This window comes from Schistocerca cancellata, chromosome 1, assembly GCF_023864275.1.
Source record: "Schistocerca cancellata isolate TAMUIC-IGC-003103 chromosome 1, iqSchCanc2.1, whole genome shotgun sequence".
Lineage (NCBI taxonomy): Eukaryota > Metazoa > Arthropoda > Insecta > Orthoptera > Acrididae > Schistocerca > Schistocerca cancellata.
Genome location: NC_064626.1, coordinates 1,164,392,851 through 1,164,513,805, shown reverse-complemented (window position 1 = coordinate 1,164,513,805; position 120,955 = coordinate 1,164,392,851). Strand labels below are relative to the sequence as shown.

The 120,955-nt window shown below is 40.6% G+C and overlaps 1 protein-coding gene and 1 non-coding gene across 3 annotated transcripts; one reads left to right on the top strand and one right to left on the bottom strand.

The window, feature by feature from the left end:
• Positions 1-4,792: 4,792 nt before the first annotated feature.
• On the bottom strand, positions 4,793-73,883 carry LOC126093730 (glutathione S-transferase-like). Of its 2 annotated transcripts, none has more exons than XM_049908742.1 (5): positions 73,752-73,883; positions 46,644-46,782; positions 27,177-27,344; positions 9,880-10,022; positions 4,793-5,244 (listed from the first exon to the last, which is right to left on the bottom strand). In XM_049908742.1, exons 1-5 carry the CDS (start codon positions 73,836-73,838, stop codon positions 5,077-5,079), a joined length of 705 nt encoding a protein of 234 aa, XP_049764699.1. In that variant the 5' UTR covers positions 73,839-73,883; the 3' UTR covers positions 4,793-5,076. The 2 variants fall into 2 exon arrangements, with proteins under 2 accessions (XP_049764699.1, XP_049764700.1); XM_049908743.1 differs by lacking the exon at positions 73,752-73,883 and adding an exon at positions 62,169-62,289.
• Positions 67,327-67,401, top strand: Trnal-caa (transfer RNA leucine (anticodon CAA)). The gene has a single exon. It is a non-coding gene; the product is annotated as a tRNA-Leu (tRNA).
• Positions 73,884-120,955: the final 47,072 nt, after the last annotated feature.

The following is a 120,955-nucleotide window of genomic DNA, read 5'->3' as shown; positions in this document are numbered from 1 at the left end:
TGTCCTCAAATAAATCCTGGAAGGCTGTAGACATCAGTGTCTTTTCAGAAATCTGTTTGACTGCTAACAGCTGTGCTTTTTTCATTTAACTTCATTTTAAACTGCAAAGGAATTAAATAGATATAAATATCCAGTTACAAACAACTACAGAAATACACTTTACTACGAAGCATGTCCAAGTTTTAGTCAGCTGACACAGTCCATATTGTAATGTTTATGTGCGATGTATAAAACATGTAACTAAGAAACTCGTTTTCTACTGACGCACAACATGGCGTATAATATTCTTGACATGTTATTGCAGTACTATTGTCTGGCAGGATGATGATAATTACAAGTGGTAATCAGATCACGTATTAATAGTGTAGTGTAGTAATCGAAGTTACTCTTGCGATCAAGACCGAAAACTGGTAAGTTTTGTGACACTCCAACTCTAATGTTCTCCATAGTTAATGATATCAAGTTATGCTGTGTAACTTCCTGTTATTTACTGTACTTATGCCGAAAGGTACACTAGGCTATTCAATTCACAAAAACACCACATATCACCTGCATTGGGAAAAGTAACAGTGGGCATACTGCAGATTTCAATCATGAGTTCACTACTTTTCTTGCTCTATGCTAATGATTTTATACTTTATTTAAATTGTTTTCATTACTCTCAGGTGTACAGCCATATGCTGTTGTTTATGAAACACGATATTTCGACAGCACACCTTGCCGTCATCTTCAGGTGATAACTGTAGAATGAGTATCCTCACTACATCACACCTCCTTTCTACTGTTATTGCTTCCCATCCCTTCTGTCACTACCCATTTGCATGTCGTGTCAGGTGGAGTGGTGGTGGAGGGGGGGGGGGGGGCAGAGGGGGGAATGACTGCCAAATGATAGGTGCAAACACTGGCCCCTTAGTGCTTCTGATACTACCCATCAGTTGCAGAAGACACACATGGTTGACATTACAACTACAGATGGCTGAACACTGGGTTCCATGCTTTACTCTGAGACTGAAGCCACTGTCTCTGTTGATCAGGATGTTGGCCACCCATGTTTCAATAGTCTCCTTTAGAAGACAGTCTCAAACTGACACGGTCCATCTCAGCACTTTTGTTTCTTCATATTTTATTGCATTCCTCAGTAGGCACGTAATGTTTTGCAACCACAGATTTTGTTGGTTTCTTAAGTTACAGGTGTCTCCTGCACTTCTTGCACATTTCTTCAACTGCCCACAACGTCTGCCTGATGTACGCCTTACCACATTTGTGTGGAATATGACAGACCTCAGTTTACAGAGCCCCCCCCCCCCCTTCATGTTCCACCATACCTACTAGTGCATGCATTTATGGAGATGGTTTGTGTTCTATTTTCTGGGCCTGTACCTTCTGCCTGTCTCCCAACATATCTATTTTTCTTTAATACATCCTGAAGATGGTTGAGCTACCTTGGTACAATTTCTTCATTTGATATTGCACATGCCCTGAAGACCATTTTGTGTTGTTCCACCTCATGCTGTGGTGCATGATGACAGCTGGAGGCATGGAGATACAAATTGGTGAGGCTGGTTTTCCTTTACACGCTTTGTCACAGAGCCATCCGCTTTGTGCTTGACTATGGGTACAAAAAGCAGAATTTGCCATTCTCTTCCACCTCCATAGTGAATCTGATGGTGGGGTGCAGAGTTCAGATGTTGGAGAAACTCCTGAAGCCTTTCACTCCATGTGGTCACTAAATACATGTCATCAACATATCTGTAAAAGCATGTGGGCTTTGGTGCAGCTATTTAGAGAGATTTTTCTTTGAAATGCTTCATACTAATAATAATAATAATAATAACAACAATGTAGCAAAAATAATATATCAACAGCTTGCCTTACAACATAAACTTATAAAACAACACATTCCCACATACAAGTATGCACCACAAAATGTACTGGAGAATGATGAATACAAATTATATTGGAACAGAACCATTATAACAGATAAAGCAACACCAAATAACAAACCTGACATCATACTCACCAATAAAAAGAAGAAAGTAACACCACTAATCGAAATATCCATACCCAATACAACAAATATACAAAAGAAAACAGGAGAAAAAAATTGAAAAATACATCCAACTGGCTGAGGAAGTCAAGGACATGTGGCATCAGGATAAAGTTGACATTATACCAATTATACTATCAACTACAGGAGTCATACCACACAATATCCACCAGTACATCAATGCAATACAGCTACATCCAAACTTATATATACAACTACAGAAATCCGTAATTATTGATACATGTCCAATCACCCAAAAGTCCCTAAATGCAATATAACATATACCGTACAGTTAAAAGGAAGTCACACTTGATCAAAGTCCGCGTCACTTTCCATTTTTGACCAGACATAATGTCTGAGAAAAGAAGGAAATAATAATAATAATAATAATGATGATGTTGGTGTGAGGACAAATATAAAGAGGTCAGTCAATGTTGAGTTGATTTTCTCCTTGATCAGTTAGTGAGAATCAGCAAGTAGCACTTAGGTAAAGAGGGAGACCACCAAAATCAAAGCTCAACATAAGGTGCTAGTTACGCTGCTTTGTACAGGTCATGGAGATATGTCTTGTTTGTGAATTTTATTTGAATTGTCTGTTTTTCAGGCAATACTAGGGCAGCTGTCAAACTGGGTAAATCTCAACAGTAATAAAAATACTAAATAATGCTTTGTGGAACTTATTAACTGGTTTTGCACAAATGAACTAGCTCTTCAAACTTGTTGCACAGGGCAGCTTATCCAGTTTTATACTGACAGAAATACACCACCACCACCAGCTAATATACCATATCAGCAAGGCAGTTTAAAGTTCTTGTGTGTTCAATGATAAAAACAAGAACTGGAAAAATACACACATGCACGCAAACCTTCTGTTCGATTGCTAACAGCTGAGGTTTTTTTACTTAACTTCATTTTAAACAGCAAAGAAATTAAATAGATATAAATATACCCATTACAGACAACTACAGAAATATACAGGGTGATTCAAAAAGAATACCACAACTTTAAAAATGTGTATTTAATGAAAGAAACATAATATAACCTTCTGTTATACATCATTACAAAGAGTATTTAAAAAGGTTTTTTTCACTCAAAAACAAGCTCAGAGATGTTCAATATGGCCCCCCTCCAGACACTCGAGCAATATCAACCCGATACTCCAACTCGTTCCACACTCTCTGTAGCATATCAGGCGTAACAGTTTGGATAGCTGCTGTTATTTCTCGTTTCAAATCATCAATGGTGGCTGGGAGAGGTGGCCGAAACACCATATCCTTAACATACCCCCATAAGAAAAAATCGCAGGGGGTAAGATCAGGGCTTCTTGGAGGCCAGTGATGAAGTGCTCTGTCACGGGCTGCCTGGCGGCCGATCCATCGCCTCGGGTAGTTGATGTTCAGGTAGTTACGGACAGATAAGTGCCAATGTGGTGGCGCTCCATCCTGCTGAAATATGAATTGTTGTGCTTCTTGTTCGAGCTGAGGGAACAGCCAATTCTCTAAAATCTCCAGATACTGTAGTCCAGTTACAGTAGCACCTTCGAAGAAAAAGGGACCAAAAACTTTATTGGCTGAAATGGCACAGAAAACGTTCACCTTAGGCAAGTCACGTTCATACTGAGTCGTTTCCCGCAGATTCTCAGTGCCCCATATACAGACATTGTGACGGTTGACTTTCCCGTTAGTGTGGAAAGTTGCTTCATCACTAAACACAATCTTTGAAACGAAAGATTCATCTGTTTCCATTTGAGCAAGGATAAAATCACAGAAATCGATTCTTTTAATTTTATCAGCTGCAGAGCTGAATTGCTTGAACCAATTTCAGACGATAAGGTTTCATAACTAACCTTTTTCGTAGGACTCTCCATACAGTTGATTGTGGAATTTGCAGCTCTCTGCTAGCTCTGCGAGTCGATTTTCCTGGGCTGCGAACAAATGCTTGCTGGATGCGTGCTACATTTTCATCACTCGTTCTCGGCCGTCCAGAACTTTTCCCTTTGCACAAACACCCCATTCTCTGTAAACTGTTTATACCAACGTTTAATACACCACCTATCAGGAGGTTTAACACCATACTTCGTTCGAAATGCACGCTGAACAACTGTCGTCGATTCACTTCTGCCGTACCCAATAACACAAAAAGCTTTCTGTTGAGCGGTCGCCATCTTAGCATCAACTGACGCTGATGCCTAGTCAACAGCGCCTCAAGCGAACAAATGTACAACTAAATGAAACTTTATAGCTCCCTTAATTCGCCGACAGATAGTGCTTAGCTCTGCCTTTTGTCGTTGCAGAGTTTTAAATTCCTAAAGTTGTGGTATTCTTTTTGAATCACCCTGTACTTCACTAAGAAGCATGTCCAAATTTTAGTCAGATGACACATTCCACATTGTAATGTTTATGTATGATGTATAAAACATGTAACTAGAAACTCATTTTCTATTTATGTACAACATGGTGTATAATATTCCCAACATGTTACTGCAGTAATGATTGTTGTATGGTAGGATGATGATAATCAGTCAAAATTGGTAATCAGACAAGTATTAATGGTGTAGTGTTCAGTAGCAAGAGGTAATCAAAGTTACTCTTGTGATTAAGATTGAAAACTTAAAAGTTTTGTGACACTGCCATTATAATGTTCTCTATTGTTAATGATATCTTCACTTAATATTTGTTCGAGACTTGTGGTAATAGTGGACATATAGAAGATTAATTAAAATAAATATGGTACCAAATACAAGACTACTTTTTTGTACATACAAATTTTACTGAACAAATTAGAACATAAAAAAATGTTACATTTGTTACATACAAGAAAATGACACATTGCTTCTTTATGGACTTTTACATATTTAAAGGGTAACAGTCAAACTAAGCTTTAGCATTAAACATTACTTTCAAGTTCTCTGCAGCAGTACTTTAATAAGAAACATAAAGACTAACATCTAAGCAGAGTTACTTTCTGTTCAACAATTCATAATTTTTTTCATCATTGTAGGCCATACAAAACAAAGTAAGCAGTCAAACTTATAGTTCTGTGTATGGCCTTTTAGCCACCCATTCCTTGACACCTGGTAGTTCAAGGACCTTTTTCCTCAGTGCAATGAGGTTCGGACAATCCTTTGTGATGTCAAACCCAGCCATATAATTGAGGTAGTCAAGTATACCAACAAAATAGAAGTCTGCCCACGAGAGCTGAAATTAATACAACTGCATTAACATCTTGTATGAGACACTCAAGGTTGCATATTTGAACATCTTAGGCCTATCAACGGAAACTTGCAAGAAATGAGTGCAGCATGTGCCAGGTTGTTTCAAAATTTCATGGAAAGACAGATGATATTTCTAAAATTTTGACAGTACACACACACACACACACACACACACACACACACACACACACTCCACATGACATATCTGCCCCCCCCCCCCCCCCCCCCCCCGGCTGCTCAGTTGCCTCCCAAATCGTTTATATAGATAAGGAACAGTAAAGGGCTTATAACACTACCTTGGGGAATGCCAGAAATCACTTCTGTTTTACTCGATGACTTTCTGTCAGTTACTACAAACTGTGACCTCCCTGACAGGAAATCACAAATCCATTCACACGACTGAGACAATATTCCATAAGCATGCAATTTCACTACAAGCCGCCTGTGTGGTACAGTGTCAAAAGCCTTCGGGAAATCCAGAAATACGGAATCGATCTGAAATCCCTTGTCAATAGCAGTCGACACTTCATGTGAATAAAGAGCTAGTTGTGTTTCACAGGAATGATGTTTTCTAAACCCATGTTGACTGTCTGTCAATAATAGACCGTTTTCTTCGACTTAATTCATAAGGTTTTAACACTAAATAAAAAGATGATGTAACTTACCAAACGAAAGCGTTGGTATGTTGATAGACACACAAAATTCAAGCTTTCGCAATCCACGGTTGCTTCATCAGGAAGGAGAGAAGGAGAGGGAAAGACGAAAGGACGTTGGTTTTCAGGGAGAGGGTAAGGAGTCATTCCAATCCCGGGAGCTGAAAGACTTACCTTAGGGATAAAAAAGGACAGGTATACACTTACACACACACATATCCATCTGCACATATACAGACACAAGCAGACATATGTAAAGGCAAAGAGTTTGTGTGTGTGTGTGTGTGTGTGTGTGTGTGTGTGTGTGTGTGTGTGTGTGTGTCTATACCTGTCCCTTCTTCCCCCCAAGGTAAGTCTTTCCGCTGCTGGGATTGGAATGACTCGTTACCCTCTCCCTTAAAACCCGCATCCTTTCGTCTTTCCCTCTTTCCTGATGAAGCAACCATGGGTTGCGAAAGCTCGAAATTTGTGTGTGATTTGTGTGTGTGTGTGTGTGTGTGTGTGTGTGTGTGTGTGTGTGTGTAGTGGATTACTCCTGCTACCTTTCTTGAATATTGGTGTGACCCGTGCAACTCTCCAGTCTTTGGGTATGGACATTTCACTGATTTGTAAGTATGGAGCTAATGCATCAGCAGACTTCGAAAGGAACCTAATTGGTACACAGTCTGGACCGGAAGACTTGCTTTTATTAAGTGGCTTCACTACTCCAAGAATATTTACTCCTGCGTTACTCATGTTGCAAGCTGTTCTCGATTCGAATTCTGGAATATTTACTTCGTCTTTTGTGAAGGCACTTTGGAAAGCTGTGTTTAGTAACTCTGCTTTGGCAGCACTGTCTTTGATAGTATCTCCATTGCTATCGCGCAGAGAAGGCATTGATTGTTTCTTGCTGCTAACATACTTCACACACGACCAGAATCTATCTGAATTTTCTGCCAGGTTTCGAGACAAAGTTTCTTTGTAGAAATTGTTATAAGCATCTTGCATTGATATCCGCACTAAATTTTGAGCTTCTGTAAAAGATCGCCAATCTCGAGGATTTTGCGTCTGTTTAAATTTGGCATGTTTTTATTTCATTGTTTCTGCAACAGTGTTCTAACCCATTTTGTGTACCAAGGAGGATCAGCTCCATCATTTGTTAGTTTATTTGATATAAATCTCTCATTTGCTGCCAATACTATTTCTTTGACTGTAAGCCACATCTGGTCTACACTTACATTATTAATTTGGAATGAGTGGAGATTGTCTCTCAGGAAGGTGTCAAGTGAATTTTTATCTGCTTTTTTGAATAGGTATATTTTTTGCTTATTTTTGGAGGATTTGGGGATTACAATATTCAATCTCGCTACGACAACCCTGTTTTCACTAATCCCTGAATTGGTTTTGATGCTCGTTATTAACTCAGGATTATTTGTTGCTAAGAGGTCAAGTGCATTTTCACAACTGTTTACTATTCACGTGGGCTCATGAACTAAGTGCTCGAAATAATTTTCAGAGAATGCGTTCAGCACAATTTCGGATGATATTTTATGCATACCTCCAGAATTAAACATGTATTTTCACCAACATATTGAGGGTAGATTAAAGTCACAACCAACTATTATCGTATGAGTCGAGTACGTGTTTAAAAGCAAACTCAAGTTTTCTTTGAACCTTTCAGCAACTGTATCATCTGAATTGGGAGGTCAGTAAAAGGATCCTATTATTATTTTATTCTGGTTGCCAACAATGACCTCTGCCTGTACTAGCTCACAGGAAGTATCTACTTCAATTTCACGACAAGTTAAACTACTACTGACAGCAACAAACACGCCACCGCCAACTGTGTTTAGCCTATCCTTTTGGAATACCGTTAGGTTCTTCACAAAAATTTCGGCTGAGCTTATATCCGGCTTTCAGTACCTATAACGATTTGAGCATCAGTGCTTCTATTACTGGTTGGAGCTCTGGTACTTTCCCAACACAGCTACAACAATTTACAACTGTTACACCTTATATTGTTAATAATGGAATCATGGCAGCTTGTCACAGGAGCACTATATGTTACTTTACCCTGTTTTATGCTTGATGTGCACTACTTAGTGAAAAATTGCTGACTATGAACACTGGATCATCCCATTCTCTTTTCTCGAACGGAACACGACTTGCTTTTATTGTACCAGATGATGCAGCTAAAATTATGTGAAACTGGTCATGCCTATAAATATAGGATTTAAAGTTGAAGCAGTCTTATCTTTTCAAAATGATATATTTAGGTTCTGGCTGCCTTGACTGCAACATGTGCTGACATATTCATTACTGAGAATTGTATGTTACATGAGTATTGTCAAATGCTTTGCACAGAATTACTGGGTGTTGTATGAGCTCCTGATTTATACCTAAATGGAGATACAGGCTTGTGCCATGGTAGTAAATAGTGGTTACAACGTGTCGCACATCTGATTACAAATTCGCAGTGTACATTCTCAGTTGGTTCTGTACTACATTCATGACAGTTTTTGTAATACCTTGCTGTGTCTTGTTTCGGTTTTTTGTTGCACGCACACACCTGAAGATGTTTTGTTAGTGACAAACCAGTTCTGAAATAAACTGACTTCTGTAACTATGTGTGATCATGATTTTTCAACAATTTTTACAAGCAATAAATCACCATTTTCTCAAAACTACATATATTCAGATGTGCCTGTCACCTTTGGCAACAAGTTTGTTCTGAAATATGTTCTCATCACTGATTACATATCTTGTGTGTGTGTGTGTGTGTGTGTGTGTGTGTGTGTAAGTAGTCACTATGTATCAGCACTTTAGCACTGTATGATATGGCACATTAATAGCACTCACATTTGACAATTAAAAAAATAACATAAAAAAGCATTTTTATATGGCAAAATGAAATAATTATGATCTAAGAAAGCAAAACAATAAAACCAGAATGTAAGAAGTACTGGAAAATTTATCAGACTGATGTCGGTCGATGACAGGCACTGTTAACTGAAACTCGAGAACAGTGCTAAACATTAAGGCACACAGAGGGTCGCTGGGCACTGGAGAGTACCCTGACACTTTTCAAACTGGATGTATGTATATATGAATGGCTGTAAGTGGGAAAGTGCATAGACCTATCACCCTAGCTCATTGGTCTACAATGATGACCACCAATACCACAATCATATTTGATTACTGGTAGAGTATCTGCTGGATTAATAGCAATGCAAGTCACTGACTACCAACATCTGTGTCATGTCAATGATGGTGTATGTTGACAATATAATGAAAATGATAGTTGCTACTCACCATATAGCAGAGATGCTGAGTTGCAGAAAGGCACAACCACAAAGACTATCAGAAAGTTAGCTTTCAGCTAACAAGGCCTCTCTCTCTCTCTCTCTCTCTCTCTCTCTCTCTCTCTCTCTCTCTCTCTCTCTCTCTGCTTTCTTGGCTGAAAGCTAACTTTCCGACAGTCTTCTTGTTGTGCCTTTCTGCGAGTCGGTATCTCCGCTATGTGTTGAGTAGCAACTATACTTTTCATTATATTGTTACATTCCATCCTGGATTTTCCATTGCATGGTATATGATGACATTGCTACTGCTGCTGCTGCAGCACATGTCACATAATAATTTATAAATCAAAAGCTTGAGTGTTCAAATGCATGTCTGTTTGGATACAGATGCACTAATAATATTACATAAAGTGGACAAAGTAAGCGATCACAAAAGCATGGTAATGTGTCAATGATTTTATGTCTATTGTACATTTTCTTACAACTGTAAGAGAAGAAGAAAATTTGTTCTTGTGATAAAATGAAACAAAAGATATTGTGTATTTTTAACACCACTATAGCTGTGGGGTTACTGAACCTCAGCAGAAAATCTGGAAGTGTGCAATGAAAATGAATTAAGCCTATCAAAAACTATACTCAAGTAGCATGTACAGTCCTTTGCTTTCAAGCAAACATATTTATACTTACTTTGCCCGCTGCAAGATAACCACCATTTTCCTTAGCCAAATTATCAAGTCTTGGCATAATTATTGTCTCCAGTTCATTAAGAATTGCTGTCTTCTTCTTCTCCTTTTCAACTTCATCAGGTTCATAGAAAAACTTGTCTATCTCTGCATAAAAGAATGATTATTTTAACAAAATGTCCACCATACAGGTAGATATTTGTTGTACAGAATTGAAAGTGACTATTATATGGTTCTTAATGATGTTTTTAGGCTTCTCGCTCAGTTTCTTCCACTTACAAATAGCTTTGAAAAACCACCTAAATTAATGTAACAAACAGGAACAGGGCACTTAAATGTTTTCAGATTGCATTGGTATTGCTACTTTAATGATTTTTTACTGCAGAGTGATGTTCCTCTCTTTACATGAAGTTATAATACAACATACTTGAAGAAACATAAATGCTCTTTCCAACAGATATATGGAGTTGAAATGTTTTAAATTATGAAAACATTGTTGGAATGGATGGGATGAGGACTCAAATTTCAATTTAATCGAGGCAGAACAGAGTTACAAAGAAATAAGAAAAGCAAGGTAATGTAATGTAACTCTCATAGAAGCCAATTATTCAGAGCATTTCAAAGGCATTTCTCTTCATAATTATATATGTGTATGTACTTTATTTTTATAGTCCCATTTGAACAGGCATCGGGAGGTCCAATGGTACCAACCAACCAACATGTCATCCTCAGCTGAGAGGTGTCACTACAGTGCGCATCATTTATGCTGGCGGCAGAGTTTAGGTTCGTCCTGCGCATCTGACGTCACAAAACACAGTCAGCCAATGAACAGAGAACGACGTTGCCAGATCTCGACTGCAGTGCAGAGTATGGACGAGTGTCTTCAGTTTTAGAAATGTTCAGTCATAAATAAAGTAATAGAACAAAAGCAATGTCTTGATAGCAGAATTTCTTTTATAGAAAGTTTGAAAAAAGCATTCTTTATACCAATTGCTTTATATTCTATTAATAATTAAACCAAACAAGTAATAAGACTCCTAATTCAGACGATAGCAAGGAAAGGTGTTTGTATCAATCTCACGAACCGCTTTTTCACAATAAAGAACAGCGGTAATTGTTTATTTCCTATTGTATTTCGATGAAGCGTGAATATTCATAGTCATACCAACAGTGTGTCAGTATTTTGCGTGACGTGTTATACATCTCAAGGAATAACGACTACAGACAAGCTGCGTTAGCGTAACGGTTAAGGTGTTGGGCTTCTACGCGATAGGTTAAGAGTTCAATCCTTGTGCGGTGTGTAATATTTTCTTTATTTAAAAACAATATTGAAGTGCCATACTTCACGAATTTTATTCGTTTGAATGCAATTTTTTGAAATTTCTAGTGCTTTGTCTCTTCATTAACCCTTTTGCTGCTACAGACACGTGCTCCTCGTGTTCCGCGCTATGCGCGATTTTTTCATCACTGCACTGCTCGCCTGTGCAGACACATGGTGTTCCCACTGCTTTGACACACTTATCATTCGATTTCACAAAAACTATTTCGCCCAAAAATTTGATTTTTACACGTCTTCTTGACTGATACCTTCTCCCCGTAAATGACTTAATTTTGTTTCGATGTTAAATGCAGTTATTATGCAGCATTAAATATAGTAAACCATTGCATGAAATTTTGAAGAGTTTGCAGAGGTAAAAGTCCATAGCGTATACTTTTCGTACGGTTGATTTTAGTTGGCACAATGTTGAGAATGAAATGTGGACACGATACCTCAATTTCGTATAAAATTTACTGTATAACAACATCTCATTTAATTTAAGTACCACATAGGTGTCGTATGTAATATTGAGAAATATTCAGTCTTTTGCGACTGTAATAAGCGACTTATTTAGACCAGACGCGTTTCTCTCTTTTGAAGCATCTTCAGTGGACAGTATTTTGTCTCCTACATTGCCAAGTCACCTTTCATAGTTTTGTACTGCGGTAACACAATATTCAACGTTTGTGTTGGCTGATCTGTGTTTTAGCAAATAAATGTTGTTTGTGTGTGCACATACAAAAATTATATTTGACATAGCTCAGAGCACTTCACTGATAGATGGTATATTCAAGTCCTAATGTTATTGTAAGTCCACAGTTTTGTTTAATGTATTTTGTGTACTGCCTTTTGATTGACTGAAGTGCTTTAAAATAAAGCCAAACGTGACCGGTGTAAATAAAACTTTTGTTACAGTCGCGAAAGATGAAATATTTCTCAATATTACATACGACACCTATGTGGTACTTAAATTAAATGAGATATTGTTATACAGTAAATTTTATGTGAAATTTAGGTATCTTGTCCACATTTCATTCTCAACATTGTGGCAACTAAAATCGACCGTTGTTGTTGTTGTTGTTGTTGTTGTTGTTGTTGTCTTCAGTCCTGAGACTGGTTTGATGCAGCTCTCCATGCTAATCTATCCTGTGCAAGCTCCTTCATCTCCCAGTACCTACTGCAACCTACATCCTTCTGAATCTGCTTAGTGTATTCATCTCTTTGTCTCCCTCTACGATTTTTACCCTTCACGCTGCCCTCCAATGCTAAATTTGTGATCCCTTGAAGCCTCAGGACATGTCCTACCAACCGATCCCTTCTAGTCAAGTTGTGCCACAAACTTCTCTTCTTCCCAATTCTATTCAATACCTCCTCATTAGTTAAGTGATCTACCCACCTAATCTTCAACATTCTTCTGTAGCACAACATTTCGAAAGCTTCTATTCTCTTATTGTCCAAACTATTTATTGTCCATGTTTCACATCCATACATGGCTACACTCTATACAAATACTTTCAGAAACGACTTCCTGACACTTAAATCTATACTCGATGTTAACAAATTTCTCTTCTTCAGAAACGCTTTCCTTGCCATTTCCGGTCTACATTTTATATCCTCTCTACTTCGAGCATCATCAGTTATTTTGCTCCCCAAATAGCAAAACTCCTTTACTACTTTAAGTGTCTCATGTCCTAATCTAATTCCCTCAGCATCACCCGACTTAATTCGACTACATTCCATTATCCTCGTTTTGCTTTTGTTGATGTTCATCTTATATCCTCCTTTCAAGACACTGTCCATTCCATTCAACTGCTCTTCCAAGTCCTTTGCTGTCTCTGACAGAATTACAATGTCATCGGCGAACCTCAAAGTTTTTATTTCTTCTCCCTGGATTTTAATACCTACTCCAAATTTTTCTTTTGTATCCTTTACTGCTTGCTCAATATACAGATTGAATAACATCAGGGAGAGGCTACAACCCTGTCTCACTCCCTTCCCAACCACTGCTTCCCTTTCATGTCCCTCGACTCTTATAATTGCCATCTGCTGTACAAATTGTAAATAGCCTTTCGCTCCCTGTATTTTACCCCTGCCACCTTTAGAATTTGAAAGAGAGTATTCCAGTCAACATTGTCAAAAGCTTTCTCTAAGTCTACAAATGCTAGAAACGTAGGTTTGCCTTTCCTTAATCTTTCTTCTAAGATAAGTCCTAAGGTCAGTATTGCCTCACGTGTTCCAACATTTGTACGGAATCCAAACTGATCTTCCCTGAGGTCGGCTTCTACGAGTTTCTCCATTCGTCTGTAAATAATTCGTGTTAGTATTTTGCAGCTGCGACTTATTAAACTGATAGTTCAGTAATTTTCACATCTGTCAACACCTGCTATCTTTGGGATTGTAATTATTATATTCTTCTTGAAGTCTGAGGGTATTTCGTCTGTCTCATACATCTTGCTCACCAGATGGTCGAGTTTTGTCAGGACTGGCTCTCCCAAGGCCGTCAGTAGTTCTAATGGAATGTTTTCTACTCCCGTGGCCTTGTTTCGACTCAGGTCTTTCAGTGCTCTGTCAAACTCTTCACGCAGTATCGTATCTCCCATTTCATCTTCATCTACATCCTCTTCCATTTCCATAATATCGTCCTCAAGTACATCGCCCTTGTATAGACCCTCTATATACTCCTTCCACCTTTCTGCTTTCCCCTCTTTGCTTAGAACTTGGTTTCCATCTGAGCTCTTGATATTCATACAAGTGGCTCTCTTTTCTCCAAAGGTCTCTTTAATTTTCCTGTAGGCTGTATCTATCTTACCCCTAGTGAGATAAGCCTCCACAACCTTACATTTGTCCTCTAGTCATGCCTGCTTAGCCATTTTGCACTTCCTGTCAATCTCATTTTTGAGACGTTTGTATTTCTGTTTGCCTGCTTCATTTACTGCATTTTTATATTTTCTCCTTTCATCAATTAAATTCAATATTTCTTCTGTTACACAAGGATTTCTACTAGCCCTCGTCTTTTCACCTACTTGATCCTTCATCCCTCAGAGCTACCCATTCGTCTTCTACTGTATTTCTTTCCCCCATTCCTGTCAATTGTTCCCTTATGCTCTCCCTGAAACTCTGTACAACCTCTGGTTTAGTCAGTTTATCCAGGTCCCATCTCCTTAAATTCCCACCTTTTTGCAATTTCTTCAGTTTTAATCTACAGTTCATAACCAATAGATTGTGGTCAGAGTCCACATCTGCCCCTGGAAATGTCTTACAATTTAAAATCTGGTTCCTAAATCTCTGTCTTACCATTATATAAATCTATCTGAAACCTTCTAGTATCTCCAGGGTTCTTCCATGTATACAACCTTCTTTCATGATTCTTGAACTAAGTGTTAGCTATGATTAAGTTATGCTCTGTGCAAAATTCTAACAGACAGCTTCCTCTTTCATTTCTTAGCCCCAATCCATATTCACCTACTATGTTTCCTTCTTTCCTTTTTCCTACTCTCGAATTCCAGTCATCCATGACTATTAAATTTTCGTCTCCCTTCACTACCTGAATAATTTCTTTTATCTGATCATACATTTCTTCAATTTCTTCGTCATCTGCAGAGCTAGCTGGCATATAAACTTGTACTACTGTAGTAGGCATGGGCTTCGTGTCTATCTTGGCCACAATAATGCGTTCACTATGCTGTCTGTAGTAGCTTACCCGTACTCCTATTTTTTTTTATTCATTATTAAACCTACTCCTGCATTACCCCTATTTGTTTTGTATTTATAACCCTGTATTCACCTGACCAGAAGTCTTGTTCCTCCTGCCACCGTACTTCACTCATTCCCACTATATCTAACTGTAACCTATCCATTTCCCTTTTTAAATTTTCTAACCTACCTGCCCGATTAAGGGATCTGACATTCCAAGCTCCGATCCGTAGAACGCCAGTTTTCTTTCTCCTGATAACGACGTCCTCTTGAGTAGTCCCCGCCCGGAGATCCGAATGGGGGACTATTTTACCTCCGGAATATTTTACCCAAGTGGACACCATCATCATTTAACCATACAGTAAAGCTGCATGCCATCGGGAAAAATTACGGCTGTAGTTTCCCCTTGCTTTCAGCCGTTCGCAGTACCACAACAGCAAGGCCGTTTTGGTTAATGTTACAAGGCCAGATCAGTCAATCATCCAGACTGTTGCCCCTGCAACTACTGAAAAGGCTGCTGCCCCTCTTCAGGAACCACACATTTGTCTGGCCTCTCAACAGATACTCCTCCGTTGTGGTTGCACCTACAGTACGGCTATCTGTATCGTTGAGGCACGCAAGCCTCCCCACCAACGGCAAGGTCCATGGTTCATGGGAGGAAAAAATCAACCATACGGAAAGTATACTCTATGGACTTTTACCTCTGCAAACTCTTCAAAATTTCGTGCAATGCTTTACTATATTTAATGCTGCATAATAACTGTGTTGAACATCGAAACAAAATTAAGTCACTTATGGGGGGAAGGTATCAGTCAAGAAGATGTGTAAAAATCAAATTTTTGGGCTGAATAGTTTTTGTGGAATCTAATGATAAGAGTGTCAAAGCAGTGGGAACACCATGTGTCTGCACAGGCGAGCAGTGCAGTGACAAAATCGTGCACAGCGCGGAATGCAGGGAGCACGTCTTTGTAGCAACAAAAGGGTTAATGCGGCCGTGGTGGCTTTACTTCATGTGCTGCACGCTCCCCACAAAACGTAAGCTTGCGAACTATGCTATACTACGGCGCTGCTTCTCTTGGCGCGTGCGTCGTGTGCAACTGGCAACGCAGCAATCTCCGGCGTCTGGGCGGGCATGTGCGAGCCGCCAAGATAAAAGAATTCAACTACAGATGTGGATATGGAGGGGCATGTGGTCAGCACACAGCTCTGCCAACTGTTATCAGCTTTTAACACCAGAGCCACTACTTCTAAATCAGGAAGCTCCACAACTGGCCTCACAAAGGCTGTGTGAAGCCCACTTGCTAACAGTGCTCAGCAAAGCCAGACAGTCACCCCCTACTGGCACTTTGTTTTTCGATAAAAGAACATGTACTCATGGGAACTGCACAAATATTTAGGCCACACAGCTACAAGATTCTACACTGACATTTTAACACTATCACACACCCTCGAAGAACAATAGGTTCAGACATGCAACATTGATATTTATAACAGATGTTACATCACTGTTCTGGCTCGAGTCCATTTATTACAATAACTTGCAAGACAGCACCTTTTATAGATGTTTTTCATATTAATTATGCCAAAGTGCAGAACATGAGTAATTTTGTGAATTTTGTTACAGTCGGCTAACTCCATTGGGAGCTAAAGCACCGTAGTTCAGCTTGGAAGATGTTGACAGAAGTCAACATATTTCATGCTTTCTCACACTGCTGCCAATCCTTGATATCTACAGTGTGTGGCACGAATTTATGTGTATGGCATGAAAAGTAAGCTGCCACCATTGTGAGATACTTCCCTCCACGCAACTGCTCTCTTCTGTGCATTCATACAGCCTATATTTCATTTGCAGATCAATGCTGAAATAAGTTTCAAGTACATCAGCATGTAACTTCTGCAGTCATACAGCAAAGGTGAAACTACAAAAATACATAAAAGTATAAAGTGTGCAATCATTTTATTAGTGCAAATGCAAGATCTAGTTTTTGTGGATTTATGTGATGCTTTGAATCCTGCATGCCCATTACTTTCAGAACAATACATAAAACAAAATATCCCAGATCTTACCACCTTTTAAAAGATTTTATTTCAAATATATGCACAAGTATGTGAAAAGCAATATTAAAGTCAGATTCCACTTGCACACATTTAAAAATGCAGTGATTTTATCTTTTAAAAATTCTTGAAAGAGGGCAATTTGAATGATTTTCTTAAACAAACATAAAAATTAATTTTATAACTCATCCTGATATCCATATTAATTGTTTTGTCAATTAAATACCAGACTAATCAAGAGCTGCTTTATTAAGTGCTTCCATGTTACTTCAGGGTTCACAGCGACCAGCAACATTTCTAATGAAGCAGATGATTGGCATGAAATGTGTGTTGTCAGTGTTGTACTAAGCGATGGGAACTTATTCTTCCAACACCACTCCTCACCTTTTGATAATCTGGATGCTAGTTTCCTTCTACCGGCAAACCAAGGGGACTGGATTTGCTAAAACGCTCACAGACTGAACATTGTGTTTTTAAAATGTAGCAGGACATTTTTGTTGTTTCTTAGGAATAATGTTGGCAAATAATTTCAAATGCAAAAAGGTCTTCTTGTTATGTAATTGTGCCCTGTGTATAACAAAGGCCAGAAATGCAATTAAAATATTTTATCGTAACCTAAAGCACAGTACATGTTTAGCCCATGTGCTGCATCATGCAACTGAAACAGCATATCTAGTATGAGGCAATGTGAACACACTGGTATCCTCCACAAAGAAGATAAATAAGCACCTAAAATACAAAGGTTTGGTAAGCCCAACAGCATTAATTAAATCATATGCTGACTTTTGTTTCCCTGTATTCTTGAAAGCACCTGCCCGTGTTGCTGCTTTTAGAGATATACTGCCAAATTTAGCTTGTCGCCACAATTTATTTTAACTTGATTGATACCTTGATAAATGCAGCTATCTTTTAATATGATAATTTTGATGAAGTTAGGTTTGTAAGAGATCGTAAATTCACACAAATCCATTCACTTCATTCTATTGCAAAGCCTTTAGTTACTGCCCCCGATTTTTTTCACACTTAGGTCATAGACACTTTCGAAGCCACTGATGCAGCTTGCATTTAAGATGTACAAGTGACATAAAAAAAAAAAAAGGATTTGAAGCACGACCTGATTTACATCATATGAGGCTTTGTACATTTGTCTGCAGCAACACAAAAGCTGAAAACCACACCCCAGCCACAGGTGAAATCTTTTATAATTATTTAAGACGCTGGTGTGGGTTCCTGTAGTCATGTCCTAGTTCATGAACCACGGGCAACGTATGAGTGGCCAAGTAAGTGGTCCCGACAGTCGGGATACCAGTTACTTTGGAATAAGGCTGGGCATCTCAGACATATTCTGAGTCGTGGTCACCTTTGTGCTCATACGGCAAAGACTATCAAATCCACCGGTTAGTCCCTCAGCCATTAGGGGTAAAACCCAATGGGACTCGGGGCAACTAAGGCTAGCAACCTGCTTCCCTGGCACTTTAAATACAATGCTGGCAACAATCAAACCAAAATGCCTCAGACCTTTAGAGGTGACGGAGTCCCACCTCTGACAAACCAGGGACTCCTAAGATACGACGTGGCAAACAAATGCTACTCTGGGAAGAAGGTAGAGCTGGCAGGGGCTACAAGTAAGATGGGGCTGGACGTTTTAGCTGTTAGTGACATTCGGGTAAGGGGTGAGAAAGAAGAGGAAGTGGGAGAATACAAGGTCTACCTGTCAGGAGTCAAAGCAGGAATAGCACAATGGGGTGTAGGGCTTTACATCAGGAAAGAAATGGAACCCAGCATAGTTGCAATAAGGTATGTAAACGAACGACTGATGTGGATAGATTTGACAGTGTCTAGCAAGAAAATTAGGGTTGTGTCAGTATATTCGCATTGTGAAGGGACAGATCAAGATAAGATGGATAGTTTTTATGAGGCACTCAGTGATGTAGTTGTTAGAGTAAAGGACAAGGACAGTGTTCTGCTCATGGGTGATTTTAATTCCCGGATTGGAAATCGAACAGAAGGGTATGTAAAGGTTATGGGTAAAATTGGAGAGGATATGGAGGCCAACAGGAACGGGAAACAACTCTTGGATTTCTGTGCCAGTATGGGCTTAGTGATCACAAACTCCTTTTTTAAACATAAGAACATTCACCGGTATACTTGGGAAGGCAGGGGAACCAGATCTGTCATTGACTATATAATAACAGATCAGGAATTCAGGAAGGCTGTGAGGGACACACGTGTATTCAGGGGATTCTTTGACGACACTGATCATTATTTAATCTGCAGTGAAATTGGGATTGTGAGGCCGAAAGTGCAGGAGGTCAGGTCCATATGTAGGAGGATAAGAGTGGAGAAACTTCAGGCACAAGTACATAACAGCGATCTCAGAAAGGTACCAGTTAGTTGAATGTAGTCAATTACAGTCATTGGAAGAGGAATGGACAAGGTACAGGGACACAGTACTAGAAGTGGCTAAAGAATGTCTTGGAACAGTAGTGTGTAAAAGTAGGAAGAAGCAAACAGCTTGGTGGAATGATACAGTCAAGGCAGCCTGTAAAAGGAAAAGGAAGGCGTATCAAAAATGGCTACATACCAGAACCCAGGTAGACAGAGAAAGTTATGTTGAAGAAAGAAACAAAGCCAAACAGATAATTGCAGCATCCAAGAAGAAATCTTGGGAAGACTTTGGAAACAGGTTGGAGACTATGGGTCAAGCTGCTGGAAAACCATTCTGGAGTGTAATTAGCAGTCTTCGAAAGGGAGGTAAGAAGGAAATGACAAGCATTTTGGACAGGTCAGGAAAACTGCTGGTGAATCCTGTGGATGCCTTGGGCAGATGGAGGGAATATTTTGAAGAGTTGCTCAATGTAGGTGAAAATACGATCAGTAATGTTTCTGATTTCAAGGTAGAATGGGATAGGAAAGATGATGGAAATAGGATCACATTTGAGGAAGTGGAAAAAATGGTCAATAGATTGCAGTGCAATAAAGCGGCTGGGGTGGATGAAATTAAGTCGGAACTCATCAAATACAGTGGAATGTCAGGCCTTAAATGGCTACACAGGATAATTGAAATGGCCTGGGAGTCGGGACAGGTTCCATCAGACTGGACAAAAGCAGTAATCACACCAATCTTTAAACATGGAAACAGAAAAGATTGTAACAACTACAGAGGTATCTCTTTAATCAGCGTTGTGGGTAAAATCTTCTCAGGTATTGTTGAAAGGAAAGTGCGAGTATTAGTTGAGGACCAATTGGATGAAAATCAGTGTGGGTTTAGGCCTCTTAGAGGTTGTCAGGACCAGATCTTTAGCTTACGGCAAATAATGGAGAAGTGTTATGAGTAGAACAGGGAATTGTATCTATGCTTTATAGATCTAGAAAAGGCATATGACCGGGTTCCTAGGAGGAAGTTATTGTCTGTTCTACGAGATTATGGAATAGGAGGCAAACTTTTGCAAGCAATTAAAGGTCTTTACATGGATAGTCAGGCAGCAGTTAGAGTTGACGGTAAATTGAGTTCATGGTTCAGAGTAGTTTCAGGGGTAAGACAAGGCTGCAACCTGTCTCCACTGTTGTTCATATTATTTATGGATCATATGTTGAAAACAATAGACTAGCTGGGTGAGATTAAGATATGTGAACACAAAATACCGTATTTACTCGAATCTAAGCCGCACTCGAATCTAAGCCGCACCTGAAAAATGAGACTCGAAATAAAGGGAAAAAAAAATTTCCCGAATCTAAGCCGCACCTGAAATTTGAGACTCGAAATTCAAGGGAAGAGAAAAGTTTTAGGCCGCACCTCCATATCGAAACAAAGTTGGTCCATTGTAATATGAGACACAATTTAGGTCGAATGAATGACGATACAGCTACAGTAGTTTGGTTCGAGTCGTAAGCTTAGCAGTTCAGCTTTACCAGGTAGCCATTGCTATGCGTCAGGCGCTCCGTCCGTATTTATACGGGTACCCTTCCTTTTTCACGTGCTTCGTCTGGTTTGAATCGTTTGCTTATTTTGCTTTGATCTAATAAGTGCCGTTTTCTTCGTTATAGGTGTTTACGCCACTCTAAGCTGAAAATGCATTACTGTACTGTGCCATGCACTGTTTGTCGCATTCTGATAGTGCGTGTTTACGGCCTGTCACCGCTCGCGGCATGACTTGCTTTTGTGCGCGCTACCGCCGCTTACAATTTAAAAAAAAAAGAGAGAGAGGAATCGTCTCATTAGCGAAACAATGGCAAGAGACTGCTATTTGTTGTTACTTACACTGCTGCTTTCTTTGATAATGATCAACAAGAACCAAATAATAGACTGCGTATGATAGAACATGTTCTGAACGAGAGTTAGGCGAAAATTTTTCTCTGTTTGAAAATCTTTGCGGCCGCTTCTTTAGTACATAAAATTCTGCACAGAAATTAGTCATCTTAGATTTAAAAATCTAGTCAGTTGCCGTGCTTCATTTCTGACTGTATCACTATTAGGCATAAAAATAATACGAATATAAACATGACACGATACGTATATTCTTCCGCGTTTGCTGTTGTCTCGCTCTATAGTTTCGTAGTTTATTAGGCAGACAGGATTTAAATGAGATAGCAGCAAACACGAAAGAATACATGGCAAAATGTTTATATTCGTATTATTCTTATGGTGAAGAGAATAGTGCATGTGATTCACATTTCATCAGGTTCCTATTAGCAACCATCTCTTCTCACAGGTAAGAAAAAATTCAGAACGTAGAATTGGCCATATTGACAAACATCTCAGTCTTGCCAGTCGTATTTTCGTAGTACATTGAAATTCTGCTACATTTGAAGATGAACAATACGGAATTTGTATTTACTTCGTTGGATAATGTATGAAAATGGTTGAAACTCGGGACGGAGAAAAAAAGCTCGTCTTCCACCTTTTTTTAAAAGATTGACGCAGAGGTTTTGGCGCCAGTATTTATCTTTGTGTCTACAAAGCATGCCTATGTAGCGCTACATATATTCGACGGCAGAAGTTAGTTGTGGCGGCACCTACTAACATTTTTCAGAAGTTCCGCTTTGCTTTGCACTCGATTCTAAGCCGCAGGCGGTTTTTTGGATTACAAAAACAGGAAAAAAAGTGCGGCTTAGATTCGAGTAAATACGGTAAGCAGTCTTGCATGTGCGGATGACTTAGTTGTGATGGCAGATTCGATTGAAAGTTTTCAAAGTAATATTTCAGAGCTAGATCAGAAATATGACTATGGTATGAAGATTAGCATCTCCAAAATGAAAGTAATGTCAGTGGGAAAGAAATATAAATGGATTGAGTGCCAAATAGGAGGAACAAAGTTAGAACAGGTGGACGGTTTCAAGTACTTAGGATGCATATTCTCACAGGATGGCAACATAGTGAAAGAACTGGAAGCGAGGTGTAGCAAAGCTAATGCAGTGAGCGCTCAGCTACGATCTACTCTCTTCTGCAAGAAGGAAGTCAGAACCAAAACTAAGTTATCTGTGCATCGTTCAATCTTTCGACCAACTTTGTTGTATGGGAGCGAAAGCTGGGTGGATTCAGGTTACCTTATCAACAAGGTTGAGGTTACGGATATGAAAGTAGCTAGGATGATTGCAGGTACTAGTAGATGGGAACAATGGCAGGAGGCTGTCCACAATGAGGAAGTCAAAGAAAAACTGGGAATGAACTCTATAGATGTAGCAGTCAGGGCGAACAGGCTTAGATGGTGGGGTCATGTTACACGCATGGGAGAAGCAAGGTTACCCAAGAGACTCATGGATTCAGCAGTAGAGGGTAGGAGGAGTCGGGGCAGACCAAGGAGAAGGTACCTGGATTCGGTGAAGAATGATTTTGAAGTAATAGGTTTAACATCAGAAGAGGCACCAATGTTAGCACTGAATAGGGGGATCATGGAGGAACTGTATAAGGGGGGCTATGCTCCAGACTGAATGCTGAAAGGCATAATCAGTCTTAAATGATGATGATGAAAAACCTTTGCAGTCATCCTATGCGCAAGTGGGTGTTGCATCAAAAGGTCACGTGAACAAAGTTATTTAATCAAATCCTGATTCTGCATTTATGACGTAGATAAAAAAATGTTTTCTGACAAGAATGTAAAAGATTATATCACAATTATCTGAAATTTCTTCACATAAATATGCATTTGTCACTTCTTGTGATACAAAAGATAATTTTGTATGTATAAAAATGTTCTGTCAGGTAAATACGTAAGCCTACATTAAATGTACATTTTTTAGCCTCAAGTTATACCAAAAACAATGTAGAAAACTTGGCAGTGAAAATAATGCAAGATATACCTGAGGATCCATATTTTAAAGACAAGTGGTTAACCATGAAACAAGCTGAACTGATAATACATGATGATGCTTTGTTTTGGAGAGTAAGAACTATATGACTTTCTAGAGAGTATGTATAATAATGACTGTGGAGACAAAACTTATTAAGTTTATCCACAAGTGATATGAACACTTTGGAGTACTTAAGTGCTTCAAGCACATGGTCAAATTCAATTACTTTGTGGGTTTAAGTAGAAAAGTAGTACTAGGTTTAAGATCCTGTGAAATATGCCAGAAAATGAAAGATGATAAAGTTGTGAGTTATAAGTTGTATGCTATAATACCAAATGTTTACATAACCTTACTGCAGTTGACTTTTTCAGTCAACTTCCAATGAGTAGAGGGGGAATAACATAATTTTGTACTACCTGAGTGCTGGTCGAAATATGTAAAATGGTATCCCATAAAAAATGCAAATACAGAAACAGTGAACCACTGTTTTTGAGAAAAACATTTCAAAAGTGTAGGAAGATCACACAGATTACTAACAGATAATGATCCACAGTTTTTCAGTCAAGGTGTTTAAAGGGTTTTTGATATGAGAAAGAGTTAAGCATTTATCTATCTCAAAATACAACCAGCAGAGTAGCCCTTTTGAATGAATTATGAAGCTTTTACGATTATGTAGAATCTGTTGTCCTACTAAACATACTTCTTGGGCACAATTAATTCCTGAGTTCCATATTATTATCAGTGAACTACACATGACAATGAGCTTATCACCTGTGGAAGTGATGGACAAACTATTTATTGGGGAACCATAACTAAAAATGTTTAAGTGGCCTAAATTGGAAGCAACGTCTATGCATGAAATACAATTACAGGTAAGTGACAATTTTGTTTACACACGGAACTAAGGGTGCGGCAGCATAACTGTCACACAAATGTTCCAGAATTTAAGATAGTCAAATTGATATTGATTCTTGATCACCAGTTAAATCCAAACATCAAAAAGGAGACAAGCCAATTTTTCCATCAATATAGAACATCATGTATGGTAAGAAAGATTCTACACCTGAAAGCTTTGTTCCAGTACAACCAACTACACAATTGGAAAAAGGATTATATAATGTGGAACTGGTAAAACGTTACAAACAGCCAGAATAACCTTTACGGAATAGTACAGCAAGCTGAGCATAGCTAGTTGTGAATTTTGTGATGCATGATATATTGCAGCAACATAACAGAAAAAAATAAAGTCTATTACTTTCTTATATTTTCCAATACTAATACCGTATTTACTCGAATCTAAGCCGCGGTTTTTTGGATTACAAAAACTGGAAAAAAAGTGCGGCTTAGATTCGAGTAAATACGGTAAGTAATTTCCGTGAATGATAGGATAAGGTTTTCTAACTTTTGTGTACAACTCAGATAATTTATGGTGGGTTCATACAGTGATATGAACACATTCATCATCTTGAATGTTAGCTTAATCATGTTTTTCGGGGAGAGATGGGGCTGAAGGGTTGGGGGGAGGGGGGGGGGGAGCGGTGTTACAACTTGGGACCTTCCTAAGGAGATAAAGAAAGAGATAGCAAGCTAACGATGGAGTGCTAGGGAATGCAGTCACACACGTGGGGAGATGGGAAGGGAATGTGCTGTAGGGAAGCTAAGGAGATGTTGAAACCAAATGGATGACATGAAAAAGATGTACAGAAAACAAAGCATAAAGTCAAAAGGTCTGGCAGGGAGGCACCAGGAGATGTGGCAAGAAGGTTGAAGAGCAATGAAAGACTTAGGATACCTCATAGTGGTAGTTATGTGATGTGATGTGATGTGATGTGATGCAATGTGATGCACTGTGTGAGGAGAGGGAGAGAGAGAGAGAGAGAGAGAGAGAGAAGGGAGGTTTATAGAGTAGGTTACCCCACAGAGGAGAACCTATGGCAAGTTAGGGTGGACTCAAAGGAGGGATGGCCCAACTGCATTTTTTAGTGTGATGGGAGAAAGAGTTGAGGGGTGCACATTGCATCAAGCTTGTGCACAAGGGGGAAAGAGTAACTATCCCTGGAAAAGCTGTTCAGAATCAAGTGAGGTACAACACTACCTATGTGTGCAGCCTGAACGGTGAGCAGACATCTCTGCTTGCTGATGGAGCATGCTATTCCATGCTGCCACCAGTTGAAGGTGCTTTGGAGGAGCTGCATAGAATATGCAAGCAGACCACTCCAAAAATGTCAATAGAAGTAGTAATGACACAAGAGAGACTGGTTGATTCTGGATGAAGGCCCAGATTAAGAGTTATTGTCATATAGTTGTGAAATGCAATTGTGTAAGTTTATGCAAGAAAATAATAGTGCTTAAACCAAAGTCACAGTTGGAAATAATTTACATAGCTAAAGATAGCAGAAACCACACTCTTTCAGTGAAGCATTCGTACTTGAAAAAAGGAGTTACCAAGCAGGGCAAGAAGTCAAGTTGGAGCAGACTAGCAGGGTCAGCACATAATAAGCGACCATCAATCCAGTGTTAACATACTGTACATTCAACCAGAAAAAGAGAACGTGGCATTACACTTGGTGTTAACTATGGTGAACCACAGCAGCATCAGGGAAAATGATAAACGTCACAATGTACACAAGAACATTACAGAAACACGTTGACTATTCTTTTCAGTGACTACATAAGAATGCTTAAAGTGGCCACTGGCAATTCATTTGACAGTGCAAATATCCTGAAACACACAAGCAGAAACCTTCACACCGAATTATGGTAATAATAATGGAAATTTTTGTTTAATTCTAACACTGGAAAATAGATGATGCAATAATGACAATATTATGTAAAGGATAGATTGCTACTCACCATATAGCATAGATGATGAGTCACAGATAGCTAGAACAAAAAGACTGTCAAACAAATTAGCTTTTGGCTGAAAAGGTCTTCATTGGAATTAGGAAACATATACATACACACAATGGTAAATCCAAGATGGAATGTAACAGTGTAGTGAAAAGGATAGTTGCTACCCATCATACAGTGGAGATGCTGAATCACAGAAAGGCGCAACACAAAGACTGTCAGAACGTTAGCTTTTGGCCAGCAAGGCATTCGTCAAGGACATGGGAGGGCCGGAGGAATGTAGGATATATTGCACAGAAGAGTTCTCACATGTAAAATTCAGAAAAGCTAGTGTTGGTAGGAAGGATCTGGATGGCACGGACTGTGAAGCAATCTTTAAAATGAAGAACATTGCATTGGGCAGTGCACTCAGCAACTTGGTGGTCCAGCTGTTTCTTGGCCAGAGAACGTCGGTGGTAGGGTGACCACCCATCCCAAATTTTGCAGTACAATCCTGCATTTAGATACATTTTAAACTATCCAGAGCAGGATCAGGTTTGTCACAAACAATGTGTTTTAGACTTACTTCAATTTTTCTGTACATGTATTTAAATGCACATTTTTGCACCCAGGAAACTTTAGCTTGGCATGATTAATTACCCCAAAAAAATAATCCCATATGACATTATGGAATGAAAGTAAGCATAGTATGCCAGCTTTTACATTTTTATATCTCCAAGGATCCATGGTAGAGGATAAAAACGTGCAAAAAATGTAAATAATGTAGAAATATGTGCAAAAAATGTTAGGCATAATACACCAAAATACATTGGGAAAAAATCACAAAAAGAATGAAACAGAAGTAGTATGGGGAAAAAAGATGAAATCCGAAGGAGCAGGCTGATAGTGAAAGGCGAAAACTAACTGAAATTGAGATAAAAACACAATGAGATCAAAGAAAAAATAAATATGAAGATTGTAATGTAGGGTGCAGGTCTGTGGCTGTGTGAAGAATGGGGACAGCACATGTGACTAGATTCAATTTAAATTTACAAGGAAAAACTAGTTATGTTTCGCAATAGAAATGACAAGCATAGCAATAATACTAAACTTACTCAGTTTCAAATCCATCGCTGTGTCAGCAACCATGTCAATCTGAAGATTTTCCCAGTCATTGTCACCTACCAGTCCAAACTGCTTACCAAGATAACGGCTTATTGCTAGGGACTGATATATCCTCTTCCCATCTATTTCAAGAACTGGTACTTGTCCAAATGGCATATCTAAATGAAATTTAAAAAATAAACAAAATCACTGCACCACATTTATTCTGTGACATGACACAGTTACATGATTAACTGTAGGACATGATAACATATCATCTTCCCTCGCTAGGAACAAGTTGTCCAATCCACTGATGTAGATAAGAGTGAAAAGCGTTTGATTAAGACTCAGTACACTGCATTTCAACATGAATATCAGAGTGAAAACTCAATGCACCTAACACAAAGCTGCATCACAAAAATTTCAAAACACAGCCCTGTTTACACCCCTGATTGATTGTGACTTGTTATTTGTCAATTATTTTACATTACTGTTCTGCTCTGATTGCAGAAATTTTATTATATCTTCAGGACACCATTTTATTTTAACTAATAATCTTACTAATTATTTCTGCAGTGGTTTGCACATCAGAAATAGCATAATTACAATGAATATGGCTGTCCATTGACCAAATATTCATAAATGCAGAAAAAACAACTTCCAGGCTGGAACCATAAAAACAGGATTAAGTGATGATAACGGGCAGTATATTACTTTCCATACAATACCAATACCCAAAACCTTGGCAAACAGAATTAGTCAAGGAAGAACTAATCCTAAGTGAACAGAATACACACTTTTATGACATGCTTCATTAATAATAACACAAACATTGAGACAGCATTTTTCAACTGCACACTTCAAGAACTTCGGCTAAATAAGTGTGAGTACACAATTGTTGGTGTAAGGGGGAAGACAACATTCAGACTTGTATAGGCTTGCAGATGCAATTGTTAGCCTGCTGAAACAATTACCACAGCACAGTTTGGACAAATTATCATTACCTAGTGTAATGTGGTGTGTTACATTATGCAATTTGCATACTTTATTTGATTAGCCTACCAGATATTGCAAATGTTAAAAAATGTATTTTTGACTTATGTTTGTAATCTTTTTCCATAACTTGCAACTGAATCTCAAAGTTGAAATTTATACTGAAGTTTGATATCATAAAGGTCTATTAACTGTGAAATTTTCAGATTTTTATCTGGTCGCTCAACAAAGATATTGCAGGCCACAAAATGGAAAAATTAAAAAACCCATTTTTTAAAATAGTGTATTTTTTAAGTGTAAGCTGCTCACCACTGATACTCTATAACAGAAAAATTATTAAAGCTGAGAAATTAATCTTTCTTTGGAAAACTACTGTTCAAAAATTGAGGTTTTGTTTTTCAATTTGTGGCTGATAACTATTAGCTATTAAAAATACATTCAGCTAAGTGATAATGATGTTAATTTGTAGGCCCAGAGTGTGTTGAACTAAATGCATTTTATCTGAAAGGCTTAGGACAATCCACTACTGAATAATTGTAAAAATATAGATGCTTGCAAATACGAAAATACACATGCAGCTTGGAACAAATATGGCCGCCATTTCAAAATAATAAAAAATAAATTAAAAAAAAATATTTGTGAATACTAAACATGGGGAATTCACCCAGCAAATATGAAATTCTTCAGAGATGGTCAAGAACCAATTATTTTTTTATTGGACCACTTTGTATGGATTGATCCCATCATAAAAACCTTAAAAACAAAAGAGTCCTTAGGAATAGCTGGTATACCTGATAGCATAATAAAAAGATGTAGTGAACTCACTGTAAAACCACTAGCATATTTATGCAATAGTTCACTAGCTCAGGGACTTTCCCTTCTTGTCTAAAAATTGCAAAATTGAAACAGATATTATTGATCATGAAGCACTCTTGCAGAAATTAAATCAACTAGGCATCAGAGGCATAGTTAATGACTGGGTCAAGTTATACCTTTGTGGACAGGAACAAACAGTAAAAATACAACACATTTATTGCAATAAAATCACAAACCATTACTCAGATTACCAAGACACGAAATATGGTATTTCCAAGAATCAATATTGGAACCAGTGCTGTGCCTCATATGTAAATAATGACCTACAAACACACATACATTGTCAAAATGCTTACCACCTTTCTCATTACTACAAAATCACAAAACTTACTACAAGAAAACATAACTAAGACAATTGATCAGCAGAATGGCTGAAATGAAGGAAAAACTGTAGCAATCAACTTCCATGATGTCAAGGAAAAAGTTCCACAAACTATCAATATCCAGCTGTCAATCAAAGCTGTAAATAGAGTTGACTTTACAGTTTTTTGGGCTCTGGATCCAGGATAATCTCAGGTGGGAACTCATATTGACAATCTCAACAAAAAATTGAATACATCCTTCTACGTGATGAGCTTTCTTGAAAGCTGCTGTAGCAAAGACTGCCTATAAAGTGTGTACTATGCACGTGTCCAATCAATCCTGAAATATGGAGTCATTTTCTGGGGAGCTTCTCCAAACACCATCAAGCTATTTAGAATCCAAAAAAGAATCATAAGAATCACAGAAGGTGCCAAACACAGAAAATCAAATAAGCCACTCTGCACAAAACTGCAAATCCTCCCACTTCCAAGCCTTCATATACAGGGTGTTACAAAAAGGTACGACCAAACTTTCAGGAAACATTCCTCACACACAAAGAAAGAAAATATGTTATGTGGACATGTGTCCGGAAACGCTTACTTTCCATGTTAGAGCTCATTTTATTACTTCTCTTCAAATGACATTAATCACGAAATGGAAACACACAGCAACAGAATGCACCAGCGTGACTTCAAACACTTTGTTACAGGAAATGTTCAAAATGTTCACCGTTAGCGAGGATACACGCATCCACCCTCCGCGCACGGAATCCCTGACGTGCTGATGCAGCCCTGGAGAATGGTGTATTGTATCACAGCCATCCACAATACGAGCACGAAGAGTCTCTACATTTGGTACCAGGGATGCGTAGACAAGAGCTTTCAAATGCCCCCATAAATGAAAATCAAGAGGGTTGAGGTCAGGACAGCGTGGAGGCCATGGAATTGGTCCACCTTTACCACTCCATCGGTCACCAAATCTGTTGTTGAGAAGCGTACGAACACTTTGACTGAAATGTGCAGGAGCTCCATCATGCATGAACCACATGTTGTGTCGTACTTGTAAAGGCACATGTTCTATCAGCACTGGTAGAGTATCCCGTATTAAATCATGATAACGTGCTCCATTGAGCGTAGGTGGACGAAACTAAAATGAGCTCTAACATGGAAATTAAGCGTTTCCGGACACGTGTCCACATAACATCTTTTCTTTATTTGTGTGTGAGGAATGTTTCCTGAAAGTTTGGCCGTATCTTTTTGTAACACCCTGTATAGGAAACTGTAGTATACATACAGCAACATGTGACTGAAAGTACTGCACTCTTCTAAAAAATGAGGATGTGCACACTCACAACACAAGGCAAAAAATATATCTCAATATCCACCATACAAAAACCAAGCTCTGCCAAATAAGAGTTCTGCACCTTGGAAAAAAGATATTCAGGAAACTACCACATAACATACAATCAATAAACAACAGGACTACTGAAGAACGGGATACAACCCGTCGGCTTTGACGAATGACATCAAAATTTACCAGAGATTTATACAGCTTCAACAGGTGAAATGAGTTTTCACAAACAAAGGAATGCAGGAGAGAGAAAACAGATGGTAGACGTCTACCTCGTCCATTAATATTTTGAACATAATGTTAAATATATCACTTGTTTGAGTCCTAGTATCCCTTTGTTCAGTTGTCCTCTACAGCTCAACAGAAAAATGGGATACTTCTGTAAAAAATAAATAAAAAAAGGACAGAAGTAACATTAGAATGGAATACCTCAGTTGACATACATCTGAGTGTATCCTGAACTTCAGTCGATCTGTACAGGTTAACTGCAGATGGGATACAAATTTAACATACGTCGATTTCTTCATTTTCATTAATGTTAGTATCCTATTTAAGTTACAGGGTACAAATTTTACAGGCATTGCTTTTTTCGTGTCTGCTACTACTAGCACTCTGTTCTTCTGTAGATACTATTACTAGCGAAGGCAAAAAGACCTACATACATAATATTTGTATCCATTACTTCAATTAACCTATATAGGTCAACTGAGGAATAGGACAACAATGCTAATGAAAATGAAGAAATCAAAGTGACATCCTGTACCTCAGCTGAAGCACGAGAAAAGAGAGAGACACTAAAATTTGTATACAATACTTCAATTATATAGGTCAACTCAAGTATGGGACAATTTTTTTTGTCTTCAATACTAATAGTATCGACTGAAAATTATCACAGTCTTACTAGCGATGACAAAAAACCTGACAACAGTAAAATTTGTACCCCATTCTTCAGCTGAGCTATAGATCAACTGAAGAATAGGATACTGGTGCTGCCGAAGCCGAAAAATACCAACAAACATAATGTTTGTAGCCTGTTCTTCAGTTGACCTATATAGGTAAATGATACCAATATTACAGGTATCGCTTTTTCATCTTAGCTAGCACCAGTTTCCTATTCGTCAGTTGACCTATATAGGTCAACTTAAGCACGGGATATAAATTTTACACATTTCGGTCTTTTCACCTTCAGTAGTGCTAGTATGAACTCAAAAAAAATCATAGTAATACTAGAGATAGTGAAGGGAAGAAGAGTGGCAACTGTAAAATGTGTATTCCGTACTGCAGCTGACAAACTCATACTTAATGCAGAACAATATAATACAACAGAGAAATACATGAAAAAAGACAAATTCAGCACAACATAAAAATAAAAAACTAAACTTACCACGTGCAAACTCCTCCGCAAAAAACCAAAACTCGCCTTGAGAGACAACAAAAATCACGTATCCACATACGCCAAGAAACACAACATCACAAGAAAACACATGCATACAGACATCTAAAACACATACATACAGACACATAAACCCAAAAGTTCACAGAAAAATAAATAAATAAATAAATAAATAAATTCCACAAAAAAAAAAACAACCATGAACTAATATAAGAAAATGAAGAATGATGGATCAACCCCAAATCAATATCTTAATCATCCTTCCCAAACCCACCTTTTCCTTAATTATCATTTCCCCTATACATAGTGGTACCATACTGTGTTACTATAACAGTAGCAATAATAATAATAATAATAATACATAAACAACTTGCCATAAAACATAAACTAATAAAACAACACGTCCCCACATACAAGTACACACCACAAAATGTACTGGAGAATGATGAATACAAATTATACTGGAACAGAACGATTATAACAGATAAAACAACACCACATAACAAGCCTGACATCATACTCACCAATAAAAAGAAGAAATTAACACAACTAATTGAAATATCCATACCCAACACAACAAATATACAGAAGAAAACAGGAGAAAAAATTGAAAAATACATCCAACTGGCTGAGGAAGTCAAGGACATGTGGCATCAGGATAAAGTCGACATTATCCCAATTATACTATCAACTACAGGAGTCATACCTCACAATATCCACCAGTACATCAATGCAATACAGCTACATCCAAACATATATATACAACTACAAAAATCTGTAATTATTGATACATGTTCAATTACCCGAAAGTTCCTAAATGCAATATAACATATACCATACAGTTACAAGGAAGTCACGCTGGACCGAGGTCCGCGTCACGTTCCATTTTTAACCAGACTTAAGTCTGAGGAAAAAAAGTCAATAATAATAATAATAATAATAATAATAATAATAATATTATTATTATTATTTCTTTACTTTCTCAGGCGTTAAGTCCGGTTAAAAATGGGAAGTGACGCGGACCTCGATCAAGAGTCACTTCCTTTTAACTGTACGGTATATGTTATATTGCATTTAGAAACTTTCGGGTAATTGAACATGTATCAATAATTACGGATTTCTGTAATTGTATATATAAGTTTGGATGTAGCTGTATTGCATTGATGTACTGGTGAATATTGTGTGGTATGACTCCTGTAGTTGATAGTATAATTGGTATAATGTCAACTTTATCCTGATGCCACATGTCCTTGACTTCCTCAGCCAGTTGGATGTATTTTTCAATTTTTTCTCCTGTTTTCTTTTGTATATTTGTTGTATTGGGTATGGATATTTCGATTAGTTGTGTTAATTTCTTCTTTTTATTGGTGAGTATGATGTCAGGTTTGTTATGTGGTGTTGTTTTATCTGTTATAATGGTTCTGTTCCAGTATAATTTGTATTAATCATTCTCCAGTACATTTTGTGGTGCATACTTGTATGTGGAAGCGTGTTGTTTTATAAGTTTATGTTGTAAGGCAAGCTGTTGATGTATTATTTTTGCTACATTGTCATGTCTTCTGGGGTATTCTGTATTTGCTAGTATTGTACATCCACTTGTGATGTGATCTACTGTTTCTATTTGTTGTTTGCAAAGTCTGCATTTATCTGTTGTGGTACTGGGATCTTTAATGCTTGCTGTAATATCTGGTGTTTATTGTTTGATCCTGTATTGCAATCATGAATCCTTCCGTCTCACTGTATATATTGCCTTTTCTTAGCCATGTGTTGGATGTGTCTTGATCGATGTGTGGCTGTGTTAGATGATACGGGTGCTTGCCATGTAGTGTTTTCTTTTTCCAATTTACTTTCTTCGTATCTGTTGATGTTATGTGATCTAAAGGGTTGTAGAAGTGGTTATGAAATTGCAGTGGTGTAGCCGATGTATTTATATGAGTGATTGCTTTGTGTATTTTGCTAGTTTCTGCTCGTTCTAGAAAGAATTTTCTTAAATTGTCTACCTGTCCATAATGTAGGTTTTTTATGTCGATGAATCCCCTTCCTCCTTCCTCTCTGCTTAATGTGAATCTTTCTGTTGCTGAATGTATGTGATGTATTCTATATTTGTGGCATTGTGAACGTGTAAGTGTATTGAGTGATTCAAGGTCTGTGTTACTCCATTTCACTACTCCAAATGAGTAGGTAAATATTGGTATAGCATAAGTATTTATAGCTTTTGTCTCTTTTCTTGCTGTCAATTCTGTTTTCAGTATTTTTGTTAGTCTTTGTCTATATTTTTCTTTTATTTCTTCTTTAATATTTGTATTATCTATTCCTATTTTTTGTCTGTATCCTAGATATTTATAGGCATCTGTTTTTTCCATTGCTTCTATGCAGTCGCTGTGGTTATCCAATATGTAATCTTCTTGTTTAGTGTGTTTTCCCTTGACTATGCTATTTTTCTTACCTTTGTCTGTTCCAAAAGCCATATTTATATCGTTGCTGAATACTTCTGTTATCTTTAGTAATTGGTTGAGTTGTTGATTGGTTGCTGCCAGTAGTTTTAGATCATCCATGTATAGCAAATGTGTGATTTTGTGTGGGTATGTTCCAGTAATATTATATCCATAATTTGTATTATTTAGCATGTTGGATAGTGGGTTCAGAGCAAGACAGAACCAGAAAGGACTTAATGAGTCTCCTTGGTATATTCCACACTTAATCTGTATTGGCTGTGATGTGATGTTATCTGAATTTGTTTGGATATTAAGTGTGGTTTTCCAGTTTTTCATTACTATGTTTGGAAACTGTATCAATTTAGGATCTACTTTGTATATTTCCAATATCTGTAGTAACCATGAGTGGGGTACACTATCAAAGGCTTTTTGGTAATCAATGTATGCGTAGTGTAGCGACCTTTGTTTAGTTTTAGCTTGATATGTCACCTCTGTATCTATTATCAGGTGCTCTTTACATCCTCGTGCTCCTTTGCAGCAGCCTTTTTGTTCTTCATTTATAATTTTGTTCTGTGTTGTATGTGTCATTAATTTCTGTGTAATGACTGAAGTTAATATTTTGCAGATTGTTGGTAGGCATGTTATGGGGCGATATTTAGCTGGGTTTGCTGTGTCTGCTTGATCTTTAGGTTTCAGATAGGTTATTCCATGTGCAAGTGTATCAGGGAATGTGTATGGGTCTGCAATGTAACTGTTAAATAATTTAGTTACATGTGAATGTGTTGAGGTGAACTTCTTTAGCCAGTAATTTGCTATTTTATCATTTCCAGGGGCTTTCCAATTGTGTGTAGAATTAATTGCTCGGGTGACTTCATGTTGCAAAATTATCACTTCAGGCATTTTGTGGTATCATCTTGTATGAGTCTGTTTCTGCTTGTATCCACCGTGCATGCCTGTTATGTTGTACCGGGTTTGACCATATGTTGCTCCAGAAGTGTTCCATGTCTGTTATGTTTGGTGGATTGTCTATTTTAATGTGTGTGTTATCTATTGTTTGGTAAAATCTCTTTTGGTTTGTGTTGAATGTTTGGTTTTGTTTCCTTCTATTTTCACTTTTTTTGTATCTTCTAAGTCGTTTGGCCAATGCTTGTAATTTCTGCTTCTTTTCATCTAATTGCTCTATTACTTCTTGTTGTGAGATTTTACCTAACCTTTTTCGTTTTTTGTCTGATATTTCATTTCTTATAAATTGTGTTAGCTGTCCGATGTCTTTTTCAGTTTTTCTATTCTGATCTGTAGCCTGTGTTGCCATGCTGGTTTTGTGGATTTCTTCTGTGTGTTGGTTTGTTCTGATCTCTGCCTAGTGTGTATATTTAGTATAGTGAGTGCTCCTATATAAACCAGTAGTTGTAACTCTTCCATAGCTGTGTTTTCATTTATTTTGTTGTGTATGATTGTGTTGATAGTTTTTATTGTTGTTTCAACTTGTGGGTCATTTGGCGGTCTATGCAAGAATGGTCTAATGTCTGTATTTGTGTCTTTGTATTCTATATATGTCAGCTGAAATTTCTCTTCTATATCTAACACGTGTGTCTCTTCGTGTTCTATTTGTGCTTGTTCTGGTGGCTGTCTTAAGATTTTGTTTTCCTCTGATTGTTTAATTGATGCGTGTTGGTCTTGGTTTGTTTGCTCTGGGATGTTTGAGTCCATTACTGTATTTTCTTCTTCTTCTGATTGCACATTATTTTGTTCCAGTATTTTTTGTACTTGTTGTTTGATGTTTTCTAATTCTGACTGGGGTATCCTGTTATTTTTGATTATTACACGGATCTGATCAGCTAGTCGTTGTTCTGTTAAAAATTTTAATTCTGGGTATCTGGTAATAAATGTTGTGTATACTTGTGATCTGTATCCAGTTGTGTTGGTTCCTAGGTTTGTTGCTTGGTAATAACAGAACATGAGGTGTCGATTAACTTCATCTGACCATCTCATCCTCTGTCTTTGTTTTCCTTCTAGGGTGGTTGTAGGAAGCATATCCTGCAGAACACCTCTATTTGGATTTAAATCATTTTCCAGTTGGCTAGCAGTGTCGTTACCATTGTGGGCGGGCATAGGGTTCAAGCGTCGTCCCCGACCATGACGGCGCTTGTCTGAGGCTTCTTTAGTTCTGTCCTGAACCAAGTAATCACACTAAAAGGGGGGTTAGCCCTATTAGTGGTTTGTTCTTTTTGTCACCTTTTACGACTGGCAGAACATACCGGAGGCCTATTCTTTTCCCGAGCCTCCACGGGAATTATTATTATTATAATTATTACATATTGCATGAGAGTATCATTTATAATTATGTTTTAACTTAAGTACCATGCAAAAAAGTGTAAATGCTTATACATTATGGTCACACACATATAGGCATACTTCGTGATGTAATTACCGGCTGCCTACTGTCTATCTCCTGTGTATCACTATTTAAAAAGTCATCAATTGAGTAGTATGGCATACATTTGAACAACATTCCTATGGTATGCTTAAAACCATTCATTGGTAGGTCACTCACTTGCTTTGGGAGTTCATTACAGATTTTCAAACATAGGTATTTATGGCTCTTATGCGTTAAATGTTGGTTTTGAGTACGGAAGATCTAGGTTATTATTTTGGGTATTACAAGCATAGACTTGGAATCTTAAAGATTGCTTATGTTTTCTTTAGCATATATTAAACAGTTGTGCATACACCTACTAGGCAGTGTCATTATCTTGAGTTCTTTAAAGTGTTTTGTGCAGCTTTGTCTTGTTGCTAGGACTAATATACAACTAACTGCTTTCTTTTGCCATTTGAAGATGGTATTTGAACTCACTGAGTTACCACAATGTAGTACCCTATAGCGTAGTTGTGGTTGAAAGAAAGCAAATTATTAAGAAATTAATAAGTTTTTACTAATAATATTTGTCAGCTTGAAAGAGTACAAGCAAGTTTGCCACGCAGACAATTCGTATGCTTATCCCATGTGAGTTTCTGATCTAAATGCAATCCCAGTAACTTAACACTTTGCGTATCTGGTTTAAATGCCTTTAAAATAAAGCAAATTTCTTAAGATTTTATTTTATTTGCTTAAATATCACTCAAATAGTTGTAGTGGCTTATCTACAACACCATAATGTTCTAGCTTTTTTATCATTATTATGTCATGTGTGACAGAATCAAAGGTTTTACTTAAATCTAATTGGGTTGCACCCAAGTGAGTTTCTTTTTCTCATTCTTCATATACGTTATTGAGTAGCCATTCTGGTGCTTTTATGGTTGATAGCTGAAATATAAAGCCAAACTTGCTATTACTCAGTACTTCATTGCTTTCAAAATAACTGTAAATTTTCTTATGTAAATTTTCTTATGTATACTGTTTTCTATGACTTTTGATATAATGAAAACTACTGATAAGGGTCTATAAATGCTTGGGATTTTCCTTTCACCTTTCTTATAAATTGGAAGTGTAACTGTCATTTTCAGACATTGGGGAACACATCTTCATCGAGAATATGATTTACCAGATATGTTCATTCTTTTATCTCATAAGCATCACACTTTAAGTAATGGTTTATGCATAGATATACATTTTTCAGGAAGTGATTTTAATAAAGAACTATCTATTTCTCATTTTCAAGACAGAACTTTGAAACTTTGGCCTACAGTATTACAGGCTCCCAAATGAAAACAAGACAGACAGAAAAAAGTAAGTAAACTGTTTATTATTTCACCGTAACTGTTAATACATTTACCTCATTGTGAGATAAGAATGTCACTGCCTTCATAGGTTTGTGGTTGCCTATGGAACCATTATTGTACCCAGGCACGCATCGCTTTGGACAAAGTTAAGTCGATGGCCACAAATGTCTTTCTTCAGGGCTCCAAAAATACGGGAATCACACATGGAGAGATTGTGACTTTATGGAGGATGTGTAAGGCCTTCTCAGCAAAACTTCTGCACTACAGTCAAACCTATATGTGGGCAGGCATTGTTCTGCAACACAATGATGCTGTCCAACTTCCCTGGGTGTTTTGGAGTTGATGGTGTCGATATACCACTGTCGTTAACTGTGGCACCACATTCTAGAAAGACAATGAGCAGTGGCTCCCTGCAGTCACGAAAAGTCATCATGACTTTCTGAGAGCTGGTGTGCCTACAGTGATAAGAACGCCCTTCTCCAGTATGCTGAAGGTCCCACAAAGGGATTCAGAAGCAGGCACTATCCCCCAGACCTAGTCTGCAAACATGTTCCCCATGCCATAGACCCATACACTCCCAATCTTCCCACCACCCCAAGAACAAACCACAAAGAAGCATTCCCTTCATCGCCCAATTCCATCTCAGACAGGAAAAACTGAGTCACATCTTTCATCAGGGATTTCATTATCTATCATTATGCCCTGAAATTTTTGGACATCTTACCCAAGATATTTCTCACCCCTCAAAGTGGTGTTCCATTGCCCACCCAACCTTCACAACATCCTAGTCCATCACTATGCCACTCCAAACCCCATCCCTTGACACAAGGATCATAACCCTGTGCAAGACCTGTCCAATACACCCACCCATCACTTCCTATTCCAGTCCTCTCAAAGACTTAGCCTATCCCACTGTAGGGCAGGTCACCAGTGAGACAGCAGCCATGTCATATACCATCTCTGCTGCAATCACTGTACAGCTTTTTATATTGGTATGACTACCAACTAGAAGTCTACCAGGATTAATGGCCATCACCAGACTGTAGTCAAGAACAAAGTGGACCATTCACAACCTGCAGCTGTACATAAAATGCCTGATTTCAACAGCTTCTTCACAACCCCCCATCTGGATCCTCCTTCCCGCCACCAGCTCTTCTAAACTCCACAGATTAAAGTTATCTGTATAACACATTCTCCGTTCTCAAAATTATCCCAGCCTCAAACAATGGTAACCTACTGTCCCCACACCCTCCACTCAAAAATTTCTGCCCCCTGTCCTATCACTTTCTCCCAGTTCACATCGTCTCACCCTCATTGTGCACCACTCTCTGCCAATGTGCACACCAGCTCCCCCCTCCCACCCCCACCTCCTCCTCTTCTCTGCTCCTCTCCTTTTTCACTCATCCCCCTCTCCCACTGCCTCCTGATATTGTACCCGCCAGCATTCTCCTGCTGCTGTCTAGCCCCTGCACACTCCACCAGGCATTGCTCTTCTCCCCCTACCCTTACCCTGCACTCTCTTCCCCACCCCACTCCACTTTGCTGCTTTTGTTGCATTCTGGCATGAGATAGCGGTCATGTGTGGATGAGGTATGCTTGCTTGTGTGGATGTTGGGTTTTTCTTTTCTTTTCTATAGTAGCTTTGGTGAAAATCTCAATGTATAACAGTCTTTTCATTGTTCCTGTCTGCAACTCAGTGTGTCATTTTTATGGGTAACAGTGCTCTATTCTTTTTATAATATTTTTGATATTCCAACTTGGGCTTCACAGGGGTACAATTAACATGTTATTGACTTATACTGTAATGCAGGCACTCAATGTTAAGAGTAATGCTATCAGCAGTGCATCTGCTGTTTAGACGGAACCTACGATAAAGCATGCAGCTCTTTGAATTTAGCTGATTGTACCTGATCATTAGGACTATTATGTGAGAAGCCTTCTGTGCATTCAGAAGCAGTTTCTTACATGCCGCGTTGACAAAAATTCTGTCTCTTTTTCCATTAATCGACCTTGGTAAAGGCCAAAGACTGATGAATGTTTTTTTATGGATTGACTGAATAAGGTTTTTGTTAAGTGATCTACATGGGTGGATGAACCCAACTTCTCCACAACTCTTCCAATAAATCTGACCTAACATCTGGCTTTCAGGTGTTTAGATTTAGGTCATAATTGTTTCATCTTAAATTACCCCAGACACCTACTTGAAGATACTTGTTGGTTGTGATTAATTCTGATTACACAGTCAAATAGCATTAAGTATTTTCATCTGTTTATGCATATTAAACAAAAACGCTGGCAGGTCGATAGACACACAAACAAACACAAACATACACACAAAATCTAGCTTTCGCAACCAACGGTTGCCTCGTCAGGAAACCGTTGGTTGCGAAAGCTAGATTTTGTGTGTATGTTTGTGTTTGTTTGTGTGTCTATCGACCTGCCAGCGCTTTTGTTTGGTAAGTCTCATCATCTTTCTTTTTAAATATATTTTTCCCACGTGGAATGTTTCCCTCTATTATGTTTATGCATATTTATTTATTTAAAGTGCTGCATCCAGTCCTGTTATCTACAAATAACTTCAGGGAGATAAAAATATTACCTTCCAGGTGTGTGTGTGTGTGTGTGTGTGTGTGTGTGTGTGAGAGAGAGAGAGAGAGGGAGAGAGAGAGAGAGACAGAGAGAGACAGAGAGAGAGAGAGAGAGAGAGAGAGAACATTAATGGTCCTACCACATTTCCTTAATTACATAGGACACTTTTGACAGCTTGGTGGGCAATAAATTGATATGAATTCATGAACTGGTTCTGACAAAGCTTGTTTAGAGGTTTAGGTTTCATGCATCAGAAAGATTTTTTTTTTGTCTTGTCTGAAACTTTTACAGAAATCCCTATGCCTTTGTGACAATATTCTAATATTTTTATTGCGAGTCCTTGTTATTCCTCACTGTCTTCTAACAGCACAAACACACCTAGCATGTGGCCTATAGTATCTTCAAATTTCTGCCATACACACAACACACATTATCCTTCTCAGAGACAACGTTTATAGTCAGTTGTTCAGGCAGTTTCTAATCATTGCTTTGTCACACATGTTAAAGAGAATTCTCTTCCCACGTTTATTAACTTTGCATATGATACTAGTGTTCAATGATGTTATAATAGCCTTGACATCATCACCAGTTCCTACCTCTGCATCCAGTGGATCAAAAAGTTAGGGCATTTCTGTTGACAACAGGCCAGATGTTTCCCTCTTGGATAGATTGTCTAACCAACTGCCCAACATAGCTTCTGGAAAATGAGTTAACACAAAGTCAAAAGAATATCAGTCCCAGCCTACCATTCTGAATGGATGCATCACCCATTCTATGCTGACAGAACAAAATTTCCTCATATCACTACGGCACTTTCAGGGAAATATAAATTTTTGAAGCTTTCAGTACATAATGTAGGTGGGGGCAGAAACATCTGACATACTTTTGATGCACTGCTGATGCATGTCTTCATTTGGATTTCTTACATTTTGCTCCTCCATTTATCTCATTATAGATTATTGAGTTACATGCAACAACAAGTATGTCACAGCCACAGGCGTCCATTTTAAGTGTATTTCTAGCAGGTATTCTTTTTTGGATTTTGATATTACTGATATGTAGATCCAGCCAGCTTTTTAGTTAAAAGTATCTCATTCATTATCACAGTTAATAGATGGGAATAATTATAGAAAATTATCTTCAATGGTTCTGTTGTCGATTAATGATATATTTTAATTTTATTGTTTTTCTGGCCTGCAAGTAATGTAATAAGTTGGGTGAACTTGAAGTCTTGTTAAGAGACAGTTTTAACCAAGTATCATCTGTTGTATGTGTCAGTGAACACTGGTTACAAAAATTTTCAAATATTTACAGCAGCTTTCCAAATTTAAAATCATAAGCAGTTTTTGCAGAGAAATGTACATATATGGAGGTGTTTGTATTTATGTTAGAGACAATCTTCATTCTAAAGAAGTAAAGTTAAACAAAGTAGTGTATAGAAAAAGAATTTGAATACTTTGTCTGTGAACTGACTGACTGTGGTTTGGCAATTGTCTGTATATATAGGTCACCTTCTGGGAATATTACTTTATTTTTAAAAAATCTTGAGGATCTAATGAATGAATTGAGACTTAGGTCAAAATCAACAGTTGTATTGCGTAATTTTGACATCAATTTTAGAAGTAATAATAAAGCACATAAAGATCAACTGCTAAATCTCTGCACCTCATAACTTAGAAGCCACAGTAACTTATGTCACGGGTATGGAGATGGGTGTGAGACGACAATTGATCAGGTGTTTATTAACAAAGAGACCTCTAGTTATGAGGCTGAAGTAACAGATACTTGTTTCTCTGACCACATGGCAATCAAACTCTTACTAAAAAATATGGCTAGGAAAAAACATGGCAGTGGAAACTACATAGAAACAAGATACATTAATGAAAGTAGCCTTAGGAATTTTCATAGCATATTGTACAGTGCTGAATGGGACAGAGATCCACATAAACTGTAGACTCTAAATATGAGCCATTTTTCTCCGATTACAATTACCGCTTTGATGTCGCTTTCCCCCTTAGAAAAGTAAAAATCTCTCTCAAATTTAATTCATGGTTAACTGCAGGAATTAACAAATCTTAGGTACTCTTAGAAATCTGGGTTGGCATTCAAAGCATAATGCAGCATTAAAGCCATATCTTAGATGCTACACAAAAGTCTACAGAAAAGTTATTCATGTGGCAAAGAAACTGAACAGTGATTTGATTATCAGAAAAGACAGCAATAAAACCAAATCAGTTTGGAAGGTCATAAAGCATAACATTGGTAAATCCAGAGTGACAAACAATCTTATCATAAAAAAGGGAGGAAAAGTTGTTGAAGACCCTTAATCTGTTGCCAATATGTTCAATGACTACTACATTAACAGTGCTCAAAATCTTATCAAGAACCTGGGTAACTGAAAAAGTAGTAAGTCAAAAGTTCCCACAAATGAAAAGACAATGATTTTGTACCCAGTTATACATTGAGAGGTAAGAAATGCAATTAATAAGCTGCAAAATAAAATGTGCTATGGATGTGATGGTATTCCTCATAATGTCATAAAACATATTGCAAACTAAATAATAACTGAATTAGTTGATATTATTAATATATCAATTAAAACTGGTGAATTCCCTTCTGCACTTAAAAAATCAATAATAAAGCCACTTTACAAAAAAAGACTGTCCATGTACCACACAAAATTATAGACCATTGTCACAACTGTCAGGTTTTGCTAAAGTAATTGAGAGGATTGTGTATGAGAGACTGTTGAGTTTCCTAAACAAATGTAAAATTCTAACCAATGCACAGAATGGCTTCAGGAAAAACAAGCCTACAGAAACAGCTGTATATCACTTCTTGGAATGGGTTTTAACTGCAATGGATAATGAGGACTTCAACTGTGGAATATTTTTACATCCATCCAAGGCATTTGACTTCACCAGCCATGATATTTTGCTAGAGAAACTGTATTGCCATGGAGTACATGGAAAAGCATACAGCTGGTTTCAATCGTATCTGTGCAACAGATATCAAAGTGTTGAAATAATACATAATGGCACAAAATATTGCTCAACATATCTGGAAGTCAACTGTGGTGTATCCCAGGGTTCTGTTCTAGGCCCTCTGCTCTTCTTAGTTTTTATTAATGATTTTCCTAACCATCTAACAAGAACAGAATCACTACTTTTTGCAGACAATACGAGTCTTTATCAAGGGAGTTAGTGAAGCTGACCTACAAGAAAAAATAACTTTAACAATGAATGAGGCAGCTGAATGGTTCAAGAACAATTACTTAATTATAAATGACTAAAAACCACTTGGATGAATTTTAGGTACATAAGGAACAATATAAAAAATAACAGTAGAGATTGGAAAATGTCTGATAGAACAAACTTCTTGTACAAAATTTTTAGGTGTATGGCTGGACAATAACTTACAATGGGGAAAACATGAACTATTGAATAAAAAACTTGGTAAATACTATTATACATTAAGGAAGCTACAAGAAACGCACCATGTGCCCACTACTCTTACTTACATAGTAATATAAGATATGTTATTACATTTTGGGGGAATACAGGTTTCACAAAAAGTTGTTTTAAGCTCCAAATTAAAGCTACTTGTACTCTGAAGGGTGTTGTCTACAGAGATCCATGTAGAGGACTCTTTAAGGAGTTGAAAATTTTGATCATACCTAGTTTATTCATCTATGAATCCATGTTTCCTGAAGTCAAATCAAGAATTCTCTCCTCTAAACAGTGAAGTACATGACTATCAAACCATTCAAAAGCCCTGTACCAAAATAGTGTGATGTATCTAACCAAAATAATGTTCAATGCCTTACCAAAAGAAATAAAAAGTGTTCGAAACGTACATACATTTAAAAAAGAATTAAAGAGGCTACTATTAAGTCAAAGTTTCTATAATGTTGATGAATTTCTGTGTGTCTAAAGAGACAGTTCTCATCTTTTGATTTTTCTGCATAAACCTTTTTTTTCGACTTGCACATAAAAAGAAGACAAAATATGTAATGTGTAATTAAGAAAATGTTATTTCCCTTGATTGTTGAAAACATAAATCTTGCTCTTGGTCTCCCCTCTTTTTCCTATATCATGTATATGATGGATTGGATTGAATTGAAGGATGTATATTCTCCTTTATAACAAATACAGGAGACCTGATCTTCACTGTTTGATGTACTACATGTAACCACTTATTGAAATTGTGGAGAGGTTTTTCTAACTTGTAATAAATTTATGTACAAGCCGTCAATACTCTGGTACCTGTGGATAGCGATTCGTAGGTCAAGTATTTTTCACATGAGATCAGCACAGCACTGATGGGAGCCTTTGACATGGCTACAAACCAGAAGACCACAGTCAGATTAGGAACAATACTACAGTTGGGAGCTGCATTCCCATCTTGTGAGAGAAGGTAGCTGTCTTCAGCACTTCAAAAAGTTGGTGGAAGTATTTGAGGATGGCATCAGAACCCAAATGACATATCATTGATGCTGACAAAAAATGCAACTTTAAACTGGCTGTACGCAAAGCATTTATCAACTTCTGGTAGAGCCACCTCCACATTCCTTACAAAAATAAAAATAAATTTAATTTGCGGAAAAGCTCTGTCATAGCTGCTAATGACTGCACATGTACAGTAAAAGTATTTCTGCCATCTAAGAAACTTATTTTGTAAATTTCATTGTACTTGTTTCTCATGATCTATGCTTGCTATGCAAATTTGTATGTGCTGTGGACTGTCAGAAAATTGGGATTTTAAATAAAGCACAATAAGTTTATAGCATCGCCAAAATCTCAATGTGCTATTCAAAGTTTTATAATCAACATGCCCTCTTCAGAGTGTCTACAAGAACAGACAGAGTGCATCACACAATCAAATCTATACAATATAGACATTGTAAAACAAAAACAGGTAAAATTTAAAAACTTAATAAGAAGATGGGATGTAATAGAATACAAAAACAGCAATCACATTCATCCATTCCACTGGCTAAATATATATTTTTATTTTCTGAAGTTATGCAAAGGAGGGATGACTAAAACTCCCTGACAGATTAAAACTGTTTGCTGGACCAAGAATCGGACTCAGGATGCCTGACTTTCATGGGAAAGTGATCCATAATCTGTGGTACCTAAACATGACTCCATGACCCATCCTCATAGCTTTACTTCCACAAGTACCTTCTACTTTCTAAACTTCACAAAAGTTCTCCTGAAAAACAGATATGTCATGCAGTTTTTATCTGCCAGGGAGTTTCATATCACTGCACACTCCACTGCAAAATGAAAATTTCATTCTGAAATAAATAACTTGTTTCCATTTCCTGAGGAAATTTAAGATTAAGGATTCAAGACTACCAGAACAAAATTCCAAGTAAAAGACAATAAAAAGTTACAGAAGCCTTTTCTCCAGTAGTTGATCATTTATGTTAAGTCTCATAATAAAATTAACAAAAGACTGACTTTTAGAGTGAAAGGAGCATATTTTTCAAAAGAATGTCCAGAATATATTACTGAAAAATGTAAGACGGGATATTATATGCATGTGAGGACAAATCACTCCACTCATTTGACAATTTCTTCTGCCCCTCAACAATAAAATTTATTATATTGAATATATTTATGTCTCAAGAACTCAAAAAATCACTGAAGAATATAAACACCTACAACTTAAAAAAAAAAAAGGTCGCACTGAAAAAATTTCTCCCTAACTTCTACGTACCTAAGTAAACAAGGAAAGAAAAAAATACACAGTATGTCAACTTATTATAAGAGAAAGGTGAGATAATGAGAGACTCTCATTTTAAAACTTACTCGGTTTTATTGAAGGCCAGTCCTTTCTATCAAAACGGTCATCCTCAAACTCTATCTTGCCATAAGACAGAAGCAAACGGATAGGTTCTCCTATTGCCTTGGAGGGATAGTAAGTCAACTTGTACTTTGGTGCCATCTTCTGCAATGGAAGGTGGGCAAATTGACACTCTAAAAAGGTTATGCACTTCATAGCAGAAGAAACAGTATCATAAATACAGTAAAACAAAACTGGAAAATTGTTAAACAGGATATAAACAAAATGTTATACCTCAGCTTATATAATACATTTATCTGATAGAATGAAAGTCTTTATACAACAGGACGCTACACAAGTACAAACATGGATAAAAAATAAAATGTAGATATGTACATTTCAAAACTGGTTTATATTTTGATACTGTATCACATTTCAAATACGTACTTGCAATAAAGGACATGGACTGTAAAATTTTAAGAAATTCGCATATCGCCTTATTAAAGACAAATATTTCAAATGTTTTTCTTGTCTGGAGTTTTCTCCTCATAATCAAAAGCTGATGACAATGACAATAATACATTTACACCATGGAAAACACTTCTCAGAGGGGGGGGGGGGGGGGGGGGGGGCGGCCTGTGAGATATGGCAGTCGGTAATTTCTGCCATCGGTTCACTACCTTTCATCACTCCCACTTACATTAAATAACATACTGGAAAGTGAACACAAAATAAATTGATTCACTTTGGATTACGTTGAATTTTTACCAGCTGTTGATGAAGGGGATCTTGTCTTACAAGTGCAACAAATCATTGGCACGTTTTACGACAAGTTTATTTCAAACAGCGGCTGGTTTTGGATTAACATTCATCAATATCAGTTACTCAATGATAATTATTCTGTAATAAATCATGGTAATGTACAAAAACATTCTGCATTATTTGTACATATTATTATTTATGGCAATCTTAAAAGTGATGGTTTTATCAAGGATATTGATCAACACTAAAAATATTAATACATAACAAAATGTGTCATCAGTTGTGGTAGCACATGAAATTTATGGCTTTCATTTTTGTCACTGCGCAGTTTGGAACACCTATTCAGGATAACTGCTATAGTGTGAAGCATCCACACATGTGTCATAGAATTAGTGGTTCAGTATGCAATTTTCAAGATTATTATTTGAAGGAATAGGTTACATTTTAATGAAGTCTATTGCACGTAATAATGCTGAATGACGATAAAGAATTTGAATCTGAAGAAGTATCAGCTAGTGAACATCACTGTTATGTGACACCATCTTTCTGGTGTTTTTGACCTGCAAATGAAGACTCAGAATGAACTTCCAGGCTGCACTGTTACCCAATCACATAATAAGATTGATAACGGAAATGTGGAACATAAACAGAAATTCAGTCAGTATGAGAAATGTCTATGGAAAGAAGGACAATAATGGTTTAATATTCATTAATCATATGTGTATTATGAGGACAGTTGCTACTCTACTCACCATATAGCGGAGATGCTTAGTTGCAGATAGGCACACACACACACACACACACACACACACACACACACACACACACACACACACACACAGAGAGAGAGAGAGAGAGAGAGAGAGAGAGAGCACTTAGCCCCCCCCCCCCCCCCAGCACACTCTCTTGCAAATGCAACTCACACACACGACTCATTGTTCCACCATTCGCCGCTACAACAAGTTAGGGGCGACACACGCTGGTTCTTGTGTTTGTTTCCGATTTTTGATGTGGTGGCACATCTTTGCTTTCCAGTTCTGTATCTAATTACTTCCAACATGGGATCGCTGAGCAATTTTTATGGCAGTTGCCCAACAAGAGGAACCTGCATCATTATAGGAACTTCTTAGATTTCACTCAACTGGTAGACAACGTGACATTGCTGTTGGAGGACTGACACCTTCTGCAGAAAGCCCTGCTAACACTCATGCTGTTAACAAAGGCAGCAGACACTGACTGGCTCTGCCGTTCTGCGAGGTCAACACTGCCAGAGAGGAGCGCGTCGAATACAAACTGAAGTTGGCACGGATACCTTCTGCATTTGCGTAAAGCTTTTTCCCTTCACTCAAGTCTGAATCAATTCCTTTCCCATCAGTCATTGCACCTCTCGATAAGTATTTCAACTCCCAGGCCGTCGTCGCACGGTATAAGTTCTTCTGAACTATGCACCATCCTACCCAGACCTAATGGCAATAGCTCAGAGTTAAGAGGCATGACCAGCACCTTCAAATTTTTATGTCCCCACAGTAAGTCATACATGGACATCATGCTATGGAAATAATTTTTTGAAATGTTGCTGACTCCAGACTTCGGTAAGCAGCCCATAAACTATTCGATAATTTGCCTAAGGAAGTAATTGGTATAATTGAGGTACACAAATATTTTGACACCGCTCAGTTGGAAAAGTCACCGCCTCTGGTGGCCACTCTTAACATCCGTTGGTCTTCTCCACATGGGTTCTCTGTTTCTTCCACACACCACGCACCATAAACAACCTACCATGCACCCAAGGCAGCTGCGTAATGACAGCAAATAGCAATCCTGCCCTCAGCGCTACACTCTCATGGTAGAGACACTTGTCATTTCTACCAAAACAAATGTTTGTTTTCTAAAAAGATTGGGCACATCCAAGATGCTTGCTCACAGAAACTAAATGACTGTCTGTTAACATGGCCACTCGTGATTCTGAGGCAATGGATACCAGTCCATCAGGTCAATATTAATGAAACCGTGCTACTGAACCCACCAGTTTTTGATGAGTCATTCCTGACTCAAATCTGCTATAGCATTTCCACAACCCATAAATCTTCCCAGGTTGTCGGTCGCCCCCAGCATCCCTCCGTGCTTGCCAAAAAAATTTTCTTTCAGTATGTCCAATTCCAGCCGGATACTGGTGCTTGTATTACATTGATCAATAAGTGCATATTTGAAAAGCCTGGCTCCTAACAACTCTGAACTCTGACACAGGCCCTCACCACATACAAAGGAATCGCTGAGCTGTCCTTGCCACTTGTCTTCTACAGATGCAGTACAGATCTACAACTAAGGTAACTCCAGTCATGGTGCTTCACTCTTATGACAGTCCTAACATTTTTGGCCTCAATGCCTTTGACATCTTTGGACTCCAGATATTAGATAATGTGGCAACGAACAATCCCACATCCCCCCCCCCCCACCAATAATAAAAAAAACAGCAGCATCACAAAGCTCTGTGATAAAGAGTTAGCTTTTCGAGGACTCTCTGGGTATGCCGAAAGACTTTTCTGGCAACATTAACTTGAAAGATACCACCTAGCGACAATTCATCAAAGCACAGCAGGTCCCTTGACACAATTCAAGAAGACGCTGCAGGACCTGGGGTTTATCGTGCCTGTATCTGCCAGTCAGTGGGCGTCATCTCTTGTCATAGTCAAAAAACTCAACAGATAACTCCACCTTTGCGGAGATTTTTAGTCCAACGTCAGTGCTTTGCCTATCATGGATTTGTATCCTTTCCCTTTCCCTGAACAGTTAATGGAAAATTACAAGGGGGTGTGTGCTTCTCGAAGATAGACCTCAAGCACACCTATTTGAAGCTCCTTTTGGAAGGCATAATGAAACGCTTCCTCATTATCAACACTCACAATGGGCCGTTCCAGCATGAGCGTCTACCCTTCGGCAGCACTTCTACCCAGGCCATCTTCCAAAGCTTTTTAGAGGAGGTGATGTCCTGCTCTAATTATCTGGACATCATCATTATCTCAGGCAGTACTCCAGAGATGCACATCCACAATCTGGAAAGCCTCTTATAAACCCTCACTAACGCAGGACTCAGATGCAACTGGGAGAAATGCGATTTTTTCTGTACTCAAATCAAATACCCCTGTCACATCAACGACTTCCAACGTGTCCACCCTTCCGCCAAACAGTTGGAGGCTATTTCGAAGCTCCCTTTCCAGAAACATCTCACTGATCTCCAGTCTGTTCTTGGAAAGACCTCTTATTATCTTCACTTCATACCTAATATTGCTCAAATCGCAGCACCTTTATGTGCTCTCAGGTGGAAAAATGTTTCCTTCGTCCGGTAGACAGATGTCTAATCCACACTGATCCTGCAAAACCCATAGTCCTCATGGTGGATGTCTCTTATGACACTGGGCTGGTGCTATCCCACAGGATCAGTACCACGGGCTGTCCAATTCCTTTTGCCTCAAAACTGCTTGACAAAGCTCAGGTACCTTACAGTTTATTAGAGAAGGTGGCCTTAGCAATTGTCTGTACAGCATTTCCAACTTTCATCTTTAGGGATGAAAATTTTTCCTGCTAATGGACCACAAGCCTTTCATTAGTTTACTCAACCCAGCCAAAACTGTGCCCATCGAGATGGCACAAAAAAGCAAATGACGAGCGCTTACCCTGGCCAATTATAGCTGAGAGATTCTTTATCGTTTCTGGGCATATCTCGCCAATGTGGACACTATATCTCGTCTTCCTCTCAGATCAGATGAGGAATTTGATTCTTTTGACGAAGCTCTTGCTTTCACATTGACCAGGTAAATGAAGCCACAGTGGTTACCCTTGCGACTGATCACAACTGAACGAGTCCCTTCGGCATTGGTTTTCCAGCAGAGCACTTTTTCGGTTCAAAATGATGTGATCTTACACACACCAAACAAAAAGACATGGGTGCTGATACTGATATCTCTGTGGCATCAGGTGTTGCAATTACTTCATAAAGGACATTGGCACATCATTCATATGAAACATTTGGCTAGACGGCACTGCAAGTAGCTGGGGATGGACAAAGTCATTGATCACATGAACATGCTTGCAAGGAATGTGCTGAGAACCTACCTGCTCCTCACCAAAAGTTTTGCAACTGGCAAGACTAGACACCCCCTGACACCAAATTTGCATACATTTAACTGTGCCATTTCACTTCCTTTTGAGGTCCCTCTGAGTTCCACAACATTGACCAGCACAATTTGAGCTTTAGCAACTATATCATGACGAGAGTAATTACCGACTACCATTGCACCTGCTAACGATATACAACTGACTTCAACAGAATTCGCATCTTCTGTAAGGCAAATGGCATCACCCAGATTGGATCAGCATCTTTCTCGTCACAAGTTGATGGTGAAGCAGAATGATTAGCGCACACCTTCAAAGTGCAAATGTCGAAATTAGGCACTCACTCACACTCCAAGGGAAGTGCTCTGGTTCTGTCCTTATCGACATACCATATGATGCCTCAGGGAAATATGTTCGGCTGAACTTCTGCATGGCAGGTCTTCCCTATCCTTTTGTGGTTCTTTCTGTTCCTGAGTGTGCTCAGGCAGAGATCATCTCCCCCAGTAGTCAACCACAGCAAGTTTTGAACCACTTATTGTGCACTACCAGTAGGATTCTCACATTGCAACCGTCTTCGTCACAGCCTTTGGAGCCTAGGTCTGCTCGACAAAGGACATTACTCCCCTCGCCATGGCAGCACTGGCATTGCAGTCTGTCATCACAAGCTGTGGTGCTGCCACTGCTGTTGTCACTGCCACAGTCGCTGCACCTTTTGCCTTCTCAGCTGCAGCCACTGTTCTCTTTTGCACGTCTACTGCGGTGTCCACGGACCTGGACTTGCCTACGCCATCGTGGGATTCCCCACACCAGGACAGGTAGAAGGTGCATTCTGCCTCCAGTTTTTCCAGATACCTGTGCAACAATTGTTAGAATGTAGGTCAGTCAAGTCCACATCCAGCTTCTAGTCTGACCTCAACATCCTGCCTCTGGTCAAGATCTCTCAAACATCAATGTGGTCCATCACAGTGAGGCATTTTGAGGGGAAGTCTACGGTACCAACACTGTCTACACCTTGGTGCCTGCCTTCACACAGTCGCAGGTCAGATTCACACACCCCACGATCAACTATTTCTGGCTAATCCATAGTGCCACCCAGTCGAACAGCGCAATTGTGGCCCATGCACGTAGCTGCCTCTGCGGTAATAGAGCAACTCCTGGCCAGTGTACCCATGTCAAACAACTGCACGATGGTATCACGAATCACACAGTGCCACGCCACCCTAGACTCTTCGACAGCGTGCATCTTCCAACCTCACGAGGGCTATGTAGATGCACACAGCACCTCATGGCGGAAGTCTTGTCTTTGACTTCCCTGCGGCCAATACCTCAGCGCCACACCATTCAGTTAGCAGTCCTCTGGATATAGACAATGGATGGAACTGGTCTATTCATTGATTTCTGCCACTTGGCACTCTAGACAGGGGGGTTCAACCAAGGACTTTGCTGATCACTGTCCCAATGGCAGCACTAGCTCCGTCATTGAAGTGTTCACTTGTGGAAGAATAAACCTCGTTGATTACTCACGCCTCGTTTTATTTCTTGTTCCACCATTCACGAATACAACAGTTATGAATTCATTAAGTTAGAAAAGTATTTATGCAACTGTTCAATATCACAAAGTAGTTTATGGTCAGCATGTAGTATATGGTCAGCTTGACAAGTATTCAAAATAATAAAAATTGTCATGTGGCATGACAGCCTCATGCAAGTCTTTCAATTGGACATCACTTGGGTGACTTGCGCGTCCTTGAAACCACCTGCACCCGATTTTCCCCGGATGGTCACCCACCACCCTGTTTCGGCCCTATCGGCAGTATACGGAAAAAAGAATCGCGAGACAGCTTTGCACTTTGCATGGCAGGCAGCAACAGCCCCCCACGTGTGGCACGTGCTGCGTAGCTGGCAACATCGCGGACAACCTCCAGTACATCTCACATAACTTCTCAAGAATGGAAAGATGTACTGCTCTTCGTCCACAGTGAAATGCAATTTTGATATAATAGCTATATTTTGTACACAGCACTGAACGACCAAACACCCATCAAATGTAAACTCTCCAATGACTACATTCTTCACTGCAAATTTTTTAAAATATGCCCGGTAGTTCACTCAGATGTAGCGAATCTAACATCCGTGATTTTTAATTGTTACGCATAACGTAAAAGCTTTGCTGATAAACTAAGTCGAGAAACAATTTTTCTTCTTTAAAGTACTTCTGATGACTCTAAACTTCTATCGTACAATACAGTTGGGTGCAGCAATCCCTGTTGTGATACAATAGATATATTTATTAGTTGTAGGTGTCATATCGCTCGTCTCAGTTTGAACCACTTAAGTAACTTCAACTACTTTTTTATGCACTCCACCAATGCTGGGTTGCTTCTGCTTAGTATCTTGAGTCGCATCACACATTGTACTGCCTCGGTGAGAAATGCTCCTTCCAGTTAACACATTGTCCATTCACGATGAAGTTTTATTGGCTAAGCAGCAGTAAAATTAACCAGTTTCGAAAGACATCTTTCCCGTTCAAGTGTTGAAGGCAGCAACCAGCCTGTGGTCGTACTCGGTAAACTTTGGTTATGACTTTGCCGAAAATAGTAGTTCATTAGTTGACGCTATGCCACGCCTTTTCAGGATCGTCCCAGCCATCCTGGATTTGCAGGAAATCCAATACACCTTTTCGATAAGATTCTAATAACAGAGCGTTCTGAAACCTAGCTAGTTTGAATAAAAAACACAACACAGTATATATCTTAGTGATTATATGTTGTCATACATTTTATGCTTTGCTCGAATGTAATCTGGACTATTTTTAATTATTTTTCCTATGTCCGTCCCAAAATTAATGGTCTGCGGGATATCAGTCGTTCACTTACATAATAAAATGAAAAACTGGCAGCCGTTGTTTTGATGTCGTTATATTGCAGCCCGTTTCGATGGCTCAGTACACCATCTTCGGGATTTAAGTGATGCTGAGCGGATCCCATCAGCGGCCAACATCAATGAAATGGCTTTCGTAGGATACTGTCAAAGCAATGTTGTGTCTGCTACCATGTTTACAGTCACAACCTCGCTTATACAGTATTCTACGAAAGCCAGTTCACAGATGTTGGCCACTGGTGGGATCATGTATGCTACTGCAGTTCAATCACTCAGCATAAGTTAAGGCCTGAAGATGGTGTATTGAGTCACTGAAACCGATTGCAATGTAATAACATCGAAACGACGGCTGCAGATGTTTCCTTTTATTACATATTTTTAATCATTACTACCGACCCAACAAACCGGATGTGTGTAGACGCTTTGGGCAACCGACCAACCCCTCTCCCCCAACTTTAACCAACAAATTATGCCGAGTGTAGCGCTCCTGGACCAACGGCGCGACAAAAGTTCTTTTGTCATCGTAGTGCTGTAAACACTAAGTAACGTCCATTGGAACTTGTGTAGGCTGCAACAAAATTGGTCTATCGGTCAGTTGGCCGATAAAGTGGTGTGTGTGTGTGTGTGTGTGTGTGTGTGTGTGTGTGTGTGTGTGTGTAAAGGCGTGTAGCGGTAATATTTTGTAAGGGGTATTGCGCGGTGCAGTGACTGAAAATCAGAAAACGACATAAGGTAACTGAATATCATCACTTTACCATAAATTAAACGATTTAAACAGTACTCGCCACTTCCAGCATACAGCAGCGCCTAAAAGCTTGCGCGGACAACCCAATAACAATGCGAGCTCTGCACCCAAGACTTTGCAGCCGCTCATTTGTCGATGGGGCGCTCATGCGTGTGTTCTGGGAGCATCAAAATCCGTACAGTATTTCCTCAGAGTAGTCTTAACATACAGGCAGAAAAACGTGGCGGGACACTGTAATTCATCATAGTTCAACCAATTTGCACAAAATATTTATAAATGGAATAGACCAACTTCCTCGTGAATCCCTATACCTGTTAATTAAAACCTTGTCAAAATTCCTGGTATTAGCCTTCATATACAGAATGCCTCAAACCTTTGGGGTCAAACTGAAGCAGATGACAGAGTCCACAACCGATTATACTTTTACTGAGACAGGGAGCCAATGGTCGGAAATGTGTATTTATTGTGTTATGGAAAAACACAGCGTACAGAGCATCACAACAATGTGGCTCAAAATAAGGTAACGACTGGCAGTCTCAGTATATGCATGGCAACTGTGCATAAAGTTCTTCCGCACTCCCTCAAAGATCCCTGAGGTCTGCTGTACCAGGACACAGGCAGCTTCGACACTAGCAAGCAGGTCTTCATCCGTTTCTACGGGGGTTCAATACACCAACGTCTTGATGTAACCCCAGACGAAAGTCCTGGAATTTGAAATCTGGTGATCGCGCTATGGGACAGGACCTCCCGCTCCAATTCAACAATGGAGGTACGCGTTGTTCAGGTGCTCGAGGGCATTAAAATCGAAGTGGGCTGGTGCACCAACCAGTTTCATTAACTAAACTTACACACTACTTAACCTAAATTATCCTAAGAACAAACACACACACCCATACCCGAGGGAGGACTCGAACCTCTGCTGGGACCAGCCGCACAGTCTATGACTGCAGCACCTTAGACCGCTCAGGTCCAAGAATTGTGGCAGAACACCTCGCAGGAACACTGGGTAACGTGGACCAGTCAGAGGCAGCAAATATAAGATCAGTCTTATCAGGTGATCTCGGACAATGCCCACCCACACGTTGAAAGAGAATCGATGCTGGTGGTCACTGACGTGGATGGTGTGGGAACTGTCCTCACTCCAGACATGGATGTTGAAAACATCCATCATGGGTGAATGAGGTCTTACTGGTGAGGAATAAAAACTGTATGAAGTTCAGCACAACAGCACTGCAGTGGATAATCCATAGGCAGACGTTAGTGCGGGGTCCAAAATCCACTGACCCCAGTGCTTGCACACATTCATTATGACAGGGGTGTAATACCTGTTCCACCAGTACTCTGCATACTGTATCCTTTGAACTGCATGTTTCATGGGCTAGTTGGTGGGTGCTTATTACCAAGGTGATCAGCCACACAATCCAACACCATATCCTCAAAGTCTGGTGTTCTGACATGTCTTTGACAGGCATTGGTGTGAAGTAACCCAATCTCTATTAAGTTGGTAAATAAACATTTTCCAATTAGGATGACACCTGTTGGGAAAGCGTTCTCTGCTTACGGGCTCTACATCCTGCCGCACCGTATATTACATGTGTGCCTGCCAACACTCGTGACAAGTAACGTTCCATCTTTGACCTACGCGTCATGCACAGCACACAGTAACACACCTCACCACGGACACAGCACACGCTGTTTGGTGCGATGGACAACTGCCAAAAGGGATAGTGGTGTGCACGTGGCACAAGTTAATGTGCCTGTGCGAAGCATGCAGTTGTCACATGACATGTGCTATGAGATAAGTTGTATATAGTATGTCTGTTTGGTCATCATCTTGGGTATATGCTGTTTATTACCCCCTGCTTGTTCCAGTGTATAACACATTCGGGATCCTTGCGAGAGACAGGCAGAACTGCATGCGCTGTTGCAGTACATGCACCGAGACTGGCGGTCGTCGCTTTGAACACTTACTATGGGCTATGTTGTTATGTGGTGTATGCTGTGTATGTCCACAACACAATAAACATCCATTTGCGACCATTGTTTCCATATCTAAATATAATCGGTTGTGGACCCATTATCACCTGTTTCAATTTGACCCAAAGGTTTGGGACACCATTTATAGGCAGAATAAGGCGTCTGGGGACTTCAATACAAGGAAAATGTATGTATATGTACAAATTCTTTCGCATGGCTCAATGTCCTTGTGTGTTTCAACTGGAAGTCACTTCGGCATATTGTGACTTCCTAGCCAGTTGCAACGGGAAAAGGCCATTCACTGTTTAAATATTATTAAGAGGTGATTACTAGGTTAAGAAAGAAAAACAAAACAATTGGAGACTCACTCGGGGGTTGGATTCCACTAAATTTTCATTACCTAGCATGCCACTTTACCACTAGACCTCCAAGCTCGACTTCAACTCTACTCTTGGAAATACACTTACAAATTAAACGGAATCTGCTGGCTATGTCCACATAATAAAGAGGTGAATGATACATTAACGGACTGTGAAAAATCCGTATCCAGCCAGGATTCGATCCCGCGACCTTTCGGTTGTGAGACACGCATTTTACCTTTTTTTGTTGATCGTTGCGGACGTCACATGACATCCGTTCAAATTTGTTTGTTGATCCTTCCACTCAGATTTTTTATTACAGAGGCTAACCAGCTCTCTGACCGAACACGCTGAGCTATCCGGCTGACCAAACCATCAGGCCTGGCTCGGATTCTGCTAAAGTTCTGTCGTTTGGAGTTGCGGCGTCTTCACAGCTAGATGGCAATGTCACCATTTCCACTGCGGAGGCGGACCTCAATTCATCATAGTGCAGCCAATTTCCACGAAATATTTACAAAAACTTTCTACACGACCTTCCTCGTGACTCAGTCTATTTATTATTTAAAGAAATAAGAAGAGATTGAAAAACAGAAACCACGAGACGATTTTGAAAAAACCCACATTTCGAGCACCCATCACGAATTCCAAAATGACGAAACGAACTTTTTAGACAATGGCAGTACCCAAACAAGCTGTAACTCTGAAACAGTTTTATATTATAGAAACCAATATGTACTTCGTTCGGTCCAACAGAAAAAAGTATTAAGTCACAACATCTGTGTTACGCCCTGGCCACATATGTAGACCTATTTGTTCATTGGAGAAGCGAAGTCTCCTCGTCTTAAAGGATTTTTGTTTCCTTTCAAATGAAACTAAAATGTATTTAATTACACGGTATTTTTTATGGTCTGCAAAATTATTGTGTGTTAAGCAGCTTCTAGTGTTACGCGATTTGGGTCTAGTGCAGCAGGGGATACAACCCGTCGGCTTTGAACAATGACGTCATTCCTTAGTCATAGATAGTAATGTCTTCACTTCGAGGCATAGATAATAAAGCAGTTCTGTGTTCTAATAAGCGCTATCATTAAAATAATTGAATGTGAATCTAAAAGCGATCGCTTGATATTAGATACAGATGCTTCAGTAGCTGATAAATGTTTTTTGGCTTTTTTTAAAAAAAAAATCTCACGAGATAGAATAAACTGATCCTATTTTATTAAGCAATCAATAAAAAAAACTAAACTAAAACATAACAGCAAAAGACAAGTGAAAGACAAAGGTTAAATAAACAATCAAAACATATAAAATGTAACGTATGTGTATTTCCACCTATTCGTAAGTAGGATCAGTTTATTCTATCTCGTGAGATTTTTTAAAAAAAAGCCAAAAAACACTTATCAGCTACTGAAGCATCTGTATCTTCTAATGGGTGCGGGAGTTCCGACTCCTGGGGAGGTGAGTGGGAGCTGGCGATGTTTTTTCGTTTTCCAGCTCTAGTATCAGCATGACATTTTCGAATGTGTACTTCCGAAACCCCCATCACAACATCCTTCACTTTGCCTTTACACTGACGACAACTATAATTTGTATCCCGTACTTCACTTCGCCTTCACACTGACATTATATATTATGTCAATTCGCGAGCAAGATAAAATGTTGCGTATAGCTATATAGCTCAAGTAACGAATGGGATACTATTAGCGTCCAAGGCAGAGTAGCTGATAAGTATTTTTTGGCTTAAAAAAAAAAAAAATCTCACGAGATAGAATAAAGTGATCCTACTTTATTAAGCAATCAGTAAAAAAACGAAACTGAAAGTGTTTTTTGGCTTAAAAAAAAAATCTCGCGAGATAGAATAAAGTGATCCTACTTTATTAAGCAATCAATAAAAAAACTAAACTAAAACATAACAGCTTTTGCTGTTATGTTTCAGTTTCGTTTTTTTTACTGATTGCTTAATAAAGCAGGATCACTTTATTCTATCTCGTGAGATTTTTTTTTAAAGCCAAAAAATACTTATCAGCTACTGAAGGGAGCTACAACACTAAGAAGAATCGCTTCTCAGCTTTTGACAAGATATTGCTTAATAAAGTAGGATCAGTTTATTCTATCTCGTGAGATTTTTTTTAAGCCAAAAAACACTATTGCTTAATAAAGTAGGATCTGTTTATTCTATCTCGTGAGATTATTTTTTAAAAGCCAAAAAACACTTATTAGCTACTGAAGGGTGCTACAACAGTAAGAAGAATCGCTTCTCGGCTTTTGACAAGATCAATGATTGTCTCTCTCGCATTCCTTTGTTTCTCAACATTCTCCTCCGCTCTTTCATCTTTCTAATACATGGTCTCTGGCGACTTGTGACGTCATTGTTCAAAGCCGACGGGTTGTATCCCCTGATGCACTAGACCCCGCGATTTCATGTTAAAACTTTGTTCACTATACCTAGATATTTGCATACATAATCACAAATCGGTGATCAGAATTAGACTCATTTCTTCTATGAAACAGTATAATGTCTGAGATCAGGAGTTCAGAAGGTCTTTTTTTGATCTGTTCCATTCTATCCTTTATTTTTCTGTCCAGAATGTGCCCACTGGGACTGTGCCCATTTCTAAAATTTTAGCTGGCGGAAGGTACCTCCTCAATCATACAACCCCCCGAGCTGCAAAAATTACAAGTTTCAGTTTCTAAAAACTTGTGATAGAATTTACACCGAAAAACAATTTTTTAACAAAATTCTGTTCCGCAATTCATGTTTTTAAAATACAATTTCTTACAATAATAACAAAAAACTACAAGATTTAATATAAACAATATTACCTGAAGCAAATCTTACACACACACACACACACACACACACACAGTCCCTAGCCCCAAGAACCTGCCCATCCAATCACGTTGGTCACCCATTGTCGTGCTCACTGGTGACGGCGCAGAGGCAAATTATAGTTACATTGCATACATGTGTAATATTTAAAATCTCCGGCACAGACTTGTTCCAGTGAGTCCAATAAAAATTCCCTGGGAGATGCCGGAACGCCGTTCCGACCGAAATTAAAGTGGGGTGATCTATTACTACTCATATATCCACTTATATGCATGTTAACATGCACAGAGATTAAACTGCTCGACAAGAATGAACTCGGTCCTCCCACGAGCGCAGCCATCGTTGGTTTGAAGCACGCATGTTTACCTTTACTACGCACTGCGTCGCATTTAGCCACAGGCAACTAGCCAAGAGCGGCCAACAACTTGTGGCAGAGCCACAACAGACTGACAAATTACTGAAAAATTCAGTCATTTAGGAACACATACGAGAAAATAAACGCACACCTGGTAATTATCAGGCCCGTGCAACGCAGGAATGTGCCCTTATTACGCATGATGTGAAAATCTATTTATCGATTACTCACGGTTCACTAACGTCGGACAACAATTGTTGGACATATACCTTTACTTCATACTGTGAGCAAGATAATTGACTTCCAGTAAAATAATCAATGCTCTGTAAACAGGCAACTACTTAACACTGAAACAGAAAAAAAGACAGTAAAAATTCGACGACATTAGAACGTAAAGTAAAATGAAGTTCTCAGGTTACTGGTGAGCATATTGGATACGAACTTCCACTGAAAAAAATGAGGCGTTATAGATATTACATATTTTTATTTATTCAGCAACTTCGTCCTGAGTGTTTGCTCTTTTGGGGATCACAATTTCAGAAGTTAGTTACCATACCACAGACCCTACTTCCAATCATTAACATCATAAGAAATAATATTCGGTGGCAATTCTTCACTGCAACATACTGTATTCTTAGCACACTGTGCCGTATTATGTGCGACGTACATTCCCAAGCACTTTGCTAATTTACGGGTTTAAGGGGAGCGAGAGGGATCATCATCATCGTCCTCCAGAGATGTCAATCAGTACACAATTCTCATACAATTCAGATCTTTAGAATACCTATAAAATTTAGTTCTTCTGGTGTGACAAGTCTGGATGTAATTTTGAGTACATTTTTGCTCAGACTGGAGAATATTTTGTAACTTCCTTTTTCTTAGTTAAAGGGTTGAAACTTAATTTCATCACATTAAACACACGAAAGACAGCAATAACAATTATCATATATGATACTGGTTAAAGTTGTGCGAAGAATTCCTTTTTTTAGTTCATTTTAAATTTAATTTCGAAGTAAAGATATTTTGAAATAATTAAAACAAACGAAACACTCATGACGCGCACCCACAGCTTTCAACTGTGTGGACCGAATTTCCAAACTGTATTTTGCGCATTGCTCGTCTAGAATTGCTAGGAAGGTATGGCGGAGTAGGCTGCCGTGAAATTTCCTAAACGCGCTTCAAAGAAAATATTAATTCTAAGTTAATTCTAAGTTTCGCGACAGTTTGCAATCCGCTATATAGCGAGTCATCCATCGAGATAATTCTGTTTATTCTCCAACTCTGATCACTAAGTTTGCTCGTTATCGACGCGTATGCGTCAGCTAGCTTATCCACTGAGAAACACACTAAAGGCAGAGGAGTTTCGCTTTTGAATTTCATTGTTCGAAAAAATGAGGGATGAACGACGAAGAACGGTCGAACTTTTGTTCATTGGCATGCAACATTTTGACATTTTTATAATGGATTTGCTTGTTACACGTATGAACGCTGCAACAACATTTTGGCTCAGGGAGGAAAGAATTAAATACAGACCTGACAGCACGCTGTATTCCTGGGAAGGTATGTGCTTTATAGAAACAAAGTTAGAAGCCACTGAAACACCGCTTCTGCTGCAACTATGTGTTTACTGACCGCGTTGGTATTCAAGGTTCGCTGTCCACTTCCGGCACAGGTAGCGTATACTGGGTTGTTATTGGCTGTTCGCTATCCAATGAAATTTGAACACGCAAGCACCATAAGGTGTGTAGTGTGACGTGGCCAATCGTAGCCCTTACGTATCGTTGTTCCTCTGGGACATTGGGAGCTTAGCGCGCCTTTTCCATCAGAAGGCACTGTCTTGCTGTTTTGTTCAAAAATGTCCAGCCGCTACCATTCGCTCGTCTTTATGCGAGAGAGGATAGTCGTTGTTCAGGTTTCGTGTGCAACAGCGGTACTCAATCGAGTGGTACCAAAAGATATGGACTGTTTGCTTATGTTGACAAAATTCAGTTTGGAAGTTTTCTGTCGAATGGTAGAGCAGCGGAAATTAGTGTACAAATCAGTATCGTAATTGTTACTCAGTAGCATCCGTTGGCGGGCTTTGCTATTACCTGACCATTTATCAAGCTAATCGGGAACTTTCATAACGTGGTAGCTTAATCTGGAAAAGCAATACAACAATGGGAAACTTCAATGTGAAACTGAAACTAAGTTTAATTGTTAGCATGAGCATTGTTGGTGTAGCCTTTGTGAAGGAGTGCGATGCTTACGAACTCAAGGGACAAAGTAGATGCTTTGAAATGTTCTTCTTTCATCGCAACGTTTTCATTTAAAGGACATCATTTTCGGCGTTGACTGTAGAAATTATTTATTTCACAGCTGAAGTTTCGGCCTTTGGCCATTTTCAAGTGGTACGGCAAAAGATTTTGCTCCAGCAGATGTCAGACTTACTTAAAAATACTCCAACACGTATATATGTCATTGCCAAAAATGGGCCTTATACATGTCGGAGGATTTTAAAGTCTGACACGTGTTGAGGCAAAATCTTTTGCAGTACCACTTGAAAATGGGCCAAAGGCTGAAACTGCGATAGTGAAATAAATTATTTCTGCAGTCGCTGGTAAATAAAATATCCTTTAAAAAATTCTACATGGGTGAAACCCGATCATCAGAAGTTAATCACGTTTCATTAAACTGAAGAACTTGAAAAGCTGTGTCCTTCATCTGGATTAGCGTCGAGGAGCGTGCTCGTTATGAAACAATCCTTTGACCATACTAGACGAGCGAGTGAAATACTCATTCTTTTTTCTGAATTCTTATTATAACTGATCGTTGAGTTTCGCCATTGTGCACTACGATGTTGCCGTCACAGTGAGAACACGCTTGGGTGTGCTCCAGGTTATATTTATTACTCGTGGGTCGCCTAACCATGGACAGCTTTAACATAACCCTCTCCTGTAGCAAGGAATCGGAGTGTTACAGTGAGCCTGTCTTCTGAAGATGTAGCAGTTCTTAAGTGAATATTGTGCTTTGTGATATGAGGATACACTTCACTGAGCACATACAGGAATGTATGCTCACCCATTCTTAAGTAATTGATGTACCACTTGACGTCTACCACTGTAAGCTCACGTAAGAAGTTTTGTTGAATGCTTTTATCGTGTCGTCGTAAAACCCACGGCTTCACCCAGATTAGATTAGTTTTTCGTTCCATAGATCCGTGCTGAGGAGATCCTCGTGGATGTGGAACATGTCAATTTTTTAAGCTGAAATAACAATACTAATGGTATGAATAAATACAATACATCATTTGTTTCTATTAAAAATTTCGTCAGTGGAGTAGGAGTTGGCCACTAGTAAGTCTTTCAGGCTCCTTTTAAACTGATCTTTATTTGTAACTAAATTTTTTATGTTTGCTGGCAAATTATTGAAGATGAGTGTTCCTGAGTAGTGGACCTCTTTTTGAACTAAAGTAAGTGCTTTTAAGTCCTTGTGTAGATCATTTTTGTTCCTGGTATTGTATGTATGAACTGAGTTGTTTGTTGGAAAAAGAGATATATTATTTACGACAAATTTCATTAAGGAGTAAATATACTGAGAGGCAGTAGTTAGTATACCCAGTTCTTTGAAGAGGTTTCTACAGGACGTCCGTGAATTTGCTGCACAAATAATACGTATTACACGCTTTTGGACTCTGAAAACTTTTGTTTGACTTGAAGATTTACCCCAAAATATGATACCATATGACATTATGGAATGAAAGTATGCAAGCTTTTTCATTTTTATGTTGCCTATGTCTGCTAACACTCGAATTGCAAACAGATTTGTTAAGGCGTTTCTGCAGTTCTGGGATGCGCTCCTCCCAACTGAATTTAGTATCAAGTTGTAATCCCAGGACTTCTAAGACTGTCAACCTCGTATGTATGGTTCCATTTTTTCTCCCACTTCTTTTCCGCATTTGCACACAATATAAATTGGGGTACGTACAACTGCTGCGGTTAATACCAAGTTGTTGTCAGCCATCTTTAACTGTGACGAAAAATTTGATGACAGTGTAATACCCCTTCTAGCGCTACGTCAAAGATCTTTGTAAAATATATTTGACGGAATATTTGATCACATCTTTGATCAAATCTTTGACAAAGAAATTTGATAGTGTAATACCGGCCAAGGCCAGTATTACAATATCAAATTTCTTTGTCAAATATCTTTGCCCAAAATCTTTGTCAAAGATATTTGATGGTGTAATAGGAACTTTGTCAAATGTCATCCAATATTTGATCACATCTAGGGCCTCGCTGTAGATTTGATCAAAGAAATCGCTTGTCTTCTGTTCACTGCAATGTGACATGTTATCACATGGAGCGCTAGCATCGCTGCAGCGTTCTGTCGTCTGTAGTGTTTTTATAAACATTGCCGGTAAATAAAATTGGTGTGTGCCGACAACTACAAAATTAATAGAGATGTATGAAGCTGATGGGGCGCTTTACAACGTGAGGCACCCTGAATACAAAAATAAAATATTAAAATAAGAAGATTGGAGACGAGACCTGACCTGACCTGACCTAATCTAACCTAACGCATCTAACCTAGCGCATCTCTTCAAATAATAAAAAAAATCGAAAAAAAGGTAACAAGTGAGCTAAAACTACTTATTCAGTTTGAGTTACCAAGAAAAGTTGCGAGTAAATGCCGTTCGGTAAAACAAACAAAATAAACAGTATATCCTTCCAGCAACGCACACTGCAGAAGGGAGACTACGCAAACATTTTCAGCTCTCTTTGTAGAAGTGCCCTTTTCAGCTATTATAACAATTCGCACGAAAGGGAGGTTTCTGCTGCGTAAGTTTCGAGACTGCTGATTGATTTACTGCTCTGTTACAGTATGAGGGCAATAGCAGCGCCGCTGACAAACTCTAGTTCAGAGATTAGCAACTGATTCTGATGTGAGAATGAGTACTGGCGCAACGCCACCTAGGTGGCGGTGACTGGCGCCAGCTCAGGCTCTTGCTCGCGAGTGGAGCAGTAGGGAAGTGGGGGAAATGCGCGCGCACCATATGGTCAAGACAATGTAGCAGAAACGCCAGCTACGAACCAGGGGGCGATCAGATTTGACAGCGGTGCTACCAAATGGCTCAAATGGCCCTGACCACTATGAGACTTAACAGCTAAGGTCATCAGTCCCCTAGAACTTAGAACTACTTAAACCTAACTAACCTAAAGACATCATACACATGCATGCCCGAGGCAGGATTCGAACCTGCGACCGTAGCAGTCGCGCGGTTCTGGACTGAAGCGCCTAGAACCGCTCGGCCACCACGGCCGGCGCGGTGCTACCTAATAGCAGCAATGGCGAGCCGGCATTGTGCAAGCACCGAAAATTTGTTCTAATTTCAATCTGCAGCGCGAGGAATGTTGTCCTTTTACACAAAAAATTCGCAAATTGTTTAGGGTATCAGGACTATTATATTCTCAGGAAGTTCAATTTACAAATACATTATACAGGGTGACGAAAAAATGTCGCTCGGGGCAATCGGCATGCGATTCCTCATCCCAATTCAGGACCGTATTCAAAGCGATCACCTTGCATTAGCGAACACTTTACCACTCGCTGGGTCATACGTACGTATGTTACGTAGCACTTACGTATGTTACATAGTAACGCGCCTCTATCTACCATTGCCGAAGCGGCATGCACGCGAGCTTTTTAGGTCGTGTGGATCACTATAAACATGTTCGTTTATGTGTCCTCAGAAATAAAGATCTAATGCATTAAGCTCCTCCGGGTAACGTGGAGACCAGAACAAAATGGTTCAAATGGCTCTGAGCACTATGGGACTTAACTTCTGAGGTCATCAGTCCCCTAGACTTAGAACTACTTAAACCTAACTAACCTAAGGACAGCACACACATCCATGTCCGAGGCAGGATTCGTACCTGCGACCGTAGCACCAGCGCGGTTCCGGAGTGAAGCGCCTAGAAACGCTCTGCTACAAAGGCCATCTCATCCGTACATATCACGTTATTTATAAAATGTTCGTTATCTTGCACTATGTTCAAAAGGCATTCACAAAATGTTACTCTTCGAATGCGGTATTTTGGCTGTTGGTATTAACATGTAATAATATAAATGCAACTCTTCATCGTGCAATACTTCCACAACCAATCTTTGAGCTATCTGGAAATGCCTTGCAATATCAAGGGTTCTTCGCAGAAGTGACTGGTGAACGGTTTCATGAATCGCGTCCTCTGTGGAGTATGTCTAGTCCTTAGACGATTTCTGTCCGTTACTTCTGGACAAAGGTTGCCGGTTTCCCGAAGTTGTTGCTCCAGGCGACGAGAACCATTCTTATCGGGATGGCGCTTTTGAAAGTACCGTTAAGTAAACGCACGAGCAACTGCAGCAGCTTGGTTATTGGATGCAACCAGCACCGATAAGTCGATATAGTTATCAGAATGAGATTTTCATTCTGCAGCGGAGTGTGCGCTGAAATGAAACTTCCAGGACGTTTCACATCAGCGCACACTCCGCTGCAGAGTGAAAATCTCATTCTGGAAACATCCCCCAGGCTGTGGCTAAGCCATGTCTCTGCAATATCCTTTCTTTCAGGAGTGCTAGTTCTGCAAGGTTCTCAGGAGAGCTTTTGTAAAGGTTGGAAAGTAGGAGACGAGGTACTGGCAGAAGTACAGCTGTGAGGACGGGGCGTCAGTCGTGCTTGGGTAGCTCAGTTGGTAGAGCACTTGCCCGCAAAAGGCAAAGGTCCCGAGTTCGAGTCTCGGTCCGGCACACAGTTTTAATTTGCCAGGACGTTTCATATCAGCGCACACTCAGCTGCAGAGTGAAAATCTCATTCTGTAAACATCCCCCAGGCTGTGGCTAAGCCATGTCTCTGCAATATCCTTTCTTTCAGGAGTGCTAGTTCTGTAAGGTTCGCAGGAGAGCTTCTGTAAAGTTTGGAAAGTAGGAGACGAGGTACTGGCAGAAGTAAAGCTGTGAGGACTTGGGTAGCTTAGTCGGTAGAGCACTTGCCCGCGAAAGGCAAAGGTCCCGAGTTCGAGTCTCGGTCCGGCACACAGTTTTCATCTGCCAGGAAGTTTCGATATAGTTATCGTTTGTGCCGCTCTATATACACTTGACAGGGTCTATGATATGAGAACTAAGTCTCAACGACTGCCTTGAAGCCCGCACTCGGGGAGACTGGAAAGGAACGCAACGAACGGTCATCTACACCGGCAACTGCTTGCCGACTAACTTGCAACTCAGAAGTGAAAAACTGCAGTTGCCGTGTGCAAGAGTGAAGGAGAGGGAGTACTGTTTGTCGCACCCGAACCTCTTTTGGTTAGTCTGGGCATGTCGAGTACATATTCAAGCTCAAAGGAAGATGCGATCCTCTATTATTATTATTATTATTATTATTATTATTATTATTATTATTATTATTATTAATTATTATTATTATTATTACACAGGAATAAAAAAAATTCTGGATTCATCCGTAGACCCAAAAAAGTATAAACTGCAGGCCGTTTGTAGCCGCCAAGGAACTGTAACAGGCAGATTCGAAATTCGTATTTTTTTATAGAACGAACAAACTATGCTACAGTGATATAGGGCAGCTGACTTCTTCCCGCCATAACATATCGTTACTTTTCTTTTGAAAACCAAATATCCTGAGATTAATATACATAGAATTGTGGTGATAGTTGTTTGTGCTCGTTAAATTATTTGCATGTTAACACCACTGTATTTACACGTATCGGAGATTTGTAGCTTTTCACTGTTCGTTTCCACTCGACAATGAAGTTTTATGGAATAACAGAAGCTGAGTCATACAAAAGAATATTATTGGTATGATTTACAATTGTTTGTACATCGCTTCATTGATGTACCGATAATTTTATTTTAAGCAACAGATAAACAGCACACTACACATGTAATATGAAATTCTTTTCCCACTTCACTACCCCACTTTCTCTGTCAAATCTCTCCTGTAGTAGTCTGGGAGCTTGTAATTGTATAAAGTGGGAGGTTTTTCCGACTTTCCGGAGAAAGTTAATGTTCACAACCTGCTCTTTCATCTTTAAATGGAACTAATACAGAGCTGTGTGCGAGGACACGGCGCAACTCAAATCGCTTGGCAACGCGAGGACCGAGTCGCCCGCAACTGACTGGCAACGCGCTGTAAGCTATCAACTGGTTTGTCACTCAGCAGTCGCGCCGTCCGACTAGTCATGATGTTTCGGTCTACAGTTACGTTCTTTGCTTGATGTCACCGCCATCGGTTCACTTCTTCCGCCAGTCTTTATAGTTTTCTGCAAACTCAACAGCTGCTCGGTGCATAGCAGTGTTGTGAGGAATAAGACTAGAGTTGTGCTTTTGAACCACAGTCAACTATTCACCAGAAACCGATGAGGTTGAGACATGAAGATGAGATGTACATCATAACTGTAAACGTTTCTAAGCCCATCCAATAAAATTATAACACATTTCTGTACATATTTCAAGTGTTGTAAATAAATGTTGTATGTTTCCCAGTGATAGTGTTACCACACGTCCGTGATACTTCCGGATAGTGCTGGTTTTTAGTGCTGTCCGAGTAATGTCCGGGGTTGTAAAATGTTCAGGGTTTGAGAATTCTATGACCAGCAGGGATTTTTTTCTTTCTCTTTTTTTTTTTTTTTTGGAAATTTTAGCGCTATATGTTCGACATTGCGTTTTTAGACACGGTCGTGGCGGTGATTCGATGGGCTCCGCCACAAATTCTCAGTCAACCGGCAACACAACAAGGGCAATGTGTTCATTTTGTTTTCTCGTGCGGAGTGACTTGTCTACACGTTTTCCACCATTTTATATCTACTGGTTTTTGGTCTCATCGTTGGGCAATGGGCAAACGAAGTGCGCGTTTCATGTTAACCTGCAACAGGAATACAAATTTTTGAGTTTGTGCTTTGACAGTAATAATGAACGTGGTTTATTGTACACTGTGTACTGCAAAATAAATAAAGGGAAAGGTGATGCTTAAGACCACGTGAAAACAAAAAAAAGTGTTATTAATGTTACTCCTTCACCAAAGATTAAAGAATTTTTTAAATCCAAAGACGGGACTAACAGGAATCTGAAGTGTGCTGTATTTGCCTGGGGCGCCTGCTCTAGCTGAGAGCTTTTTTTCAATTATCGGGAACATCTGGTCTGCAGAAAGGGACAGACTTTCAATATCTATTGTTAAACATTTGCTAAATGTTAAAATTAATTCGGAACTTCCTTGTTATGAATTTTATGATGTAATTAAAACAAACAATTTCTGAAAAAAGTAATGACTACTGAAAAGTGCAACTGAATAAATATAATTTAATGTTTCAGTACACAGTTAAGCCTGTTAACTAAGTTCAAAAATATATCCTAGTTTGGACATTAAAACATGTGGTCAAAGGTTTCGGGTTGGAAAAAAAACAAAAAAAACCGAGAGAATAAGCAGTATCAACAGCGTGCCAACTGTGTATGCAACAAATAGATGATGACCAGCGGTTCGACAAAAAAGTAAAGAAAGAGTTTAGCGCCCCGTCGACGACGACGTCTTTAGCGACGGAATACAAGCTTGGATTAGGGAACGTATCTGCCGCGCCCCGAACTCTGCATTTGCCTTTAGCGACTGACGGAAAACATAAATCTGGATGGGCAGACCGCGATCTGAATCGTCGTTCTCCCGAATGCGAGTCCAGTGTACTAACCATTTTTTTAATCTGTTTTTTCGTCGTCATGTCGCTAGTGGTTCTTTGCTTATTTAGCACGACAGCTCTGTCGATGAGAACTTCACTCAGTTTTTTACTACAGAAGGTGGCCAGCCCCTGAGGGAACACGCTGAGCTACAGTGCCGGCACCACTGTACACCTTGCTCAGTGTGGTTCGACATGCAACGCCCGAATGTGATCTCGAAGTGGATTAAGTGAAAAAAAAACCAGCTTTTAAACTCAAGTGAAAATGTTTGGAAGTATCTACCACGTAAAAGCCAACGAGACTGAAGTTGCTACAATAGGAACACCTGCAAACGTAAACAAAAAATCAGAGATTCAGTTTTAAAAACCAGGAGGTAAGAATGATCGAGAACCGCGGCTCATTTTCAGTATAGTCCGAGACAAATGATTTGTCTGTCTATGACGTCACAAAGCGATATAACCGCTATAAGAACAGAAATGAAAACAGTAGAACCACCCAAAACGTTGATTCTATACCCGTATCTGTAGCGTATCTCAGGTAATCGGTACTAGGTTGGAATGTTTTCTGGATTTAATAACAAAGTATGACTATGCACCGAAAACAGTGCGCCACATTGTTTTGTGAAACACACGTTAAAATAGTAGACAGGCTTACTGCCTTTGTATTTCCTACGACGTACGTACATCGATTAAAAACGACTGATGAGAGAAGATCTTCCCAACCATTGGCCAAAAAAGGCTGAAATGGAGAGTTTGAATAACGAATGTCTTAGGTTTGGCGATAATAGCTAAAAATGGGGAGAAATAACTGAATAATCGAGCGTCTCCCGCCTAAATCGGGGGAACTTACACGTACGTCTATGCATTTGCAGGCCATCTGAATACATTAGTCACATACTGACACTATCCCACCATACAGCAGGGTTGATTTAAGGTCACTCCATGCCAGTTGTACAGGGTGTATGCAAAGTCCGTAAACACTTTTAATTATTTATTGCACAAGAACTAAGCGCTGTACAGACGTCATACATATTGCCATTTGAAGCGAAACTCAAAAAGTTGGTCCGCACCTGGACTCGCCATGTTTGCGACTAGCGCTGACTATCGGCAAATTACCTAACTACACCGTGGCGGTATACATCGAAAAAAACCTTCAGGGGTTCTCTTCAAAATGAGATACGTATGATATCTGTAAAGTGTTTGGTTCTTGTGCAATAAATAATCGAAAATGTTCCCGGACTTTATGTACACCGTGTATTTACGAATCTGGGGTCCAATTTGCTTTTTTAAATATAACTCCCTTTACTTCCATATAATATATGAACGTAACGCCTAATAACATTTTATTTCAGTAGTAGATGTTATCTATTTTGACTTTTGAATCATTATCTGAGCAACATAAAAAATATTATTCAAAGTGTGACGTTCATTAGCTTCGTTCACAAAGCAAGGAATTTAGATAAGTAAATAGTTAAATGTCATCCCACATTTGTACCTCTCTCGAATAAGAAATTTTTTATACAGAGACGTAAGAAAGTTCTCCAGGTCGTTTCAAGCTGGTCCTCTTGAGATTCAAGGTGGTTTTCGGGCAGTTACTCTTTACGCGTACAGAAATAATACGAGAAAACGCCGTATCATGGGACACTCACACAGAGGGATTCCAACACTCATACATACACATGAAGATCTATTTATTAGTAACCTTGATAAGACAAAACATATAGAAGAAGATATTTATACAGAAAACGGCCGTATTGCAAATATTCAGCACTGTATTTATGACGCACAGGATATTCACGAACATGCTGTGGAAGACGACACTTTTAGGGCACGTTATTTGTAGTCGAAAGAGTTTTAGGTCACGTTAATTGTAGCTGAATTAGCAGTCACAATTCCCAATACTTTATTCTGCCTAACTTTTATGAATGATAAGTATTTGCATTATAAAATTGAAACAAAATTTTACACTACTACTCACTTAAGACAGTGTATACACGGGCTCTGACCTGGACGTTCTTACTTTTGTTTTTCGGTTAAGTGGAAAGAGTTAACCCGTGTTCCAGGTTTTTATTACCGCTTAAATAACCAGAAAGCGGAACTGACTTTTCTCCGTCGCAGCAGGTACTGGCCGGCCGGTGTGGCCGTGCGGTTCTAAGCGCTTCAGTTCGGAACCGCGTGACCGCTACGGTCGCAGGTTCGAATCCTGCCTCGGGCATGGATGTGTGTGATGTCCTTCGATTAGTTAGGTTTAAGTAGTTCTAAGTTCTAGGGGACTGAAGACCTCAGTAGTTAAGTCCCATAGTGCTCAGAGCCAGCCAGCAGGTACTGTCTTTTATAGATTTCTCGATACTGATAATAAATTAAAACCTAACACTGCGACATTCTGCGGGAAACAATCACACTAGGTTAAACATTAAAGCTCGGATGAAAACTTTTGCGGAAATATGTTGACACGTATGGTAGAGGACGAACATCAAATGAATGGAAAAGCCGTGCTGTCTTTTACAGATTTCTCGATACTGATAATAAATTAAAACCTAACACTATGATATGCGGCGGGAAACGATAAGCACACTAGGTAAAACATTAATCACCCGTGAAAACTTTTGCAGAAATGTGTTTCAACATCTGGTAATGGATGAACAAATAGTGGAAAAGGCGTGAAGGAACGTAAAAATAGCACTAAGTGAGCTGCATCAGCACTAACTTTCATAAACAAGTCACCAAACTTGGCAGCTATTTTGTTTCGCTTAAGCCACCTAAGTCGTTTGACGCGATCATACATCAACAGTTTTTAGGTGCGCTTTCTTAACAATGATTAGCGAACCCTTTCTGTCGACAATATTGTGATACAATTTCAAATAATGGACGGCAGAACAGAGCGGAATACAACATGCAAATAAAATTCTTGTGCCTATTTGTTATGCGTGAAATATGATGAACTAAGTATCACAGGACAAAACATTTCAAAACACGCACTATTTAATGTAAAGACATATGACATGTAGTGCTTAAAATGCTGAACAGCCATGCATACATAATCCATAAAAGTAGTTTTCGATTCAAAACTGTTATCAGTTAATTTCCGCCCAATGTACTGGGCAGTTCAGCTGCGGGGCCCGTAACACGTGCTACATGGATAAGACGCCACCGCTATACCGCGCGATCATAATTATGATGATATTCCAGGAACACATTGTTAATTGCTTTATGTCATAAATTTCGTTTCCAGACGTCATTAATATTATAACGTGAAAGTGCATTATAAGTTTTCGAAGAACTTAAGGTTACTGGCATACACAATGAAATAGATTTGTAGTGGAAAGTGTAGAAAGACTGGATGCATATTATGGAAGTATATCCTCAACTGTCATTGTATGTACACAGGATGGTCATACAACATAGATTATTACGCAATACAGACCTTCGAATACAACAGCAACAGCACCAACGCAGCACGCCGCGAAGCTATGCACACACTGGACGAACGCTTCCAGAGAGGTCTACTCATTTATTTATTTGGCCTTGGGGTGCCCCTCCATACGCCACACCGCGGTAAACATGTCTAGAGCAATCTTCCGCCGGTAAATGCGCAGTTGATTTCAGAATGTCTAGAAGATGTATAAAATGTATATGAAACTGCGTTATGTATTGATGTCCGTAATCAAAAGCTAATCTGATGCGAGATTCTCAAAAATGATACATTAATGTACTTAAGCAACTGAAGTTTGACGTCATACTTGTTACTAAAAGAGAGAGAAGTGAACATGAAGAACAACATAATGTGCCCATTAAATTAAACGTGCACGAAATTTAATAGGCTATTCATTACGTCGTGAGAAGTTGAAAATGCTCATCAACATAATGTGTATTTGTTAAATATTTATTATAAACTGGAGATTTCAAATTTCGTGTCTCGTTTTTTTTTCTATGTAATATAATCTGTATTTGCAAACGTCTGCCAATAGTGAAATCTAACACTGGAAGGAAATGACAGATGCTGAAATCCGCGTTTTAATGGGCAGTGCACAGCACGACCGTGAACATCTGTACTAATTCACTCATTTGTCGAGGCGTAAGTCCGATTAACGCGTGTTGTTACAGCGATTTCTCGATGCAAGACGCCAAGGACGTAGCCAGAATTTTGTCAAAAAAAGGGGGGGGGGGGAAATCCGATTGTCAAAGAGCGCCTTAAAAAGTCTCGTGTTTTCCATTTTATGCTGAAAGCATATATATTTATTTACTAATTTTATGAACATAGATTGCTTTCAGTAGGCCTTCATACAAATAGAATATGGTCTATAAAATTAACCAGGAATAGCTTTTCTTAAAGACTTATATATTATGAACAGTGTACACTGAGGTGACAAATGTCATGGAATATCTTCTAATATCATGTCGGACTTCCTTTTGCTCGGTGTAGTGCAGCAACTCGGCGTTGTATGGACTCAATAAGTCGTTGGAAGTCCCCTGCAGAAATGTTTAGCCTGGCTGTCTATGTTGCCGTCCATAATTGAGAAAGTGTTGCCAGTGAAGGATGTTGTGTATGAACAGCCCTCTTGATTATATCCCATAAATGTTAGATAGAATTTATGTCGGACGATCTGACTGGCCAAATCATTCGCTCGAATTGTCCAGAATTTTGTTAAAATCAGTTGTGAGTAATTATGTCCCAGTGGCACGATGTCGTTGTTAGGGTTCAAATGGCTCTGAGCACTATCGGACTTAATTTCTGAGGTCATCAGTCCCCTAGAACTTAGAACGTCTTAAACCTAACTAACCTAAGGACATCACACACATCCATGTCCGAGGCAGGATTCGAACCTGCGACCGTAGTGGTCGCGCGGTTCCAGACTATAGCGCCTAGAACCGCTCGGCCACCCCGTCCGGCCGTTGTTAGGGAACATGACGCCTATGAATGACTACAAAAGGTCTCCAAATAGCCGAACATTACCATTTCCAGTAAATGATCGGTTCAGTTGGACCAGAGGACCCAGTCCATTCCATGTAAACACATCCCCCCACAATTACAGAGCCACCACCAGCTGACATGGCAATTGGGGACCGCGGCTTCGTGGGGTCTGTCCCATACTCGAACCCTACCATCAGCCCTTACCATCTGAAATCGGTGCTCATCTTACCAGGCCAGGGTTTTTCAGTCGTCTTGGATCCAACGGATGTGGTCACGAGCTCAGGAGAGGCGATGTCACGCTGTTAGCAAAAGTACTCGCGTCAGACGTCTGCTGCCATAGGCCATTAACACCAAATTTCGCCGCACTGTCATAACGGATACGTTAGTAGCACGTCCCACATTGATTTCTGCAGTTATTTCACACAGTGTTGCTTGTCTGTTAACACTGATAACTCTACGTAAACGCCGCTGTTCTCGGTCGTTAGGCGAAGGCCGTCGGTCACTGTGTTGTCCCTGGTGAGATGTGGTAGTTGTTGTTGTTGTGGTCTTCAGTCCTGAGACTGGTTTGATGCAGCTCTCCATACTACTCTATTCTGTGCAAGCTTCTTAATCTCCCAGTACCTACTGCAGCCTACATCCTTCTGAATCTGCTTAGCGTATTCATCTCTTGGTCTCCATCTACGATTTTTACCCTCCACGCTGGCCTCCAATACTAAATTGGTGATCCCTTGATGCCTCAGAACATGTCCTACCAACCGATCCCTTCTTATGGTCAAGTTGTGCCACAAACTCCTCTTCTCCCCAATTCTATTCAATACCTCCTCATTAGTTATGTGATCTTCTGCATTCTTCTGTAGCACCACATTTCAAAAGCTTCTATTCTCTTCTTGTCCAAACTATTTATCATCCATGTTTCACTTCCATACATGGCTACACTCCATACAAATACTTTCGGAAACGACTTCCTGACATTTAAATCTATACTCGATGTTAACAAATTTTTCTTCTTCAGAAACGCTTTTCTTGCCATTGCCAGTCTACATTTTATATCCTCTCTACTTCGACCATCATCAGCTATGTTGCTCCCTAAATAGCAAAACTCCTTTACTACTTTAAGTGTCTCATTTCCTAATCTAATTCCCTCAGCATCACTCGACTTAATTCGACAACATTCCATTATCCTCGTTTTGCTTTTGTTGATGTTCATCTTATACCCTCAGATTCAGATTCAGATTCAGATTCTTTATTAGTCATTCAGCATTATTACATGCAATAGACTTCGTCAGTTCACTTAACCTATTAATTTTATAAAATAAATTTTTACATATTTAAGTTGATATTGGGCATTTCTAAAAATTCTTCTAATGAATAGAATGGATTAGTTAACAAGAAGTTATGAACTTTGTCTTTAAATAATTTGTCAGGCTTGATTGACCCATTTTTAGACAATTTGTTATATATTTTAATTGCCATATACTTATGACTATTGTTAGTTTTAGCTAATCTATTTTGTGGCAACAGCAGAGAAGTACACGTTCTTGTATAGTAGCCATGCCTTTCATTTGCTACACTTAAATTAGGTAGTTCAGCAAGTATGTAGTTAACACTGTCAAGAATATATAAATTAATTACTGTTAAAATTCTATATTTAATGAACAATGGTTTACAATGTGTTCTATTATCTACCTTAGCCATTACTCTGATTGCTTTCTTTTGTATCACCATAATTTCATTTATTTTTCTGCTGTTTCCCCAGAGTATTAACCCATACCTTAAAACAGATTGAAAAAAGGCAAAGTACGCTGTCCTTACATACTCAAATGTCACACAACACATCAGTCTCTTCAACAAATATATAACTCTTGACAACCTAACCACTATGTGATCAACATGAGAGTTCCATGTTAGACTGTTGTCAAGTACAATACCTAAAAACTTTGCCTTTTGTTTTTCTATTTTTGTAGTCTTTGATAGACTGAACCACATATTCTGGGTCTTTTCCTCATTTAATAGCAGACCATTGGCATTAAACCATGATGTTGCATTTTCTTTTGCCAATTTCATATCACTTACAAGGTTATCAAGTACATGGTTTACAGATAGAAAAGTTGTGTCATCTGCATACATATATGTCTTTACATCTATATTTCCTGGTAAGTCATTTATGTGTACAAGGAAAAGAAGTGGTCCCAATTTAGATCCCTGTGGCACACCATGATGAACCTCGAGTATGTTTGACAGATGACTTCCTGAACTCACCACCTGATTCCTTTTATTGAGGTATGATTTGATGAGTTTTAAACTTTTATCACATATTCCATAGTCCTCAAGTTTAGAGAGGAGAAGTGAGTGGTCAACACAGTCAAAAGCTTTGCTCAGGTCACATAAGGTTACCTGTGCGTGTGCATGGTTCTCAAATGCTGCTAGAATGTCTCTGACTAAGAGCTCTATGGCATGTATAGCTGACCTTCCTTTTCTGTAACCAAACTGTGATGCACTTAACATACCATTTAGTTCTAGGTACTCATACATCTGCTAATATATTATGCCTTCAAAGACTTTTCCTAGTACTGGAATTAGTGAAATTGGTCTGTAGTTTGCAGGATCTGATTTGACACCCTTCTTAAAGACTGGAGTTACCTTGGATAGTTTGCGAGGATCAGGAAAAAACCCTTTTATGAGACACAGGTTTATAGAATATGTTAATGGTGCTGCAATGTAATGTATGATTTCTTTCAATAGATTGTTTGACATATTAAAAATATCTGTACTGTATGAATTTTTCATTTCTTTGACTATTTTAAAAACTTCATGTTGGCATACCTCTTTGAAGTGTTTCAATGATGATCTGGCCCTATTATGATTTAGGTTTGCTCTCTTCAGATAATCTATACATGTTACATTGGGTTTACTGATCAGCTTTTTGATATCATCAGCACAGCTTACAAAATATTTATTGAATGTATCTGCTGGTATTGGGACTGTCTTGTCAAAGTTTCTGACTTCACCTTTAACAGTATTAATTACTGACCAGGCTGTTTTGCATTGGTTTCTACTATTTTTATGAAATTTGTGTTGTATCTTAGTTTCGCCAATTGCAACTCTTTCTTATAGTTTCTTAGTGATTTTTTCGAGATCCTTAATTTCATTAGAATTGTTTACTTTGGCAAGGCGCTTCAACAGCAGTAGCTTATTTTTTAGATTCTCCAGTTCTTTGGTGTACCAAAATTTACCCTTTCTTGTTTTATGGTATTTCTTTTGACAAGATGGGCTTTTAAAATACCTGTTAAGTAATTGTGGAATGTTTCATAAACTGTTTGGGCACTGGAATCATAGTTTTGAAATAATTTGTCCCAGTTTGTTATGCTCAGCTGGTGTGTTAGTTTTATGAGATTGTGTTTTGTTAATATTAAGGTATTAGATTTTGTTAACTTTTGTGCAGCCTTGCTCTCATCCCCTTTTATAAAATGTCTTAACTCTACTGTTAACATGGAGTGGTCTGAGAAAACAAATTCCTTTACCTTGGTGGAGTACATATCACGTGCACAGTTGACAAAAGCATTATCCAAGCACGCTTGTAGTCTTGTTGGTTCTGAATTTACATGATGGAAATTGTGCTGCCTTAGCATATTCAGTAACTTATTTACACTGGGTTTGTTACATGTTACATCAAAGCTTGAATTAGTCTCCCCCAATTACAGTTACATACTGTTTCCATTTCGTTATGTAGCAGACTACACTGTCTAAATTATCTAAAAAAGTTTTATCATCTGAGTCAGGGGAATGGTAGATACATACTATGATAAGTTTCATTATATCACATATGATCCCGGTAGTCTCAAAGTGTTTCTCTACACATGCCCAACTAAGATCTAGTTCTCTACACTCTATTTCATTTGAAACATAGATAACAGTACCACCATTACGGTACTGAGATCTGCAAAAACTGTTTCCATATTTATAACCTTCTGGTACATAGTATTGTATTTGTTCTGGTTTAAGCCAATGTTCCGATAGACACAAGAAAGAATACTTATTCTGTGGCAATGACTCCTCCAGAATTTCAACTTTATTTTCAAGACCCTGAATGTTTAAAAATAGGATGTTGTTGTGACTTATCTGTGAGTTAGCAGGCTGGTTTTTCACATTTTTATTTTCTTCTTGGCTTGAAACCATAAAAAATTATCACTGAATGACACAGATGTATTTTTCCTTTGGCTCCTCCTTAAGCGTTGCTGTGTTGCTGCTCCCGTCGTTGTTGGTTCTGCTGCTGTTGCTGCTTCTGCTGATAATGATGGTGCTGCTGCTGTTTCACTTATTTCTGGTGTTTGTTGTTCCATAACTGCTGTGCCTTTCTGTGAATTATTAACATTTGGAGCGTTCACTTGCATTAATAAAATTTCACATTTGTCTTGGAGAGGTGTAGCTTCACTGACAGCTGATTTCACATTGGAGTCTACAGGATACACACACTTCCTGTCCATGAGAGGTATGACTTTTCTATCATCACACTGCACATTTGAAATTTTATTTACAAGTTCTAAAATTTTTGTTACTATTACGTTTTTTCCAAGTACATTTACACTCCTGGAAATTGAAATAAGAACACCGTGAATTCATTGTCTCAGGAAGGGGAAACTTTATTGACACATTCCTGGGGTCAGATACATCACATGATCACACTGACAGAACCACAGGCACATAGACACAGGCAACAGAGCATGCACAATGTCGGCACTAGTACAGTGTATATCCACCTTTCGCAGCAATGCAGGCTGCTATTCTCCCATGGAGACGATCGTAGAGATGCTGGATGTAGTCCTGTGGAACGGCTTGCCATGCCATTTCCACCTGGCGCCTCAGTTGGACCAGCGTTCGTGCTGGACGTGCAGACCGCGTGAGACGACGCTTCATCCAGTCCCAAACATGCTCAATGGGGGACAGATCCGGAGATCTTGCTGGCCAGGGTAGTTGACTTACACCTTCTAGAGCACGTTGGGTGGCACGGGATACATGCGGACGTGCATTGTCCTGTTGGAACAGCAAGTTCCCTTGCCGGTCTAGGAATGGTAGAACGATGGGTTCGATGACGGTTTGGATGTACCGTGCACTATTCAGTGTCCCCTCGACGATCACCAGTGGTGTACGGCCAGTGTAGGAGATCGCTCCCCACACCATGATGCCGGGTGTTGGCCCTGTGTGCCTCGGTCGTATGCAGTCCTGATTGTGGCGCTCACCTGCACGGCGCCAAACACGCATACGACCATCATTGGCATCAAGGCAGAAGCGACTCTCATCGCTGAAGACGACACGTCTCCATTCGTCCCTCCATTCATGCCTGTCGCGACACCACTGGAGGCGGGCTGCAGGATGTTGGGGCGTGAGCGGAAGACGGCCTAACGGTGTGCGGGACCGTAGCCCAGCTTCATGGAGACGGTTGCGAATGGTCCTCGTCGATACCCCAGGAGCAACAGTGTCCCTAATTTGCTGGGAAGTGGCGGTGCGGTCCCCTACGGCACTGCGTAGGATCCTACGGTCTTGGCGTGCATCCGTGCGTCGCTGCGGTCCGGTCCCAGGTCGACGGGCACGTGCACCTTCCGCCGACCACTGGCGACAACATCGATGTACTGTGGAGACCTCACGCCCCACGTGTTGAGCAATTCGGCGGTACGTCCACCCGGCCTCCCGCAGGCCCACTATACGCCCTCGCTCAAAGTCCGTCAACTGCACATACGGTTCACGTCCACACTGTCGCGGCATGCTACCAGTGTTAAAGACTGCGATGGAGCTCCGTATGCCACGCCAAACTGGCTGACACTGACGGCGGCGGTGCACAAATGCTGCGCAGCTAGCGCCATTCGACGGCCAACACCGCGGTTCCTGGTGTGTCCGCTGTGCCGTGCGTGTGATCATTGCTTGTACAGCCCTCTCGCAGTGTCCGGAGCAAGTATGGTGGGTCTGACACACCGGTGTCAATGTGTTCTTTTTTCCATTTCCAGGAGTGTAGATGGGAACCATGTGTTGTGTGAAATCTTTTCCCTAAATTGCTTATGTTCACAAATGTTCCATTTTCAAACCGCTTGCAAATATTTTGCACCTCTTTATTTGCAGTTTCAATTTCTTTATTTACACAGGACCATTCTATCAAGTCGTAACGGTGTGGCACTGAAAAAACAATAACATTTGTTCCTCTCAGCTCATACAGTTTTCTTTTTAGCGAGATTAAGAGATCGTTTTTTTCGTTCCTAGCTATATCATTTGATCCCGCCAGGAAGATGGAAAAGTCCTTTTTGCTCAATGAGGAAATTTTTTCTTGACTCATTGACGTAGCAGCACTGAATTTCGCTCCTGGTTTTATTGTACAGTTAAAACTAAAATTCTGACTACTTGTACGCCGAAATTCAGCGGCTGTATTTCGTCCTTGGCTGTCGGCATACAGTTCAATTTTACCGGTACTTGCTGTTCCGAGATTACCTGTTTTCTGCCAATCTTTGCAGTAAGCGAAGTCTTGTTTGGCACTGTTTATTATGTCTTTTTTGCTAACACATGTCGATATTGTCTCAGTAGAGCAGCTTAGAGGTGGAAGATTTTTCGTGAGCACTTTCGCATATGATCTTTTACTTAACTGCTGCTGAAATATTCCATGTTTTACCTTATTCACAAAGTCGTTTGGTTTTCCACATGGTACACTGGCACTGCTAACTTCACTTTCACAATCCGTAGTCGAAAGAGCTTGAAAGTAATTTTCGTTCACTATATTTATGTTTCTTTTGCCGTTTTCTGTATCTTGTATTATCTGTTTGCGTCTTTTGTACTTCCGTCCAATTCTCCGACATATTCGTATTTTCATGGCGCGAGTTTTTCATGTTCCGTTCACTTTTTTCTTCTTTAAGTTTCTTGATATCCATCTTCAAGGAACTGATAATAAATTGTAAACTAGACACCCGTTCGCTGAGCTTTGTAATTTCATCCTTACAACTGTCACAATTTTTCTTTTTCACGGCAAAATTCACACTTTTTCTCGTACACGCACAACGAATTTTTACACTATCCGCCATCTTGTGATTCAAAACACAGTCCGTTCCGTTCAACTGCTCTTCCAAGTCCTTTGCTGTCTCTGACGGAATTACAGTGTCATCGGCGAACCTCAAGGAGGTAATGCCTGAAATTTGGTATTCTCGGCACACTCTTGGCACGGTATATCTCGGAATATTGAATTCCCTAACGATTTCCAAATCAGAACGTCCCATGCGTCTAGCTGCAACTACCAGTATCGTTCCACATTCAAAGTCTGTTAATTCCTGTTGTATGGCCATAATCACGTCGGAGATCTTTTCACGTGAATCTTCTGATAACAAATGACAGCTCCGCCAATGCACGCCCTTTTATACCTTGTGTTGTGATGCTACCGTCATTTGCATATCACTATCCGATGACCTTCGTCACTTCAGTGTGTATATTATATTGATGCTCAATTTCGTTGCGTTTTTGTTTTACAAGCTGGTTTCCGTTTGCTAAGGGTTTACTTACTGATTATCATTTTTTTGTAGTTCACTGTTGGTATTTGAGTTTAGGTAGTGTCATTTTGTCATTTGGAGAGAGTGAATGGAGCTGTGGATGATGGAAAATGGACTGCCAAGTGGAGGAATGGCAACGTTTCAACAATTTGAAACTTCCTCTTTGTATGTAAAGAATGACAGTGTTGGAAAAACTCTTACGTTATTTGATTTTCAAACAGCTGAGCAGAACTGAACGTACTCAGACAGTACTCTCTTTACTTATTCTGATCATCAATAAACTGACACACAATATTTTTAGCGCAACGCAATCTGACTTTCAATAATCCCTACAAAAGAATGACCCTGGCTAACAATAACCCATACCTTTCATGAATCACTTACCTCACAAAAATCTTCGTTACTCGAACTACTGCAATACAGCGAGCGCCAATACTACCAGCTAAATAAAAGTTTCTAACTACTGAAGGCACTAACTACTGATAGCCATAGTTAGCAAATGAAAGATTTTGGTGTCATGTGTTTACCTTAATAGTGCTCAAAGGTCATAATATATGTATATATCAGTTCATGACATCCAGTCTTACAGATTTCCTTTTTCAGACAGACACACGTCCAGATCGTCCGCTCATAGTAACCTCTCAAAACTCTAGCGTCTCTCTCCCCACATCCAGCACTGCTAGCGGCTCACCTCCAACTGCTCAACGCTACGAGTTGTTCACATCCAACTGCCCAACACTACACAAACGAATATTCCAACGATGAGTCCAACCAGCCACAGACTGCACACAGTGCAGTCAGCGATTTTTATGCAGAGCCCTACGTGGCGTTACCAACATAAAAACTTAAACAGCCTCTTTACAAATTCTATTCCAGTTCAATAGAGGGGTGACAGCAGTGAAGACAGCCAGAAACATTTGCGCCGTCCATGGGGATAATGCCATTGGACAAAGCACAGTAAGAAAATCTTTTTCTCGCTTTAAGTAGGATGCTTTCCATATCATTGACTCTCAGCGTTCAGGAAGATCTTCAGGGTTTAATAAACAACGTTTAAACGCATTAATCGAGAACGATCCACATCAGTGAACTCGAGAACTAGAAAAGTGATTAACTGCGATCATTCTGCCATTGTGCGGTATTTGCATGCAGTGAGGAATGTTCAAAAATCGGGTGTGTGAGTACTGCATGATCGAAGAAACTAAACTCGCAAAAGTCAGCTGGTGCCCCTATGTGTATCTCCATGTGCTCGTCATCAATTGGCTCATGAACAACGCCTACCATTTGCTACCCTGTATCGTTACTGGTGACGAGAAACGGTGTCTTTATGCTAATACAATGAAAAGAAAGGAATGGTTGAGCATGAAAAAGCAGCATCTCTCCACACCAAGACCTGTGCGCATCCAAAAAAGATAATGTTATGGATCTGTTGGAGCAACGCCGGTTTGGTGTACAACGAGTTGCTTCCTCGAGGAATAACCATCACTGCTGACATACGCCGAAGAGCCAAAGAAGCAGGTAGACCTGCCTAATATCATGTCGGGCCCCAGAGAGCATGCAGAAGTGGAGCAACACACGTAGCATGGACGTGACTAACGTCTGAGCAGATTGCAAGAAAGAGTTACGTTCTCTTAAGGCCCGTCCACACGCAACGATCTGTCTGCGCAAATGTCTGCGCACATCACATCTGCGCAGACAGATCGTTGCGTGTGGACAGAAGATTTGTACCAACCTGAGGTGTGTGCAAACCTGGAAGTTGGAGTTGGAGGTTTGAGCGAAACCTCTCAAATCTGTGGGTTCAAACCACATCTGCGCAGACAAGTTGGAGCGTGTGGACAGCAGATCGCCGCAAATCTGGCGCGAAACAGCTGTTTGCTCAGTCTAGTGTTTGTATTTGTGCGCACAGGGCATTAAAATGGCTGATACTCGTCAGTGTTCTCGAGAGTCTGTTAGTGAATTCATTGAAATATATAGAAAACACCATGTTTGTGGCAGATTAAAAGTAAAGAATATAGTGACTGAGACAAAAAGACAGCACCATACAATGCTCTAATTGAAAAATTGCGGACAGTTGACGCCTCGGCAAACAGAGAAACAGTAATAAAAAAAAATAAATTCGTTGCGAACTGTTTACCGAAAAGAGTTATCCAAAGTTCAGTAATCTAGAAGATCTGGTGTAGGAGTGGATCAAGTATACCAGCCAACATTATGATATTTTGATCTGCTTGACTTTCGTAAGGTTCGCCCCGGAAATCTCGCAGTAAATTTATGTGAGAAAACTGCTTTCTCCTTAGCAGCCACTGTCTACACCATTTTGACCGCTTTCTCTGTTTCCTGCGGTTGGTCTGAATGTTTTTTGCAACACAAGAGAACTTCATCCATTTCTATATTTCAAAATAACTGAATTACATTTTTGACGTTTACGGGGAGCGTAGTCGCTTGCCACTGATACTTCTTTTCTACACCGACAGATGGCGGGCGAGTAGTAGATTGGGGTTTGTGTCGTGCAGCGATCTTTTGGATGTACAGACATCTGCGCCGATGTCTGCGCAGACAGATCGTTGCGTGTGGACCGGGCTTTAGGTTGTTCGCAGATGATGCTGTAATTTACCGTCTAGTAAGGTCATCCGAAGACCAGTATCAGTTGCAAAGCGATTTAGAAAAGATTGCTGTATGGTGTGGCAGGTGGCAGTTGACGCTAAATAACGAAAAGTGTGAGGTGATCCACATGAGTTCCAAAAGAAATCCGTTGGAATTTGATTACTCGATAAATAGTACAATTCTCAAGGCTGTCAATTCAACTAAGTACCTGGGTGTTAAAATTACGAACAACTTCAGTTGGAAAGACCACATAGATAATATTGTGGGGAAGGCGAGCCAAAGGTTGCGTTTCATTGGCAGGACACTTAGAAGATGCAACAAGTCCACTAAAGAGACAGCTTACACTACACTCGTTCGTCCTCTGTTAGAATACTGCTGCGCGGTGTGGGATCCTTACCAGGTGGGATTGACGGAGGACATCGAAAGGGTGCAAAAAAGGGCAGCTCGTTTTGTATTATCACGTAATAGGGGAGAGAGTGTGGCAGATATGATACGCGAGCTGGGATGGAAGTCATTAAAGCAAAGACGTTTTTCGTCGCGGCGAGATCTATTTACGAAATTTAAGTCACCAACTTTCTCTTCCGAATGCGAAAATATTTTGTTGTTGAGCCCAACCTACATAGGTAGGAATGATGATCAAAATAAAATAAGAGAAATCAGAGCTCGAATAGAAAGGTTTAGATGTTCGTTTTTCCCGCGCGCTGTTCGGGAGTGGAATGGTAGAGAGATAGTATGATTGTGGTTCGATGAACCCTCTGCCAAGCACTTAAATGTGAATTGCGGAGTAGACATGTAGATGTAGATGTAGACATTAAATAAAAGTGTTCTCCGTTGCAGAATGACAGGCCTATTGGACGCGTTGGAGGCTGGCAGCTGTGGCCAAGCGGTTCTAGGCGCTTCAGTCCGGAACTGCGCTGCTGCTATGGTCGCAGGTTCGAATCCTGTCTCGGGCATGGATGTGTGTGATGTCCTTAGGTTAGTTAGGTTTAAGTAGTTCTAAGTATAGGGGACTGATGACCTCAGATGCTAAGTCCCATAGTGCTTAGAGCCATTTGAACCTTTTGAAACGTTGGGAGAGTGCCTACTCTGTGGGTGGTCGCTTCCTGACTATAGGGGCTCCGTGTGGGGACGGGGCTGGGTCGGTATATTTTAGAGGAACAAGTTGCACTTGGGGTGGCCGACCTTTTATGTCCTATTGTTTTTGTTGACTGTACATGCTATTATGTCGGTGAAGGAGCATCGCCTCAAGGCGGCCAGTGTCCAAGAGGGTATATCGAAAGGCAGAGCGTGGATAGCGAACATGAGGAGATGGCTGTTGGCCTCAGAAAAACTACAATGTGCTTGGCAAAGCAGTTGGCCATTTGAAAAAACCTGTATACCCCCACCCCCTTGTAGGTGGATGGATGAAGGGAGAGTGGGAGGGGGAGCCATGAGGGGAGGTAATAGGGCCTCAGTTTTCGGCAGTTTGTTAACGCCTATTGATGAGAATGAACGTTCAACTACCGCCTGCACTACAGTCTTTTGGGAGGACGATTTTCCACAGTACGCGTGCTGCATTATGACCCGTTCACTACGAGTGCTGATTTTTCCACTATAATTTTGAAGTGTAATTAGAACTGTGATGCATTTTTTTACATCAGTTATGGTATTATGTATTGGCTTTGGCTACCTCGGCTGCAGGATGGTCTTTGAACAGGCATCTGTAGCGAACTCTGACATCAAACAACAATAGATACTATCCTCAGCTGTATGCTTACAGGTAATACAATTTTTAAACTCGTCTCTGTCCAACACCAGCATCTCGCCAGTTGAATATATTCCCAGCCAAAAAGAATAAAGATAGTACCTTACACCTCTGCTTTTTTCCCGCCAGCTTGTAGGTGATGGGCAGAGTTTGAGTGTGTCTGTCACTAATTCTGAGCAGTATTACGAAATTTTTTCCCAGCAGGATAACACCAGTTGTATGGTATCGACCGTTTTTGACTGTATTGCGATTTTAGGCCATGCTTGTATATCGCTACACATAGAGTTGTGTAATTAGCCCCAATCTTTATGATTAATTACGTAATTAGGACTTACCTTTACTTCATTTTTCTGACCAAAATATATAAAGAGCATTAACCTCACCTTCATCTCCTGCTTCTGGACAGTTTCCATGTGTTGGGGGAGCACATAGGCTTTCCATCCAGTAGAAACAGTGTTCGAGTCCCAGAAAGGGCACCGCCATTTTTAATTTCCCGCAAATTCCTGGGTGGGGGATGGGATGGGGTGTCAGCAGATGTAGTAATTCAAAAGAAGAATGTATATTTTAAGTTAATTTTCGTGTTCTCATTAGTATTTCTCTAGCTGAGCTTTCATTTTTGTAAGCTTCATTCGTGATAGTGAGTGAGCTACAAATATCAGCAGCCAATGGTAGTAGTAGAGAGATGGCGATATCCGAGCAAATTTTGATATCAAATTGATATGCAAATTAATTAAATTGATCAATAATTACCTCAGTGTCCAACTATGCCCACCCCCACCCCCAGATGATGTCACGTGTTTTCCTCAGCCTGCTCGAGGGCCCCAGGCCACTCCCCACACCACCCCCTCCCCAACACCTATCCTAATGAGGGGAATTTCGAATTTCGGCGGGAATTTCGAATTGCGGTTAGAATTTCATTGTCCCTGGCTTGTACTGACATCCCACCCCATCCCCATCTGAGAAATGTCAGGGAATTAAAAATGGTGATACCCTTTCTGGGACTCGAACCCTGGTCCTGGATGGAAAGCCCAAGTGCACCCCCCCCCCCAACCCCAACACATGGAAATGTCTAGGTGCAGGAGACAAAGCTTAGGTTAGTGCGCTTTATTTATAATGGTCGGGAAAATTAAGTAAAGATCGGTCCTAATTAAGTAAATAACAGACTGCCTACAATCGCAATGCAGCTCAAAAATTGACGATATATTACAATTGGTGTTATCCTGCTGCGAAAAATTTCGCAATATCGCTGAAAACTAGAGACAGGCACTCTCAAACTACACTTCACCTACAAGCTAATTGAAAAAAGGTTGGGGTGTAAGCTACTATCTTTTTTCTTTTGGCAGGAAATACACTCCTGGAAATTGAAATAAGAACACCGTGAATTCATTGTCCCAGGAAGGGTAAACTTTATTGACACATTCCTGGGGTCAGATACATCACATGATCACACTGACAGAACCACAGGCACATAGACACAGGCAACAGAGCATGCACAATGTCGGCACTAGTACAGTGTATATCCACCTTTCGCAGCAATGCAGGCTGCTATTCTCCCATGGAGACGATCGTAGAGATGCTGGATGGAGTCCTGTGGAACGGCTTGCCATGCCATTTCCACCTGGCGCCTCAGTTGGACCAGCGTTCGTGATGGACGTGCAGACCGCGTGAGACGACGCTTCATCCAGTCCCAAACATGCTCAATGGGGGACAGATCCGGAGATCTTGCTGGCCAGTGTAGTTGACTTACACCTTCTAGAGCACGTTGGGTGGCACGGGATACATGCGGACGTGCATTGTCCTGTTGGAACAGCAAGTTCCCTTGCCGGTCTAGGAATGGTAGAACGATGGGTTCGATGACGGTTTGGATGTACCGTGCACTATTCAGTGTCCCCTCGACGATCACCAGTGGTGTACGGCCAGTGTAGGAGATCGCTCCCCACACCATGATGCCGGGTGTTGGCCCTGTGTGCCTCGGTCGTATGCAGTCCTGATTGTGGCGCTCACCTGCACGGCGCCAACACGCATACGACCATCATTGGCACCAAGGCAGAAGCGACTCTCATCGCTGAAGACGACACGTCTCCATTCGTCCCTCCATTCACGCCTGTCGCGACACCACTGGAGGCGGGCTGCACGATGTTGGGGCGTGAGCGGAAGACGGCCTAACGGTGTGCGGGACCGTGGCCCAGCTTCATGGAGACGGTTGCGAATGGTCCTCGCCGATACCCCAGGAGCAACAGTGTCCCTAATTTGCTGGGAAGTGGCGGTGCGGTCCCCTACGACACTGCGTAGGATCCTACGGTCTTGGCGTGCATCCGTGCGTCGCTGCGGTCCGGTCCCAGGTCGACGGGCACGTGCACCTTCCGCCGACCACTGGCGACAACATCGATGTACTGTGGAGACCTCACGCCCCACGTGTTGAGCAATTCGGCGGTACGTCCACCCGGCCTCCCGCATGCCCACTATACGCCCTCGCTCAAAGTCCGTCAACTGCACATACGGTTCACGTCCACGCTGTCGCGGTATGCTACCAGTGTTAAAGACTGCGATGGAGCTCCGTATGCCACGGCAAACTGGCTGACACTGACGGCGGCGGTGCACAAATGCTGCGCAGCTAGCGCCATTCGACGGCCAACACCGCGGTTCCTGGTGTGTCCGCTGTGCCGTGCGTGTGATCATTGCTTGTACAGCCCTCTCGCAGTGTCGGGAGCAAGTATGGTGGGTCTGACACACCGGTGTCAATGTGTTCTTTTTTCCATTTCCAGGAGTGTATGATCAACTGACGAGATGCTGGTGTTGGACACAGAGGAGTTTAATAAGTGAAGATTGTACCTATTGGTGTTTGACGTCAGAGTTCACTACAGATGCCTGCTTGACAATCACCCTGCAGCCTAGATAACTGAAGCCAATCCACTTTCCCACAACTGATGGGAAATGCATCACTGTTCTGATTACACATTGAAATCATCGTGAAAAAAACGAGCACTTGTAATGAATGGGTCATAATGTAACATATATACTGGGGAAGATGGGTGCTCACAATCCACAATCTAACTAACTTGTTGGTGGTAGTCTCCCCCCCCCCCCGCCCGCCATCCACATCACCATCACATCCCTTCCTCCCTCCCTCCTCCCTCCCTCCCTCTCCTCACTGTAGATACGGATAGATGACTGTTCTATCTTACCACTGGTGGTGTACAAAGAGATCCTGTCTCCAGTCTGCGGAAATCAGTCACAGGTAGACAAAAGGCAAGAAGAAGAGGAAAAGACGGCTGCTTGGAAACAGGAAGCCTTCCTTCTAAAGCGCCGCAGACCCCAGTACAGTGTCTTCAGTACAATGCATCTCCGCGAACATGTGGCTGGGTGGTCAGAATTATCGACACTGACAAAAACTACACATACAATAGAGTGCGGCAGCTACATCCATCAGAATAAGACCACGATAAAAGAGGGCTATCCTTACAGTTAGTTATTTGTCGGAAAGACCAGCTGTGACCTCCTACAGCACTCGGCCACCACACCTCTAGTAGCCCAGCCAGCATGCGCACGTCGTTCTGAGCACTGCTCTGTAACAGTTATATTTAGCCGGCCGTGGTGGTCGAGCGGTTCTAGGCGCTACAGTCTGGAACCGCGCGACCGCTACGGTCGCAGGTTCGAATCCTGCCTCGGGCGTGGATGTGTGTGATGTCCTTAGGTTAGTTAGGTTTAAGTAGTTCTAAGTTCTAGGGGACTGATGACCTCAGAAGTTGAGTCCCTTAATGCTCAGAGCCATTTGAACCAAGTTATATTTAACTTCAATGCATCTCCTATAATCAAGCACCTATTAAGAAGGAAAACACGATAATAGACTACCTCTTTCCACCGGAATAGGCACAGTCCATTTTCTTTTACTTTTATGAGCAAAATCGGTATAGTTTTTACCTTCAACTGCAGGATACAATTCACATCTCATTATTTTGTGACATCCAACAAAGTGTACCGCCGTCGATTACAGATGTTCAGCAGAGACATGTCCACCCTGCGTAAAATCAGGGAAAAAACTTCCACATTTGATGCGAAAATTACTGATCACCACAGAATGTCCTTGTTATTTCGAAACAGTGATCGGAGTAAAGAAAAGCGAGAATTTAAGCTCTGAAGAAAAATTTCTCTGTTAAGGGGGGTAGGACGTCAAACGGGCCGACTTGGAGCAGGAGAGGCACCACTGAACATTTTAATTTCCACTGTCTATGCTTTTACAAATAAATTCATAAAACTTTGTCAGCATGACCAGGAAGGATTCAGAATTCACACTCTTAGCAGTGGAAGTTCGGAAACATACGAAATAATTTTTTTTATATGTGAAATTTGTTCATTTTTTTTCACTTACTAATGGCAGCATTTGTTGCTGTAGGTACACTTTTCTTCATAAGTAAGAGAGATTCTTCGATGAATTTTGCACATCATACAAACCATACTTAAAGGTGTATGAAACTCTAGAATTTTCCAAATCTATTAAAAACTGTGGTAAAAATTGAGGTAATTAACTATAAAATTTGTGTTTTTTCTAAACATAAAGTTTAAAACATAACAGTTCATTCGTTTTTTCATAAATTAAATAAATTCTAAAGTTTCATACACCTGTGAGTATGATATGTATGCTGTGCAAAATTCATCGAAGAATCTCTCTAACTGATGAAGAAAAGTGTACCTATAGCAACAAATGCAGCCATTAGTAAGTGAAAAAATTATGAAATTTCGCACGTAAGAAAATTTATGTTGTTATGTTTTCGAACTTCCATTGCAATGGGCGTGAATCCTGAATCTTTCCTGGTGATGCTGACAAAGTTTGATGAATTTATTTGTAAAAGTATAGTCACTGGAAATTAAAATCTCCCGTGATGCCTCTCCTGCTTCAAGTCGGCCCATTTGACGTACTACCCCCCCTTAAGCAATTTCTTTAAGCTTGATGGACAAATTACACTACCTGAGAGCGTCTCTCGCATTCAAATCAGTGTCTGTAAATAAATTGTCATGCATGTGTGTATTACAAACATTTTAGACACGTTAAATAATATTAGAGAATACAGTCTTTAACGCTGTTGGCTCACGTGTTGCATAAAACACAATCATTTTACATTCGACAACAAGAAGCTGTAATTCAAGAGGATGTAGCTGTTTTGTACACTATGCCAGGTCTCGTTCTACCAATGTGGTGGCATATCATACCAGCGTTTACGAAACAAATCATGAGAGGCAGTCTCACCCTGTGTAGGTGGGAGATTGAAAATTTGTTCATAGATTTCGCCGCAACGAGAAAAGAAACAAAACATCTGTCAAGAACCCTTCCATGTGGTGTCCTAGCCATCTCTTCGATCCACCAGGCGGCAGATCATTGATATTGACTTGATAGGCAGATTAATAAATTGATCACGAGAGTCACTTTGCATGGTGAGTAATTTTCTTTTCCAACAGTGGGATTACGTTGTTCTTTTTGAGGAACACTTCTGAGAACTGACATTTGAAGCTGGCCACACAGGGATCTAAAGCTCACAACATACTTGTCGTGTAAGGATCCCCCTATCAAAAACGCGATCATAACTACTGTGTTGTCGTCACCCTGTATAAAAAGTGGTCTTGGGTCTACAGCCACACACTAGAGTCGCTGATAGTATTACGCTTTCTGGTAGAAATGCTGTCTGTGATTTGCAATCAAGTCTACCCGTTCAACCAAATACTTGTGTTGGATCCTGTAGAAACGTCTTTTAACGATCACAGCTACTGGTGAATCATACACTCCTGGAAATTGAAATAAGAACACCGTGAGTTCGTTGTCCCAGGAAGGGGAAACTTTATTGACACATTCCTGGGGTCAGATACATCACATGATCACACTGACAGTACCACAGGCACATAGACACAGGCAACAGAGCATGCACAATGTCGGCACTAGTACAGTGTATATCCACCTTTCGCAGCAGTGCAGGCTGCTATTCTCCCATGGAGACGATCGTAGAGATGCTGGATGTAGTCCTGTGGAACGGCTTGCCATGCCATTTCCACCTGGCGCCTCAGTTGGACCAGCGTTCGTGCTGGACGTGCAGACCGCGTGAGACGACGCTTCATCCAGTCCCAAACATGCTCAATGGGGGACAGATCCGGAGATCTTGCTGGCCAGGGTAGTTGACTTACACCTTCTAGAGCACGTTGGGTGGCACGGGATACATGCGGACGTGCATTGTCCTGTTGGAACAGCAAGTTCCCTTGCCGGTCTAGGAATGGTAGAACGATGGGTTCGATGACGGTTTGGATGTACCGTGCACTATTCAGTGTCCCCTCGACGATCACCAGTGGTGTACGGCCAGTGTAGGAGATCGCTCCCCACACCATGATGCCGGGTGTTGGCCCTGTGTGCCTCGGTCGTATGCAGTCCTGATTGTGGCGCTCACCTGCACGGCGCCAAACGCGCATACGACCATCATTGGCACCAAGGCAGAAGCGACTCTCATCGCTGAAGACGACACGTCTCCATTCGTCCCTCCATTCACGCCTGTCGCGACACCACTGGAGGCGCGCTGCACGATGTTGGGGCGTGAGCGGAAGACGGCCTAACGGTGTGCGGGACCGTAGCCCAGCTTCATGGAGACGGTTGCGAATGGTCCTCGCCGATACCCCAGGAGCAACAGTGTCCCTAATTTGCTGGGAAGTGGCGGTGCGGTCCCCTACGGCACTGCGTAGGATCCTACGGTCTTGGCGTGCATCCGTGCGTCGCTGCGGTCCGGTCCCAGGTCGACGGGCACGTGCACCTTCCGCCGACCACTGGCGACAACATCGATGTACTGTGGAGACCTCACGCCCCACGTGTTGAGCAATTCGGCGGTACGTCCACCCGGCCTCCCGCATGCCCACTATACGCCCTCGCTCAAAGTCCGTCAACTGCACATACGGTTCACGTCCACGCTGTCGCGGTATGCTACCAGTGTTAAAGACTACGATGGAGCTCCGTATGCCACGGCAAACTGGCTGACACTGACGGCGGCGGTGCACAAATGCTGCGCAGCTAGCGCCATTCGACGGCCAACACCGCGGTTCCTGGTGTGTCCGCTGTGCCGTGCGTGTGATCATTGCTTGTACAGCCCTCTCGCAGTGTCCGGAGCAAGTATGGTGGGTCTGACACACCGGTGTCAATGTGTTCTTTTTTCCATTTCCAGGAGTGTATTTGTGCCACTCCCATATCTCGAAACGAGTCGCCTTTTTCGAACGTATCTGCTAAGGATCCCATACAGCAAAAACTCCAGTGCAGTTTCTTAGACAGTCCCTCTGCATCTTGTAACTGCTCCTCAGTCTCTGCCCCACCCTCCCTGCAGCTTCGTCCATGTGATCGTCCCAATTTAAGTTGGACGTGAACGGAAGTCGAAGAGCACTATATCTAAGACCTTCTGCATCCCATGGAGAAACGGGGCGAGCTCAGTTAATGTGAGAGGACGGCATTTTGACCACTCGGTGGAAATGGGGACATGTTATTGTAGCTCTGCCAACTGTGTACAATGTGTAAGGCCAGCACCAAACGAAGCTTTCCCCTGCAACACGAAGTAGTAGGAAAGATAATATTAGCAGATAGGATGGTGCATCTTGCTGGGAGAATTAGGAAGACTCCACATCGTGCAGAACATGGAAGAAGTACGAGCATTTTTGCTAGTGCATTGTGGTACCTCTCCAAAATACATACAAGTACTGCAGTCCGAAGGAGCTCTGCATCTCTCAAGGTGCATTCATGCCTGTCACCCAAACACTCTCTTCTTCCACTTTATTTTGTACCACCCAACAGAGAAAAACTACAAACTATAAAAACTCCACTAACTTCAACTGTTAGAGAACTCGATAAGATATTACCGCATCCTTGTCTCCTCATATATTGAAAACAAATATCGTCTGTGTGGCTGCACTGACCATAGCCTATGTGGCGATCCTATTAAATATACAGGTGTTGGTTCATTGGAGCTGGCGGCTCGTGACCGAAGTCACTTCCATAGATCAGGGTAAAGTTTCGTCACCTATACTGTGGGAGGGCCATATCCTACATACTATCAATTGAAAGAGAGGGTCCCTGAGTTGTTGCTTGATACACTGTTGTTTTTTTTCAGCTGTAACATATCCAAGCAGTGCATGAATACAGCTACATACACTACCATCATTTTGTTTCTTCCACCACGACTTTGAGGTCCGTGTCAGGTGCTAAACCGACGTTTAACAGGTCTCCATCCATTGATTCTCACAGAAAACTGGACATTGCACAGTATAAATTATACTGCTGTTGTTCCCACAATACACACAGAATGATTGAAGTAAAAGACAGATGTTCTGTTTCGTACTGACAAAAAAAAAATAATGCAAAAGACATCGTGACATGGAAACTAGTAGAGTTTTGTGGTGTTGTGGGGAGTTGCCAAACAGCTTTCTCAGGGTGATTGATGACCTCTACATTTTAAAGTTATCTTTCACAATGAGGTGGTAGCAGATGTCTAGCTGTCCCGTTTCGACTGATCCACCATATTGCAGTCATGTACGCTATCACCGCTTTGGTGCAGGCCATCCTCGGAGGGTGTTGCTCGCACTAAGGCTGTCTCTCCATCTCAAACAAGTGATGTCAGTCAGTCATAATGTGGAAATCAACAGTGACGTTAGTCAATCATCATGTGGTAATCAACAACGTACCAGTGAACAGATAGGATGGAAAAGACTCACTACAGTTGATAGTGCGATCAGTTTTAGCAATTTTACAAGTTCTTCCATAATTTCAAGACTGACCAATGAGGCGGCAGCTTGCATCCCAATTTCTGTATCATTGCTAAACCACCCCTCACTGCTTTGCGAGTACCATATACAAGAGTGTGAATGTAGGTAGATGACAGTGCATTAAGTCCATTCATATGTTTCCAACATATATATCCGACAGTATATCAGACAGCGTCCTATACTGATTTACATATTTATAGTACTTCGATCTTATTCCGTTATTTACGATTATGATTTCCCATCTTTCCCTACGCAGATGGGAGTCACAGGGCATTCTAGTATTCTTAACATAAAGTTGGAGATTGAGAGATCTCCTCGCATTCTCTTTGACCGACACTCCCTGAAACTCTGTCACCGATTTCAGTTGCAGCCGACCAGAAGTAGGAGGCTACTATATGCACTACATTCCACGTCTCGTAAAGGAACAGAACAAACCGAGTCTATAACTGCTGTTCTTCAAAAACTGTTCCACACTAATCTTACTCACAGCTCCCATCCAAGTGTACAAGAGCTCTCCAGATGCGCACATGTGGAGTAAGTTATCAGCCCTTATCGGTGTATAATAAATGTGGGAGTGTTGTGATAATATAACACATGGTTACGAAGAAGAAACGTGAGGTTTTTACATGATGGAGCTCCAAACGGGCGTAGTTTGAAGCTTTTTACATAAATCAATTGCGCAATCAATTCAGAAATATTGGTGCAGTGTCTGGGGTCAGTTCCAAGAAGGTTCTGGTAAAAGGGAAATGATCGTGGAACATAAACACATCACATACATTCCTAAAGCTACACGGTTCTGCACTTAAAACCCGTTGTAATGCTAGAGCGGCTCGGCTTCCGACCTATTAGTCGTGTGGAATGCAACGCTGTTAATATTCCAGTATGAAAAATATATTCCCAGCGCATGACACACATTCTCCCTGCAAGTTTCTTACGATAAACTATGGTGACAAACTGTAAAGTATAAAACTACCACCTCGCACAACAAAGAAAACATCGATTCTTTGTAACACAAACACTAAATAGGGTTGCAGAGAAATATGACGCCTGTCCTTTATGAAGCTCAAGCCCGATTACGGTTCGGAAAACATGGTATGCTCACAACAGTCCTATAAAATGATCGTCGACAGCCGAAAGCGCATACGAAGAAATAAACACCACGATCTGTAGCCAGGGGAGCTGAAACACTCTTACCGCAGTTTACCACCGCCATGGCCTGATGGTAGGTTGTATTGCTCATGTGCAGGATAATATTACCGTTTCGCCTTGACGCCACGTCTCCAGAATGGCACCTCTCTCCATTATGAAGGTGTGTATATGTAACATCAATCTACTCTCTTCCTACAGAATACACAATTTTATTGATTTTTATCAGTACTCTTTTCATGGCATTTGTCTTTAATTTTATGTATCTTAAGTCAGTTTCTATAAGTTTACTAGGTTTTCGCCATTTTACACGTTACTTCCGTGAATTTTTATGTCTCTAACATAAATTTTTTACCGATTTTTACGTCATTTTGTAAACAGTTTTCCACATGTATATGGTCATATGGCTGACATACTCATGGGCTGTTTGCTTTTCTACAAGAATATTTGTGCATCTTATATACCAATCAATTAAGAAGTCCTGCGCCCTCCCCAATGACCCACTTGGATGAATTTTGGATAGGACGGACATGAAAAGTATAGTACGAATGAAAAGTATAGTAACAACAAATAGTAACAAACTGAACACTCGATTTATGTCCATGATGTGACAGAGAAATGGAGCACATCGCATACATCTTCGTTTGTCTAGACGAGGGCGCAGAAACAGGTTTTCCATTGATGGTTATGTTTCATCATCACATATGCGTTGGAAGCCCTCTGATGACTGTGGAATGGAGAGATTTGCTGTTAATGATCGCAGGTAGATAGTGTTCTAAGTCACACACAGAGAACATGAAATTGTATAAGAGTCGATCGCAAGTTACACCACAGAAATGATACACCCCGAGAGAACAACGGAAAAAAGGCCACACAGCAACTGTTTGTAAGGTTATTGTCATCTCACATCGCGTGGCTGTGACTGATGGAGACCACAGAGAAGCACATTGTAAATAAAGTTTGTTAGGGTTTAAAACACCTAAACAATCCTGCACTGGTTCAAACAAGCGATCCATTCTGTAGTCACCCCAGCTGGTAATACAACGCTCTTTAGGTAAGGACACTTCATAAAAATTATAGACGGTTGCTGGTAACTTTGGGGTCACAGCTGGGCTTGTGGCGCGACATATATAAATTTACTGCTCTACGTTTGGTGGTCATCCATGTTAAACATTCTATCCCAATCGTCTTATCGCTGTGGACAAAAAAGTGAGTGTTTCGCCTGGTTCTAGGCGCTCAGTCCGGAACCGCGCGACTGCTACGGTCGCAGGTTCGAATCCTGCCTCGTGCATGGATGTGTGTGATGTCCTTAGGTTAGTTAGGTTTACGTAGTTCTAAGTTCTAGGGGACTAATGACCACAGATGTTAAGTCCCATAGTGCTCAGAACCATTTGAACAATTTTTTTTGTTTCCCCTGGTTCCGGGTGCTTTCATGTCAACTTTTTCTCGTATATCTCTTGCTGTCGCATACTCGTTCCCATGCACAAGAATTTTCCTGCACCAAGCAGAAGACATGCAAGTACACATGCATTACCCTCAATTCTCCCCCCCCCCTCCCCCAGCATTTTGGCGTATTTTCCCTCAATTTATAAGTATTTTTCGTCATTTTTCTTAATTTTATCGATTTTATGTCGCTGCTATCGATAGGATCATGACCACTTCTCGCACGTACTCTAAAATTGCTTGTAAATGTAGTACAATTGTTAACAAGTAGTGCAAATTCGCTATTTTTCTGGTCAGATGGTGTAGTATAGCACTGTTCTCGAATGCTTCCAGTCATCATCAACTACATATTCTACAGCTGCATTACGTTTTCTCTGTTTTCTGCATGTCTGCGTCTGTATATACACTACTGGCCATTAGAATTGCTGCACCAAGAAGAAATGCAGATGATAAACGGGTGTTCATTGGACAAATATATTATACTAGAACTGACATGTGATTACATTTTCACGCAGTTTGGGTGCATAGAACCTGAGAAATCAGTACCCAGAACAACCACCTCTGGCCTTAATAACGACCTTGATATGCCTGGGCATTGAGTCAAACAGAGCTTGGATGGCGTGTACAGGTACAGCTGCCCATGCAGCTTCAACACGATACCACAGTTCATCAAGAGTAGTGACTGGCGTATTGTGACGAGCCAGATGCTCGACCACCATTGACCAGACGTTTTCAATTGGTGAGATATCTGGAGAATGTGCGGGCCAGGGCAGCAGTCGAACATTTTCTGTATCCAGAAATGCCTGTACAAGACCTGCAACATGCAGTCGTGCATTATCCTGCTGAAATGTAGGGTTTTGCAGGGATCGAATGAAGAGTAGAGCCACGGGTCGTAACACATCTGAAATGTAACGTTCACTGTGCAAAGTGCCGTCAATGCGAACAAGAGGTGACCGAGACGAGTAACCAATGGCACCCCGTACCATCGCGCCGGGTGATACGCCAGTATGGCGATGACGAATACACGCTTCCAATGTGCGTTCACCGCCATGTCGCCAAACACGGATGCGACCATCATGATGCTATAAACAGAACCTCGATTCATCCGAAAAATGACTTTTTGCCATTCGTGCACCCAGGTTCGTCGTTGAGTACACCATCGCAGGCGCTCCTGTCTGCAATGCAGCGTCAAGGGTAACCAAAGCCACGGTCTCCGAGCTGATAGACCACGCTGCTGCAAACGTCATCGAACTGTTCGTGCAGATGGTTGTTGTCTTGCAAACGTCCCCATCTGTTGACTCAGGGATCGAGACGTGGCTGCACGATCCGTTACAGCCATGCGGATAAGATGCCTGTCATCTCGACTGCTAGTGATACGAGGACGTTGGGATCCAGCACGGCGTTCCGTATTACCCTCCTGATCCCACCGATTCCATATTCTGCTAACAGTCATTGGATATTGACAAACGCGAGCAGCAATGTCACGATACGATATACCGCAATCGCGATAGGCTACAATCCGACCTTTATCAAAGTCGGAAACGTGATGGTACGCATTTCTCCTCCTTACACGAGGCATCACAACAACGTTTCACCAGGCAACGCCAGTCAAATGCTGTTTGTGTATTAGAAATTGGTTGGAAACTTTCCTCATGTCAGCATGTTGTAGGTGTCGCCACCGGTGCCAACCTTGTGTGAATGCTCTGAAAAGCTAATCATTTGCATATCACAGCATCTTCTTCCCGTCGGTTAAATTTCGCGTCTGTAGGGCGTCATCTTCGTGGTGTAGCAATTTTAATGGCCAGAAGGGTATGATTGAATAAGTGGTCTCTAGTATGGAAACGATGCATTTCCGGACATAAGTTCATTAGATATTTTTTGTTCCGTAACCTCTCATCCATCAGTCTCTAGAGTTTTTACACGCTGGAAAAAATTGTATTTGTATCAGTTCTTCAACAATTGTTTCAACAGACTTATTTCATACAGTTTATGCTAACATAATTTTAGTTATTAACGTAATATAATTAATGCACATTTCCTACTACAGTCAGTAATACATATGCCTTTTTAAATATAAATTAATCAGGTCTTAATTCCTTGCGGCAGCAGCTACGCATGACTAGCTCTGGTCGCGATTTCCGTAAACGTGTTAACAGAAACCTTGTTCGATACGTGGTCCATTTGGCGGCCTACTCAGACTTCGGCGAGACGAAGCAAATTTAAGTGTCCCGCCTCAACTGAAACGTCCTTGGACCGAATGCGATAGTTGCGGAGGCGGCTCTAACAGGATGATGACCAGCACGTGAACAATTCGTGATCCTGCTCATTGGATACGCCGCCTAGACGCTTTAACGCAGGGGCGGCACAGCCTTCAGCGTTAATAAACAGTAACATAAAGCATGTGCCTTGGGGCCTCCCAAAATTCACATCTCAACTAAATTGCTTGGCTGACGTTTGAAAATTTGGTGGCGAATCCTGAATGAAATGTGTAAGTGCATGCCTATTTCAGCACGTTACGTGTCATAAATGTGTACGCTACTACTTAATCATGTCGTACTTATTCGATCCGTTTTCTAAAGAAGAGAGGTAGATACATCAATATCGCAAAATTAAAAGAGCGGAAGTGTCTGGTCAAAATACACTACTGTAGCACCATGAAAGCAGTATTGGCATTACTAAGAGGACATTGCAGTGTTGCCAACTCTAAAAAACCCAAGTCGCTAGATTCAATATCAAAAGTCGCTAAAACTGATTTTACGAGGGGTGTACTGAAAATTTCGTGCTGTGAATGGTACAATAAGCCAGTGGGGGTAATAAAATATTAATAAAAATAGTCTCATACCTAATTGCTATATTGTCTTAATTAAATGACGCATCGCTTGCAACAACATACATATAAAATACGCTAACGTATAATTAAACATGTTATCATAATTGAAGCAACACAGATTGTTGTTTCAATCACAGTAGTAAAATATACTAAAAATATACAACTATATTTGTAACAAAAGAAAGCAAGAACTCAAATTAGGTTATAAAATATATACATACCGGAATGTGAGCTATTCATCGTAGTCACTCAGAAGATCGAATAACTCTTCTGTTTCATGCTTTGAGAGAACTGTAGTTGGTATTCACTGAGGCGTGCGAAACTGCAAGCTGAAGAGAGTGACAAATGCAACGGATCGCTACCAAATGCTTCAAACCATATTCTCTCTTGAGTTGCTCGAAAAGCCCATTGTTTATTCCAACTATTGCAGAAGCAATATCTGTGCCAATTCCTACCATATTAGCGATTGGAAGTTTGAGATCTTTCAAAGAATTCACAAGAACAGCAGTCAGATTTCTTGCATCTGCAGTTTCTACTACAGTGAGTTTGAGAAATGCTGATCTAATGGTTTGGTTGTTTACACCATAGTACCATATAACGATACCTAGCATTTTAGATATTGATATATCTGTGGATTCATCCATTAGTACACTGTATTTTTGGTTACCTATATCTTCAACCAATTATTGTGTAAAATATTGAGCCAAAACTTCAGTTATGATGTTAGTGCACTTTGTACGACGTAATTGCATGTTTTTAGCGCCCTCTTCATCGAAAAATAAAGAAAGGGCGCCTTCCTCTCTGCTTGCTATTCTAACTGTAGTTTTCGGAACAATTTTCACAGGTAAGGTGGTTTGTGTTTTTTTTTTAATCAATTTTTTGTTTATGCTTAATAGTTTTCGAATGCTTTCTAATATCACACTCTTCTTTCTAATATCAAACTCTGTTGCACATACTTGACATCTTGCCTTGGATAAGTATCCAACGACTGGTTTCAACCACCCATTGAATTCAGGTTCTGCTTCTCACGCATCCTGGTATTTTTTAGCGAACTGCTTCTTCTTCTGCGGTAAATCTATTATGTAAGCCACCACAACATAAGTTCCACCAATTTATAATCACTGAAAATACATTAAAACTCAGGCGAACTCGAGGTCATGAAACAATTTACTCTCAGTAACTCGATATCAGTCCTATTATTCATTGTTTAAAACGTAATAATGTCTGAGATACCCCCACCGAATTGTTCTTGCGTTACCACTGTGCATGTGTTAATAATTTGACTGCGAGTTAACATTTCGAAAAATTAAAGGTTGCTGGAGAGAAATGTATTTTATTTAACTTTTACGTATGTTTTCTGTCAATTCGAAAAATAAAAGGAGTTCAAAAGTTGAAGAATTATAGATCGATACGCTATCGACGATAACAGGCTAGTGAGTAATGAATAATGAATTGTTATATAGTCAAGATTTTCTTACTCTGTAGGCAATTCCCACATTCAGGTTTACTAAATGCTGAACAATGCTACATGATCTGCTAAAAACTTAAGTTAACTTGGTAAATCTAAAACAAAGTCAGTGTAGTACCCATTCTATTGTTAAAATCTTAGTTTTGTTAATGAAAATACTGGCCCAAAATAGTTTTGATTTGTACTTCAAAAGTCGTCGTACACCAAAAGTCGCCAGATAAGTCGCTAAATAATTTTTGTCGCTAAAAAGTTTTTTTTGTCGCTAAGACGAAGGCAAAAGTCGCCATTTATAGCGACAAAGTCGCTAAATTGGCAACACTGGGACATTGTTGTATCTTGCAACACTTTCCGTACTTTCGCCTGTAACAGAAGTTTATTTTGGCAGTCCATTATTAAGTAATGGCATTCGCTTTTTATGTGCTGTAGTCTTTTTCTGTAGTTACAAAAATTACTCCGGAAAATCAGGGTTTTTGCAAATGCGAAAACATGTTCCAAGGTACAAACAGTTTCATGTGACTAGGAACATACTGGGTGATCAAAAAGTAAGTATAAATTTGAAAACTTAATAAACCACGGAATAATGTAGATAGAGAGGTAAAAATTGACACACATGCTTGGAATGACATGGGGTTTTATTAGAACAAAAAAAAAAAATACTGCTAGACACGTGAAAGATCTCTTGCGCGCGTCGTTTGGTGATTATCGTGTGCCCAGCCGCCACTTTCGTCATGCTTGGCCTCCCAGGTCCCCAGACCTCATTCCGTGCAATTATTGGCTTTGGGGTTACCTGAAGTCGCAAGTGTATCGTGATCGACCGGCATCTCTAGGGATGCTGAAGGACAACATCCGACGCCAATGCCTCACCATAACTCCGGACATGCTTTACAGTGCTGTTCATAACATTAATCCTCGACTAAAGCTATTGTTGAGGAATAATGGTGGATATATTGAGCATTTCCTGTAAACAACATCATCTTTGCTTTGTCTTACTTTGTTATGCTAATTATTGCTATTCTGATCAGATGAAGCGCCATCTGTCGGACATTTTTTGAACTTTTGTATTTTTTTGATTCTAATAAAACCCCATGTCATTCCAAGCATGTGTGTCAATTCGTACCTCTCTATCTACATTATTCCGTGATTTATTCAGTTTTTAAATTTATACTGACTATTTTTTATCACCCGGTATATTCTATTGAAATTTAAAAGTGCAGCAATCGATAAAACATTGTTAATACTGATTCAATAGTCTAACTGTTACATTATTACTCTACAGCACACCAGCAATCAATAAGTAAAATCAAATTAAGTGAGAACATTACCAAACACCAATTACAAGTTAAATAAATTTTGAAATAAAAGCTACTGGAAACAAAAAGAAATTTCCCTTTTAAAGACAGCTAAAACAGTTAAAGATATTAAAGAAACTCAGTTCATTTACAAGTGACACATGTTGTCGGGTAAAAGATGTTCTTCTGTTTCTACCTTACAAGATGGTGCACAACCAACGAAGGATGGCCACACTGTACACATGTTATATATATAGTTCTAAAAATTTATAGAATCAACTAACCATAATATTTTGTACTTTCAGAATTAAAAATACACTCCTGGAAATGGAAAAAAGAACACATTGACACCGGTGTGTCAGACCCACCATACTTGCTCCGGACACTGCGAGAGGGCTGTACAAGCAATGATCACACGCACGGCACAGCGGACACACTAGGAACCGCGGTGTTGGCCGTCGAATGGCGCTAGCTGCGCAGCATTTGTGCACCGCCGCCGTCAGTGTCAGCCAGTTTGCCGTGACATACGGAGCTCCATCGCAGTCTTTAACACTGGTAGCAAGCCGCGACAGCGTGGACGTGAACCGTATGTGCAGTTGACGGACTTTGAGCGAGGGCGTATAGTGGCCATGCGGGAGGCCGGGTGGACGTACCGCCGAATTGCTCAACACGTGGGGCGTGAGGTCTCCACAGTACATCGATGTTGTCGCCAGTGGTCGGCGGAAAGTGCACGTGCCCGTCGACCTGGGACCGGACCGCAGCGACGCACGGATGCACGCCAAGACCGTAGGATCCTACGCAGTGCCGTAGGGGACCGCACCGTCACTTCCCAGCAAATTAGGGACACTGTTGCTCCTGGGGTATCGGCGAGGACCATTCGCAACCGTCTCCATGAAGCTGGGCTACGGTCCCGCACACCGTTAGGCCGTCTTCCGCTCACGCCCCAACATCGTGCAGCCCGCCTCCAGTGGTGTCGCGACAGGCGTGAATGGAGGGACGAATGGAGACGTGTCGTCTTCAGCGATGAGAGTCGCTTCTGCCTTGGTGCCAATGATGGTCGTATGCGTGTTTGGCGCCGTGCAGGTGAGCGCCACAATCAGGACTGCATACGACCGAGGCACACAGGGCCAACACCCGGCATCATGGTGTGGGGAGCGATCTCCTACACTGGCCGTACACCACTGGTGATCGTCGAGGGGACACTGAATAGTGCACGGTACATCCAAACCGTCATCGAACTCATCGTTCTACCATTCCTAGACCGGCAAGGGAACTTGCTGTTCCAACAGGACAATGCACGTCCGCATGTATCCCGTGCCACCCAACGTGCTCTAGAAGGTGTAAGTCAACTACCCTGGCCAGCAAGATCTCCGGATCTGTCCCCCATTGAGCATGTTTGGGACTGGATGAAGCGTCGTCTCACGCGGTCTGCACGTCCAGCACGAACGCTGGTCCAACTGAGGCGCCAGGTGGAAATGGCATGGCAAGCCGTTCCACAGGACTACATCCAGCATCTCTACGATCGTCTCCATGGGAGAATAGCAGCCTGCATTGCTGCGAAAGGTGGATATACACTGTACTAGTGCCGACATTGTGCATGCTCTGTTGCCTGTGTCTGTGTGCCTGTGGTTCTGTCAGTGTGATCATGTGATGTATCTGACCCCAGGAATGTGTCAATAAAGTTTCCCATTCCTGGGACAATGAATTCACGGTGTTCTTATTTCAATTTCCAGGAGTGTATATTATAAACCAATTTAATATACACAGTGTGTTGGGGGAATCGTCAATATTGTGATATATGACAGGAATGATTATGTGAAGCGAAAAAGTTAGTAAACATGGGCTCTAAAATGCATATCTTAACAGCTTATGAGCACTTCATCTTCGATATTTTGAAACAAATCTCTTCTAGTGTGAGCTCTTTGCTTTTCATGTTTTGCGAGGAAATAGTGTCCACCGAAACAGGAAAATACATTTTCTGGTAAAGATGGGCTCCAAAATGCATGTCTTAAGAGCTGCGAGTACTTGTTCAGCAGAAGAGATGTGTTTCACAGTGGCAAAGGTGAGCAAGTGCTCATAACTCTTTAAGATACGCACTCTAGAGCCCATCTTTGTTAGACTTTTTTTTACTTCGAATGACTGTTCCTGTAATATCCCTGAATACTGACCGTTCCTCCTGGGACACCCTGCATTATACAGCACTTAAGTATGTAGAACAGGAAATATTTACAAATGTTGTGCGAAACGCAACATCGTATCTAATAACAACAAAAGCTGTAGGAAATGGAGAAAACCGCCTATGGCTGTCTCTAGTGCTCTTTCCTTCATGTGATTCCAAAATGAATCGCTAAACTGATGTAGCGACCAAAAACCATCGCGTGTTCCTAGTCTGACCCATTCCTTGCTGTACTGACTACGATAATCGAAGTATCAAGGAAATTAACAAATTTCTTACTTTTCAAGCATTTGCAAAATTAAATAAGGTAATAATTAAAGCCCATTGTTTCTACTTAATTTTGTGCTCGTTGATGCTGTAATTTTTGTTTGGTTGTTCGTCCAATCCTGCATCCCATGCCATTTCCATCTCATTACTCCATAACAGATAGATAGATTCCAGCAACTTGCTGATTATTCCAGCGGTACATAAATTTCACATACAAAGATATGCATATACTATCGATATAAATGATAACTGTTAACCAAAAAGATACAGATCATTGTTATTTCATAAGCTGAAGCATAAATATCAATTTATTTCCTTGAATGATTACACCATGTAAAAGATTATGTTTGATTTCATTTTTTATTGATCCTGATGCAGTTCGTTTCAAAACAGTATGTAAACACAATGTTGCAAGTGGGAAATTGCTTTTAGGGAAATGGCATCGATTTTCTTAATTTTAGGAAAATGCATTTATTTGGAGCAATGAATACTCGTTTACATATACCCTTGAAATGAAACAAAATAAATTCTTAAATACCAGGTTTAAAATGTATATACAGTAATTATGTATGACAAAAGTGTTAGAGTACATGAAAATGTTTACATGTCGTTTACAGTCTGCTTGAAAATGTGTTGCCTTGCCGGCCGGTGTGGCCAAGCGATTCTAGGCGCTACAGCCTGAGACCGCGCGACCGCTACGGTCGCCAGTTCGAATCCTGCCTATGGCATGGGTGTGTGTGATTTCCTTAGGTTAGTTAGGTTTAAGTAGTTCTAAGTTCTAGAGGACTGATGACCTCAGAAGTTAAGTCCCATAGTGCTCAGAGCCATTTGAACCATATTTTGTGTTGCCTTCCTACGTTTCCTCTTGTAAGTTACATCAGTCTCACTGATCCATCTCCAGATGTAATCACCAAGCATTCGCTCATTATACTGCCTCAGTACCTTCTTTCAAACAATTGAAAGTCCTGATGGAACCTTTCACACTGTTCCTCTGATTATGCAGCCACATGAGACTTGAAAACGTCTGTGTGTGAGTGAAGTATATGCAACTAGTAATGGTCGCCTGGTCGTAGATATAGCTAATTGCTATAATCGCACTATTTCACTCCCATTTACGGAGCTTGTTAGCACTTGATGTTAGGTAGGCGCCATTAAAATGCATTGTGTTGTAGTAATCGCTGCTACTTGCTGGATCGCTGCTGTCTCTCGATGCTGATGCTGGCTCTACATCTGGTTGTCTAGGGTTAAAAACGTGAGGTCCCGTGTTTTTTATATGCTTTTGATGATAAAGAACGAGCGAAACCAACAAATATGTAAACTTCAAATATTTATTACTCTGGTGGCCATCTTAATTCCACTGTCCACCAAAGACCATGACACAACACAAAGTAGTATTTCCGTTACATGTTCTTTGCATTGTTTATCCACCTCAAACAATAACACACAAACACACTTTACCAAAGTGACATTCCGACTGCCTCCCGACCGTTCTTGCTGCTTGTATTTATAACATTGTCAAAGAACTACTAAAAAGAGATATAGTTTACAAGTCACATGTACATCTGTTATCATAATTTGTGCAGAAAAGTTATTAATTTGCATCGAGTGACATAATTTAACATGTTATTAAAATGACAGACAGATTTGTTGACTTGACAGAATAATTCTTTGTTACAAAAAGGCCGTTTTTTAGAAGTTTGTCAATTGACTTCTCTAATTTGCATAAATAAGTAAATAACATGAATTATTAAGAATTACATTGGTTTTCGTCAAAAATAGGATTGCTTACGTGAATACTGAGTGAAAACGCTCCTAGTGAACAAATAGGTTTCACTGGGTGATTTTTATTTAAGGAGATCCAAAATACCTAAGTTGGCCACTATTTTTCGTACTTCATATTAATTATTTAAGATGAACTTAGTGTTTTTACATGATGACATTTGCAGTATCAGTGATCAAGTGATATAAACTTTTGTGTGGGTCAGTTACTCAGTATAATTTAATGGGTTGACTGTTTATGCAGACATGTTATGCAATCATTGTTAACATACACAATAACTTTTCTATAATCATAAATACTCGTTAAACTGGTTGAATTTGGAGGGTATCGCATACTTCGGTACAGTAAAGCCTTTAATATGTTCCGTTACAAACTTTAGAGACATTCTGCACTCCATTGCTTTGTAGTTCTACAAAAGACCCTCTACCACATACCTGCAACCGTCCTCCCTGTGATTCCATAGGAAACCATTCACTACATCCCAGACGCTCTTCCAGGCCTTTATTTGAACTGCTAGAAGCTTGCTGATTATGTCGTCACGAAGTAGTTTTTTCCCTTGGGGGCCCAGCCAAATTCCACCCTTCACCTTAGTGTCTAATAGTTCGGGGAACACATTCTGGAGGTAGCTCATTGCGTCTGTTATTGTGTCTAACGCCTTTACAAATTGCTTGATAAGTCCAAGCTTAATATGGAGGGGAGGCATTACAATCTTTTCCTGTTTGAAAAGGGGTTCCCACTTCATGTTTTTCTGGCCAGCCACAAATGCCGTCCTCAATGGACACTCAACAGTCTCAGTGATTGCCTGTATCCCTGCTATCCCAAAGACAGAGGAAGCAGTATTCTTTGTGTTCCTCCTTGCAATCCCACCAAAAATGCCATCATTTTGAAATCATCAGTTACATCCTTTGATGCTCAGCATATTTTACCACCTGAGAGAGATGTTGAACTCTTGAGTAATCTTCCTCTAGGTGACTTGAATGAGTGGTTGGAACTGCGGAATACTTGTTTCCATTATGGAGGTGAACAGATTTCAGACAACTGCAGAAGCTATCGATGAAGAATCGTCAGTTCATTAGATCATAGTTAAACTATATTTCATTGAAAAAGCCTAGCACATTGTGGTAATAGCACAGTTTGTCTGTCCGAGTGAACTACTGTGAGAAAGTTTCACGGTGTTTCCTCTGGTTGGATATTTTGCAACTCTTTCCCAATAGGTTCCACTCCTTTAGTCTCGACATTAGGATTTCTGCATTATATTTTGTAAGTCCTAGATCCCTGACTTGAGTTATTTAAATCATTTTGTGTGGGGTAGTGATATGTAGCATCTTCTAAGAAGTCTTCTTCGGCATTTGATTCACTACTGCAATCTTCACACTCTTTCAGTATTGGAGGAGGAGGAGGGAAAGGTAACTGCTCACTGAGTGAATGGGCCTAAGAGATGATACAAATATGATACGCAGAAACATTGGTTTTCATGCCCATCTTATAGTCTATTGGTTCTAACCAAATTCTAGGTACATTAAATTTCGTTTTTCTGTTTCCTCCTCTACACCAGACCTCGGGAATGGATCTGCAACACCCAAACATGACATGTGGTGACCAGTTCTTGTCTTGGTCCCTCACAGGGATACCAAAATAAGACCTGTATGCTGAGCACAAGTTGCTAGCGTCCTTTATTCTACGCTTTACTGCTTTCGATCCCAGGAAGACGCCACACACATAACAAAAAACAGTCGGGGTGATGCTTACAACAACTGGAAAATGCTACTATTAACCAATAATGTGAATCTGAAGTAGATAACATATAGTTGAACCGCTTATTCATCCCATATATAAAGTATTCTTAGCTAATATAATTGTAACCAATTAATTTCATATAATTGGGCACAAAAAACAAAGAAACTATTATATAAAACTATGATTAACCAGTGTAGTTTAGTTGTGACCTGATTTATTCCAAGCAAGCATAAAATTCATTAAAAAGCAGAAAGACTGGTTTTGTTACATACGAGGTCTGTTCAAAAAATTCCGGAACATTCGTAATTTCGCGCCAATGGTGTGTTAGAGCGAATGCGGTTGGCACCCCTGCAGACGCCTATGTTTAATGTGTAATTGCCGGAAGTTTCATTGTTGTATGTCTGTTAGCTATTGTTCGGTGCTGTATTGACTAGAGCGTTGTGTCGCACAGTTTGGGAATTTCGAGATGGCAGAGTTAGAGGAGCAACGCGACTGCGTTACAATTCTCGTGGAACTCAGGAAAAACTTTTCGTCCGCAGCTCGTGGTCGTGCGGTAGCGTTCTCGCTTCCCGCGCCCGGGTTTCCGGGTTCGATTCCCGGCGGGGTTAGGGATTTTCTCTGCCTCGTGATGACTGGGTGTTGTGTGATGTCCTTAGGTTAGTTAGGTTTAAGTAGTTCTAACTTCTAGGGGACTGATGACCATAGATATTAAAGTCCCATAGTGCTCAGAGCCATTTGAACCAAAAACTTTTTCTTGATGCTGGAAGCCTGCGGTGATGAATGCTTAAGCCGTACTCGGTGCTACGAATGGTTCACTCGGCTTCAAAATGACCGGACGGAAGTTAGAAGATGACCCTCGTTCAGGACGCCCTTCGACGTCTACCGACAACGCTCAAGCCAGGAACATCAATTACATTGTGCATGCCAATCGAAGACTGACTGTCGGAGAGATTACAGAAGAATGTAACGTTTCAGTTGGATCATGTCATGAAAACCTGACACAGAATCTTGAAATGCATAATGTTGCCGCCAAGTTCGACCTACGGCTCATCAGTCAAGACCAGAAAGACCTCCGCTTCGCAGTCTGTGAAGAGCTTTTGGATCGCGCAAATGAGAAGGAGATGTTCCTCAGGAGAATCATAACTAGTGGTGAGACGTGAGTCTATGGTTATGATGTTGAGACCAGGATTCAATCTTCACAGTGGGTCGGGAAAGGTTCTCCAACACTATATATGAAGGTAGTACCTGTTCCCGAAAGAACAGATACCATTGATGACCGTGCAGCTTCTCTAGAATGAAATGATAATTAAATCTACACCATAGCTGCAAACAGGCGTTGATATAAATCATTGGGGACATGTTGAAAATGTGTGCCCCGATCGGGACTCGAACCCGGGATCTCCTGTTTACATGGCAGTTTGAGTCCTGGTCGGAACACACATTTTCAACATATTCCCAATGATGCATATCAACGCCTGTTTGCCGCTAGGGTGTCGATCTAATTATCATTTCATTCTAAAGAAGCTGCACGGTCATCAATGGTATCTGTTCTTTCGGGAACAGATACTACCTTCATATATAGTTAAAATATGGCTACCCGGCCATTGACCTTCTTGTGCAAACGCACATGCTATGCCCCAACTCGTAAGGGACTTGGTAGATTAATCTGCCACGAGTAATGAGTGTGATAGGCAAACGTCTATTAGGCGCACTACGAATGTAGTGGTGTGGACATGTTGGGAATGTCGGTCTCACGGGGAACGTGCAAGGGATGTCCCTGCAGGCGCACTATCCTCTGTGCCCTAGGTGGCTCAGATGGATAGAGCGTCTGCCATGTAAGCAGGAAATCCCGGGTTGGAGTCACGGTCGGGGCACACATTTTCAACATGTCTCCAATGATGTATATCAACGCCTGTTTGCAGCTAGGGTGCCGATTTAACTATCAGTTCTCCAACACCAAAAAAAGCTCGTCAGGTCAAGTCAAATGTCAAAGCCGTGAGGATAATTTTCTTTCACTTTGAAGGATTAGCTCATCATGAATTCGTGCCACAAGGACAGACTGTTAATCGAAGCTACTACAGCGACACGTTGCGACGCTTGTAAGAAAACGTGAGAAGGAAGCGGCCTGGAATGTGGTTGGACAATTCGTGGCTCTTGCATCACGGTAACGCACCCGCACATTCATCACCTGCTGCCTCATCCTCCGTACTCTTCAAACCTGCCCCTGCGGACATTTTTTAATTTCCATAGTTTAGAAGCCTATAGAAAAGACAAAGATTTGCAACGATAGACGAGATAAAAGAAACTTCGTAGACGGCGTTTATCGCGATCCAGCAAGAGGCGTACGAACACTGCTTCCGGAAGTGGAAACGGCGTTGCGAGCGGTATATCAATTGTGGAGGAGAGTATTTCGAAGAAACCCATGCGTAGTAAGTAAAAGGTTACCGTAGAAAAATTTTATGGACTAAGTTCAGGAATTTTCGAACATACCTCGGGTGTTACGGAAATCAGGAAGTGTGATTATAATAGTGAACCGCAAGATTCATAACTACCTATAGTATATCCTGCTCTTCTACACTTCGCGAAAAAAAAAGTGTGAAGAGCAGTTCCTTTACACTCTGTACATTATGTATACTATCCTCTAGGTACAACACTCCCTCCTTCTACATGCTTGGATTTGCAAATAATTATCATTTCAGCGCAGTGGCACAAGGAAGGTAGGAACAGATAAGCAGCCATTTTCTCATTCAGATACAGAATCTGAATGTTACTCGTTTGTGGGAAGATCGAGCACGAAGGAGAAACGTCTGCCATGGCCTGTAGAGATTGTGGTTGGCCCAATTGTACCTCGCGTTAGTCAGTATGACTCGACCATCATGCGAATACAGAGTGTTCAGTGTTACCCTCCATCTCAAAGTCCCTGTGCGACTAGCGCCAGAGAGGATAGAAGCATTGTTCACTCGGCCGAGAAGGACCATACAGCCATGTGACGTACCTGGTTGGACTTGGCGCGACGACGTCTGGGTCACTGCGGACTTCCAGCAAGGCCCCCATCACAGCGGCTTCCCTTGAGGCTGCAGCGAAGAGAGAGAGAGAGAGATATAGAGAGAGAGAGAGAAAGAGAGAGAGGAGCGGTGACAGTGGGACTCAGGAACAATATTGGACACAGTACCGGCGTAACGGCGTCTCTTCATATGAGTTCTGATCTTTCGTACAACATTACAATGGGCGTATCCAGCGTGACAGCACCGAGGAGACTGCATTAGCCGCCGTCGTCGTACGGGGGCTGCACTCGGCCTGATGGTGTGGAGTATCGTTGGATGCGCAACACGAAGACATCCGGTTGGCGTAATCCGTAATTTGAACGGCAGGCGTCCCATTCTAGCCAAAAGAATCCAGAAAGTTGTTCTTACTAATTCAGCAAATGTAGTCCAGGGACACTATTCTAAACAGGGGAAGTCACATATGGGGTTCCCCAAGGCTCAACATTAGATCCACTGTTGTTCCTCATGTACACTGACGGAAAAAATCGCAACACGTTAAAATAATTTATGCGGAGTAATGAAATTTCGGGAATGCATTTGTGTAGGTAAAATATTTAAGTGATTAACTTTGCAAGATCACAGGTCAATGTAAGTGCGAGATAACCGATTGCAAATGTGAAATGCTGATACATTAATAACTGCTATAACCGCCAGAATGCTGTATGCAAGCATGCAAACGTCCATGCACTGTGTTGTACAGTTGCCGAATCTCAGTTTGTGGGATGGGGTTCCATGCTTGTTGCACTTGATCAGTCAATACAGAGATGATTAATGCTGTTTGTGAATGACGCTGGAGTAATCGTCCGATGATGTTTCGCACGTGCACAATTGGAGACATACCTCGTGATCGAGCAGGCCAAGGCAACATATCAACTCTCCGTGCAGCATGTTCGGTTACAACAGTGGCGGTTTGTGGGCGAGCGTTATCCTGTTGGAAAGCACCCCCTCGAATGCAACTTGTGAGTGACTGCACAACAGGTCGAATCACCAGACTGATGCACAAATTTGCAGCCAGAGTGCGTGGGATAACCACGAGAGTGTTCCTGTTGTCATACGAAATCACACCCTCCAGACCATAAGTCCAAGTGTCAGGCCAGTGTGTGAATTCCTAAGGGACCAAACTGTTGAGGTCATCGGTTCCTAGACTTACACACTACTTAAACTAACTTATGCTAAGAACAACACATACACCCATTTCCGGAAAGGACTGGAACCTCCGGCAAGATGTGGCCGCGCAAACCGTGCATGGCGCCTCTAACCGCGCGGCCACTCCGCGTGGCGCGGGTTGGTTTCAGTCTCTCAACTGGCCTCCTAACCAACACACAGCCATCACCGGCACCGAGGCAGAACCAGCTTTCGTGAGAAAACACAACATACCTCCTCCCTGCCCTCCAATGAGCTCTTGCTTGAGACCACTGAAGTCGCAAATGGCGGTGGTTTGGGGTCAGTGGAATCCACACTACATAGCGTCTGGCTCGGAGCTGTCCTTGAGGTAACTGGTTTGTAACGGTCCGTTGCGTCATGTAGTGCCAACTGATGCTCACATTGCTGCTGTAGGCACAGAACGATGCGCCAGAGCCATACACCGACACGACGGTCTTCCCTCTCGGCAGTGCCACGCGGACCTGTCAAGTCTTTCTGCAGAATAAACATCCAGCTTCTCGTAGCCCTAATACACGACCTCGTTCAAACTCAGTGAGGTGTTGATAATGACGTCTTTGTCACCTTAAAGTCATTCTTCACTAACATCAACTCACCCCGTCCAGTGTCCACCCGCAGTAGCTGAGTGGTCAGCTCGACAGAATGTCAATCCTAAGGGACCCGATTTCGATTCCCGGCTGGGTCGGAGATTTTATTCACTCAGGGACTGGGTGTTGTGTTGTCCTAATCATCATAAGTTCATCTACATCGACGCGCAAGTCGCCGAAGTGGCGTCTAATCGAAAGACTTGCACCCGGCGAACGGTCTATCCGACGGGAGGCCCTAGTCACACGACATTTATTTACCACGTCCAGTCTCAATGGTATCTAATGCTCATGACCATTACGGCGTGTATTTAAAGCAAACCTGATTTGCATCCTCATATTGGCTCTACTGGAGCCAGTCTGATGGGAATGGCGCGAAATTTGAACAGACATAATATTGCAGAAATACGCCTACCAACTTTCATTTATGTGGGAGAACTCTTTCTTGGGGTTGTGATTTTTTTCCGTCAGTATAAGTTTAAACGATCTTCTGTATAATGTACAACAAGCGTAATTAGATTTGAAGATGACAGTATTACTGTAATCAGTCCAAGCATACGGAAGAAATGCTGATCACGGTCCTTAAAAGTAGCATTTACTGGCTTTCAAATAGTCTCACTCAGGATCTTGTCAAAGGGGGAGGGGGGAGGGGTCGGATTTGTTTAAGAGGACCATAGAAAGACTTATGATTTTATTTGCTCTGAAAACAAATTCATTTATTTTTTAACCTATTATACACAATTTGCTTTCTGGAGGCCTTCATTCAAATAGTACTCGGTCTATAAAATTAAGCCAGAAAAACTCTTCTTAAATAAGCATGATATATATTCTCAATAGTATTTAGGGTGAGCTGACAGTATGTAGAAGATTGAGTTGGAATTTTTTTAGCAAAGAGGCAATACATTATATTAGAGTTGTAATTCGTTTGGCAGTAAAGTGCATCTGGGTATTTCTTGTATACTGTATATACGTTTGGCAATATGGTAACTGCTCAGTCTTCTAATATAAAGATCACTGTCGCAGAGCAGAAGCATCTTACCCTCGTATTGAATAATTTATAATGTTAAAGGGTTCAAATCTGTTTTGACAATAGCTATCTTTCTCCTGCTTCAATCCTGTATTTAAATTTCCAACTTACCAGAATCCGCATCAAAATTCCTTCAGCACATCAGAGCTTTCCAAGTTCCTCAATTCAGTCTCCTATTAAGTATTCTTCACTTCATTAAAATTCTCCAATATCCTTAGGTGACCAAGAACTTCTGCTTAAATAATTATTTTAACTGTTAAATTGAAACTATAGCAATCAAATTTATTTATAAAACAAATAGAAATACACAAACACTATGAGCTACAGGTTTATGATCTCAACATTGATTCACGCATTGATTTCAACTAGACGTCACAAATGAGTTTGCGTTTATCCGTCATAATAGGGTTATATAACCTTTCACGCTAATCAACTCCTCTGTAATGTACAGCATACGTTACTGCTTATATGATGTTTATTTACAAATACGATGGAGTTGTGATGGCTGGAATCACTCTTCCAAGGATATTACGAATAAGACATTTCACAGTAGATCATCGTCCTTGTAGTAAAACGTGAAGCCATGATACATCGCCATTCCACAATCGAGCCATCTTCATGCACAGATGCATAGTATAGAATGACGATCGCTAGTAGCATTCCAATGAAAATATCGCTGAACCAAGCATATTGTCGAAACTTTACACAGACCAGTTTTAAAATTAAATACTGCCTGCCCGAGAGATAAATAACTATTCCTAAAATGAAGTTGAGTACTCTTACAAAAGTAACGAAAAAATTATTTTTGTATAATTGTTTTTACACCTTAAAAACGTTACAGTCTGAACATAATTATTGAACATCTGTTATTAAACTGTTACAAGATCGTACAGCCTTTGTGCGTGGAATCATACACGCACATTAACCCGGCCCAGGGTGCTTAGAGCCCCCTTCTCTAAGCGCACTTGGGTAATTCTCAGCAGAGGCGTCCATGTCGCGGGGGTGGGTCCGGCTTTCGAGCTGGTGGCTCAAAAAATGGCTCTGAGCACTATGGGACTTAACTGCTGTGGTCATCAGTCCCCTATAACTTAGAACTACTTAAACCTAACTAACCTAAGGACATCACACACATCCATGCCCGAGGCAGGATTCGAACCTGCGACCGTAGCGGTCTCGCGGTTCCAAACTGTAGCGCCTAGAACCGCTCGGCCACTCCGGCCGGCAACCGGGCTCAAGTAAGGCCAACGAAGTGCAGTAGTTACTCTTAGGTGAAGTATGGACGGGCGATATTCGGTATCGATATATCGGTAATTTAAATCCATCGATGGTCTTGTTCATTATAGACAGTTCGTATCCCTTTTTCGTCGTATGTTTGAAAATCAATATATCTTTCAATTTCACTGCGCGACAACTAGGTCGTGACAATTTTATTTAGATGATAAGGGTGGAGGAGATGTGGATCCCTGGACCCTGCCCCCCTCCCCCCCCCCCCCCCTCCGGCCCTCTTTGGCTACGTCTTTGTCTCACCCTCTATTTTAAAAAGGCAACACATTTTACTATGCACATCTAGGGTACTACACCAATTATAAGTGTAACACACGGTGAGGAAATAATAAATAGGGTCGAAACTTACGAATTCTTCGGTATGTGTATTGATGAGAATTTAAACTTGAAAAAGTACATTTTTGAATTTCTAAAACAACTTAGTTTAGCCACATTTGCACTTAGAATAATTGCAAATCTTGGGGATAGACGAATCAGTAAGTCGACATATTTTGCATATGGAATAATGTTCTGGGGTAACTCATATTTATGAAAGAAAGTCTTCTTTGCTCAAAAATGTGGTCAACTGAAGAATGGGATAACCACCTGTCTGTTTTGACCAATGACGTCATTACTTACTCATAGATATTACTGTCGTTATTTTCGAGCCTTTACTAATAGATATCGATATCTTTCCTTTCCAGCCATAGATAATAAATCGGCTATCTTCTGTGGCTAAGCGCCATCATTGTAAACTGAAGTAAATGAATGTGTTTTTAATAACAGGGCTAGACGTTTTGGAAGATTTTTGTCGTTTATATTAATTTAAATCATTTGTTCTTTCCAGTTCATCCGGTACTTAGTTCCGTTCATAGTGAGTTTGAGATAATATGAAAGAATTGTTTTTCGTTTTGGACAACTTTTACTTTTTGATTTTCGTAGATATTTGGGAGTAGATATGATTTCAGCCACTCGATTTTTGCAATTATGTAGTCTTCCTGCTGATTCTGTTCGATGTTGTGAGTGCGACGAGCATATGCTCCTGATAAGTGTGTCTGCTCGCCGTGCTCACGATTTATTTATGTGGAGGTATAGCGAAAATCAACTGTGGGGCGTAATTAGACGAGGAACATGGTTTGATAAATCGAAGCTGGCGTTGAGGGGTATAATAAAAATTACATACTGTTGGTGTGTGAGATATCCTGTGTGGTTGTGTCCATAAATGTTATGTGAGTGAGCTTACCGTTTTAAACTGGTATTCGTTTTGTAGAGAAGTTTGTGGGGAACATATGAAGTAAAGGGACCTTTGAGGGGGGGGGGGGGGGGGGGGGGTCGGGTCGGGTGTTATCGTCGAAATCGATGAGTCTCATTTTTGCAAAACTAATTACAACTGGGTGGTTACCTGCTGAGGGATTATGGGTTTGGGAGACTGTAATTTCTGGTCCAGAATGTGATGATGTAGTTTTTAAAGTAGTTCCTAACCGAACGAAAAAAGTATTGACGAAATTAATTGAAAGTCATGTGGCAGAGGGTTCTGTAGTAATTTCAGATGGGTTTTCTTCATTTAGGTATTTGGAGAATATGAGTTTTCAGGATCTTGTCGTGAATCATAACACTGAATTCCGATGTTCAACAACAGGAGCTTGTACCAGTAGTATAGAAGGTTATTGGTCAGCCATAAAATCTGTTGTAGGGAGGGGCAAACGACGCATTTCGACACTACAGAGCCATTTAGATGAATGTTTATGCAGACTTAGTGTACCCAATACATATTGCCCGTTTAAGTGTTTCCTTAAGCGTGTTGGGCAAATGTATCCTCCAAAATTTGTTAGTTAATTTCAGGTTGGGATGGGGGGTAAATGATAATTAAGGAAAAGTGTGGGTTTGGTCGGGATGATTAAGATACTGATTTGGATTTTTTTGGGTTGATTCATAATTCTTCATTTTCTTATGTTAGGCAATGTTTTTTCTGTGGATTTTTGTTTTTATTCAATTCATTTGTTTGATGTGAACTTCTTGGTTTATATGTTTGTTTGTATGTGTGTATGTGCGTTCTTTTTTGATGTTCTGTTTGTTGTGTATTTTATGTGGATATGTAGTTTTTGTTGGCGTCAAGGCCACCTTTGGTTTTCTCTGCAGGAGTTTGTGTATGGTTAGTTTAGCGTCTTACTTTTGTATTGTGTTAAATTCGTCTTTTTCATGGGGTTGCTTTGAGTTTCATATTCTTCTCCGTTACGTTTGGGTGCGTCAACTGCATTACGAAACAGAAATTTTACCGTTGTTGCTTTTTTTGGCCTCTGCTAACACTAGTATTACTTCGTTATTTTCGAATCCATACTACTACTGGTGAAGACGAAAAGACCAGCTTGCGTAAAATTTGTATCCCGTGCTTCTTTTGTTAGCATTAGTATTCTATTCTTCAGTTAACTGAAGTGTGGGACACAAATTTTACATCTATCGCACGCACGCGATTGCGCTGTCTTTTCAGAATTTCAAAATAGTAAGCCTAGTGTCTGATTCCAAAAAAAAAAAAATGCTCTGAATGGACGTCTCTGAGTATCGAAAGAACAAATTGGCATTGTTTTTATGTGTGATTTTTGGGGAGAGGCAAATGTGAAGTCCTCCACTGGCTTGATTGTTGTTTTGATTCAAGAGTAGGAGTATGTTATTAGGTAATTACGTCTAAATTGGTTTCAGCAAGGGTTTGGCTGAAGGAGAGAGAATACGGGTTACGTGAATCAAAGTACATCTACATCTACATCTACATTTATACTCCGCAAGCCACCCAACGGTGTGTGGCGGAGGGCACTTTACGTGCCACTGTCATTATCTCCCTTTCCTGTTCCAGTCGCGTATGGTTCGCGGGAAGAACGACTGTCTGAAAGCCTCTGTGCGCGCTCTAATCTCTCTAATTTTACATTCGTGATCTCCTCGGGACGTATAAGTAGGGGGAAGCAATATATTCGATACCTCATCCAGAAACGCACCCTCTCGAAACCTGGCGAGCAAGCTACACCGCGATGCAGAGCGCCTCTCTTGCAGAGTCTGCCACTTGAGTTTGTTAAACATCTCCGTAACGCTATCACGGTTACCAAATAACCCTGTGACGAAACGCGCCGCTCTTCTTTGGATCTTCTCTATCTCCTCCGTCAACCCGATCTGGTACGGATCCCACACTGATGAGCAATACTCAAGTATAGGTCGAACGAGTGTTTTGTAAGCCACCTCCTTTGTTGATGGACTACATTTTCTAAGGACTCTCCCAATGAATCTCAACCTGGTACCCGCCTTACCAACAATTAATTTTATATGATCATTCCACTTCAAATCGTTCCGCACGCATACTCCCAGATATTTTACAGAAGTAACTGCTACCAGTGTTTGTTCCGCTATCATATAATCATACAATAAAGGATCCTTCTTTCTATGTATTCGCAATACATTACATTTGTCTATGTTAAGGGTCAGTTGCCACTCCCTGCACCAAGTGCCTATCCGCTGCAGATCTTCCTGCATTTCGCTACAATTTTCTAATGCTGCAACTTCTCTGTATACTACAGCATCATCCGCGAAAAGCCGCATGGAACTTCCGACACTATCTACTAGGTCATTTATATATATTGTGAAAAGCAATGGTCCCATAACACTCCCCGGTGGCACGCCAGAGGTTACTTTAACGTCTGTAGATGTCTCTCCATTGAGAACAACATGCTGTGTTCTGTTTGCTAAAAACTCTTCAATCCAGCCACACAGCTGGTCTGATATTCCGTAGGCTCTTACTTTGTTTATCAGACGACAGTGCGGAACTGTATCGAACGCCTTCCGGAAGTCAAGGAAAATGGCATCTACCTGGGAGCCTGTATCTAA

Excerpts from the sequence above, each read along its gene's own strand:
- LOC126093730 (XM_049908742.1), bottom strand. The coding sequence starts at position 73,838 with ATGAGTAGACCTCTCTGGAAGCGTTCGTCCAGTGTGTGCATAGCTTCG. Across the intron at positions 27,345-46,643 it reads CTGGCCTTCAATAAAACCGA|ATATGCCATTTGGACAAGTA; the intron begins GTAAGTTTTAAA and ends AATTTCATTTAG. Across the intron at positions 10,023-27,176 it reads AGCGATGGATTTGAAACTGA|AGATAGACAAGTTTTTCTAT; the intron begins GTAAGTTTAGTA and ends TCTTTTATGCAG.